The sequence below is a fragment of the Lygodium microphyllum genome, chromosome 19 (assembly GCF_053477565.2).
Source record: "Lygodium microphyllum isolate KBCC chromosome 19, Lygodium_microphyllum_v1.1.10, whole genome shotgun sequence".
Classification (NCBI taxonomy): domain Eukaryota; kingdom Viridiplantae; phylum Streptophyta; class Polypodiopsida; order Schizaeales; family Lygodiaceae; genus Lygodium; species Lygodium microphyllum.
Genome location: NC_141153.1, coordinates 79128835 through 79273013, shown reverse-complemented (window position 1 = coordinate 79273013; position 144179 = coordinate 79128835). Strand labels below are relative to the sequence as shown.

General features: G+C 41.9%; 1 protein-coding gene across 3 annotated transcripts; it reads left to right on the top strand.

Annotated features, from left to right (window-relative positions):
• The first annotated feature begins 36311 nt into the window (after positions 1-36311).
• Positions 36312-115125, top strand: LOC148020073 (V-type proton ATPase subunit e2-like). 3 transcript variants are annotated; one of them, XR_015694987.1, is made up of 5 exons: positions 36312-36587; positions 82897-82944; positions 113220-113389; positions 113524-113857; positions 114112-114248. XR_015694987.1 is itself a non-coding variant. In XM_087700894.1 (3 exons), exons 1-3 carry the CDS (start codon positions 36478-36480, stop codon positions 115010-115012), a joined length of 222 nt encoding a protein of 73 aa, XP_087557020.1. In that variant the 5' UTR covers positions 36336-36477; the 3' UTR covers positions 115013-115125. The 3 variants fall into 3 exon arrangements, 1 of the variants encoding a protein (XP_087557020.1); XR_015694986.1 differs by having other exon boundaries at positions 113479-113857; XM_087700894.1 differs by lacking the exons at positions 113220-113389; positions 113524-113857; positions 114112-114248 and adding an exon at positions 114949-115125 and having other exon boundaries at positions 36336-36587.
• Positions 115126-144179: the final 29054 nt, after the last annotated feature.

Sequence of the window (144179 nt, the reverse complement as noted above, 5' to 3'; positions counted from 1 at the left end):
GTTAGGACGAGGACAGGGTAGAGGCCTAGGAGGGTAGCCACAGGATCCGGTCACTTGTTGGACTTGCGGACATCCCAGTCATGTCTCATCGCGCTGCCCTGAAAGAGAGCAGCAAAACAGGGACAAAGCTGACCAAAGGTGCACAGAATGCGGAATCACCCATCTTTTCATAGACTGCCCAAAGCGAAAGTCGTCCTCCGGTTCAGCTAATTTGCCATCCGTCCCATTGGGGTTGTTTGGTGTTGAAAACCCCGATGGGGAGGCCACACCTATTCCCTTGCGAGTTATGACCCGAGCCCAAACGAAGCAGACCGGCATCTCTTTGCCCGGACCTAGCAATCTTGACGCAACCTCAGCAGGAAAGAAAAGCCGTAGGCGGAGAAAGAAGAGATCGGAAGCTAAGGTCGTCGACAGTATTATGACCTTATCTAATGGGAAGAAAGTCTCAGACGCAGAGGCAGAGACTTCAGCCCCTAAAACAGCCCAAAAGGGAAGCGCTAAGATAGGGGAATACCCACACCCCAAGCGGCAATTAGAGGCCATAGAAAAGGTGAAGGAATGGGTGAGGGAGGCTCAGCAGCATCTCAAGGATGTTGAATCCATCATGGAGGATGAGATCGATGATCTCTCCAGCATGAGCACGCCAATGTCGCCACCTCGGCCAAAGCCACTGCGCCACCAGCAGTGCCGCTGAGACCATGTCTAGACACAACAGAATCGCAGAACAGCCGCAGCCAGTGGCCAGGACAGTCTAGGCTAAGAGAAGGACGAGTGTCTGACAACCTCTTGACCACGTTGGTGACCACGCCTGCAACACTTAACCTGGGGACTTGCTTAAGCAGCACCCTACCCTACGGCAAGACCTCAAGCAATGGGTCGAGGGATCGCAAGAGCAGGCCATGGCAGATCCTCAAGACCAGGATGTGGAAACACAATTGCCAAGTCTGACGCTACACTCCGTGCCTAAATCCTTGCACGTTAACGCCTTTTGGGAGGGCTCTGAGATGCACGCAGTCCTGCCGGTCCTAGCCCTGGGTGACACAACAAGGAAGGGAATTGTAGACACGGGAGCCAGGGTTAGTGTGCTTAGCCACGCAGTGCTACAGACTTGGGGAAACCCGCCTGTCGAAGCTGCTCGGTTTAATGTCACGCTAGCAAACGGTATGAGAGTGAAGCCATTCGGGGTCTTGAAGAATTGGCCAGTAAAGATTGCAGGAGTTGAGTTCTCTGTCGACTTTATAGTCATGAAGGGAGTGGACTATGATATTCTATTAGGCCGACCCTGGATGCGCAATGCTAGAGTCATCGAAGATTGGGGTAACAGCCTGATCTTCCTTGGCAATCGAACTGATGCCGTAAGAATAGAGATGGACACTTGGAAGACCTCACCAGTCGACCTAGACGCCATCTCTGCTATGCTCAAAGGAAACACTCAGGTCAAAGAACCCTATGGGTCCTTAACTAAGTATATCCCATGCCTAGAGGACGAGCGGGATTGGATGCACGTCCTCGCTACACTTGACCTGCCATTCTCAGACCATGAGGCATATGAGCAAGCCATCAAAACAATTGGCAAGACAAACGAAGCACTCTCTACATCCGTCTACATGATGGCAGCAAGCCTCCATGGAAAGCCTAAGCCTGTTACCTTCCAGGTACCATCCAACAAAAGGGAACTCTAGGGGGTACTGGAATACCTAGCAGACCAACTAACGGGTAACCCGGCTGCCAACTTCAAACTGCTCCAGGATCTCTTAGAGGATCCTAGGTGGCAATGGACCAGAGTGCACGAGCTGAACCTCATGTATAACTGGGCCCTGATTCCAAACCAACAAGACGGGGCATTCCAAACCCTAGGAGACGATGGGCAGTTGAACGACAAAGATTCCTGCGATGAATACGAAGACTGCCAATCTTTCAGTGGTGAGAGCGAGGGTGAAGTGGATACCATAGAGTACGACACAGATGGACACGAAATTGAGCAGATACGAGCAGACGCCAAGCCACAAAAAAGGCAGGCCCTTAGACTGGAGCAAGGAGTCATGCGCATGGAATGTGATCGTGCGTGGTTGGAATGTATGGGGGCCATAGACCTGGAGCAAGCAGGCCTAGCCCAAGCAGGAACGACATCAATACTTAGAACCGAACCGCCATCCGAATTGCTTCCACCAGGGGACACCGCCTCTTCCAGCGAAGATGGAGGGTTTGACTCCGAATCGGAAGTTACTTCGGATAGCGACCCAGAGATCCCTAGGCCACCCATGACCAAACACACCAATGGGGACTTACCCGTCCACCTGAGACGCAGACGGTCACACCAGGATAGGTCAAAGCACCCCAAAGATACACGATCAGAAGAGCAGCGGAAGCCGCAGGACCTCCCTAAGCGATTCACTAAATTCAAAAAAGGGGATAGGGTAGTGGTTCTGCTAGGTACCAAGCGTCAAGGGCAGACAAGCGAACCGATCGAAGGACCAGCCAAGGTCAAGGAGGTTAACCTAGCCCTGGAAGGGGAGACACCCCGACCAGTGTTCATTGCCGATGACTTAACCGGTAAGGAAGAGTTGAGTCTTGTCGCTCTCTTGCGGGAGTACATGGACGTATTTGCCTAGTCCTTAGAAGAGCTAAGGGGGTAGATCCGAGTGTTGTGACTCACAACATACCCATGACATCGGACACAACGCCAGTCAAGCAGCGACCGTACCCCATGAATCCAAAGCACGCCCATGCTGTCAAGGAGGAGGTCAGCCCATGTTCCCCGACGCCTCAAGACCATGGGCCGCAGTGCTCTCCAGAACCCCAGTCATCCGACCCCTCTACGCGTCAACCCAAGAGAGTCGCACATGCCTATCGGCCCAAACAACGGCCACCACCACAAGTGGCATCATCCGACCAAGTCAACCCACCGCTCCGCAGCCTAGCTGACTGCAGCAGCCTAGCTATTGTGATCAAACCCGACCCATTCATCTTGCCAACAGCCAGGTTGCTGACTCAAACGGACTCCCAGTCACAACTCTGTACAGTTAGAACCTCCAGTTCCAGTAGACCTCAACCACCCATCGGCCTTAAGCCCTCCTATGAACGAAAGTCATTTCTAACGTTGGCCGCTGATCTTGCAGAGGACACTGGAGATGATGTGGTGGACTGCATCAAACAGCTCGATGCCACCTTTGTTGCACTGGCCCTCAGCTATGACCACCTGGACTTGGGTCTATTAGTAGAACCCTTTGCAACAGACGTGCGCAATATGCCTTGCTCTTGGGAGACGTTTGAATTTGCATTTGCACAGGCTTCTCGCTCTGCCGCTGAGTTGCTCGCTAGCGAGGTCTCCAAAGAGCAAGCCATTAAGCAAAGCCTCATCACATCATTTGACCCACGGACAATGTCTGCCATCACCAACCAAGAGATTGCAAGGTTATCCCACCTGGCTGATACGGGATCACCCTTCTTGAGGTAGTGGTACGCTCTTAGGTTGCAATGGGAAGTCGACGAATGTCGCATAATGACCAACGCCGAGCCATCAAAACGGCCGAGTATGATCCCACCTACGTCACGCCTACCTCGTATAGACTGTTAACCACTCTTCGGGGTGAACATATCACAAGGAACCCCTATCTAGACCGCCTCTTAACAGAGGAAGAGCTCCACATCTCAAGTCGGGTCGACTCTGGTGATTTCCTCACAGATGTCCTCACGTACATCACACATGTAGGAATTCGACCCTTTGATCTGGACTGCGCTGCACAACTGGAATATAACCCCAACTTCTACGCTTGGCTCCTACACAAATAAAGATAAACGCCTTGGCCCCACAACCTCCAATCCTGGGACGGATTCTTCTTTTCCAAAGGGGGGAAGGGGTAGTAAGGGAATAAACGAAATAAAATCTAAAAAGTAAATCAAGTGTAAAACGCTTAAAATTGAGATGCAAATATAAAAGGTGGTGATAGAAGTCTGAAAGGCAAAGTTAAGGCTATGGTCAATAAAATCTGCTATGCTTTTGTTTTTCCAGCAAATTAGTTGCCAAAAAATACTAAAAATGGAAATGGCTAAATGTGTAGGTGGCGACCATGGCAAGTCAGGACAAAGCAGGCAAGCTTTCCTTCTCGGAGGAGGAACAAGTAAAGTATGGCCTCACGGTGGAAACAAGAGCTTTCAACCAGTTAAAGTTCCGCCACGTCTTCAACCTGGAAGACGTAGTCATCGAAGAATCGGCGGTACGTCAAATCATAGAGCAGTGCCACATACAGAAGTACCTGGACGCAATGGGCTGGAGGATAGACTACACCCTGTGCGCTGATTTCTTGCGTACCTTCAACAGAAACAGGGGCACCGTCACGGTGCGTGACAAGGAAGCTACCAGACAGGTGCAGATCAAGCTAACCCCCGAGTTGGTGGAAAGGGCACTAGGGCTGCCAAATAAGGTGAAAAGGAAGCCAAAAAGAGACATCTATGCTATGTTGGGGATGGATAAAGTGAAGGTTCACACCAATGACGGAATTAGCCTGGCGGACATCCCCAACTAAGAAATTCAACTGGAGGCAAAGATGGTGCACGCCCTGTTCTCAAGCCAGAGGTGAACCTCTGCTCGACAGCATTGCGGCGCAATCACTGGATGAGGTGAACCTTAATGGGTTCGTAAGAAAGACAATTGAGGCTTCGGCAAAGGCCCTGGCGACAGGAGGAAGAGCTGTGGCAAGAGAGTCCCCGTCATCCCGATCGACCCGCAAGGCATCATCCTCCAAGGCCTCCACCATAGGGTTTGGAGGTGTCCTTACGGCAATCATCCAAGAAGCGATAGGGCAGGGACAAGCAGGAGAAGACAAAGAGGGAGGTGACGAGGAAAGTGGCGAATCACCGTCACAGTCCCCGCCTCACACGGAAGAGCAGCAGAGGTCGTCTGATGAGACAGAAACGGACGCCGATGAGGAGGGAGAATCCCAGGCTACACCACAAAGGCATGCGGAACAACGAACTAAGGCCCTACATGGAAAAAGAGAGGAGGATCGAAAGAAGAAAGAGAAGGAAGATCTAGAAAGGGCCCGAAGGGACTCGGTAAGGGATGAGGAGGAAAGAAAAAAGAAGGCCGAGGAGGAGCTGAGAAGGAAGGAAGAGGAAGAATTGGAGCTGGCAACCCGTCGCTCCATCAAGGAACAGCACAGAAGAGATGAGGAAGGAGCACAGGGTCCGCACCAACCTGAGGCACCCGATCCCAGTACTGGTGTGCCAGAAATCGCGCCCTTGCCTCCTACAGAAGGAAAAGAAAAGGACCTGATCAGGCCAGCTTCCCCCCTCCTCATACCGTCCATGCAAGCCACTCCTATCATGATGACACCCCTTGCCACCGCCACCCAAGGGCCCACCCCAAAAGTTGACGAGAGCAATGTGGTCATCTGGCTACAGTTTTTGGTGGAAAGGGAGCTGGCAAGGGAAGCGGCCGTGGCCACCCCAGCTTCAGGAGCCAAAAGGACAGCCACGGGGCTGAACTGGAGCCAAGGCCGAAACTGAAAAGGCAAAAAATAGAAGATGTCGCTACCACTATGACCATGCCCCACCCCCCACCTCTAGCAGGCCAATACGACGAGTATGTGAAGGAACTGCTCTCGCAATTGCAAAGGGCCAGGGAAGAAAGGAGCATAGCCGTGGAGGAGCTGGCAGCGGAACGAGAATCACAAGCCGCCCTCCAGCTGGAAAGAACAAAGCAGATAACAGAATATCAAAGGGAAATCGCTATGCTCAGGAAGGAAGCCAGCACTAAGGAGGCGGAAGAATTAAAAGCCCTGAAGGAATGTGACGCTGCCTGGGAGGGAAGAAGAAAAATCTTGATGGAGTGTCTCAACGGGGAGAGAGAAATGAATGCCCACCTTCGGCGCAAAAATGATCAGTTATCTGCAGTCAACCTGGAAGCGCAAAGCTAGCTTGACAAAATCAGAAAGAAAGCTGTAGAGCTGGACCAATCAAGGGCAGAACAGGTGCGAAGGATGCAGGTGAAGCTGGACCAGCTCAATGCGCAGATCGCAGATGAACGCCGGGAGTAGTCCCGCCTGTACCGAGAGCTCGAGGCCCAGCAGCAAACAGCTCATGGAAATGACCCTCCATCAGGGGGAGAGCCTGGAAGATATGGAAAGAAGAGCAAAAGAATGGTCCGATCACAATGAGCAGAGAGTACGGGACTTAGCATGCCGGCTAGCCAAGGCCGAAGGAGACAGGGTGCTGGCTGAGAATCAGGCAGAGGTAGCCCAACTCTCCATGATAGCCCAGCAGCACACCTTTCTTAATACGCTGCTCCATGCCACCAGACCAGAAGGAGATGAAGCCAATGATCAGCTGCTGCAAAGGAAACTAACCATTGCGTGCAGAGCTCTCACAGCAGGCTTGCACGTGCCGCTGCAGCTAGGAGGCCCACCGCAGAGCCTAGAGGAGTAGAGGAGATATCTTGCACAGGTAGGCCTGACGGCACAGGAGATAGATGACCTCGGTTTCACAGAGGCAAAAACACAAGAAGACGAGCAAGCAGAAGGGGGTGAACCGGAGCTCGATCTAGGACCTCAAGAGGAGGAATACGTCCCACCACCCCCTCAGCCACAACAAGCCGAAGTGCAGCCCCCTAATACATCTGTCGAGAGAAGAGTGGCCCAAACCAACCGCAGGAAAGAGATGGTGGAGAAGGCAAGAAGAAAGCTGAACGCCAGACCCGTTCCAAGATAGCCTACCCCTCTCCTACTGTGCACCCAAGATTCCCCTGCTGAATTCCGTGCCGAATTGATCATCTGGGAACAGCATGAGTATAACCGCGACCCCTTCGACTTGCGCTTTGAGTTTCCCACTGCCTTGAATAGGGTACTGCCCATTCAACTGGTGGAGGATGTCATTGCCATGGGGGCAAGGCTCAAAGCCAAGTGGTTAGTGGAGTGTGAGGCTCACCCAACTGCTTGGGGAGCCGAGGACCGCAAGTTTTGGCAAGATAAAGTACTCCAGGTGCCTAGATCAGTGGAAGGCTATAATGGCCAACCCACCTGGAGGAGATGCATTTTTTACGTCAACCTAGAAGCGTGGATGGCATTTTGCAACACCCTCCCTTCAGAGAGAAACGACCCCACTTTTATGCCGTATCCTCGAAGGGTAGGGGTAGACTTCAATCCGTCCATCCACGGCAGGTTCGATTTCCCCATCATCTATAATAGCAATAGCTCCTCCCATAGGGACGCCCTTCTCTTCACCCTCCCCGACTTGTATAGCTCTATAGATAAATTCCTTAGTGAGTTCACCTCTTGTCCCGACCCCGCATTCGTCACCACTTGTAATTATCTTAGGTTAATTAGGATCCTAGTTCACCAAGAGCCTGCACCCCAAGAACGCCACCTCCCACCCCTCTATTTTGATCCCAACGCCATAGACAGCAACACCATGACTCGCCTCATGATGCGTGCTTCTCTTTTGCCATCTTCCTGTGGTGCACTACTCAAAGACATGAACGACAATAAATTCACCCAGTGCAACCACCCCTTCCTTTCTACCACCACCCTCAAAACCCGCCTCCACATCAAAGGCTACTTGTTGAGTCGAAAATTCCTTAACAAGGCCCCCCGCCCTCCGCCAACCCCTACCCACCATTCAGATGACGAGGAGTAAACTCCTGTCATGCCCTTATACCGCTTACCTCCATGTATACGCTTCCTCATGCTATTATTTATTATTATTATTATTTTAAAGGAGAGAGAAGACAAAAAGACGCACCACAATCACCGCACCTAGGATCCTCCCTAGCCCCCCCCCACTTCACACTTAGGGCACATCAAGGGCAGGACGTTCAGACCTGTCACCCTAAGACTTGCACTACATCGCCAACAAAGCACGACGAACTGGGTCCTCAAGTGTGGGACATTACCAAGGGCTTACCCAAGGTCTGACCCATCTCCCGGTTCCACTACCACATGCACCACGCACTACACAGCAAGACAGACACACCCCTTAGGGAGTGCACAACTTTTCTTGCAGGTTATGTTCGCACTTCAAGACAGGGCTACCTGCGGAGGAGGATCGCCCACGACTTCCCTTAATGATCAACACTTCTTTTCCTGTACCGGCATCTGGCCACCTGCCTATTGATGGCTACCCTGAGTGAATCACGTCAAGGCAGAGCTGCCATTGGCATAGATCTTGGAACCGCCTCGTCCAATGATCCATACCCAACGCCTCAAGTTCCATGAATTGCTTATTGATTCCAAAAGCCTGAAGACCTTCAACTCAAAACTGAAGACCTTCACCTCAAAGACAAGAATCTTCAATCGAAGCCACGGGTTTGCAAGCCAAACCACATGTGAGGGGTTTCTTCAAAATAAATCCCTTCAATACCATCATCCTAAGGGATTGCTTATTGCTTCAAGCGTTTCTCATACTCAACAAACGACCGGCTACGTAACCAGCGCCACAACCATGTGACACATGCCGAGTATCTTCATGGAGCCTAAAGCATGCCGGAATCTCTCCTGGTCATCATCCCCAACCTCCACCACCTCTCAATCCTCCCAACCCGGCCTACATGTTCCGCCTAAAGGCCGACGTAACTAGCCATTACGGCCCACCGCAGTGCCATGGGACTGGCACTCGTCTAGGAGGGGGGTAATGTTAACCCCAACACAAAGAAAGCAAAAGAAAGTGGGAAAGACGCAGGGCAAAGGCGGAAAAAAGGTAACCCGACTAAAGAAAGAAGAGGAAAGAAGACCAAAAGCGCAAGGGCAACCTTAAAAGTCCAAGGCAAATGCAAAAGGGGAAAAAGGCGCATTTTAAAATAAAAAGGCGCACCCTGAAATCTTGTAAAAGAGCGCCGAGCTCTCACCCCGTGTAATTTGTAAATGTAGATAGGCGGCGGAAAGGAAGCTAGGAAGATAGAAGGACAAGGAGAAAAGGGGCCTAGGCTAATGGCCGGCCATGTAAAAAAGGGGGATGACCACCCGTGGAAATTAGGGCATGTATATAAAGTTGAAAAATGAATGAGAAGTTTATTCTTTGGTGTGTGGCAAAAAGAGTCTTCTTCTTCCTCTCTTCTTCTCTCCTCCTTGCTTGTGTGTGCTCTTGAGAGATGGAGTGTGAGAGTGTGAGGGAGTGAGCATGTGTGAGAGTGAGGGATCAAGAGAGTGAAGCTCTTCACCATCTCCTCTCCTCTTCTTCTCTTCTCTTCTCTCTTTTTCTCTTGTGCACGCGGCTATGGAGGATGGAGCTTGGAGATGGAGGAGGCTTGAGGTGCTTTAGCTAGCATCAAGAGTCGTGGAGCTACCGGAGTGCAAGAGAGAGGAGGGTACTCGATCGGGCATCAAGGTAAACTCATAACACTTGTAGGATCGACGGTGCATCGGCTAGGTGAGAGATAGCCATTAGAGCTCGCTTGGAACGCTTGAAACAATAGGCAGTCCATGGGTCTCGGCGGTTGAGTGAAAGCTCCCACACTTGAGCACTTGCGCACTTCAAATCGAGCCATCAAACTCGAACCTGTGCTCTTTGTAGGTAGGAGATTTGGCAGTTTAATCTTTGAAGCAAGTAAGTATTTTGTGTTTTAAATGATTTGGGAAGTAGGAGGAATCATTTCAATACGTTGCTTGTGATTTTTGTTGCATTTAGAGTAGCCTAGAATTTGGAAATCAAGGCATACCATTGTAGGGTTGTTGATGTAAACAAGCCCAAAATAGGGGCAAAAAGTGGGCAAAAAAGGGGCAAAAATCTACCAGAATAGCAAGAGCAAGCACGGGGCAACCCTCAGGTGTTGGCATAAGGGTATAAGACCCAAGGAGGGGGCAAGGAAGGCTCATTTTTAGTACAACAGTGTGAGAATGAGAGAGAGAGAGTCAGGTTTTGTGATAGGGCACTGCGGGATTCAACTCTTTGACCCTCACATACATGCATTTTCATCATTCCAGATGAGCTAGACTTGATGAGTGGATGTTGTTTAACGTTCATGTGAAGTTTGACAGCAGGTGCTTGCTGCCTTGGATCGAATCAAGCAAATTTATGCCTTGTCTGTGAGCTCATCACATGGAATTTGCCCATCCAATTCCCAGAATCGGACAATCGGCATGGCCAATTGTCTTGGGGACAAATCGGCCCATCCGATTCAAATGATTGAAAATCGGACCGTCCAATTGGCGAAATTGGCGTACCAAAAATTGGCTATTAGCCCAAGAGAATTGGCCCGCCATCCAATTTGACCGGTCCGATTTTGAGGATCGGATGAAGCAAAATTTGATGAAGCCTAGAATCAGCCAAAGCTGATAATCGACCATCCGATATTCTGAGAATCGAACGACTCAAAATTGACCGAGGCTTATTTAAAAAAAACACACAATTGACTGATCCTGCTAATCAACGCATACCAACCGAGTAGGACGACGTAGTAGAAATCCTAGCAGACCCAAGAGTGACCAGTAATTGCACTTAGAGCCAAACTAGGTCGAAGAGAGTGGAATGAACATGATAATTGTTTCTTTGCATTCACACACCACTCTGATATGAACACTTGAAGCGCACTAAAGAAAGCTGAAAGCCTAATTTTGCACTGTGCACAGAAAAGACACCACATACGCAGTGAGTGCATAAGTTGAGGATTGGTTGCAATAAAAGGGAACGCACTTAGAGATAATAACAGAACGAACCCACCAATAGGAGACAACCCCAAAGATAGAATGGAACCTCGAACCATGAGACCACCAAGAAGGGCAAGAAGTGAGCACCATTGGAACCGCAACTGTCCCCGACTTACTCAACCTCATAGGCAGCCTAACGGACCAATAAACTATTAGCATGGCAGGAACATGCATGAACTTTGAAAACAATGAGCTAGACATGAGGGACTTCCTGATTAAGATCCAACAAACGATAGGGCAATATGACCTGCAAGCGAAGGTAGACCACAAGGTAAGCCAACCCAAGAGATCATAGTTGACCTTGAGGAGGAGAGAAAGCTTGCATGACAAGTGTTGCAACTCATGGCAGCATACAATCAAGAGCAACGAGTTAGTAGGAACTTGCAGTGAGACATGGAGATGCGAGAGGGCCATCGAGTACTAGCTCTAGCCAATAGGAACCGAACAGGACCAAATGTAGAGAGTGAGAGAGCGCTAGAAGAAGATCTTATGTTGAGCAAGCTTCTCATGAAGCGACTCCTAGACAACATCGCTACAGAGTAGAGTGGAGCAGCTTTGGCAACTGCATTGCTAGCAGGATTAGGAATCAACCAAGGCTCTAGGAGCTAGTCGAAAATCCCCACAACCACAAAGTAGCTAGATAAGTATTAGTCTCGTATAGCTTTATAGAACAGTTTGAGCAAGTCTGCAAGAAAAATGCCCTCACTGACCTCTCTCAATGCACACAAGCTTTTGGCTTATGCCTAGGCGATAAGGGCAGAATGTGGTACACTAGCTTAGACGCTGTAGATAGGACCAACTTCAACGACCTCAAGAGTCTCTTCATCAAGAGATTCTCGGAGGCAAGATATTCCAACAACCTCATAGTCAAATTGATGAACGTCAAGTAGAGGGACAAGGAGGACATTAGGGACTACGTTACTCATATGTGGAGTCTCTTTAAGAGGATCACGACCAATAAATGACCAATGGAGAGAGATGTATCCATGGTGTTTATCAATGGAATCCACTGTGAAGAGCTTTCTAAGGCCTTAGTAGGCAACTCAAGTTTGCAAAGAGATGCTTTGGCCAGAGTCTTTGAAGAAGCTATACGAGTGGACGATCAATTAAAGGAGAGAAGCTCGAGGAGTATGAATCAAGATGAGGATAGGTCTAGAACTTTAGAGAGATCCACTACATCTAGCGAATGACCAAGCCAGACCATGCAAGACAAGGGAAAGGCCATTGACCAGAGCCAACAGAGCTGGCTGAGACGAAAATGGAGCTAGCTAGATTGCAGAAATTAGTGAGGAGACCTACACAGCCTCATGTCGAGTGTGTGTGTGTATTGTGGTGGAAACCACCTTCCAGCTGAGTGTCAAGACCCTAGGTCTCGACCTTGTGCTAATTGTGGTAGGTTTGTCGGCCGCCACAATGCCATGCATTGCAGGCTACCAAGGAGAATCCTATACCCACAAGCCTACAACCAACCATACTTAGGGAACCGACCTCCAAACTTCTTTAAGAGGGGAGCCCCATTGGCTCTTCCGATGCCTAATGATTCTAAATTAGCCATTCCTAGGATCGAGATCAATCCCATAGGTATACTTGGGCTACCAGGACCCTTTGTAACCCATCCAATGAGCAACACTCTAGTCCACTACATCAAGGAGCCAAGTGAAGAGGAAGCCTACATGAATCCTTACATCTCATACGATGAAGAGGGCAACCCAATCCTTATGGATTGTAGATTAGTGACGGTGATGGCGTTAGGAAAAGGGTAGGGGTAGAGGCTTGGGTCAGCAATCCCAAGACTCCATTACCTATTGGACATGTGGACACCGAGGCCACATCTCTTTGCGCTGCCCCAAGAGGGATCCAACTAACCAAGAGAAGGCAGACCTTAGGTGTGCAGAGTGTGGAATCACTCACTTCTTCATAGATTTCCCTAAGCAAAAACCAACCACTAGGTCAACAATCATACCATCAATACCATTGGGGTTGTTTGGAGTCGAAACATTCGATGGGGAGGCTACGCCCATCCCATTGCATGTTGATGACCTAAGCACAAACAAAACATAACGGCATATCACTGCTAGGACCAGTAACTTAGACACCACCTCAATAGGGAAAAAGAGCCGCAGGTGAAGAAGGAAGAAGATTGAAGCAAAAGTCACACACAAGACTGAGAGTGCTACAATGTTGCCTAAGGGCAAGAAAGTTACGGATGTAGAAGCAGAGATATCCGCTCCAAAGACGGCACATAAGGGAAGTGCACGAGTCGGCAAATATCCTAACCCAAGGTGCCAACTTGAGGCAATAGACAAAGTCAAGGAGTGGATAGTAAGAGAAGCCCAACATAAGCTAAAAGATATTGAGCCTATATTGGACGACAATCTAGATTACCTCTCTAGTGCAAGCACACTAGTTTCACCAATGCACTCGCGAACAAGGGATGATACTACACCTCAAGCAGCTTCTCTTAGGCAAAGCACGAGAACAACAAAGCAACAAACTAGTCAAGGCCATTGGCTAGGGAATGCAGAGTTAGGAGAGAGGTAAGCAGTTAGCAACCTTCTTACGACACTAGTCAACACCCCTATAACTCACAGCTTAGGAAGCTTGCTTCAACAAAATCTGGCACTATGGCAAGAGCTAAAGTAGTGGGTAGAAGGACCTATAGAGTCAAGAGCAGTCGACTTGCATGACAATGACGCAGTTAGGCAGATACCTAGTTTAACGCTACACTCGGTGCCCAACTCCTTACACATTAATGCTTTTTGGGAAGGCACAAAGATGCATGTTGTGTTACCAATCTTGGCACTGGGAGATGCCACGAGAAAGGGGATTGTAGACACGGGGGCCGACATAAGTGTGCTTAGCATGCAATGCTCCAAGCTTGGGGTAACCAGCCTGTGCAGAATGCTAGGCTCAATGTTACATTGGCCAACAAAATGAAGGTGAAATAATTTAGAGTGTTGAAGAATTGGCCATTGAAGATTGTAGGAGTGCAATTCCAAGTAGACTTCATTGTCATGAAAGGTGTGGACTACGATATCTTGCTAGGCTAGATGAGGAATGCACAAGTCATAAAAGACTTGGGTAACTGTCTAATCTTCTTAGGCAATCAAACGGAAGCCGCGAGGGTGGAGATGAACAGTTGGAAAACTACATCAATTGACTTATAGGCCAGTCTACTCTATTGAAAGGCAATACTCCATTTAGGGAACCGTAGGGGCCACTCACAAAGTACATCCCATGTCCGGAGTATGAGCGAGATTGGATGCACATGCTTGCCACTATCGATCTGCCATTCTCAGATGATGAGGAATACAAGCACGCTGCCAAGACGAGAATTATGCCCAAGAATGAGTCATTAGTACCCTTATGCACGATGTCTAGAGATCCTAATGGATGACCAACCCCTATCATGTTCCACATCCCAAACAACAAACGAGAACTCCATGAGATCGTTGAATATTTCATAGGCAAGCTAGATGGCAACCCAACTGCTAATTTGAAGCCTCTTAGGGATATCTTGGACAAACCAGAGTGGAAGTGAACCAAAGTGCACAACCTAAACTTAATGTACAATTAGGCTTGACCAATGGAAATGAGGATTTAGATCTAGGAGGCAATGAGCAATTGGACCAGGGAGGTATAGCTTCTACAAGAAAATAGGAGTCCCATAAAAAATAGGTTCTTTCCCAATTTGGTCTATTGATGGAAAAGTGCCCGAGGAGATCAAGCTCCTGATATATATGATGTATACCTATGTCGGCCAAAAAATGGTGGAAAAACCACAGACAAACATGATTGACATCCTTAATGCCATGACTCATGGCTTTGTAGGTGGTTTGAAACAATGGTGGGTTTCAATACACCCACAAGTCAAAATGGCCATAGCCCAACATGTGGATCCCATACAAAAATTCTTTGAGCTACTACTAGGTGAATTAGTAGTAATAAGCTAGATGACGTGCTAGAAGCACGTGAAGCCTTCTTTAAAGCCAAATTGTGTGATCCGAGAATGTACAAAGAATATTTAATCTATATGAGAGATTTGCTATATGAAGGATTTGAAGCACATGACAATTCTATGAAAGAACACTTAATCTGTTCCTTCCCACAACCAATCCCATTTTATTGTAAGCAAATAATGAAAAATGAAAACAAAGATTTCACAAATAGCATTGGTCAAATCATCCAGACCATCGAGCAAACAATCAAAGAAGTGTGTCACCATCAAAAGATGGCACAGTTGAACCAAAAGTTCCTAGAATCTATCTGTAAGCATGCCTCAAAGTTTGATGCAGATTTCGGATGTGAGAAATGCAGTTGGGAACCTTCTTACTACAAAAGAAGTCATCATAACTATCGACATCGACATCCCTCAAATCAAAGGTCCTACTTCAACACAGAAAATCATGGACATAGATTTTCCCGACACTCAAACTCACACAGAAACAGAAAAGGAAAATCTCATTATAGATTTGACAAAAATAGAGAATATGACAAAACCTTTATAAAAAAGGACTTGAAATGTTTCATGTGTGGAAGTCCCTCACACTTGGCCAACAAATGTCCAAAAAAAGGAAAAGATCAAGCTAACTCTGCAAAAGTGAATATGCATCACTATGACTATGACATGCTATTCATACGATAGTTATTCAGATGACTGTTACTCCTTTGATAGTGATTATGATACAGATGATGCAGAAGGATATATAGAAAATGAAGAAGAATATACATAATCGTCTGAAAGCATGACTTCATGGTATACTGAAGAATCAACTCCTAGTGAATCTGCCAATGATGAAAATACACCATCAAACATCATTAAAGAATCGGATGATGACACCATCCATCCCACCAGGTTTCAGCCAGTTAATCCTCATGAAATACATATTCTAGGCAAAAAAGATAAGTTTATGAATTTTGCTTCAACTTCTTTCTTCAATTCTAGAGATGATTTTTCAAGAAAATTAAAAGGTAAACATGTCAAAGAAAGCTCATCAGAATCTTATGATTCTGATTCATCATCAACCTCTTCATCAAAACACAAAAACCAAAAGAACAAAGTCTGACATGCATTCTTCTCCAATCCCCATGACTTGCCAAAACTAGAAACACTTGCCCCACAGACAAAAGGACAAGCTAATATGTTTGTGCCTCACAAACTGGAGAATCTTCATCAGCCAAAGACAGCATCCTAGCTACTGCCATCATTTTCTACTATTACTACAAGAACTCAACAAGCTGGAAATGACATGATAAATGCCTTCCTACTAATGCAACAAGAACTTCACTGTCTATGTAAAGTGCATAGAAGGATATTGATAAGTCAGAAAGAGCTATCCCAAGGTACAACGGCTATTCTTCAAGAAATCAAAGCCTCCTCTAAAACGCTCCAATTATACATGTCAACCAAGTAAGATTTGCACAAACAAGAGTCCACAGGGTCAATGCACTTGACACCGGTGGCCCAATCCCAATGGTTTGTGTGCAACTAAAAAATATGCCTCAATTCTCACTTTTTGTTAATGCTTTGCTAGATACAGGATCTAGTCTAACGATAGCTCCATACAAGCTCTTCCCCAAGGGCTGTATCAAAGCTACAACTTCAATCATAGTGGAGTTGTCTAATAACAAAAAGATCACACTTATCCATGTGACCCAAGTATACCTCCAATTAGGAACAGTCAAGGTGCCTATAGAAGTTCTATTGATGAAATAGATGAGGTATGATCTTCTCATTGGTACAGATATCCTCCAACATTTGGTAGCTTATACATTTTGGTCCGATCGCTTTTCTATTTCCTACAAAGGCAAAAAGGTGGACCTTTCCCTCCTTCCTAAGATTGGTCGAACCATCTATTCAATCAACAAAGTAGTCACTTCATCAAAAGTTACTACTAGAGCCCATTGGCTAAAACAAGAAATACACAACAATGATAAAGAGATCTAGAAGCTCCAACAACATCTCTAGACATTCATGCTTGAAGATCCCCGAATCTACAAGGAGAAAGGAGAAAAATATGCGATCCCTCTTCCAATCAAAGACAATGCTACTCCAACAAAATTAATCCACTCAAATATGAAAGATGAAGACCCGATTCTATGCAGAGAAGAGATCCAGACTCTTCTAGAGAAAGGCTTGATAGAATTGACAAATTTGCCATGGGCATGCGAGCCTTTTTATGCCAACAAGCACTCTGAGCAGAAATGGGGAAGAGAGAGGTTGGTCATCAACTATAAACCATTAAACAAATTTTTAATTGGGCATGGTCACCCAATTCCTCTTGAGGATTTTCTTCTAAAGAGATGAAAGAAAGCAAACATCTTCAGTAAATTTGATTTGAAATCTGGATTTTGACGATTGCCCATCAAAGCTGAAGACAGCGACTTTTTGTGTGCCTCAAGGACACTACCAATGGACAGTCTTGTCCTTTAGAATCAAAATTGCTCCAACTAAGTTTCAAGATAGACTCAGTTTTTGGCAAACTTCCCTTCTATCTAACCTACATTGATGATGTATTGGTGTGTTCTCTGAAACTATCCAAGAACACTTGGAACATCTCTCCCAGTTTGCAAAAGCCGTTGAAGATGGAGGAATGGTTTCATCACCGACAAAATCCATAATGTTACAAACAACAATAAAATTTTTGGGAATAGAGATTAATGAAGGACAAATGAAGCTACAAGACCATGTACTAACAAAAATCCTTGATACGCCAGACATCTTGACCAATGTTAAGCAGCTCTAACAGTTCTTAGGATGCTTAAATTGGATTAATTCTTCAACCCCTAATCTTGCTTATTATTATAAGGATCTATATTCCCTTCTCCAAAAAGATAATTTTCATTGGCAACCCATCCATACTCTGGCACTTCAAAATATTAAAAATATTATCAAGCATCTTCCTCCTTTATGCCTGCCAACTGGCCTTCCACTCATCTTGTACACAAATGCCTCCAAATCTGGGTGGGGAGCATGCTTATGTGAAGAAGAATCTTGGACAGAAATGCAATCAATGGAACTATCCCTCCTATCAATGGGAGATCTTGGCAATGATAAAAGCAATCAAAGCTTTTAGATTCTTTATCGAATTTATTCTTTTCACAAAGAAAGCCCCCAATGAGATTGGGAATAAAAGACTTTTAAGATGGTCACTTTTCTTTGATGCCTTAGATGTCACTTTTGAACATGTGCCCGGCATCCAGAACAATGTAGCAGCAGATCTTCTATCCCGCCAACCACCTTGACACCACAAAAGATAAAGTGATGTACAATATTCATTCAAATTCTATAAAATCTTTTGGCCATCTCAAAAGAGCATCAATGCTCTACCCAGCCCGCACTCATGAGATTCCTTCTTATCTCTTTACACGGAGATTCTTGTAACTCAACTCTAAGCCTATAAATACTCCCCATATTGTATCATTCAAAGAACAACAAAGAGCAAACATTACTACAACTCGCTCCAGAGAGAGTTTCATTTCCATCACTTTTCTTCATTGAAGCTTCCTACTTGTTCTCACTCAACACTCTATATCCACACAATTTCGTTCAGCACCTTCACTCTGTTCGATTGTATCTAAGTGCATCTGCCATCTGTTTTTCTTCTTCCATTGCGTTTACCCTGTGTCTGGTATCAAAGCCAATACACTTACCAACTTGAGAGAAGCAAGGTAGTCAGTGATGCTCAAAGGTTTCAGCTCGTGTTAGGCAGTGAGGCTTGTGTGTGCCATGTTTGCCGTGTTTGAGTATTTCAATCCTCTTCAGTCCAGTAATCCCTATGGCTTCCTCAAAGCAAGGTGGAAATGTGTTTTCCTCTGCACTCAAGACTTTATCTGAACGCTACAAATCACATGGGATTTTGACAATCATCGTGGATGATGATCAACCCAATTCAAAATGGATACTACCTGACATTGGTGCATCCTACATCTATGTTGAGAACCAGATCTTCAAGTTCAAAGCTTGAACTATTTACATTGAAGACCAAGGTATATTGACTATAGGAGACTCACTCTCTGAAGATCAACATGTTAATTTACTTTCACTTTGTACCCAAAAATACAAAAACATAAAAGTAAAAAGGATTACCCCTACATCCATCTAGGCTACATAGCTATAGGTATCATTCCTCTCTTTCGCAAAGGTTTGAACGCATCCTGTATGGCTGTTGTCTTAGACACATGCCACCTTAATCTACATGACATGATATTAGGTGTTGCTATATCACCCTTGTCAAATGGTCCAATATTCTTCAAACTATGCCCAAATTATGTAATAGCAATAGATGATCCCTATTTGCATGAATTACTTATGCTCCATATTAGGACAATGGGTTTGCAAATGAAGGCGTCCTCTGCCCATCTAGCGATACAATATAGAATGGTATTCTGATGCATGTCATTAGCCGTCCCTAGAGTAATAGAAGGTGTGAATTCGTCACAAGACAAGGGACAAACCATCATAATGAAATCTAATGAGATTACTCAAAGGTTTCTACCTAATTGTGTAAATTGGTCGAAAATCGATCTGCCTCATGAATGGCAGTTAGATATATCTTCCATAAAGAAAAAAGAACTCCTACCCCCTAACTCATAAAAGTCCAAAGTATCAAAGGAAAAGCTTTGTTTCTTCCCCAAAATTAGCTAAAAGATACTCCTAAACCAGAACAAGCAATACAGAAACTTCCAGAACAGCCGAAACTAAGGATTTCTCCTTCACAAAAGGCTAAAGAGCTAAAGTTTCATACACAGCCTTGTTCACATCAACAAGTTGTGCATGGAGTGTGCCGGCACTGTTAAAAGCTTATTGAAAATACTTCACTAGTGCCTACAACAAGTATTATCACAGATTGGTCTACTTTCTCAAATAAAAGGCTTCAAAAGGGTTGGAATTCACATTTCACTTCACCTTCTTTAAGTACATTAAATGTATACCATATGTTTTCTCCTAAGGGTAAAGGCAGGGAAATCATACCCACTGGTGAAGGATGTTCAAGTTTTGCAACTACACCACTTCCCGAAAAATATCTTTAACTGCTACGAGGATCTTACAAATGAAGAAGATGTAGAAGACCTACTTCAACAAATGCACTATATTTATTCTGCCATGCTAGCAGATATTAACAAACAAACAACTCCCAATCCTTTCCAGAAACCTCCTCAACCACGTCACACAGCTAGCTGAGTATTTAGAACTCATGTTTCCTGACTCGTCAGAGAAGGACTATCAGACCGCCTTTGATCAAATTGATGATAGAGATCTTGTCCACATTCAGAGACAAAGAGAAAAAAATGAAGTGCTAGATCAAATGCCCCTCAGGATTGACCCAGAAGAAAAAGATAATGACGAACTAACTAGACATGTCTACAAGATACTGGATTCCAAAATCATGGGTGAGAGGATTGAACAAAATCCACCTCATCATCCTCCCATGGAACTACTTGCATGGTATTGCCATGACCAGGCTTACTTTGAGTAAAATCGAGCCTATGCTATTACTTCATCAAATGAGGATGGAGCAAGCGTGATTGAGGAAGAATTTGTTCCCATCAATCCTCATAGATCCTGCAGATCACTGACTACTGTACTACGAGCGCATATGAATGCCCATCATCAGCATCGTCATCATTCAAGTAAGAAGTCGTCTCCAAAATCTTTTGAAATATCTCCTGTTAATATGGCCAGTAAATGCTACATCCAGTGCTAAACCCTCCTTCAATAGCTTGTACAAGAAAATAGGAGCCCCAGAAAAAGTAGGTTCTTTCCTAGTTTGGTCTATTGATGGAAAAGCGCATGAGGAGATCAAGCTCCAAATATATATGATGTATGCCTATAACGGCCAAAAAATGGTGAAAAAACCATTGATGAACAGGATCGACATCCTTAATGCCATGACTCATGGCTTTGTAGGTAAAGATAGTAGTATATGTCAATGCAATTGTGGGAAAATAACTAAGAAAAATGCATCAAGAACTTCACTCCCTATGTAAAGTGCATAGAAGGATATTGATAAGTCAGAAAGAGCTAGCCCAAGGTGCAATGGTTATTCTTCAAGAACTCAATGCCTCCTCTACAAACGCTCCAATTACACATGTCCACCAGGTAAGGCTTGCACAATCAAGAGTCCACAGAGTCAATGCACTTGACATCGGTGGCCCAATCCCAATGGGTTGTGTGCAACTAAAAAATATGCCTCAATTCTCACTTTTTGTTGATGCTTTGCTAGATACAGGATCTAGTCTAACGATAGCTCCATACAAGCTCTTCCCCAAGGGCCGTATCAAATCTACAACTCTAATCAAAGTGGAGTTTTCTAATAACAAAAAGATCACACTTATCCATGTGATCCAAGCATACCTCCAATTAGGAACAATCGAGGTGCCTATAGAAGGTCAGTTGATGAAATAGATGAGGTATGATCTTCTCATCGGTACAGATATCCTCCAACATCTAGTACCCTATACATTTTAGTTTGATCGCTTTTCTATTTCCTACAAAGGCAAAAAGGCGGACCTTTCCCTCCTTCCTAAGATTGGTCGAATTCCCAAGTGATTTTTAGCGTTCAGATAAAGTCTTGACTGTAGAGGAAAATACATTTCAACCTTGCTTTGAGGAAGCCATAGGGATTATTGGACTGAAGAGGATTGAAATGCTCAAACATGATAAACATGGCACACACAAGCCTCACTACGTAACACGAGCTGAACCTTTGAGCGTCACTGACTAGCTTACTTCTCTCAAGTTGGTAAGTGTATTGGCTCTCATACCACACACAGGGTAAATACAGCGGAAGAAGGAAAAGAGACGACAAATGCACGTAGATACGATCAAACAAAGTGAAGTTGCTGAATGAAATGGTGTGGATACAGAGTGCTAAGTGAGAACAGGTAGGAAGCTTCAATGAAGACAAGTGATGGAGATGAAACACTCTCTGAAGCGAGTTGTATTAATGTTTGCTCTTTGTTGTTCTCTGAATGATACAATATAGGGAGTATTTATAGGCTTGAAGTTGAGTTATAAGAGGACTCTCCGCATAAAGAGATAAGAAGGAATCTCATGAGTGCGGGTTGGGTGGAGCATTGATGCTCTTTTGAGATGGCCAAAAGATTTTACACAATTTGAAAGAATATTGTACATCACTTTATCTTTTCTAGTGTCAAGGTGGTTGGTGGGATAAAAGATCCGCTACAGTGTTCTGGATGCCAGTTCGAAAGCGACATCTAAGGCATCAAAGAAAAGTGACCATCTTAAAAGTCTTTTATTCCCAATCTCATTGGGGGATTTCTTTGTGAATTATCTCAGTACATGCTTTAGATCGGTGCGGATTGTGAAGGGAACAAATTCGATGAAGAATCTAAAAGCTTTGATTGCTTTTATCATTGCCAAGATCTCTTGCTGATAGGAGGGATAGTTACGCTAAGTGCCAGAGAATATGCCTAAAGCATATCTGCACGGATGCAATTTTGAAGATTCTTCTTCACATAAGCATGATCCTCACTCGGAGTCAAAGGTATCTGTGTACATCTGTGTACAAGATGAGTGGAAGCCCAGTTGGCAGGCCTAAAGGAGGAAGATGCTTGATAATATTTTTAATATTTTGAAGTGCCAGAGTATGGATGGGTGTCCAATGAAAATTATCAACAAGATTAGAGGTTGAAGAGTTAATCCAATTTAAGTATCCTAAGAACTATTGGAGTTGCTTAACATTGGTCAAGATGTCTGGTGTATCAAGAATTTTTGTTAGTACATGGTCTTGTAGCTTGATTTGTCCTTGATTAATCTCTATTTCCAAAAATTCTATTGTTTTTTGGAACATTATGGATTTTGTCGGTGATATAACCATTCCTACATCTTGAACGACTTTTGCAAACTCGGAGAGATGTTCCAAGTGTTCTTGGATAGTTTCAGAGAACACCAATATGTCATCAATGTAGGTTAGACAGAAGGGAAATTTGCAAAAAACTGAGTTTGTCCATTCCTGAAACTTAGTTGGAGCAATTTTGATTCCAAAGGACAAGACTGTCCACTACTAGTGTCCTTGAGGCACACAAAAAGCTATTTTATAGTGGTCTTTAGCTTTGATGGGCAATTGCCAAAATCCAGATTTCAAATCAAATTTATTGAAGATGTTTGCTTTATTTAATCTCTTTAGAAGTAAATCCTTAAGAGGAACTAGGTGACCATGCCCAATTAAAAATTTGTTTAATGGTTTATAGTTGATGACCAACCTCTTTTTTCCCCTTTTCTACTTAGAGTGCTTGTTGACATAAAAACCCTGGCATGCCCATGGCGAATTTGTCAATTCTATCAAGCCTTTCTCTAAAAGAGTTTAGATCTCTTCTTTGCATAGAATCAGGTCTTCATCTTTCATACCTGAGTGGATTGCTTTTGTTGGAGTAGCACTGTCTTTGATTAGAAGAGAGATGGCGTATTTTTCTCTTTTCTCCTTGTAGATCAAGGGATCTTCATGCATGAATGTCTGGAGATGTTGTCGTAGCTTCTAAATCTCTTTATCATGTTTGTGCAATTCTTGTTTTAGCCAATGGGCTCTAGCAATAACTTTTGATGAAGTGGTTACTTCGCTGATTGAATAGATTGTTCGACCAATCTTAGGAAGGAGGGAAAGGTCCGCCTTTTTGCCTTTGTAGGAAATAGAAAAGTGATTGGACCAAAATGTAAAGGGTACCAAATGTTGGAGGATATCTATACCGATGAGAAGATCATACCTCATTTGTTTCATCAATCGAACTTCTATAGGCACCTTGACTGCTCCCAATTGGAGGCATGCTTGGGTCACATGGATAAGTGTGATCTTTTTGTTATGATTGGAGTTGTAGCATTGATATAGCCCTTGGGGAAGAGCTTGTACGGAGCTATCCTTAGGCTAGATGCTGTATCTAGCAAAGCATCAACAAAAAGTGAAAATTGAGGCATATTTTTTAATTGCACACAAACTGTTGGGATTGGGCCACCGATGTCAAGTGCATTGACTCTATGGACTCTTGATTGTGCAAGCCTTACTTGGTTGATAGGTGTAATTGGAGTGTTTATAGAGAAGGCATTGAGTTCTTGAAGAATAGCCATTGTACCTTGGGCTAGCTCAAAGTAAGCATGGTCATGGTAATACCATGTAGGTAATAGAAGGATATTGATAAGTGAGAAAGAGCTAGCCCAAGGTACAATGGCTATTCTTCAAGAACTCAATGCCTTCTCTACAAACGCTCCAATTACACATGTCCACCAAGTAAGGATTGCACAATCAAGAGTCCACTGAGTCAATGCACTTGACACCTATGCCCCAATCCCAATGGTTTGTGTGCAACTAAAAAACATGCCTCAATTCTCACTTTTTGTTGATGCTTTGCTAGATACAGGATCTAGTCTAACGATAGCTCCATACGAGCTCTTTCCCAAGGGTTGTATCAAAGCTACAACTCCAATCATAGTGGAGTTCTCTAATAACAAAAAGATCACACTTATCCATGTGACTCAAGCATACCTCCAATCAGGTGCAGTCAAGGTGCCTATAGAAGTTCAATTTATGAAACAGATGAGGTATGACCTTCTCATCGGTATAGATATCCTCCAACATCTGGTACCCTATACATTTAGGTCTGATTGCTTTTATATTTCCTACAAAGGCAAAAAGGCGAACCTTTCCCTCCTTACTAAGATTGGTCGAACAATCTATTCAATCAGCGAGAAGCAGCAACTTCATCAAAAGTTACTACTAGAGCCCATTGGCTAAAACAAGAAATGCACAAATATGATAAAGAGATCCAAAAGCTCCAACAACATTTCCATATATTCATGCATGAAGATCCCCTGAGCTACAAGGAGAAAAGAGAAAAATATACCATCTCTCTTCCAATAAAAAACAATGCTACTCCAACAAAAGCAGTCCACTCAAGTATGAAAGATGAAGACCTGATTCTATGCAGAGAAGAGATCTAGACTCTTCTAGAGAAAGGCTTCATAGAATTGAGAAATTTGCCATGGGCATGCCAAGATTTTTATGTGAACAAGCACTCTGAGTAGAAAAGGGGAAAAAAGAGGTTGGTCATCAGCTATAACCATAAAATAGCTTTTTGTGTGCCTTAAGGACACCACCAATGGACAGTCTTGTCCTTTGGAATCCAAATTGCTCCAACTAAGTTTCAGGAATGGACTGACTCAATTTTTGGCAAATTTCCCTTCTGTCTAACCTACATTGATGACATATTGGTATTCTTCAAAACTATCCAAGGACACTTGGGACATCTCTCCCAGTTTGCAAAAGTTGTGGAAGATACTGGAATGGTTTTGTCATCGACAAATCCATAATGTTCCAAACAACAATAGAATTTTTGGGAATAGAGATTAATCAAGGACAAATCAAGCTACAAGACCATGTACTGACAAAAATCCTTAATACACCAGACATCTTGACCAATGTTAAGAAGCTCCAACAGTTCTTAGGATGCTTAAATTGGATTAATTCTTCAACCCCTAATCTTGCTTATTATTCTAAGGATCTATATTCCCTTCTCCAAAAAGATAATTTTCATTGGCAACCCATCCATACTTTGGCACTTCAAAATATTAAGAATATTATCAAGCATATTTCTCCTTTATGCCTACCAACTTGCCTTCCACTCATCTTGTACACAGATGCCTCCGACTCCAGGTGGGGAGTATGCTTAGGTGAAGCAGAATCTTTAGAATTACATCCGTGCAGATATGCTTCAAGCATATTCTCCAGCACTCAGTGGAACTATCCCTCCTATTAGCGGGAGATCTTGGCAATGATAAAAGCAATCAAAGCTTTTAGATTCTTCATCGAATTTGTTCCTTTCACAATCAGCACCGATGTAAAGCATGTACTCAGATACTTGACAAAGAAAGCCCCCAATGAGATTGGGAATAAAAAGACTTTTAAGATGGTCACTTTTCTTTCATGCCTTAGATGTCGCTTTCGAACTTGTTTCTTGACTGGTGAGAGAAGGACTATCATACAGCCTTTGATCAAATTAATGATAGAGATCTTGCCCACATTCAAAGACAAAGGGAAGAAAACAAAGTGCTAGATCAAATGCCCCTCAGGATTGACCTAGAAGAAAAAGATAATGATGAACTAACTAGACATGTCCACAAGAGATTGGATTCCAGAATCATGGGTGAGAGGATTGAACAAAATCCACCTCATCATCCTCCCATGGAACTACTTGCATGGTATTGCCATGACCAGGCTTACTTTGATCAAAATCGAGCCTATGCTATTACTTCATCCAATGAGGATGGAGCAAGAATGATTGAGGAAGAATTCGTTCCCATTAATCCTCATAGAACCCGCCGATCACTGACTTCTGTACTACAAGCGCAGATGAATGCCCATCATCAGCAGTGTCATCATTCAAGTAAGAAGTCATCTCCAAAATCTTTTGAAATATCTCCTGTTGCCATCACACATGGCTTTGCAGGTGGTTTGAAACACTAGTGGGTTTCAATACTCCCACAAGTCAAAATGGCCATAGCCCAACACGCAAATCCCAAACAAATATTCTTTGAGCTACTACTAGGTGAATTAGTAGATAATAAGCTAGATGACATGCTAGCAGCACGCGAAGCCTTCTTCAAAGCCAAATTGTGTGATCTGAGAATGTACAAAGAATATTTAATCTATATGAGAGATTTGTTGTATGAAGGATTAGGAGCACATGACAATTCTATGAAAGAACTCTTAGTCTATTCCTTCCCAAAACTAATCCCATTTTAATGTAAGCAAAGAATGAAAAATGAAAATAGAGATTTCACATATATCGGTCGTCAAATCATCCAGACCATCAAGCAAACAATCAAGGAAGTGTCTCACAATGAAAATATGACACAGCTGAACCAAAAGTTCCTAGAATCTATCTGTAAGCATGCCTCAAAGTTTGACGCATATTTCAGATGTGAGAAATGCAGTTGTGAACCTTCTTACTACAAAAGAAGTCATAATAACTATCGACATCGATATACCTCAAATCAAAGGTCCTACTTCAACACACAAAATCATGGACATAGATTTTCCCGACACTCAAATTCACACAGAAACAGAAAAGGAAAATCTCATTATAGATTTGACAAAAATAGAGAATATGACAAAACCTCAAAAAAGACCGGACTTGAAATGTTTCATATGTGGAAGTCCCTTACACTTGGCCAACAAATGTTCAAAAAAAGGAAAAGATCAAGTTAACTCTGCAAAAGTGAATATGCATCACTATGACTATGACAGTTGCTATTCTTATGACAGTTATTCAGATGACTTTTACTCCTATGATAGTGACTATGATACAGATGATGTAGAAGGATATACAGAAAATGAAGAAGAATATACAGAATTGTCTGAAAGCAGAACTTCATGGTATATTGAAGAATCAACTCCTTGTGAATCCGCCAATGATGAAAATACACCATCAGATATCATTGAAGAATCGGATGATGACACCATCCATCCCACTAGGTTTCAGCCAATTAATGCTCATGAAATACATATTCTAGGCAAAAAAGATAAGTTTATGAATTATGCTTCAATTTCTTTCTTCAATTCTAGAAATGATTTTTCAAGAAAATCAAAAGGTAAACACGTCAAAGAAAGCTCATCAGACTCTTCTGATTCTTATTCATCATCAATCTCTTCATCAAAACACAAAAAACAAAAGAACAAAGTCCGACAGGCATTCTTCTCCAATCCCCATGACTTGCCAAAACCAGGAACACTTGCCCCGCAGACAAAAGGACAAGCTAATATGTTTGTGCCTCACAAACTGGAGAATCTTCACCAGCCAAGGACAGCATCCCAACTACTGCAATCATTTTCTACTATTACTACAGGAACTCAACAAGCTGGAAATGACATGATAAATGCCTTCCTACTAATGCAAGAAGAACTTCACTCCCTATGTAAAGTGCATAGAAGGATATTGATAAGTCAGAAAGAGCTATCCCAAGGTACAATAGCTATTCTTCAAGAACACAATGCCTCCTCTAGAAACGCTCCAATTACACATGTCCATGAAGTAAGGCTTGCACAATCAAGAGTCCACAGAGTCAATGCACTTGACACCATACGAGCTTTTGTTGATGCTAGATATAGGATCTAGTCTAACGATAGCTTCGTAAGAGCTCTTTCCCAAGGGTTGTATCAAAGCTACAACTTCAATCATAGTGGAGTTTTCTAATAACAAAAAGATCACACTTATCCATGTGACCCAAGGATACCTCCAATGAGGTGCAGTTAAGGTGCCTGGAGAAGTTCGATTGATGAAACAAATGAGGTATGATCTTCTCAGAGGTACAAATATCCTCCAACGTCTGGTATCCTATACATTTTGGTCCAATTGCTTTTCTATTTCCTACAAAGGCAAAAAGGCGGACCTTTCCCTCCTTCCTAAGATTGCTCGAACAATCTATTCAATCAGGGAAGTAGTCACTTCATCAAAAGTTACTACTAGAGCCCATTGGCTAAAAGAAGAAATTCACAAACATGATAAAGAGATCTAGAAGCTCCAACAACATCTCCAAATATACATGCATGAAGATCCCTTGATCTACAAGGAGAAATAGAAAAATACGCCATCTCTCTTCCAATCAAAGACAATGCTACTCCAACAAAAGCAGTCCACTTAGGTATGAAAGATGAAGACCTTATTCTATGTAGAGAAGAGATCCAAACTCTTCTAGATAAAGGCTTGATAGAATTGAAAAATTCATCATGGGCACGCCAAGCTTTTTATGTCAACAAGTACTCTGAGTAGAAAAGGTGAAAAAAGAGGTTGGTCATCAACTATAAACCATTAAACAAATTTTAATTGGGCATGGTCACCCAATTTCTCTTAAGGATTTGCTTCTAAAGAGATTAAAGAAAGCTAACGTCTTCAATAAATTTGATTTGAAATCTGGATTTTGGCGATTGCCCATCAAAGCTAAAGACCGCTTTAAAACAGCTTTTTGTGTGCCTCAAGGACACTACCAATGGACAGTCTTGTCCTTTGGAATCCAAATTGCTCCAACTGAGTTTCAGGAATGAATAGACTTAGTTTTTGGCAAATTTCCCTTCTGTCTAACCTACATTGATGACATATTGGTGTTCTCCAAAACTATCTCCGAACACTTGGAACATCTCTCCCAGTTTGCAAAAGCCATTGAAGATGCAGGAATGGTTTTGTCATCGACAAAATCCATAATGTTCCAAACAACAATAGAATTTTTGGGAATAGAGATTGATCAAGGACAAATGAAGCTACAAGACCATGTACTAACAAAAATCCTTGATACACCAGACATCTTGACCAATACCATATCAACTCATAGCTGGTCAACTCTATAGGCTAGGATAAGACGGCTTGTTGCATAGATGCATGTGTGAGCATGAGATGCACTCTGTGCTCACAAAGGCGCACAATGGAATTGCGGGAGGACATTTCAACGGAGACATGACAACCCATAAGGTGCTGCAGTCTCAACTATGGTTGCCCACCCTTTTTCATGATGTAATAAGATTCGTGAAGCATTGTGATGAGTGCCAAGGGACCAAGGTACCTATTCGGAAGGACCAAATGGAGCTTACCCCTATTATTGCAAGACAACCATTCGAAAAATGGGGAATAGACTTCATTGGGCCCATTACTCCAGCAACACAATACTCACAAGTCAGATATATCATAGATGCCACGGATTACCTTACGAAGTAGACTGAAGCTCGAGCTATCTCTGCCTCGCGCAGCAACTGGGACAACAAATTGATGGCAATGCTATGGGCCTATCGTACAGCCTATAAAACGGTTGAAAGACAAACTCCTTTTTGACTGACCTACGATACAGAAGCTATTCTACCAATAGAATTCTTTGTTCCTAGTCTAAGGGTAGCCATCCAGGAGAGATGGGAAGGAAAAGAAGCATGAACGGATCATCTAGTTGAGTTGGAGCGCTTATCCGAGATTCGACTTCTAACAACACATGCATTGATTTGTGAGAAGGCACGAAGGAAAAGTTGGTTTGATAAGTATGTCAAACAGCAGGACTTTGACCAAGGCGACCTTGTACTATTGTATTCAGTAAAGGGGCATAAGCAAAAGACAAATTTCAGAGGCTTACGACCTTTTAGAGTCCATGGCATCAATCGAACAGATAATGTGAAACTAGAAACCCTAGACGGAGAGGTCATAGGTTTTTTCAACGGTAGTCGCATCAAGAGGTACTATCCTCCAACTCATCCACCCCACAAACCCTCGATACTGGACAGATTGTTGTTGCTGTGGTACAATCACATGCTATTGAAGACTTGACAGTGACTATTATTGAAGGGCTATTTGATGCTAAAGCAGTGATGGAGTCTGCTGTTGCAAAGAAAGTTGATGTTGTTGCAAAGAGAGTTGCTGCTGATGCAATTTCTATTTGAACATAGCCAAATGCTGCAACATAGTGTTGCATTAGAGTTGTTTGTTGGAGAGCTGCAAGGGCTAATGTTGAAGTTGATGTGACTAAAATTGTGTCTGCAGACAGCTGTTGTTGAAGTTGTCACGCCTGTGGTTGTGGCCACTCTGCTAATGTGTTCAAGGTATTGCTAGGGTGTATATATTAGAAGACACGGAGATTTTAGCACATGCCTGTTAGGGATTGGAAGAAGGTTCGATGTGGAATTACTGAATTTGAAGTGCTCAACTCTTGTCAGGGGTTGGAAGAAGGTTCGATGTGGAATTACTGAATTTGCATTGCACTTGCGGGAAAACATACTTTGCTTAAAAGCTCTTTCATGTTAGAAGACATGTTCTAACAACACCTTGCTATGAATTCAACTTTTCCTTTTGTTGCTACTTAGCAGCCATATGGCATGACACTTCCCAATTCCAATATCATCTCCTGGACAAGTTCTGGTTTACAGCATTGGTAATGTAGAGGGAGGGAGAGAGACACACAGTACTTCTTGTTTAATTCATTCTCGTCTATCCCTTCTCCCTTTGATAGGGCAGTACATGGTCCTAGGAAGCAACAATAACAGTAGTCATTGTCAATGTTGATATAACTTGACTGAGAGAACACCATTAAATCCCCTGCTGTGTGATAACACTAGTATGTTGTGGTTGTTGTTGTATATCATCCGTTGTTAGTTGTATGTACATTTTGTGAAGGAGATTGCCCACTGCTGATGGTAGTCAAAGAACTACCAACAAGAGCTGGTGGATTAGTAGATGACTGTCTTGAACTCAGAGTTGGAGCTTGTTGGGCCAAACCATGTACAATGCTTGCACTAGAGAGGCTTGAAGGCACTACAACAGAAGTCTGCATGGCCCCTATAGTCGACATGCCACTTTGAGCAGATTGAGAAACTTGCTAACATGCTTGAGGCTGAGCAAGGCTTGCATTTATAGGTTGTCCTTGAGTTCGTGGAGGTTGCTGCACTGGAAGGCCTGATAATAGTAGATTAGGCCTTTCCACTTGCACTGCAGATGCTACAAAAGTTTACTCACCGTTGTCTTCATCGTCAATCTCCTCTGTAGAGTCAGAATCACCAAAGATTGTTCTCACATTTACATTCTCCCTCTCCCGAAACATGGCTCGAGCAATGTTGTCTCTTCGAGATGTCCCCCCCAATATGGCTTGCCTCCTGTGTTGGCTCCACTGCTTGAGCTCTTTGTATTGCTTGTGTGGTACTTGTGTTAGTTAGCGTAGCAAGCTCTGCTAATCCATTCCTCAAACTATTTTGCTAGTCCATGTCTTGGCGAGGCGCATTACTTACTCTCTCAAGTTTTGTTGTCGCTTCATGTATCCATGCATCATCAAAACTATCTCCATGCACAATGCATTATTATGTAGAACAATGTTTGCTACCACCATCTTCGGGACAGTTTGTAAAAGCATGTCACGTCTCTTCAACAATATACGAAATCACGCTTTAAGGATGCCAAATGCCCTTTCAATTGGCATACGAGTACTTGATTGTATGTAATTCCAATAATAATATTCTGGAGATAGCCCATCCTTACTACCCTTAAAAGGACAAAGCATCCAAAAGCGTGCAGGATAAGCACAATCGCCTAGTAGACAATATTGTCCCAGAGCTTTGTTTGTGCATCATTTTCCTAGGTCTGAACATTGAAAAACATTCCAATTGTGCATAGAACCTGCCTAGCCAACGTCATAGTCCCAAATAACACAATTGGCTATCATGCATATCTGCAGAATTATAGAGTGGAAGCCCTTCCTATTAAAATAATATTTGTGGTTCTCTCTTGAGGCACTGATGGGTATATTACTGCCATCTATACTGCACCAACAACATACGGTATGCCTCAAAGGGCCTGAAATGCATCTGCATATTTTTGCATTTGCTGTGGTGTTGGCCACTTTATGTACATACCATGCAATCCAGATGCAGTTAATGCATCGCAAAAGTCCTGAACATCCAATTGTGTAAACGAAATTGAGACTCCGTACAAATCAGCTATTAGTCCCAAATTTGAGTTGCTCACCAAGTGATGCAAAGCCGTGCATACTCACTTCTCCATAGGTATTGCCCTTCTATAGTTCGTGTTCTTGCATCACATTTGTGGTGCTAACTTCGCGACAAGATATTCAAATGTACTCCTACTAACTCGTAGCCTGCTTTTAAACATTTGGTTTGAATAACTCCCCAAAAGCCCCTGCTCCATAAAAGTTTGTGGTCTTGGATAGGCCCAGCATGACCGTCGATCGTGCCTTCGTTTACCTATCCTAGCTCAACGTGCAACGTAACATCGAGTCATGCATTCCATCAAAGTATGCAATTGCATATTGTCATCGTCCCCATCATCCAAATCACTTAACAATAGCTGAAACATTGCAATGACAGCAACTACAACATCTATGACACGCATTATCAAAAGACTTTCGTCGTCCATTCACCTGTCAAAAGATTTGACAAAACTTTATGAGATAATTGAAGAGAGATGTATAGGTAGAATTAAAAACTTTCTTTTTAAGTTCCAAATTCATATGTAGTTGGAACCATCATTCCTTTTTAAGACCTTTGATTACATCTAACATACTAGATACCGAGGAGGCAAGTGTATCCATGATAATGAGCTTGCGCTCTTCAAATGCTTTTTTTTTCCTCTAGGTTTGATTTTTGGTGCTAACATTGATCGGGCGGTGCTAGCCATGTCACTGAGAGACTCCTCTATCTTTCTACCCTTCTTATTGCATGCTCCTTGGCCGGTCATTTGATCATGCACGATCTTCGAAGGCTCATTGGAGCCAATGTCTTCCTAGGTGTGGTCACCTGGATCATTGGAGACTGATGTAGTGTTGTCTTTTGATGAAGACAACCCACCAACAGGCAAGGCATGTGCATTGCTGACAACATTGGCATGATTCCACATATATTTATCCACAAGATCATACCACTGACAAATGATCTCGTGATCATTGCCTGATATGGCATTGTGGGCCTTATCCTTTCTATATGACTCATAAACGCGTCCCTAGTGTTTTCTACATGCCTCACCATCTTTGTCGAACTTTGAAAATAGTGATGCTAGCTGGATGGCTACCTGGGACTATATATCCACTCCTTACTTCGGTGGCTTTGAGAACTGTCCATGCATCCTTCCACTGTGCAAAATGGTTTTTTTGTGGCTATTGAATGATCTTATGTCTCAAGTTCATCATCCTGATTCTTTCCTTTCCGTGCCTTCTTTGGTTTAGGAGGTTTAGGAGCATCAGACTTCGATGATGTTCGTTGTGGACGTTGCTTGTAGGCATTCTCGGAAGATGGCACCATTGGTTCTTGAGTCACAAGAACTTATTGCTTGTGGTTCTTGTTGTGGTGGTGTCGAGGGACCATGTTGAGGACTATGTGCAATTGGACGAAGAATTACATTATTGTGTATTGTTATGGGTCTCTCTATACCTAATTGTTTTGGTCGTTGGAACGATATGAATTGAGGAGGATGAGGATTGAAGGGCGGTTTGGAAACACATGTACAGGGATATTGCCAACGGCACTATGGCTTGGAATGTTGCTCGGAACACCCACACTCTGGCTTGAAAAGTACATGAAGTCATTATTGCATATTGCATCTTGATGAAATTCCTCCATGGGAGTGCTCTCTTGAGAATCCATAGAGCTCCACCTTACGCATGAAATTTGATCCATCATTTACAATACATGAATGGACAAACAAGTTTATTGTTCTTTACATAATTGATCCATTATTATTATTTATGTAACAACAATTATGACAGCTCAAACAGATAAGTCCCTACAAATAGGCACCACAATGGATACTATTTTCAGCATATGCCTGCCATGATTTATAGCAACATTTGATGCTACATTCGCATTGGTATTAGGCTAATCAAGAGCGCTCAAACATGCTAAAATTTGAAGCCATGCACAAACCATATGTGAATGTCATGATGAGAAATTTTGCCTACAAATAGACAGCACTATGGACAAAGGACAGCTCCATTTTATGGACAATCTACAGTTTTAGAAAGTTTCAAACAATGTACAATGGATAGTTTCGAAAAGATAGGTAGCACTATGGACAGTCTTTTCCAACAGTTTCAACATAACAAAATTGATATTATGTGAAATATTGTTCTCAATCAACATAGTGTACACAAATGTAGTAATATAGAAACATGTACGCATACTTCAAGTGTGCATAACGAAATCGATATTATGTGAAATTTTGTTCTCAATCAACATAGTGTACACAAATGTAGTAATATAGAAACATGTACACATACTTCAAGTGTGCATAGCGAAATCGATATTATGTGAAATTTTGTTCTCAATCAACATAGTGTACACAAATGTGTATAGATACTTCAAGACTACTTAACAAAATAGGTACTATGTGAAATTTTGTTCTCAATCAACCCAAGGTTGGCATAGACAAAAAAAATATGCAAATGAAGAAACTAAGTATATACAAACTCAAAGTTTGCTTCATCATTCTTTACAAAACCCATGATGTATAGATCTTGCTTGGTTTGCAAAAACCATTATGCTTGGTCTCCAAATGGCAACTATATTTGCAAATATAATACCTTTTTAAGATTAAAAGATGGCGATGCACACAAATGAAACATGTGTACACACAACATTCAAAACGTATAGTACACTACAACATAAGATAAAAACACAACTAATCTAATCACGTTCAACATATTGTGATCAAAACACCCTTCAACAAATCAAATATTCAATTTGCAAATGCACGCACGCATGCATGCTTACAAACCAAACATGTATGCACACAACTTTCAACTTCTTCATAAACACAAAGCAGACATTCAACATGCTGCTGCAACAAAAGCAGCCCCCTCCTGTGCGGATACACTTGAAGCTGATGAAGAACCTGATTTCACCTTTGGTTGCGCCCCATCAACAATACGCCCATGGCTACCAAAGATAGCTCACAAAGTGTGCAGACAAAAGACGTGCATGATGGCGATTTCAGCCACCTAAAGCAAGATACAACCTTGCTTGTTGCCTCTAATGTACTTACCAATCATGATAATCTATTACAGAAAGCAGCCTCTGACCCTCCAAAATCAAGGCAGTTGCATTACCTATGGGTTCCAACATAATTAAGCCAATTAAGCCCTTTGGCTTCTCCCTAATGACCTCGTCCATTTCAATCACCTGCTCACCCTTCTTTATCACATTTCCTCCCCTCTAGTGATTCGAGACATTTCTGTCCTATGTGTGGACAATTTTAATTCCAAAGCTCACCACAGAAAGAGCCTTTATCAATAGAATGAATGGAGCAATTTTTAATAACAGCAATGCATTTCTGTTGTGTATATTCTCTTATTCTATTTCCTACACGAGAGAGAGAGAGAGAGAGAGAGAGAGAGAGAGAGAGAGAGAGAGAGAGAGAGAGAGAGAGAGAGAGAGAGAGAGAGAGAGAGAGAGAGAGAGAGAGAGAGAGAGAGAGAGAGAGAGAGAGAGAGAGAGAGAGAGAGAGAGAGAGAGAGAGAGAGCATACATGTGATAAGACCACTTGCGAAACCTGCGAACCACTTGTGATAAGACCACCGTTGAAGCCTGTGAATCACCTGTGATAAGACCACCTGTGAAGCCTGCGAATCACCTGCAACCAATTGGCCATGCATTAACATACAACTGGTTTCTCAGAAACATGGATGGAAGCATAATCATCAAAGATGGCTTCCCACCTTCAGGCTGTGTATAGATCCGTGTGAAGAGAGGGATGAATCCATACGAACACAGAGAGACGAACACACAAGCATGGCGACCCCTGGCATGACGTTTATAGCTATGGAGAACCTGCTTCTTCACAACGGCTCCCTGGAAATAGGCAACATAGGGATGCTTGCGGATGAAACCTGGCAACGGGCAACAGAAAGATGCATGGAGCCCCACTCAAACAGCCTGCGGACGAAACCAGACGGGGGAGCTCCCTCACCCTGCGGAATGCCGAAAGAGGGCGGGGGAAGCATCGAAGACCCCCCTTTTGATGGAGATGCCGGGCACCCCTTGTGTGTAAGAGGGGGGTGCCCGTTTTCAGATTTCGAGCCTTCCTATTGGCCGGTGGACGTGCACTTAGGGGGCCGCGTGTTGGTGTGTAACTGGCCTTAAAGCCCCTAAGCTCATGGTGTTGTCGAAATTCATAGTGGGAATTCGTCTCATAAAACTTCTCCAGTCAGAGACAGAGGTTTGATAATTAATTCGATTCATGCAGACCCTTTGAAACTTTTATTTCCAGAGACGGGCCTGATCACGTCTGCTTTGTATCCCACTATTTCGAGGAAGAGGAAGGAGGGAAGGAGTAGGAGAAGGAGGAAGAGTAGGTGAGAGCCATGGGGGGTGCTCTGGTCTTTCTCATCGCCTCTGTGGCCTTCGCAGCCATCGGATTCCTGGGATCTCTCGGCGTCAAGGTCACCCACCACAAAGCCCCGCACGTCAGCCGGTCAGTCCCCTCATCACGATCTACCACAAATCTGCACTGTCGATTTGCATATCATCAAAAGTTCCATTGCAGTTGTGTTTCTAAACCTGCATAAGCTCGATTTCTGAATGCCGGGCAACGGAAGAACAAAAATCAAACGCACCTTTGATTTCGCAAAATCAGATCTCGTTTCTGACCTGAAAACGAGGGAATTCGTGGCAATCAGCTTGAAATTCACAGGCCCAATGTCGACACGTAGAGATCAATTCCACGAGATTGGTTGTGTTCACACAACCATTGTATGTGTGATGTACTTGGATACTCTTCACAGAGTTCCTTGTGCTTTGTATTTAACCTGGGGGGATTCTCTCGAGTTGTATTAATAGAGTCTTCTCTTCTTCAGGAAAAAGAGAAGAAGTAGTGATCGATTTATCTTTGCTTTGCCCAAGAATGCAATTTTAACAGACCTTTTTCAGATCAAACCTTTGGCTGACTTTGGTCCGTCAATGTAAACAAAAGTCTTAACTCAGTACAACCTTTACTAGCCAGACCCTTTCTTGTTAAAACACAGATGGACAAACCTTCGAATTTGCTTGGATTCATGTTTTAGATAGGAAAACAATAGACAAGTGCAGGTTTCTAGCGATTGATGTTTTAGATAGGAAAACAATAGACAAATGGAGGTTTCTAACAATAAATGTTCTACATTCGAGGTTAATCTTTGATTATTACCCACATGGAACACACTGTTGTAACTTGGAACTATATTACCTTATCTTTAATATGCTTTCATAGCTCTATGATGGTGCCACCCTGGCTGCTTGTGACATTGTTCTTCAATCTCCCATTGCTTGCCATGTCTACCCCTGTGGAAAAGTTAAGGGAAGGAAAACAGGGCCCATTGACCCATGTTTGGGTGGGTATGGCTGATGATTATAGAGTGCAAAACTAAGTCTAGAACATGCATTTCTTTACAAATAGGCAAATTCCTCTCTACAAAATAGCAGACTTCCAAAGGTGCTCCAAGAACAAAGTTTAGTATAACCCCAATGACAATGCATATGATCTGTGTCTGGATTCTGCGATGAAAGGAAGCAGCACACAGGCTGGGATGAAAGATGGATTGGTTGACACAGGCTGATGATGGGCAAGATTGTAGTTTTAGTAAGTGGCTTGCAAGTGGCTGGAAAAGCTGGTGTGCCCTGCCACTTGGCAACTGGTAGGGCCAGGTCAGCTGCAGCACATCCATGGCCCATCAATAGGTTATGTCCTGCTCCAGCTGGAACTCTGTCATATCCAGCTGTCCTGCACCATCTGGCTTGTTATGGCTCTGTCATGTATTTTACACGCATCTGTGTTTCATCCCACTCATGGTGTAAGGGATGCTTATCTAGGATGAAAGATCGATTGGATGACACAGGCTGATGATGGGCAAGATTGTAGTTTTAGGGGGTCCCAAAGCTTTGGATGATCCCTGTTTAAATTGGGCTTTCAGGTAGCCGGAAAAGCTGGTGTGCCTTGCCAGATGGCAAGTGGTAGGGCCCGGCTAGCTGCATCACATACATGGCCCATCAAATGGTTATGTCCTGTTCCATTTGGATCTCTGTTATATCCAGTTGTCCGCTCTGTCTGGCTTGTTATGGCACTGTCATGCATTTGATAGGCATCTGTGCTTCATTCCACTTGTGCTGTAAGAGATGCTTGATGCTTTCGTTCTGAGACTGAGTTGTTTTTTGCATTACCCTCTTTGTCATGCTTGTGTTTCAAGGCTGATCATCATGGCTTTAAATGTGTTGGCCTCAGTTGGATGGGGATAGTCATTTGTGCTAGGAACATGTTTCATTGGAGGACATCTTTAACTCTTGGCTTTGTCATGCTTTAAGAGTTCTCTTTTTGATTTTTGAGGACCTGGGTACTGCATGATATTACCTTTGATATCACAGCCATTTTGAATGCAAGTTTGCATGCTCTCATGGGCATATTATGTGGTCAAGAGTTCTCTTTTTGATTTTTGAGGACTTGGGTACTGCATGATGTTACCTCTGATATCACGGCCATTTTGAATGCAAGTCAGCATGTCCTCATGGGCATATTATGTGGTTAGTAAATAGACATAGGTTTGCATGAGATTCCATAGACTAGAACTTAGAAAATTATCATCATGCATGCATGCCTATGTGTCGGGTGTAAAGTCCCTTCAAGTGTAAAGTTGCATTAATCTCCGTGTGTATAAACTTACGGGTGTGAACGCACTCTTATTTGTACCCTAACATATAAATACATTTTTATTCTTTGTTACCGTAACACTTATTGGTACACTCATCTTGGGATTCCCTCACTCTCACTCTTAGTTCTGCTCTTGCTCCAAGTCCCTTTGGGTCTAAAGTCCCATCAATCTTTGTGTGTATAAACTTATGGATGTGAACACATCCTTATTTGTACCCTAACATATTAATACATTTTTATTCTTTGTGTCCGTAACACTTACTGGTACACTCATCTTGGGATTCCCTCACTCTCACTCTCACTCTCGGTTCTACTCTTGCTCCATTCTTGTCTCACACTCCATTGCACTATGTCACAACATTATGGAACCTCCATGCTTGCACATTGTAGCAGCTTAGGATTATCTGATTTATCAACCATTATGCATGTTCTTGTGATGCTGCAACTCTCTCTCTCTCTCTCTCTCTCTCTCTCTCTCTCTCTCTCATGCTCACCCGTATGTGCACACTCGTTCACTAGAGACTTCTTTAAAGTATGTTTTCTTTCAAGCCTACCACCCTTCCGACATATATTTGAGTTGGTAGTTTGAATATATCTATAGTTGTGAATGATAGTGACAAACCTAATATTTTATGATTATACAGGGAACATCGACATTTGAAGTGCACCACGAATATTTTGGTAGGGGATGTGTGTGGGAAAGGTGACAGGTCAGCCAAGGTCAGCCAAATTCCCTCTTCTTAGAGAGAATTTTGTGAAGTCTTCCACTAGTTTTTGAGTTTGGTACTTGAAACTGGCCCTTAGATGCAGAAAAGGGTCATAGTAACATCAACTAGTTGTAAATCGGCAAGTAAACACTCCACAAACAGTGGAGCTAGGATGCTTCCATATTGAAAAGGCAGCACACATTGCCCCCAAACCCATACCTCACAAATAGTGGAGCTAGAATGCTCCCATATTGAAACACGACACCTGGTAGCCCCAACCTTGGTGCCCCTTGTGGTTTTCTTTTACTTATTGAAAAGCTTATGACAGTGCACAACGGAGAGGAACAATTAACATGGAGTGAAAGAGAAGAAGGAGATAGGAGGAGCATAGTGAATTGAAGGAACAAAACTAACATAAATCTCAATGATACAAGTGTTGGGGGTAAAGGCACTTGTGCCTATGCTGCTGTGCATTTACTTTACACACTGTGACCATACACTTGTATACTGCAAGTGGTGGGGGCCCATCACTGTGACACTATTATTTATTATTTTAGTGACGATTGAATAAGCGAAGGCTGGTTACACGTTGTGATTGTTGGAGTTTCCACATACGGTGTCTCTCTCTCTTGCTCTTTTGCTCCATTCACCATAGGTCTTGCTTTTGCTTGTATAGATCCACCTGGGCTCTATCTTTCAATTGGTATAAGAGCCAACCATTCAAGGAGCTTCTTCATTCTTTGCTTTAACTCGGATTCAAAGTTTTAGCTCAAGGTGTCATGCCAACCATTGTTTCTTTCTCTTGAGCTATGCATTGAGTCTTCCCTTTTCCTAGCTTGTTTTAGCTTGCTCCCAGCTTATCGAGGAGCTTCCTAGGGCTTAGCTAAGCCTTGCTGAGTACTTATTGAGTTGAGGAGCAGTCATTCTATCCATTTTGAGTCAAAGCATATTGGAGATTTGCTTCCAGTGGGAGACTCTTGTACTTGGTAGAGCTTGGTTGTTTAAGATAGTGGAACTCTTCGTTATGTGTATACTCTCTTGTATGCTGTTTGACACAGTTACCTCTGCTTGTGGGCTGATTTGATTCCATATGTTTTGGACATCGACACTTACCTCTGTGAACCTTTTATCAGTGATATATATACTTATGGGATATATGGCTTACTAACAATTTGAGTTCATGACAGTCTTTGATACCTGTGGTCTATGCTTAGTCATTTCTAGTTACATTCTTTGTATCTCGGTTGCTACTCGGATATCCTTGGCAGTGGTAGCTTACTTGGCTATTTACCCATAGTTGAATTGACATATACTGCTGTCTTTATTTAAGCATTGCTGTGATTACAATTTTCAACATTCTTTTGGAGAGCAGACATTGTACTTTGGTAGTCTATTGCTTACAGTTGGTGGATAACTCTATACTTTGGTATTCCCTCCTATTTTGCCCTTGTTTTGGCTAAGTTTTGTGGGCTGTTTTGCAGTCATTTATAGCAGCCCATTCTCTTAGATTTTACATTGGTATATGCCATTATGGCTGGTTTTTTGAATGATAGTACTATTTTTAATATTGAAAAGCTTAATGGCACAAATTTCACCTATTGGAAGATGCAAATATAGCAGGCACTGGTTCAAAAGAAGTTGGTTAGGTTTTTGAAAACCGAGAGTGTAAAGAGTGAAGACATGCATATTTGGGATGAGTTGGATGAGCTATGTAAATCCACTCTTATATTGTTATTGCCAAAATATGTTTATTTCAATGTTGTGGCACCTAAGGATAATGCTTGGTAGTTATGAGAAAAGATGTGCAATCTTAATGACAAGGAGAGTACTACTTCATAGATGTATTGGATGAAACAACTCATGGACCTTTGCATAAAAGGAAGGGACTAGTGTGTCTAGCATTTGAATGAATTTCATTTTGTTTTTTGCTAGTTGACTTCGCAGGGCATTGAGTCCAATGATAATTTGCCTTCCTTGTTTTTGCTTATGACTCTTTTTGAGTTAGGGACATTTTCTGTACTGTCATGTGTGCTAATATGCCTAAGGATGGTTTGAAACTCTAGGATGTTGAAGGTGCCTTGCTCACAGAGGAAATAAATAGAAAGAATGTGGATGCAACCTATACTTTTCATGCATTGACAGTTAGGGGCAAACATGATGGTAAGAGCGGTAATGACCATTGTGGTAGAGACGCATTGAGGTCTCAGTTTCACGGGAAGTCTTGTACTAAGTCCCATGGTTGTAAGGTCTCTCTTACATGTCATTATTATGGGAAGCAAGGTTATATTTAGCTGCAATGCCATAAGATGCGTTATGATAATCACAAAGAGAAAGGCAAGGGCAAAGTGTAGGAAAAATGTGATGATTGTAGCATGGTTCTTAGTAAGTCCAATGTGGAAATTGAGGAGATAAATGCCTTGGAGTGTGGATTGATGATAATTACATCTCGGTAGCTTCTTCTCTTTATGCTATTTAGTTAGCTAATGCATCGTCCACTTTTTCTCAATGTTGGTTGCTTGATTCAGGGGCTTCTGAAATGAATGCTGAATACAATGATGGACCGCACTGCATGCAACCCAAAGCATCAGTGAGGGCATCAGATTAGTGATTGCAGGTTTGGAGACGGAGACAAAGATGAATGTCGGAGTGTGCAGCCTGCAAAAGAAAGACAAGATAATTTGTCCATCAAGTGGACTAGCTAGCTATATATATATATATGGCAGCAAAAATAGTAGTTGGCTTGCCAAAAATGGCCGACCAGCCAAAGTGGTTGATGAAAATGCTGATGTGGCATAAACTATGATTGACCTAATTGGCATCGTGATGGAGAGGCTGTGCAGCACCTAGCAAAGCTTTATAAATGGCTGTGAACATAGTGTAAACACACCTGACACTACTAAAGAAGAAATGTACACAAATTGAATGAACAGAAACAATCAAAGCTCCAATGTCTCCATCAGACTCTGATAGAGCTTGCAACCAAGAGATGACCAATTGACAAAATGGTTGGTTAACAACCCCCTTGGATCCTAGGAGTGTCTAAAGACCCAAGGACCTCATGAATCCATGATTTGCTCCTATACAAACCTCTATGTGCTTCATGTGAGTATGAAACACAAGGTTATTCACGAGAGCTAAGGCACTTCGGTTATCCACGTGTAGCTATGTGGGTCCTGTCTGTGGAAAGCCAATCTCTACCAACAAGTGATGGAGCTGCCTCCTGAGCTGTAGAACAAAGTGCTCGGTAGCTAGCCTCCATAGAAGATAAGGTCACGATAGGTTGCTTCTTACTGCTCCTTGAGATAGCTTCGGATCCAAGGGAGAGTAAAACCTGTAGTGGTGTACCTAGACTCCACATCACCTATCCAATTTGAGTTACTCCATTGAGCAAGAGTAGCTCCCTCTCCATACATGATCTCGTAGGATCGAGTCCCCTGTAAATATTGCAATATATGCAAAGCACCTCATGCATCACCAGACCAATGATCCAACAAGACATTTGTATTGAGTAGTAGATGGAAAGGGATCTCTAATAGTAACCATCTTGGACTTAGGGTCCATGGGAAATGAAATGGGCTTGCAATCAGCCATATCCAACTTTGAAAGAAGTTCAGTACTACCTGTGCTAGGAAATAAAAAAAGCCACGTGTCAGTTGATGCCACTTTGGATTCGTAGCCAAAGACCCTTAAGTGGTCATATGAAGCAGGTTTGCTAGATTAAACCTCTCCAAGGATGCCACTTTCAAGTGTACGATGTGGAGATCGGTTGCAAATATGCACCACGGTTTTAAGTTTCTCCCCAAAATGATTGCGGGAGATTAGCTATGGACAGCATGCATCGAATCTTCTCACATAATGTGTGATTCATTCACTCAGCCACACCATTAGATGATGGACTATAAGGAGTTGCAAGCTCCCGTTTAGTCCCATTGACATCACAAAACTCACTGAATTCTTTAGATACATGCTCTTCCCCATTGTCCGTTCTTCTATATTTTAATATTAAATCCTTTTGAGTACTCACACATGCATAAAACCTTTTAAAAGCATCCAATGCCTCACTTTTTTGCTTAAGCAAGTAAACCCATAGCTTTCTAGAATGGTCATCAATAAAAGACACAAAATAATGAAAACCACTATGAGGTTTTATTTGGCAGCCAAATCTGGCCAGGTCGGCCAGTTTGGCTGGTCGGCCAGTTTGCTGGCCTGGGGGCTATTTATATCAGCCCCCCCAGTCAGTCCAGCAGTATGCTCTGCAGGTACAGCACTGTTCTCGTCGTCTCCGTCTCCGGCATTGGTGCTGCCACTGCTTCCAGTCTGTCCTGGTTCCCTCACTGACGCTCCGGGCTGCGTGCAGGGACTGTTCTGTCCATTCCAGTGTATTCAGCATTCATCTCAGTCAGTGCAGACTTTCTTCCTTCATTCTCTGCTTTCTCTCTCCTCTCCTTTGTGTTCGTGTTCTTCTTCCGTTGCGCACTCTCACATGGTATCATCGCCTGATTGAGAGCACGGAGGACATACCCTCAGGAGTGAGATACCCTGCTGCTGCTGCCAACAGATCAACCACAGCCAGGCGACTGCTACAGGAGGCTGTTCAGCCTGCGTTTGCTGCCCACGCTGACTGCAAAGGCTGCCATGTCATCCAGCGACGCAGCAACCCTGCGTTTTCCACCAGGCTGCCTTTCCTGCTGCTGGGCGACCTCCCTACAGGCTGCGTTTTGCTGTTCTGCAGGTCGCTTCCACCTCAGGCGGCCCTTTTCCTGTTGGAGACCTCTGTCCGGGCTGTTTCCTGGTGCTGGTGGTCTCTTCTCTGGTGTTCGACATCAGTTCTCTTTGCGTTTTGCAGATCCAGGTGTTTGTAGGCACTCTCTGCGTGCGTCTTGGTGGTTGGTGACCACATTGCTGGTCCTATTTCGACAGTGGCACAACCTTCTTTGGTATTTTGCAGATTGGAAGATGTCTTACCAGTTTTCAGGCTTTGAAGACTCAGAGGATGAGCTTCTCTCTCATCATTCCTCTGAGCAAAGGCGGGATTATCGTGAAGTTCGACATCGGGAAGAACCTCCTCGCACTCGTCCTTCTTCAGTCCATGCATCTCAGAGGGTTCCATCTACTGCGAAGGTTTCTTCAGTGAAGACTGCTTCAGATGTGCGGATGCCTTCCTTGATTCCCTCTATTCAGGTGCCGATTCTCCCTTTCTTTCCGAAGGAAGATAAGTTGGATGGTTCCAACTACTCCCTATGGTCATGCAAGGTGGCTTGCATCCTTGATACCTTTGACCTTTGGGAGCTTGTTTCTTCGCCCATCGACCGATCCCCCGTGGATTCGTCCAATGGCACCTCTATGGACCATGCAGCCTTATGGGATAGGCTCAACTCTCGAGCCCGTTCCTTTCTTTTTATGAGTCTACATGATTCTGTTCTTGTACATGTTCACAGGTTAAAGACCGCGGCGGAAGTATGGACAAAGCTTGCGTCTTTGTATCAGCACAAGACATTTGCCCACAAGATTTCCCTGGAGAAGAAGTTGCGGATGCTCAGTCTTGATGGTTCTTCTTCCACGAAGGAGCACATCACGAAGATGGAGGATATGCGAGGCGAGCTAGCCTCTCTTGGTCGTCTGATATCGTCTGAGGATATGGCGATGATTCTGTTGACTCAGCTGCCATCACCCCGCTATGATGTCTTCTACACCAGCCTCATCACTTCGAGGACCCGTGAGACACTCCTATGGGAGGAGCTTTCCCCGCTTGTCTTAGAGCATGACGAGCGACTCAAAGAGGTGGGAGCCAGTGGCTCCACCAAGGCATTTACGGCCGGCACAGGTGGCGGCAAGAAGAAGAAACAAAAGAAGGAGAAGGCTAAGGACAAGAAGGAGGAGGACAAGAAGGATGCGAAGGAGAAGAAGCCCAAGTGTCCCCATTGTGGGAAGGGCACTCATCTCGAGGAGAAGTGTTGGCAGAAGTATCCCCATTTGAAGCCCAAGGAGAAGGACTCGAAGGCGGCCCCAGCCACAACAGAATCTGCGTTTGTGCATCTCTTTGTTGAGGAAGACACTGCCCTAGCTTCTACCACACAGGAGAAGCCTTGGCTCATCGACAGTGGAGCATCTTCACATATGACCTTCCGTCAGGATTGGCTTCAGGATCTTCGTTCCAGAGGGGGTACAGTCACCATTGGTGACAATTCTACAGTTCCTGTTCGAGGAGTGGGGACTTTACTTATGTTTTCTGACAGGCGGTCTTCCTCCGCCAAAGTTCTCTATGTCCCTGATTTGGGTTTTAACCTATTATCTGTGCATGGTCTTACTCAGTTAGGTACCCGAGTCATTTTTACTCAGGATGCAGTCACAGTGGAGGATGCTTCTACAGGTGATGCTCTTTGGACAGGTACACAAGAGGGTGGGCTTTATACGCTCACAGCCTTGGCTGCGCGGACTTCCCATGAGCTTGGGCTGCTTTGGCATGCTCGGTATGGTCATTTGAACCTCGCCAGCCTCACCCGCAGGTTGCTTCTAGGCGGGCTACTTCTCCGCTTGAGTTGGTTCATACCGACCTTTGCGGACCTATGGGCACGGCCTCCCTTGGGAAGGCCAAGTATTTGATGCTGATTGTGGACGACTTTAGTCGTTATGTGTGGCCTTATTTCTTGGAGTACAAGAGCGAGGCGTACTCCCGTTTCTGTGAGTGGCAGGTGTTTGTGGAGACCCAAACCACTTCCAAGGTTCGTGGTGTTCGAGCTGATCACGGTGGAGAGTTCACTTCTCACCTTTTCTCTCAGTTTTGCAGGGATCATGGTATTCGGTTGGAGTATTCCCATCCGAACACACCATCAGAGAATGGTGTGGTGGAGCGTGCGAATCGGACCATGATTGAGATGGCCCGATCTATGCTGGAGCATAGGAGTCTTCCTCATTTCCTTTGGGGTGAGGCGGTGGCTACTGCGGTGCATATTCGCAACCGCTCTCCGACTTCGGCATTACAGGACATGACTCCGTATGAGGCTTTCTTTGGCAAGAAGCCTTCCGTGTCCCATTTTCGCATCTTTGGGTGCGATGCTTTTGTCCACATGGACAAGAAGAAGAGGAAGACGAAGTTCGACTCTAAGTCGCGAAAGCTTATCTTCGTTGGTTATAGTACGACCACGAAGGGATATCGGCTCTATGACTCGACGACGCGGACGGTTGAGGTGAGCAGGGATGTGATCTTTGATGAGGCTTCGGCCTCTGAGGATCCGATTGATGGCTCTATTACAGATGTTTCATCATCATCGACGGACCCTCCCCCCCCCCCCACCTTCTCTCCCTTCACTTCCTTCTAGGATGCCCCTTAGCACCCCCCCTATTCCTCCTCCTTCGGCTTCCCTTTCCCCTTTGGTGGATGTGCCTTCGTCTACTACGAGCTCTTCTACCGCCACTTCGGGATCTTCACGGGATATACAGCCTTCTTCAGATGCAGAGGATCTACCTTCACTCGGTGAGGGGGAGTCCCTCTCCGATTTGGGTGCTTTACAGGTTCCGGAGACCCCCCGGTCTCCCTCACAGCCACAGGAGTCTCTCAGGATTCCTTTATGGTATCGCCGGCTCATGCAGGATTCAGGTGTTACTCACTTTTCTGCTTCTTCTTCAGGTCCACGTCGATCAGCACGTTTACAGGCCCAGCGGGACAGTTCACTATGTGTGAACTATGCTCTTATGTCACAGATTCTTCAGGATTCCGAGCCTTCCACTGTGGAGGAGGCTCTTGCACAGGATATTTGGAGACAGGCTATGCAGGCCGAGCTCGATTCCATCGAGCGAAACCATACGTGGGAGCTTGTTCCGCGTCCCGCGAAACGGAAGGTGATTGGTGTGAAATGGGTCTTTAAGACCAAATATCTTGCAGATGGCTCCTTGGACAAGCATAAAGCTAGGCTTGTTGCCAAGGGTTTTGCACAGCGTGCAGGGTTGGACTACTTTGAGACTTTTGCTCCTACAGCTAGGATGTCCACCATCCGAGTTCTTTTGGCTCTTGCTGCTCACCACCGTTGGCCTGTCTATCAGATGGACGTCAAGTCTGCTTTTCTGAATGGCGTTCTTGAGGAGGAGATTTATGTTTCACAGCCTCCTGGTTTTCTTGTGCAGGGGAAGGAGGATCATGTCTACAGGCTGCGGAAGGCTCTTCATGGCCTCAAGCAGGCTCCTCGTGCTTGGTACCAGCGGATTGACCGCTTCTTTCTACAGAGTGGCTTTGCGCGCTCCGCGTATGATCCCAACCTCTACTTACGGGTTGTGGATTCTCTTTCGGTGTTCCTCATCTTGTATGTGGATGATCTTATCATTACAGGGAGCGACACTCAGCAGGTGGAGCATACACGGTCCATTCTTCAGCAGGAGTTTGACATGACGGATCTAGGGATCCTTCACTTCTTTCTAGGTCTGGAGATCTATCAGATGGCACAGGGCATTTTTATCTCGCAGCACAGGTACATCTCCGAGCTTCTTTCGGAGTTTGATATGGCTGAGTGTCGGCCTATCTCATGCCCCATGGACCCTGAGTCCAAGCTTTTGACAGCTGGAGTTCCTCTTACCGATCCCACCCGTTACAGGTGCCTTGTCGGCTCTCTTATCTGGCTGCTTCACACTCGGCCGGATATCTCTTTTGTGGTGGCTTTATTGTCTTCTTTTATGCAGACTCCTACCCAGGATCACTGGCAGGCGGCCTTGCGGGTTTTTCGCTATTTACAGGGGACTCGATCCTTCGGGATCATGTATGGAGATGGGATTACCCTTTCTGGATGGAGTGATTCTGATTGGGCAGGTGATGTGGATTCGAGACGATCCACTACAGGTTATGCTTTCACCCTTGGATCTGGTGCTGTCTCTTGGAGCAGCAAGAAGCAGCCTACTGTGGCACTTTCTTCTACAGAGGCTGAGTATCGGGCCCTATGTTCGACCGCTATGGAGGCAGTTTGGCTCCGTCGCTTACTCGCGGAGATTGGCTTTTCCCAGACCGGACCTACGGAGCTGCGCGTGGATAACCAGAGTGCTCTTGCTCTGGCAAAGAACCCGGTGTTTCATGCTCGCACGAAGCACATTGAGGTTCAGTATCACTATGTTCGAGAGCGGATCGTGGATTCGGAGCTGGTGGTGGTCTATTGTCCTACGGCGGCCAATGCAGCTGATCTCTTTACGAAGCCGTTGCCTCAGGCTTCTTTGCTTCATCACATGCGGTTCTTGGGTCTTCAGACACTCCCAGGAGTTGAGAGGGGGTGTTAGCCTGCTCTTCTTCAGTCTCAGTCTGTCATCTCCTGGTTGTGAGCTCCTGTCAGAGTCTGACAGGAGACAGAGGAGCTCTGTCAGTGCATTTTTGTGGCTGCCCTAGTCAGCATGCAGCCCTGGGTGTTTTACAGCCCAAACTACTGTTTCACTGCATAATGAGTATTCATCAAAACATATACCAAGAGATGCTGCCCTTTTACAACATTTGAAACATCCCAAGTTCAAATTTCTCCCACTCAGCAGTAAATCTGCTGCAATTTAATTGTCAAAGCTCAAATCGGCTCAAGATGCAATATAGATGCGAAAAGCCCCAAAATTTTTGCAGTGAATTTCCCCCAATTGCATTACATCCTCGTGAGCATCAAATACGGCCAAATGTTGTAGAGATTTCACCAATTCTGCAAAACCCCCAAATTTCGGGGTCCACTTGTGTATAAATTTCAATGAAATTGGCTCGACTAAGCAAATTTTCACTTATACATGAAAAGCCCCAAATTTTTCGAGGCATATGTCTGCAATTTCTGGGTCAACAGTCATTGTTATGCGTGTCCAGCACCAAATCCGGGAAAAGCCCAAAATTTCAAGTGTAAATTTGCACAGATTTGAACTCTGCATGCGTCGATTGTTGGGCCTGCCCATCAGTTTTGCGAGTTGCTGCTGCCTATCATGCCTATGCCTATTGCCTGCTGGAATCGTCGCCAGTCCTATGCACGATTGTTGCAGACGCTGTCTGAGCTAGTCACATGCTAAACTAGCTATTAAATGCGCCATCAGCTGCAGTTCGTGCCCTGCGAGCTACTCATGATAGCTGTCGCCTACAGAGATTGTGCCACCAGCTTGTCATGAGTGCCTGACTGCTGGTCACGACTACGTGATTGCTGGTCACGATTGCCTGCACTGATTCTCGTGCCCTGATACCAGTTTGAAGAGTGCGAGAGGAAGCAATCAGAATATGCACATCGATCGAGGTGTAGCAGCAATTCAGTGAATAGTGAATGAGAATGTGAGTTGATGGCTAAGTGTGTACTAGTGTGGTACACACAAAGAATAAAAGAATGTATTTATACTTAGGATATGGTACACTTAACCCGCGAGGGTATGTTCACATGTGTAAAGTAATATACACATGGAAGTAGCGTAAAGGCCTTTACACCCAACAATCTCAGCATCTAGGAAGAATTGCAGGATCCCAAGGTTTGTCATGTCAAACTCTTATTGCAAAATCTCTCACCAATCCACCATGTGAGAATCACTCCGTATAATAATCAAGTCATCCACATGTAAAATGACCAAAGTACACTTGTCACTCTATAAAGGTTGAGGTCATGATTTGAACAATGGAAGCCATTATGTAGAAAGAATCAATCAATTCGGTGGTACCAAGTCCTAGGAGCTTGCTTTAGGCCATAGAGGGCCTTCTGCAACCTATAGACATGATTCTCCTTTCTTTGTACACGATAACCAGGAGACTGAACAAGATAAATCTTCTCCTAATGGATGCTGTTTAAGGAGGCAGACTTTACGTTCATCTAATAAACCAGCCACACCAATGAAAGTAGACATACGGCCTATAGGTTGAAATGTCTCAAAATAGTCCAAACTTGCTCTTTGTGCAAATCCCTTGGCAACAAGCCTAGCTTTGTGCTTGTCCAAGGTGCCATTGGCTAGATATTTGGTTGTAAAGACTCACTTCACACCTATCAATTTCTGCTTCTATGGACACTAAACCAACTCGCAAGTTTGATTATGCTTGACTCTTGTTGTATAGCATGGCGGCATACATCTTGTGCAAGAGCCTCATTGATAACAATAGGCTTACGATCTTGTAAAATATGAGACATAAGGGCACAATTGACACAAAGTGAACCATCCTATCAGGGCTTGTATCCTAGTTGATCTACGTGGGCATGTTGGTGTAGCGGGAAAATGAGAAACATTTGTATCCTACATAAGCTACATGTATTGGAGACTGAGAAGCCTCTGATACATATAGTGTACTTATTTGGGATAGGGGCTTCCTCTCACCAAGTAAAGGTACATCCTCTCATGAGAAGAAGAGATTGATGGTGTTTTTTTTAATTTTTTGGGATCGATGACAAAGAACCACATTGCACAAACTCAGAAGTAAAGAGATACTCGGGAAATGGAATCCATATATCAAGATATGAGACAGTATAGAACCAATGCAAGTCACTGGTTGTGAAGGCATTGACACCTCCTTCTCTCTCTCCACTAAAACGTGCTAGATGATGAATGATGATTGTGGAGGAGTACCTAATAAATAGGCTGAGATATTGCCATAAATGATGTCAGGTTGGTTAGAATTCAATACCGGTTAGCTAGCAATAAATGCCCAAAATAGACATCATAAAATGCTAGATAAAATGCCTAAATAATCTAGGAAATATCATGGTGTCCTAGCCCATTGGATCACATGCAGAGACTCAACTATGAATTGATATATCTACTAACATCCTCTCTAAGATCATGGGTAATCTGCTGCAATAGAATATACAATGATAATGGCCCATTATAGTACATACAACAAGAACCACCAGAGTAGAACCATGGATACCAAGATAGTGGGTGCACAAGCCACCACTAAGGTGCCTCGGAGAGAAGCTGATGTTAATGTCGACTGTATAAGCTTCTAAAAATAGATAAGAATCATAGTAGCTCTCAATATTTATGAGCAATGTCTCGCAATAGCATACAGGACCGGCATGTCAAAAATGCCTCTGTGAACATATGTGACAATGGATTTCCCCGAATTGCCAAAGTGCCCTCCCATGTTAGCTAGACTAGGAGCCAAACCCGCTCTCTGTAAAAGAACCAGCTCATTATGAACTTGAATGTCAATCCGAGCTCCAAGGTTTGAACCTGCCAGACTTTGGTCAATGCGTCATGAAAACCTCTCTCGGGAACTTGCATACCTGTATACGTGTATAGATGAGGCTCTTTGATTCCATCTCACTACACTCTCACACTCCCTTTGTGAGGAATGATCGTATCATTTGTACTAGCAACCTGGAAGGGAGGTCCGTACAACCATTGTCGGGGCCACAGAATTGGGTCATAAACTTGGACTTATCACTTATGTTGGGTAAGTTAATCCCCAAATGGGAAATTTAGTCTTGCTTAACTGTAATGAAAGCAACCAACCATGGAATGAAATCTAACTGAAATTGAAAATTAACTAAGCTACAACAAAGAATTAACAAATCTATTGCACCAAGACATCCTCATCATGTATTAATGGTTGGGGATTCAAGAATACATGACGGCCATGGCTGAGTGCTTCATAGGCTAGAAAGAAGCTAACTCCAAGAAAATGGTAAAGCCAAGATTATTGAATGATCAAAAGATGTCTTGCCTTTGGCCTCTAGTCCCTTTTATTCTAACCCTCTTCCAAACTTAAGGGCTGTTCACACATGTACATATAGGCTAAAGCTAAATTTACAAAGGCTGGAATTAATCCAAGGTGCAAATATTAATGTTGTATTTTTCCTTCATGACAAACCATCCCTTCCTGAAGATGGTTTTGTCCTCAAAACCAAGAAGTAAGGGCCTATATCCAAGTCAAGAATAATAGTAATCATGCCCATTCATCTTCCAAATGATAAGAAAGCACTGTCCATGAAAAGAAGACCTTTTGCATACCAAACTGTGAGAAAACTGGCTGCTGTCCAAACAGGGCTGATTCACTAAAACTGCCATAACTTTTGATATATTGGTCCAAATATGGCGTACGAGGTGTGGAAACGAAGTATACACTCCCAAGCATCACCCCATAACATCAGAATCAAATTTTGATGAAGTCAGGACAGTTTTATTGTCTGCAGAAATTTCATACAGCAAGCTGTCTCTGCACAGTCACTGCATACTGCATCATATATCATCCTGTAATAGCCAAGGAAAGTTACTGACATAAGTGGATGGTTGCCAAGAAGACTCTTCAATGGGCAAATTCTTCCACTTAATAAGATACTCAATGAGAGTACGATTTCTGAGAACTTTCTCTCTCTTTCCAATAATGCTTTCAGGTTCATATATGATCAGTCCTGCCTCATCCAATGGTGGTAACTCTTCCAATACTTGTACATCGGGCCCAACATACTTCTTCAGCTGTGAAATATGGAATACATCATGTATTCTAGTGGAGGATGGTAGCTGAAGTTTATAAGCAAGCTCTCCAATTTTGTCTAGAATCAAATATGGTCCATAAAACCTATGAGCAAGCTTGTTATTCCCACCCTTTAGTGAAGCATAATGCGTCTTGGGCACTTTGAGAAATACCCAATCTCCAACCTTGAAGTCTAAATGTCTTCTTTTCTCATCAGCATAGACCTTCATTACGTCTTGTGCTTTCCTTATGCTGTCCTTGCATTGCCTCATGAGCAACTCCATTCTTTCCAACTCTTCCTTTGCTTGTGGGTTGATGTCTTCATGAAATAAAACTGATGGAAGTTGAACTTTATACCCATAAAGAGCTTCAAACGGAGACATCCCAATGCTCATGTGATGCGTGTTATTATAGCAAAATTCAGCAAGGTGGATCCAACGATCCCATGAAGCTTGTGTGTCATGACAATAATGCCTAAGGTACACTTCCACCCAATGATTGACTCTCTCCGTTTGCCCATCAGTCTGAGGGTGATAGGCCGTGCTAGGAGTGAGGAAAGTACCCATAGAAGAGAATAGACTTTTCCAAAAGTTGCCCATAAACTTCGAATCACGGTCTGATACTATTCTCATAGGCATACCATGTAGTTTGAACACACCTTCCATAAATTGCTCGGCGACTTGTCTTGCTGAATATTGGACTTTAGTTGGAATAAAGTGGGCTGATTTGGTCAATCTATCAACTACCACATAGATACTATTCCATCCATGACTGGTAGTAGGCAATCCCGTTATGAAGTCCATGGAAATATCTGTCCATTTGCCCGTAGGTATAGGTAAAGGCTGAAGTAAGCCAGCTGGTAATAGAGTGGAATCCTTATTTTGCTGATACTCCAAGCATTGAGATACATACTCTTTAACATCTTTCCATAAACCTTTCCAATAAAAACTTTGATGAACTCTATCAAACGTCTTGAAAAGGCCCAAGTGACCAGCCATTGGCGATGAATGCATCTCTTGAAGCACCTTCAACTTGAATTTACTGCTGGGAATCAAGTACACTTTACCTTTAAACCATAAGAGGCCATTATGCACTTTAAAATTTGGAAATTCAGCATCACACCCTTGCTGTAATTTCTGTAAAATATGGGCAGCATGCTCATCAAGCACATATTCTTCTTGAATGTCTTCAATCCACTCCTTATAGATGGTAGACACAGTAGATAGACTGCATGCCCACATTCTTGATAACGCATCAGCCACCACATTATCCTTGCCAGCCATGTATGATATTTCAAAATCATATGATTGCAAAGTAGCCAACCATCTCTTTTGCTTGGGAGAAAGATTGGGCTGCGAGAGAAAATATCTCAAGACCCTATGATCGCTTTTGACTTTGAAGTGTGTCCCATAGAGGTAGTGGTGCCATTTCTTGATTGCATGTAAAATAGCAAGCATCTCCTGCTCATAAACATGCATTTCTCTCTCTTTGTCATCAAATTTTCTGCTCTCAAATGCAATGACACCATGCTCCTGTACCAAAACTGCTCCCAAACCTCTACCACTGGCATCTGCATAAATGGTAAAAGTCTTGGAGAAATCAGGGCAAACTAGTATGGGTGCTGAAACAAGCAATTCTTTCAGCTCATTAAAGCTCTTGTCCGCGATCTCATCCCAAAAGAAGGCCTCCTTTTTCAGCCGATCGGTAAGAGGAGCTGCAATATGAGCATAGTTTTTCATAAACCGTCGGTAAAAGGATGACAAACCAAGGAACCCTCTTAATGAAGTGGCATTGGTTGGTGTAGGCCATTCTTTGACGCACTGAACCTTCTTAGGATCCACTTTGATTCCATCTTCTCCCACTATATGACCCAAGTACTCCACTTCCTTTGTCATAAAAGAGCATTTAGTGGCCTTGGCAAACAGTTTGTGTATCCTCAATATGTCAAAGACCTCTTTTACATGCTGCAAATGGTCTTCTTTATTCTTGCTATAGATCAAAATGTCATCAAAGAATACCAAAACTGTTTTAAAGAGCAATGGCTGAAGTATCTTATTCATGAGAGACTGGAATGTGGCTGGAGCATTTGACAACCCAAAAGGCATAACCATAAACTGATAAAGACCCCTCTCCGTCCTGAAGGCTGTTTTGAATTCATCCCCTTCCTTCATGCGTATTTGATGATATCCCGATCTCAAGTCAATTTTTGAAAACACCTTGGCATCCTTCAATTCATCTAAGAGATCATCTATTCTAGGTATGGGATACCTATTCTTGATAGTGACCTTGTTGAGATCGCGGTAATCAATGCACATTCGAAAGGAGCCATCTTTCTTCTTCACAAGAAGGACTGGAGAAGCAAAAGGTGATTGGCTTGCCTTAATGAGACCCATTTCCAAAAGCTCTTTGACTTGGCGTTCTACCTCTTCTCTTTCCACTTTGGAGAGGCGATATGGTGGTTTGTTGATGGGCTTTGTATTGGGCAGCAAGTCAATGGGATGATCCACTTCTCTTTTGGGAGGAAGAGAGATAGGTGGCTGGAAAATATCATCATATTCTTTCAGCAAATTACAAAGACATGGGTCCATATTGTTGGTAGGAGAAGAGGGCTGATCCTCTTCAATCTTGGAAAGAAGAATGGTGAACATACATGCCTTTGCATTTATCTCTTTCTTAACCTTCTTGGGACTGATCATCTCCATTCTTTTCTTTTCAGCTCCATGTAGTGTTACTTGTTGTCCACACCATTTAAACTCCATTTCCATGTTGTTGAGATCCATGGTAAATCTGCCCAAAGATTTCAGCCAGTTGCAGCCAAGTATTATATCAATGGGACCCATTTCTAATGCAATTAGACTCACTGATGTAGTGCACAATGGAGAAAAGGTGATAGGTACATTTGGACAGCATTGATTGCTCATCTCAAAATTTCCATTTGCCACTTGGATTTTGAGTGATGTAGGCATTTCATGCGTATTCAATTTCAGCCCATTGAGTGACTTAGCATTAATGAAGCTATGTGTACTTCCCGTATCTATGAGTATATGAGCGGTCCTTCCCTTGATTTGACCTTTAAGGCGTAGGGTATTATCCCCTCTTGAACCACTCCATGCATCACTTGATATGGCACATAGCGATGGATGTAAATCAGTCCATGAATCATCCAAATAATGACCACCCGGGTCGAAAGGAAACCCATCCATCGGATCATAGAACTCTTCATGGACATTCTCTTCATTTCCATGCGCCTCTTCTTGAGTTGTTGTGACATCAAGCTGAGCCAAGATTCCTTCAATAGATTCACCATCGGAATCATCCTCGATGATCATGCTAATCTTCATATTTTTGGCCTTGCATTTGGACTTATGATCGGGTGACCATTTCTCTCCACATTTGTAGCATAGACCTTTAGCATACATATCTTTGAGCTTATCATTCGATACATGTTTGCCTTGAGTAGGGACTGAAGTTTTGGCATTTATATCAGTCCTCTTTCCATCAAATCTATTTTCAGCATTAGGTCTGAAATTACTGCTTTGTTTTGACCCAAACACAGTAGGAAAAGTGGGTATCTTGCTGTAGGTATTGCTGTAAGTATTTGATGGCTTCCCAATATGTTGAAAATCAGTTTTAGCATGCCCATAATGGCCTGATGTCCTTGAGAACTGCGTAGGCTGAAAAGAATGCCCTGTTTTTGGCTGAAAACCCTTGTATTTCTGCCCATAACGTTCAGCCAATTGAATGGCAGCTTGTAGGGATGTAGGATTCATGGCTCCAACTTCAGAAGAAAGAATAGGTTCCAAACCAAATATGTATTTATTCAACTTGGCACTATCGGAGACCCCATGAACATACATCGAGAGGTTCAAAAACTGATTTGAGTACTCTCTAACCGAGAGACCACGTTGCTCAAGAGCATACCACTTTTTCTCTAACCTCTCTTTTTCAATAGGGGAAACAAAGACTTCAATCATAGCATTTTTCAATGCATCCCAAGACAAGAAGTCATGTCCCACCCTCGCCATATATCTCCACCAAGTGTGAGCATAGCCTTCTAGATGAAGGGCTGCGAATTTTACTTTGGCATTCTCGGGCCTTGGGTAAAGAGAAAAATACATCTCTAACTTGTCAAACCACTCCTCCAACTCCGTGGGTGAAGGATTCTCTCCCTTGAAGTTTGAGATAATTATTTTCTCCTTGTACTCTCTCTCGTATTGAGGAGGTTGTCCATTAGGGTGCTGCTGCCCACTATGGTTTTGTGGCCCAAAAGAATTGCCAAAAGGTCCTTGCCTAGGATATTCATTATTTCCATGCCCTTGTGCATAAGGAGTTTGCTGTCCATAATGCATACCATGACTTTGTGGCTGGAAACCATGTCCTTGAGGATGAAAGTATGTATTGCTCACATTGGGGGGTTGTCCATGCATTGGTGAATTGAAAGGTGGTTGCTGCCCATTATTTTGCTGATTCCAACCATGATTTGACATGGGACTTGGCCTATTGGCCTGCACTTGAGGAGAGAAATTTTGTTGTGGCTGTCCAAAAGCATTTGGGGCTGAATTCACATGTCCATGTGGCTGCCCATAAGAGTTTGGGGTTGAATTAATATGGACTTGCTCATAACCACCAACATTTGCTTGAGGGTAAAATTGCTTGTAGAAAGAGTTGCATCCATGGAAGTCTTCATCATGCTTTGAATTTGTTTGCACTCTTTCTTGAAAATCCTGCCCATGTGGCTGAAAGTGACCCTTTTGTTGATGGAATTGTGGCTGAAGTGAAGTGGGATGAACAAAATCCTTAGCTTTAGATGATTCTCCAACTTCAAATTGACCTACCACCTTAGGATTAAGTGGTTTAGGTGGTTCTTCAGCCCTATGCGGGTGTGGGATATTAAGACCAGCTGTAGGCAACATTTTCTCACCAAGAAGTGCTACAAGCTTGTCAATACCCAACCTCATACCCTCAAAACCTGATTTCATATCCTTTATGTCATTTGACAATTGCTGAAAACTGTTTGAATTCATTGAGATATGAGACGTCTCTAAGGGTTGATTGGTAGGGGAGTGAGTGGAGCTTGCATCGACCTCATCGTTCTCATAATGCATTCGATAAATGGCATCTTGAGAAGTGTCATGATGTTCACCCCTTTCCTGTTGATGTTCATCCCTATCCTGCTGATATTCCCTCAATTCTTCATTGATAGTATCCAAAACAGGGTCTCTCTTCTTATTTCTAGCCATGGGTTGATTTCTGTCCTGAATTTCTGTAGTAGAAAAACTTGATTATCTTTACTTCTAGAGCTCCAAATTACGAGGTCTCTGGCTCTGTTCAAAGCTTGAAGAGCCCTCTATCCAATGATCTATCAAATGCAGAAAATGGATGAGTACAGAAATTTCTGTAAGGGATTTTCTGTTGCTGTCTGAAAATTCCTGCAGGCAGTGAATACCCTGTTCTAGTCAATTAATGGCTTGTACCATCAATACCCAGCATGTACCATTCTTCATAACCTTGTTGGAGAGTCTCATACGTCTGCCCATACTGAAAATGACCTCAGTAACCAGTAAAATGGCTGTCTGACTCAAAGTAAACTGCAATCTTTAATGAGGGTATGTATACATACTCTGTTCCAATCTTCCAAACTGAACCATAGTGTCTTTACCATAGGATGTATACATTTTACTGTAGCCATATGTCTTCATACATTTGCCATACCATACATTTGCCAATATCATAAGAACTCACTGTCCATACTCATGCTGTAGGCTGATTTCAAATGCCTTTGAGATTTGTACCTGCACCTAAACTTGAAAATACGTGGGATCCGAGACCCGAGGGGTTTGCAAAGTTCCCTCTCGGGCCGGGTTGCGCTCCCCTTCAGGGTCCTCGTCGGTAGGGGAGGGTCACCTCACTATTGTCCTACCGACTCGCCCGGCATCCACTTTTTCCTCGTGGGAAGTACATGGCAAGTGAATTCTAGCTCTAAAAATCAGTATGATATGCATGGAATAGGAAGGAAATACAATTGCCTTTCATTTGCCCTTTTTCATGATATGCAAGATTGAAATTGAAAAGGCTGAAATGTAAATGAGAAGTGGAGAGGTATTTACCTCAGCAGTGACTCACTGCTTACAAAGTTTTTCTCACTTACCAATTGGGTAATGATTTTCTTATGATCAAGAGGCAAAATAGGCAATCAATTTCATGTCAGGGTTAGGCAATGAAAGATTGAGTAATGAAGCTCAAGAAATTACTGATTTCAGTGAATGGAAATAGATGGGTAATGCTCATTCATTATGGAAAAGTTTGAGACATTTAGAGATGGCCATTTCAGTAAAATTGAAGAGGTTTAGTAAAGACAATGACTGAGATAACCTATAGGCTTCATGTAATGCATTAGGCTATGAATGAAAGCTTCATTTAATCCTCTTATTTCTCTTCAGCAATTGGAAATGAGATCAGCAACAATTGGATGTAAAGAGAAATTAAGAGTGATTAGAGTACCTCATTTGATTGATTGGAGAAGAGCATTGTTGATGGAATGACCTTCAATCCATAATGCTTGACATAGGCGGGCTGAGCTTGATAATCCAACTAAAATCAGTCCAAGTGATCTTCAATATTCAAGGATAATCCCTTCCTTGATAAGCTTCAGCTCCATTGATCCCATGAAAGCTCCATGACTCCATGAATGATCCAAATGAGGGTTGATGAAGACCAATTACCTTCTCTACTTGAAGTAGGTTGCAATAGGTAATAGAGAGGGCTTCAATGTGTCCAAGAGATCCCGAATTTTGAGAGGGAATGCCAAAATTTAATGGCATAAAAGCTTTAGGCTGTCCATTGAACACCTAGACCTCCATTGGCTTCAATCCCTTCAATGTCGGTCCAATGTTGATGGATTCTTAGGGGGAATGGTTAAGGAAGCTTCAGAGATGCTTTGCCCACAAAAGCCCCTTGAATTGCTTTAAAAATTTCAGGAATCTTTAATGCTGTCCCCAAACTGTTACACATAGAGTTTGCAATCTCCATATCCAAGCTCCAACAAAGCTTCAAGCTTCAAGATCAGTCAATGTTGGTACTAAGATGTATGCAGAGGCTTCAGGGAGTATAATAGAACAAAAACCCTTTGATCTTGATGAAGAAATCTGAGAAATTTGAGTGCTGTCCAGAACTGTCATAAAACTCCATAACCAGGGTTTTGAAGAAGAGGGAAAAAACTCCACTAATAAGGATCTTGAAGAAATTGGTGAAAGATCATTTGCCAAAGGTTTGAAGATCAATAGCAAAGCTCAAGGGCATCATTACTCCAAATTTGATCACGCAGTATATGAGTATGTGCAGGCGGCGCAGACAGCGTGAGTACATACTCACGTCCTGGAAATCAGCAAAGACACTAAGTAGCTACATAAGCTACTCTTCTTGTAGCTCTTGAGGCAGGGAAAGAGGTTATGCAACCCATTCTCATGATAGAAGTGAGAAGAAGAAGATCTGATGTGGTCTTGGCCATGGATTCTTGTGGAAAGCTTGAGGAAATGAGGAAAGGGAAGAAGAAACCCTTTCTTCTCAAAAGTAACCACGGTTAAAATGTCCTGCAACCATTTGTTTGTACACTTACCCCAAATTTTGGCTCAATCTTGATCACGTCCTGCTATTTTGGCTGGAGCCTTCCATTTCTTCCCTTGGTAATGCCAAGAATCACCATCTTCATCCTTGTTTGTAGCAGACCTTCACATATAACTCCGGTTTGAAATCTTCATGTCCTGTCAAGTCCTGTCACTCAAATTCCTAACTATGGTTTGCTCTCTCTAGCCTAGGAAACTGAATCTAGTACTTGAAAATGACTTTTGCAAGGATCTAAGCTACTGCTCTGATACCAATGTAATGAAAGCAACCAACCATGGAATGAAATCTAACTGAAATTGAAAATTAACTAAGCTACAACAAAGAATTAACAAATCTATTGCACCAAGACATCCTCATCATGTATTAATGGTTGGGGATTCAAGAATACATGACGGCCATGGCTGAGTGCTTCATAGGCTAGAAAGAAGCTAACTCCAAGAAAATGGTAAAGCCAAGATTATTGAATGATCAAAAGATGTCTTGCCTTTGGCCTCTAGTCCCTTTTATTCTAACCCTCTTCCAAACTTAAGGGCTGTTCACACATGTACATATAGGCTAAAGCTAAATTTACAAAGGCTGGAATTAATCCAAGGTGCAAATATTAATGTTGTATTTTTCCTTCATGACATTAACAAAGTTGAAAGATATGTACTCTAACACTTCTCTAAGGGGAGGAGGACTCATTAGATTGTAAGGTTACCTTAGGTTAAGGTCTACCTTGGCTATGTGAAGCTGTGAGCTGCACGATGGTGTGATTGCCATTGCATCATTATATGTTTGAAATGATTGTTTGTGTTTACTAGAACCTAGGTCTCTGATTAAAATCATTGACAAACAAGATAAAAGGAAAGATCGCACTAAGCTATCCCCAAGCTACCATTTATTTATGAAGAATATGTGATATCCTTCTATTTCAATTTTTGAGAGTTTGTAGGTAATGTGATAGTCTGGGAGGCTCCTGTCGTTAAGCTGCTATTGTCCTATAATCCTTCTGGAGGTGTTTCTTCTTGCCACAATAATAGTAGTGATACTTCTTCTTCTTTTGCCATATGACACTTCTCTTTGAAAGTGGAACATCTGAAGCACCAAGAGAGAGAATTTTCACAGAAACCTGAGGTTGATTGTCACGGGAATGTGAAATTTTAAGATACTCTAATCTTGTCGATAACATTTGATTAAGATATTCATCAAATGCGCAAGGTTGTTCAGCATATGCGATGCACATGGTAGTTTTTTCATGGTAACAAACCAAGGACCTTGAGGATGCAATGGGTGTCAAAGGCAAAAGTTATTGTCACGGGGACGTGAAATTTTGAGATGCTTTAATCTTGCTAGTAACATTTGATTAAGTTATTAATCAAATGTGCAGGTTGTTTAGTACATGTGATGCACATGGCAGTTATTTCATGGGAACGGGCCAAGGACCCCGAGGATGCAATGGGTGTTAAAGGCAAAAGTTGTGTTAAGTTATGCCAACTGGGTTTTGGTGGCCAGTTGGTGCTAGGTTGGACCCTAGGACAATTGTTTGGCCATTAAGTGTCAGTGGTGATACTAGGGACTAGCATTAATTTATTAATTAATACTAGTCTAAGGGTCAACAGAGGTTGGGAACCACTCCAAGTTGCAAATGGCCTAGCCAATTTCATTATAGATGGGCATGTTTAATTTTGAGCAGGGTCAAAAGGCTGAAATTAATTTTTAGAATTAATTAATTCTGAAAAATTAATTTAATGGTTGAAAATGCCTTAGGAAGGCTGCTACTTGGCAAAACTTTCCCATGCAACTAGGGAGAAGGCTGTTGGAGGGTGGTGGAAGTTGAATGGCAGCCATTCTGAGCTTGGTGGAGGGAGAGGAGGTGATCGGATTTGGCTTTGAGAGGTGACAACGACTGATCGCGCGCCGTGACAAGACAGGGGGTAGCAGGTTTTCTCTTCCGCCTCAAGAGAGGCGGTGGTAGAAGAGAAGGGCGCGTGAGCTGAGTTGTTGTTTTACCCCCCTTTTGAAGTTGTTGGTGCCATCAGATTTGTCATCAGAGCTATGAATCAAAAAATACATTTCAGCTGATTTTCTCTCTCTCTACAACATTCTCTCATCTCCTCCAGTCTATGCTCAAGCATTCTCAGTAATTCTCAGCCATTGGTATAGTAGAGTACAGCCAAATTTGCTGGACAACAGAGAGTTTACTGCTGTAAACCCTAAATTATAGCAGTAATTAGGGTTTAGTAGCCACCTTGGGACCTGTGCCATCAAAGGCATTGTACACTGAAATCAGCACCGGAAATTCGTGGAATTGTGAGGATTTTAGATGCCAGCCCATCTATTGTGAATTTGGGGCAGCATTTGACTAGTTGGGGTTCCATTAGAGCCAATTCTTGGTGAAAATCAAGGGGCAATTTGCCCCAATGCTTTGCTGATTATTGGAACAGCAAGGGGCTTTTGAATCAGCCAAGGAGATCATGAAATCTCGGCTTGTAATTTATCCATTAGCAATTAAAATTAAAGAAATACTGAAAGGGGCGCCAGTTTTGGGGCCAACAGGGTGTCCACTGTCCAAGTTTATGAAGTTAAAGTGAGCATTTCAGTTAATGTTCATTTGCTGATTGCTGTAATTAAGTGCTTAATCAGGTTAAACCACCCTCTATCCAAGAAGATAGGCTGGTTTCAGTTATAATATTATAAGTTATGCTTGACAGGTCTTAGGCGGTACCCGATGTCAGATTTTGCTCTAGACCAATTTATTGGCCACTAATGTTATTGGTGACATTAGAGATTAGGCATTAATTAATTAATCAATACTAGTCTAAGAGTCAATAACTGCTTAGGGTTTCTTGGAAGACAAATTAGTCTAGCCAATTTAATTATTGGTCGGTGAAATTGTTTTTTTGATCACTAGGATAATTATTAAATTAATTTTCAGAATTGATATTCTGAAAATTAATTTAATAAGTTGAATAATGCTGAAAAATGGGATTAGAAGACTGCTACTTGGCAAAACTTGCCCATTGCAAGTGGGAAAAACGTTTTTAGGGGCTGGTAGAAACCTACTCTGGCCATTGTGAGAGAGGAGGAGGCTATTAGAGAGCAAGGAGATACTGTTGATATGATTTGCAGTCACTAAGAATCAGTCCTGCAGTATATGATAGTAGGTTGGAGCCCTCTAGAAGCAGGTGATAGTAGCTGAAGGTCCTTCTTTCTGGTGTGCAGATGATAGCATATAGGATAGGGCATCAGTCTTTCTGGTGGTCCCAAGCTTTAGGTAATAGCTTCCATGGTTGTTTGAGCAAGGCAACATCAATATTCCAGTGTTTTTGGCAATGAAACTCTAAAATTTCTCTCTCTATAGTATTCTTTCTCATCCCGCGACCATCTCTCAAGTTATCTCAACATTTTTTAGTAGTTTGAGCTATTAGAGAGAGAGATTTCAATTAATCTTTACTGTTAACCCTAATTTACAACAGAAATTAGGATTTTAATAGTTGTCTCAGGATGTGTACTCAAAATTGAGGGCCTAGGACTTGAATTCTAGTAGCTGAAATTGAGGAACTTTAGGGACATTTAAGAGGCCAGCCAGCTAATATCAGATTTGGTGTCGAATTTGTCTTCCAAGGAGTAGAGTGAAGGCCAATTCCTAAGCAAACCAATGGGCAAATTAGTTTGGACGCTTGTTGGTTGGTCTTGGCAGCAATCGACAATTAGAGGATCTCAATTATACTCCTTCCATTTGCAATGTAAGATAAAGAAATAGTGCAAGGGGTGCCAATTTTGGGGTCAATAGGGTGTTCTCTAAGATCTATGTACTAAAGTGTGCATTTTTAGTTTATGTGAATTTAATGTATGCTGTAATCAGTGCTTAATCAGACTATTTACCACCCTATTCGAGGAGGAAAGTTGGTTTCAAGGTTCCATTGTTGAGATACCATCAACTTTCTCAAATTGATGGGCTTGAGGTACTTGATTGAAGATTAGACGCTTTGCTCTATTGTTGAAATTGTATTTAGTTGAGCACTATAGCAAGAATGTCTTTAGATAGTGAGATGGGATCAAGCAGGGATGATGTTTCTCAATCTGAAAATCCACAAAGTGTTGGGAAAAATGCAATGCCTGATTTCGAACAAGGTGCACAGCATGGACATTGATGGAGCTTGACGGAGCTGAGAGTGAACGCGACGGATAGCACACACAGAGAGTAGAGAGCTATAGAAAGGAGAGTGAGCACGACATCTCTGATGTTCCGTACAAAGACTAGTGTACCTCTTTAGGTTTTAGATAGATATATATGAAAGTACAAATGTGCTAAGGGTGTGTTCACACCCATGCATATATAAAAGGCACGATTGCCCTTTATTCCCAACAACCTCCCACCTAAAGGCAATGTGCCTTAATAGGAGAAAAGAATTAGCTAAGTCTAGGTATGTACAAAGTTGAAATACATATACCTTTCCAACTCCCATCATCTGTCGGCAATGAGCAAACCGCTCTGTTGGAAGACCCTTTGTGAGAAGATCTGCATGATTATCATATGTATGCACTTTGACAAGCTCAATGCTCTTGCTGTCAAGTACATCTCTAATGAAGTGATACTTCACTTGTATGTGCTTCGTCTTTGCATGAAAGACGGGATTCCGTGCTAGCATGATAGCACTCTGACTATCACAATGGAGAACAGATAACTGTGTAATTCCAAGCTCTCCCACGAGACGTGAAAGCCATAAAGCCTCCTTGCATGCCTCAGTGGCAGTCACATACTCTGCCTCTGTAGTAGACAATGCAACACACTTTTGTAGCCTGGAGATCCAAGAGACTGCTCCTCCTGTGAAGGTAAACACATAACCATAAGTGGACTTTCTGCAGTCCGCATGACAAGCATAGTCTGCATCCGTAAAGCCAATGACAGATACCTCCTACTTTCCAAAGCAAATGCACAAATCCTTTGTGCCTTTGAGGTATCTCATAATACCTTTCACTGCATCCCAATGCTTTTTACCAGGGTTTGCTATATATTTGCTAACCACTCCCATTGCAAAAGCAATGTCAGGATGTGTAGCAACCATAGCATATATCAAATTGCCGACAACTGAAGCATATGGTGTTTTGGCCATTTCAGCCTTCTCATCAGTAGATGTAGGGCTGTTCTTTGCACTTAGTTTCACATATGGAGGCAATGGAACCCCAATTGTTTTTCCCCCCTCCATATTGGAACGTTGCAAAACCTTGGAGATACTCTCCTACTGAGATAGATAGAGTAATCCTTTTGACCTATCTCTGAGTATTTGCATGCCAAGAATGTGATTCGCATCACCAAGATCCTTCATGTCAAAGCTGCCATGAAGACTTTGCTTCAGTGAGTCCAAGGCATGAGTATTCCTGCCAGCAGTCAGCATGTCATCTACATACAGAACCAAGATAATGAGGCTGCCATCTACTGCCTTCTTGGTGTACAAGCGGTGATCCACTTGATTTCTATGAAAACCTTGAGATTGCATAAATGTATCAAGCTTATGATACCATTCTCTTGGTGCTTGTTTCAGCCCATACAAACTCCTTTTGAGTTCACATACCATCTTCTCTTTCCCTTTTGCCACAAACCCTTCAGGCTGCTGCATATATATGTCTTCATGTAGATCACCATGTAAGAATGCAGTCTTTACATCTATCTGTATGAGCTTCATATCTTCAGCTGCATCCAAGCCCAAAATGGTTCTCAATGTAGTCATCTTGACTATAGGAGAGAATATCTCATCAAAGTCAACTCCATGTTCTTGCTTGTACCCCTTCGCAACCAATCTTGCTTTGTACTTTGGCGAGGAACCAGAAGTGACCATCATCTTGTAAACCCATTTGCATGGAAGGGTTTTCTACCCTTTAGGCAACTGCACCAAGTCCCAAGTGCCATTTTTCTCAAGAGATTCCATCTCTGACAACATGGCTTTATACAATTTCTTGCTGTTCTGTCTATCCATTGCTTCCTTGAAGCAAGACGGTTCACCATAGTTTGTCAACATGACATAATCAGCCACATTGTTTGCAACAGAAACGAATCTATCAGGTTATCTAGTAGCCCTAGACGATCTCCTAACCCAATGATAATTGTTTGCTGGCTGTTGAGCCTGCAAATTTCCATTTTCAGCTTGCTGTCCTGGCATTTCAGCCTGCAAATCAGCATTAACAGCTTGCTGTCCTGGCTGTTCATGCACATCCAGTGGCTCATCATTATGGGCAATATCTGGCTGATCATTTCCAGCATTATTTTCTGCATTTGCAGGTTCATTTATAGCAAGTATTTGCTGCTGTACAGCAGGCACATTTTGCTGTCCAAAAGGTATTTCTTCCCGGAATACAACCCTATGGACCTCCTCAATCTTTTCGGACTGTTTATGCATGCGATCTTCCTGAAAGATAACATCATTGCTGCGTACTATTTTCCTTTTCTTGGGATCCCATAATCTATACCCCATTTCACCCCTGTCACCATATCCTAGGAAAATGATTTACAGGACTTTGGCTCAAGTTTGTTGCGTTCTTCTTTACGAATGTGCACAAAAGCCTCGAAGCCAAACACTTTCAAGTGAGCATATGAAGGTGGCTTGCCTGAGCACGCTTCTTGAGGGATCCCCTCCCCCCCCCTCCCACTTCCAAAAGACCTGTTCGGTAACCAATTAATCAAGTGAACAGTTGTCATAACAGCCTCTGTCCAAAAGCCATGGGGTAATGCAGCATGAGACAGCATCGTACGGACCTTATCTTGTATGGTCCGATTCATACGCTCTACAACTCCATTTTGGGGTGGATTATGAGGGACAGTGAACTCCCTCTTTATCTCTTTGTTGTCACAAAATGCCTGAAAGGCCTTGGACACATATTTCCCACCATTGTTAGAGCGAAGACACTTAAGTATCTTATCAATCAGATTCTCAACCAATGCCAAGAATTTTTGAAACTTGTCAAGCACTTCGTCCTTGCTACGAATAGGGTAAACCCATACCTTTTGTGTAGCATCATCGACAAAGGTGACAAAGTATTTCTTTCCTCCTAAAGATAACCTTGGCATTTGACATACATCGGAATGTACTAACTCTAGAGAAGAAGATTTCAGTGAAAGAGACTTCTTATGAGACATCTGTGCATGTTTACCATAAACACAATGATCACAATGCTCAAAATCAGCATAACGAAGACAAGGCAAGTAACCCAAACGAGAAAGCACTTTCATTTCAGTTTGACTCATGTGTCCCAACCGGCCATGCCACAAAGAAACACTTGACTGTTCGGTCACGGCGACAACATGGTCATGCACACTAGATACATGGAGAGGATACATGGTATCACTTTTACAACCTCTGGCAATCACTCTAGATCCCTTATAGATCTTCCATTTCCCATCGCCAAAGGTGGTATGAAATCCATCGTCATCTAGCTGCCCTATGCTAATCAAGCTCTTCTTGAGCTGAGGTACATGCCGTACATGCTGAAGTGTGAAGACAAAACCATGCTGAAACTGCAACTGCACATTGCCAATACCTGCAATGTCATATGCATAGTTGTCCCCAAGATGGACAACACCATATTGACCCCCTGTATAGTCGGAAAACCACTCACGATAAGGGGTGACATGAAAGGAAGCACATGAATCTAGAATCCAAATATGCATGTCATCATCCATATCTGTAAGTAAAGCATGTGTACTAAAGTGTGAAGAGACAAAGAGTACGTCATTCCCATTGTCACTGTCATGAGTGACTACATTCACCTCTTCAATTTTGACAGTGCTCTTCTTAGACTGACTCTCTTTCTTCTCTTCCTTGCTATCATCTGTCTTCTTGCCCTTTCCTTTCTCTTTCTTTCATTTGTAGCAGTCATGTTTAAAGTGACCCTTCTTGCCACAATGATGGCATTCAACATCCTTACCACGTGATTTACTACGTCCCTTGCTATCAGATTTGCCTTTCTGCTGTGATTTGTCCCTAGTATGCAAAGCACTAGAAGACTTACTAGATGCATTGTTCTGTTGATTTATTTCTTCCATGAGGAGAGCATTCTCTACATCAGCATACAAAAGCATCGCATTAGAATTGCTCATAGCAGTCTTGAATGTATCCGAACTCTCTGGTAGAGTGCAAAGCAAGAACGTAGCCTTAAATTGTTCATAAATCTTGAACTCCAAGGCAACCAGCTGGCTGAAAATGGAGTTAAACTCACTCAAGTGAGTATACATTGATGTACCCTCTTTCTTACGCAAATCCATAAGCTTTTTCAGCCAGTAAACTTTGCTTGGGGCACTCTTCTGGGCATATAATTTTTCCAGTCAAGTCCAAATAGCATAGGCAGAATCCAAACCTTCAATGCTAAACAGCAAGGCATCAGAAATCGATAGCTCGATGGTTGAACGTGCAAGCTCATTTAACTCATCCCAATCTTCCTGTTCCATATCTGCAGGCTTTGCCCCTTTGGTCTTAATCAGCCTTGCCTGCTTCTTCTGCAACAGGATATTATAGCACTGTTTTTGCCAGACTAAAAGTTATATGCTCCTTCAAGCTTCTTAATGTGCATGAGATGACTGCTGTCATTACTGCCAGCTATGATTTTCAGTCCAAATGTGACCAACAAATTCAGCAAATGCAGGCCCAAACTGTCACACAAGTGACCAAGGTACAAACAAGTACCAACCAACAATAAATAACCACGTAAAAAAGCAGAAATTTCAGATGTGTAAATAAATTTTCAGAAGCACTAAACCTTGTGTTATAGCAGTCCACAACTGATTACAACTGTTCCAAGGACAAATACATCACATTACATGAGAAGTACCAAATTTTAGCTACAATTTCTGTTGTACATGTATCCACGGGCACAAGATTTGACACGCACGGTCAAAAGCCCCAAAATTTTTGTGCTCAAAGCATCAACCATACATCTGCACTATCTCTGACATGCATAGAATAGGCCAATTTTGCCAAAATAGAGCAATTTCAGCAAAACCACCAAAATTTTCCAAGTGCTAGATGTCCAAATTGCATGGAATTAAACTCGCATGTACATAAAATGACCAAGTGTCGCACAAATTTCGCCCGAACAGCAAAAGCCCTAAATTGCACGGGGTTCAATGTGCATCAATGTCGAGAAATTGGGTAAATTTCAGCCCAATTCTTGCATGTACATGAAAAGCCCCAAATGTCAGAGGCAAAATGTCACAAATTCCTGCAATTTCTGAGACAAATATCAATGTTGTGTCTTGCTCGCATCAAATTTGGACAAATCCTCAAATTTTTGGTACAAATCTGCCAAAAATTTTGAACTGTGCTTACATGCACAAACGCCCGTCAGGCCAAGGGAAAATTCAAGGAGAATTTTGAAGAGAGAGAAAAAAAAAAACGAATTTGTGGTCCTTTGAAAAAATGACGTGACAAGGTCCGTTGACTTGTCGTCACGACCTGTTGCATGCTCGTTCATTGACCCGTCACACAGGTTGCCATACGCCCGTCCACTAGCCTGTCACGCAGTTGACACTGCCGCGTGTCGACTGTCTACGAATCCATCGCCCGTTACCCACGTTGGTCACGTGTTGCCTGTTGTCATCTAGTCGCTTGTCCACTGTCGCCTCGCTTACAGCTTGGTCGCCTACGACTGTTTCTTGCAGCCCACAATCTGCCTACTAGCCTGTGACTATTTCTTGCGGCGTGTGGCTTGAGCCTGTTGCTCGCCTCAAACACGTCTCCTGTAGCTTGCGACTTGTTTCGTCTGCCTATTACCTTAGGTGTGTCACCTCACGCCATTTATCTCATGCCCGTTATCCGCTCTGATATCAGTTTGATGGAGTCTGACGGAGCTGAGAGTGAACGCAACGGATAACACACACAGAGAGTAGAGAGCAATAGAAAGGAGAGTGAGCACGACACCTTTGATTTTCGGTACAAAGACTAGTGTATCTCTTTAGGTTTTAGATAGATATATATGAAAGTACAAATGCTAAGGGTGAGTTCACACCCGTGCACATATAAAAGGCACGATGGCCCTTTATTCGCCATAGACATCAATCTGATAATGTTGGTTTAGACCAAAATGTGGGTCTTTCTAGGCCTTTAAAAGGTGATGACTAGCAAGAGGAAGAGAAATTTGATGACTAGTATAAAGTTCAGTTGAGGACAATAGCTGAAATGTTTGTGCAATTGGTAAATGATTCTCAATTGATACGCTTTTTGAATCCCTTAAAGGAGGGTAGCAAAGGCAAGAAGAGAAAATCGTCTTAAAGAGCTTCAGGACGGCAAGATGCACCAAAGGAAGAGCCAATATAGCAGCATGATGTTCTAAATGTGGGTAGTGAGCATAAGCAAATGATGCCAGTGGGGCAATTGATGCATATGCAAGGCCAACTTAAAAGTGCCAATCCAATGCTTTTTGGACATCAGGGCATGCATGCAATGATGGGGTAGCCAAGGTACTTTGGTGGTGGCAGTAGTTTCCTTGCTATGGTGGGTTAGGGACCATATACGGGGATGTATGGCACTACTCTTTATGGTATGTAGCAACCAATGTGTGGTGTGCAAGGCCCAATGTATCCGGGTATGACTGGTAATATGCATAACCCCATATATAACAATGTTAGCACGATGCTAGGGGGCACAAAGTGGCAAGTCTGGCAATGCATATATGCATCTCATTGTGTTTGGGACTCATGGTATTAATGTTGGTTATGCAAATGCTCCGTATATTATTGGTCATGAGGAAAAATGCTGCTAGTAATGTATGCAATGTATGGAAAAATGTATCTTGGTATGGCTGGTAGTATGCAAATTCCCATGCACAGTCATGTTGCAATGCTCCAAAGTATGCAAGCACAAATGTTTCCTTATGCATCTGGTGCTTCTCGCATGTCAGGTACACGAGGAGCTAGTCAACTGGATGCAATGTTGCATATTAGTTAAGTTGGAATTGCAGCAATATGAAAGTATAAAGCATCACAATGCTTAAGGGGAAGAAAGGCCTACAATCTAGTGGAGGTTTGAGGCAAGTAAAGTTAGAGGTAAAGTCTCTATATGCTTCTTGGTTAAGCTTTAGCATTGTTTTACTAATAGATGTAAAATGGATGGAAGAGGATGACTTGATAGAGCATCCTCAGTTGTTGCAACTTTACCTAGATGCCTTTGAGTTACAATAGACTTCAATTCGAGCTCAGTAAGGTTCAGCAGAACGGGGGTCCAGAGCATTGCTTGATGCTCAAGGTGAAGGTAACACTTTCACTTTGCCAGTTGTGGATATCTCTCGTATGTAGCGGATCTTGAATGTATTTAGCATGCATCCAAGATATTGTGCTGACAATACGTCTACCATGGGGTTACTACTTAGTGTACTAGTCACTGTGAGATATGTGCAGACGAGTATGGTTGTTACCGCGGCTCTGAGACTTATACTTTTGCATCGGTTTAGGATCAGTTGATGATCAGTTGGGCATGAGTGTTTGCCTCAGTTTTGAGATCAAAATTTGATAAGTTTCAGCTCAGTTTTTAATCAGTTTGAGAACCGTTTATGGTCATTTTTGGGATAATTTTGCATTGATTGTTGGTCAATTTTTGCGCTCAGGTTGAGGTCACATTTATAGCAATTTGCGATTAGTTCCTTAATGAACAAGTGATTAGCTTATGATCAAGTTATGCTTAGTTTTCAATGGTTTACAGCTGGCTCTATGGATAGTAGCATGTGAGTAAATGCCATTGAGAGTTTCAGCCATGGTTTATGTTGAAAATATGCTTTACTGTGGTTTTGAGGTCAGAATAGTGGAGAAACATGAGTTATATATGTATCCAATGGGTTTCTAGCAACAGTTCTAGATTGTTTTTCAGATTTATGTCGTGCTTATGTTGGTTGGAAATTTTCAGCAAGGTTTGGGGCATGTGGTATGCTGAAACAACAGTGGCGAATGTTGTGACTGTGATGCCTTACAAGGGGGGGGGTTTGTCACGGGACATGAAATTTTGAGATACTTTGATCTTGTCGATAACATTTGATTAAGTTATTAATCAAATGTGCAAGGTGGTTTAGCGCATGTGATACACATGGCAATTATGTCATGGTAACATGCTAAGGACCCTTAGGATGCAGTGGTGGGTGCTGAAGGCAAAAGTTATAATAAGCTATGTCTGACAGGTACTAGCTGGTACTTGGTGTTAGATTTGGGCCTAGACCAATTTATTGGTCACTAATGTCAATGGTGACATTAGATAATAGAGATTAATTAATTATTTAATGCTAGTCTAAGAGTCAATATAAAGAAATACCGCAGGGGGCTTCAATTTTGGGGCCAATAGGATGTTCTCCAAGAGTAAAGTGGTAAAGTGTGCATTTTCAGTTTACATGAATTTTATGCTTGCTGTAATTAGTGCTTAATCAAGTTATTTACCACCCTATCCGAGAAGGAAGGATGGTTTCATTGAACACAATAAGTCTCCAACATAACACTTGAAGATGAGAAAATAATGTCGGCATGCTGACCATCAGTAGGAAATGTTGGAGGAGCCATGAGGAGAGGGATACAGAGAAGATGAAGAAAGACAAGGGATCTTTAGGGAGAAAAGTATGCCAAAAATAGAGACTCACAAGGATTGCATGAGTTCAAAGGAGTAAAGAAAGTACCTAGAGAAAAGATCAATAGTAACCAGAGTGTAGTGATGAGAACACAACCATTGGTTGCACATGAACCCTCTCTAAAGCTGAGTAGTGTAGCACAAAAGGAAAATACGGATCAAACATAGCTACGAAATAGCTTGAAACTTGTCACCCAACCTTGCATAGAAGCAAAAAGGCAAAACACAAATAATGCTGATCAGGAAAATGCAAACAATAGCTGCATTACATGCAATCACCTTGTAGAAAAACAGGTTGCCTCAGCCAGCAGATACCAATACGTTGATGGAGAAGGGTCAAAAACAAGTCCCCAACCTTGAAACAGCCCGAGAAAATAATAAATGCAAATGGCAGTTTGCAAAATGCTAATGAAAGAGACTGAAAAATGATCAAAAGATGGTCACCAAGGCTGGAAATCAGTCGCAGCTGTCAAAGCAGGTCTAAACAGCAGACGAAAAGTCAAAACTCAGACTTGAAACAATGTAAAACAGCAGTAGGAACAATGATCTTGCAATTTGATACCATGTCAGAAGTGGATGCAGTGATGGAAGTGTTGAAAACTGGTGTAATAGGCTGTTGAACACAAGAGACAAAGGAAAACGAAAGAGAAACATTGTAAAATAAAAGAACATTGCACAAAGAACTCAGAAGCAAAGAGATACTCGGGAAATGGAATCCATATACTAAGATATGAGATGGTATAGAATTAATGTGAGTCAGTGGCTGTGAAGGCACTGACACTTGCTCCTCTCCCTCCACTAGAACATGCTAGATGATGAATGACAGATGATGCGTGATGATTGTGGAGGAGGGATACCTAATAAATAGGCTGAAATAATGCCATAAATGTTGTCAGGTTGGCCAACAATAAGTGCTCAAAATAGACATCATAAAATGCTAGATAAAATGCCTAAATAATCTAGGAAATGTCTTGGTGCCCTAGTCCATTGGATCACATGCAGAGACTCAACCATGAACTGACATATCTGCTAACACGTTCTAGCAATTGCCTCACACCAAAGGGAATGAGGAAGACCTTGATACTCCCACATTGAATGGCTATCTTAAGCATGGTCGTGCTGGTACATTCCACCACACCATTCTCAGATGGTGTGTTTGGATGAAAATGCTCCATTTGAATCTCATGTTCTCAACAAAACTTGCCAAAAACTCTGGAGCAAAACTCTCTTCCACGATTTGCTCTTATACTATAAACTTTGAAAGAAGTTTATGTTTCAACAAATACCTTTCAATCACAAAAGTTGAGTATGCCTTACTCTTGTACTCTAGAAAATAAGGCCACACTTACCTACTAAAGTTTTCAACAATAAGCATCAAATATTTGGCTTCCCAATGGAGATTGTGCCCATAGGTCTGCACAAGTTAGTCTACACCAACTCAAGTAGAGTAGTAGCCTTGCGAGAAGCAACAAGTGGATGAGGTTGCCTACGTTGCTTGCACCATAAGAAGAGACAACACAAGCCATATCTACAAATATGAGGGATTGGACATTAGACTCACCTCCCAATCATAGAGCCAAACGAGTTCACCCTTGAGCCTGGGAGCTAGCAACCTTCGGGTCATGACTATGGTGATGACACATGATATGGACAATAGGGCCTTGAGTTCTATTAATAGGACTTGGCTGCCCTAACCCGTACTAAGCCACTTTATGACCACTATGACCAATACTACTTGCGTCCATTCCAATGTCCAAGCATGTATTTATACACTAGGATGATGTGGGTTAGCAGTATAGGATACCAACCTTGGGATGTGGTTGCCACCTAGAATGCTGCTAGCTCCTAGGTTTGGGGAACGAGCTCATTTGGCTCTATGATTGGGAGTTGAGTTTGATGTCCAGTCCCTTATATTTGTGGATATGGCTTGTATCATGTCTCGTGTATAGGTTGGATTCTAGGAGGACGTTTCACCTCGGATACTTATAGTGCACATATTTGGGATAGGGACTCCCTCTCATTGGGTAAAGGTACATCTGCTTATGAGAAGAAGAGGGCTTCCCTTCAGACGGTTCAACATCCCTAGAAGAACTTGAGGGGATGGGAAAGGAGTAGGAATACTTGATGAAGAAGGAATAGAAGGAGCTATCAAGGATGGAAGGGGAGTTGAAGGTTGGAAAGGAGGGGATGGAGAGGGAGGAGTCTAAGATGAAGGAGGGGTGCCATCTGAGGCTGTAGCCTTATCAAATATCACATCCCTACTCATCTCAATCTTTTGTTTCGTCTCGTCAAAGAGCGTATACCCTTCCGTAATTGTGCTATAACCAATGAAGATAAACTTCTTTGACTTGAACTTGCCTCATTTCTTCTTGTCCACATGGACATAGACATCTCACCCAACGGCGAAAAATGAGACATAGAAGGATTTTTGTCAAAGGAAGCCTCATATGGAGTCATGTCTTGTAAAGCAAAGTTGGAGACCTATTGCAGATATATACTGCTATAGCAATCGCATCACCTTGGACTTTGACTTCTTCTCATCTTATTTCTTGTTGTTTGCCTTCTTGTTTCCCTCTCTTGCACTTGCAGTAAAAGCCTTAGTAAAGCTAGATACACTGGCATCCTTTCTCTTTGAGATGCTCATCATACTCCAAGACAAGTGGGGCTAGCTCCTCCCAAAGAAAAGTCTCTTGTATTGCGGAGGTAAAAAGACTAGTGTAGAAAATATCATACTTAGGAGATGGTAGTTGGATAAGGAGAATCCTTACCATGTCCTTCAAAGATATCGTCCATTCAAGGGATGCAAGCTCATCCTTCATGTCCTTAATTTTGTTGATGTGATCCTTCGTGAAAGGAGAGTCATCAACCGAGAGCATTTGAAGCTTCTTCTCCAAGGTAAAATGGTGGGCAAATTCTTTCGATGATAGAGAGAAGAAAGCTTTGTCCATAGTTCCGGTGTTGTCCTTAACCTACACACATGAAAAAGGACAGAATCCTATGGGCTTATAAAGAGAGAGGACTAGGCTTGAGAGTTGAGCCTATCCCAAAGGATTGCACTATCCATAGTTGAACCAACTGTGGGATCCTCCATGGGACGAGGAATAGGGGTAGTCACAAGAGTCCAAAGATCAAATGTGTCGAGGATACACTCCACTTTGCAGGACCAAAGGGAGTAATTAGATCCATCCAACAGATCTTTGGATAGAGAAGGGAGAATGGGCACCTAAACAAAAGGTACTATTATAGGCATCCTAAGGTTGGATGGAGGGGCCCCATGGGAGACTTTGAGAGAAGGGGGGAGGGGAAGGCTGGGGAAGGGGAAGGCTGCTCTGATCTTCGAGACCTTTCTTGTTAAGAATGGGGTTTTGGCCTCTAATCTTTGCGATGTTTATGACACCTGTTAGAGGGAGTATGAATAGTCTCCTCATTTGAGTCATCAAAACCATTGAACTTGTGATATTCCATGACTTGCAAACACACTAAATCTGCTGCATTTTGTTGTAGAAGAGTCCACCTGCAAAAGAAAAATTGTAGGTGTCCTGCTTTTGTCAAAAGCACCTGAGTAATGCTGCATGTAGGAAAATCTGCATTTTTTGTAGCAAATAGCAGGCTGGAAATTTGTGTTTTCAGCAACAGGGTAGTCTTCGTTGTTTGGAACTTCTGTGTCCTCGCTTAGGTGATGATACCATGTGAGAATGTGCAATGGGAGAGAAACATGAACATGGAGAGAAAGGAGAAGAGAGAGACAATAGGAAGGGAAGAGAAATCTGCACTGAATCTGAAATGAATGTTGAATACAGTTATGGACTGATTTATTGGTACTTGCAAGCAGCCCAAAGCGATAGTGAGGGCAGTAGATCAGGTTGAAGATGATGGCAGTACTAGAGATAGAGGCGGAGATGAATGTTAGAGTGTGCAACTTGCAAAAGAAAGACGAGGTAATCTGCCCATCAAGTGGGCTGGCTATATATAGCCATGATTCACCAAACCTGGCTGATTGCCAAATATGGCAGTGAAAATAGCAGTCAGCCTGCAAGAATGGCTAACCAGCCAAATTGGCCAATGAAAATGTTGACATGGCATAAACTATGGCTGACTTGATCAGCCTCATGATGCATAGGCTGTGCAACCCTTGGCAAAGCTAGAGAAATGGCTGCAAACAGTGTGAACACACCCCATAGTAACTAAAGAAGGAATGCACATAAACTGAATAAAGAGAAACAGTCCAAGGTTCAACTTCTTCGTTAGACTCTGATGAAGCTCACAACTAGGTGATGACTATCTGAGAAAATGGTAGACTAACAGAGAACCAGAGTATCGAGTCTGACAAGGCCATCAATAGAAAGGAGATGGAAGCTGAAGTTTGGAACATGGAGAGTTTCTGATACAGAGCTCTGAGATGGATGATTAGAAAACAAAGGCAAGGTGCCAATACCACAAATAGGTATTGATGAGATGTCACCAATCGTGACTATACCCTCCCATGTATGGATGCAAGGTCTTTGCTTAGTGTGGATACTTGGGATGTTCTTTGTGCTTCTGCTCTAAATTTGTACAGAGTCGAAAAATGACTCTGATTTCTTTTACTTTTTCTTCCCTTTCTTTTGTTTGGACTATCCTTTACCCAATGATGAGGTCCCAAAAGCTCGATTTTATGCACTAGGTATGTGAGAACTAGTCTCCTTGTGATGGGTATCTTGCTCTAGCACCATAAGGACTAGCTCCTCCCAAGTGATAGTATCTCGAGTATGAGAGGTGAGAAGACTCGTATAGAAATCATTATCCTTTAGTGATGGAAGATTTGACAAAAGCGTCATAGCAAGGTCTTGCGAAGTCAAAATCTTCCCAAGGATGCAAGCTCATCTCGAATCTCCTCTATCTAGTTGATGCGATCTTTTATCGTAGGGGAATCTGTGACAAAGAGGTATTGTAACTCAATTTGAGGGTCATCCAATGCCCAAATGTTTGAACCTGATAAGGATGCCAATTGGGTCTAGACCTCTACGGTGTTTTGAATAGGTCTTTACATGCATGGGAATATAGTTTGCACAGCTCAGAAAGAGAAATGAGTGGGCTTTACTTGGCTTTTACCTAACCACATAAAGTCACAGAGTCCATGGTAGATCCAACTTGGGAAGCCAAGATAGGTTGATGTTGACAACTTTGCAAAAGCAGGGAGAGAGGGTAGGATGGGCATGATGCAAGGATTTCGGAGCTGAGAGTGAATGTGCAGAAGGTTGAGAGCAGTAGAGTGAGAGAGTGAGCACGACACTTGATGTTTGGTACAAAAGACTAGCGTACCACTTTTAGGTTTTGAATATATATAAAGTACAACAAGTGAAGGGTGTGTTCACACCCGAACACGGTAAAAGGCATGTCGAGCCTTTATTCCCAACAATCTCCCACCTAAAGGCAACGTGCTTGAAGGTAGAGGAAAGAATCAACTAAGTTTATGTATATACAAAGCTGAAAGACACACATACTATCCAACCCCCATCATCTGGTGGCAATGAGCAAACCGCTTGGTTAGAAGACCCTTCATGAGGTCTGCAGGGTTATCATCTATATGTACCTTGACAAGCTCAATACCCTTGCTGTCAAGTACATCCGTGATAAAGTGATACTTCACCTTATGTGCTTTGTCTTTGCATGAAAGACAGGATTCCATGCTAGCATGATAGCACTCTGACTGTCATAGTGGAGGATAAGAACCTGTGTACTCTTAAGCTCTCTCACCAGACGTGAAAGCCATAAAGCCTCTTTGCATGTCTTTGTGGAAGCCATATATTCTGCCTCTATAGTAGACAATGCAACACGCTTTTGCAGCCTAGATATCCAAGAGATTGCTCCTCCTGTGAACATGAACACATATCCTGAAGTAGACTTCCTGCAGTCAGGATGGCCAGCATAGTTTGCATCCGTGAAACCGATAACGGATGACTTCTGCTTACCAAAGCAAATACACAAATCCTTTGTGCCCTTAAGGTATCTCATGATACCCTTCACTACTTTTCAATGGTTTTTGCTAGGATATGCCATGAATCTGCTAACCACTCCCACCACAAATGCAATGTGAGGACATGTAGCAACCATATCATACATCAAGCTACCAATAGCTGAAGTATAGGGTATCTTGGCCATTTCAGCTGTTCCATCATCTGATGTAGGGCTGTCATCTGCACTAAGTTTCACATATGGAGGCAATGGTACACTAATAGCTTCCCCCTCTCCATATTGAAAAGCTGCAGAACTTTTGTAATATTCAATTGTTCAAGGCATGAACATCCTTGCCTGCAATTAGCATGTCATCCATATACAGAACCAAGAGAATAAGACTGCCATCTGCTGCCTTCTTGGTGTATAAGCAGTGATAAACTTGAGAACGATGAAATCCCTGAGATTGCATGAATGTATCAAATTTGTGATATCATTCTCGTGGTGCCTGCTTTAGTCCATACAGAGTCTTGTTGAGTTTACATACCATGTGCTCTTTTCCCTTTGCAATAAAACCGTTAGGCTACTGCATATAGATTTCCTCATGCAGATCACCATGTAAGCAGGCAGTTTTTACATCCATTTGTATGAGTTTCATGTCCTTAGATCCAACCAAGCCCAAGATGGTTCGCAAAGTAGTCATTTTGACTACAGGAGAAAAGATTTCATAAAAATCAATTCCATGTTTTTACTTGTATCCTTTAGCAACTAAGCGTGCCTTGTACTTGGGCAAAGAACCAGAAGTGACTTTTGTTTTGTAAACCCATTTGCAGGGTAGCACTTTTTGTCCTTCTGGCAAAAGTACCAAATCACAAGTGCCATTCTTCATGAGAGATTCCATCTCTGATAGCATTGCTTTTTGCCATTTCTTACTATCCTGTCTGTCCATTGCTTCCTGGAAGCATGACGGTTCACCATAATCTGTTAACATGACATAATCAACCACATAGTTTACTCCAGGAACAAATCTATTTGGCTGTTTTTGCTCTCTGGTCGACCTACGGACCTAGTGGTCAAAATTTGCTAGCTGTTTAGCCTGCAAATCTGCATTAACAGCTTGCTGTTCTGCAGGTTCAACATGCTGTATAGTTGGTTCAGGTTGTTCTAGATACACATGTTCTTACTGAATTTGTGGGATATCATGGGCAAGATCCTGTTGATCATTTTCAGCATCATTGCTTGCATTTTCAGGGACATTTACAGCAGGTATTTGCTGCTGTTTAAGGGGCATTCTTTGTTGTCCTATTGGTACATCCTCTCGGAATACAACCCTTTTGACCTCCTGTGTTCTCTCGGGTTGTTTGTGCATGCGATCTTCCCGGAAGATGACATCATTGTTGCGTACTACTTTTCTCTTCTCGGGATCCCATAATCTATACTCCATCTCACATTCATCACCATATCCTAGGAAAATACATTTACAGGACTTTGGCTCAAGTTTACTGCGTTCTTCCTTGCGGATATGCACAAATGCCTCGCAGCCAAACACTTTCAAGTGTGTATACGAAGGTGGCTTGCTTGACCACGCTTCTTGAGGGACTCTTTCCCCAAAGACCTCTTTGGTGACTGATTAATCAAGTGTATGGCTGTCATAACAACCTCTGCCCAAAAACCATGGGGTAAAGCAGCATGCGACATCATTGTACGAACCTTGTCTTGAATGGTCCTATTCATACGCTCTGCAACACCATTTTTGGGCGGATTATGAGGAGCAGTAAGCTCCCTTTTAATCCCTTTGCTGTCACAAAAGTCTTGAAAGGATTTGGACACATATTCTCCACCATTGTCAGAGCGAAGACATTTTAACATCTTGCTGGTTTGATTTTCAGTAAGTGTCGGGAAATTTTTAAATTTATCCAAGGCCTTGTCTTTGCAACGGATTGGATAAGTCCATACTTTGGGGATAATCCGTTCAGATTGTATCAGCACACGTACCCAAGTGCATATACTTGGCAAATGCACAAATTGATGAAATTTTGCAAAAGCCCCAAATTTCTTGGGTCCATTGTGCACAAATTTCAATGAAATGGAAGAAATTTCACTAAAATGTGAAAAGCCCCAAAATTTCACGGGCAAATGTGCACCAATTTTGCAAATTTTGAGTCAGATTGTCCAAGTCTGCATTAAAGTTCCCAAAATTGGGAAAAGCCCCAATTTTTCAGGTCAGGCTTGCTCATTCTGCATGTGCGCGCGAACATCTAGTTGTTGGAGGGGAACAAATTTGAAATAATAAAATAATATGACATAAATTTGATTGCCATTTTGTGATTTGTGGCCCGTCTGGTCATGGGTGACTTGCGAACATGTCCGTCCTGTTTGGTCGCAGCCCGTCCCGTCCACCACTTGGTTCTTGTCACGTGTAGGTCCCGTGTGACCCGTCGTCGACCCATCGCCTGTCGCCTACTCTCCAACAGTTCGCTCGAACCGTCGTGTAGTCTTCGCCTAGCCCCCCCCCCTCGACCGCCAGTCTTTATGCTTGCAATAGGTGTTAACAAAGCTGCCACCTGTTGGTCCCAATGAAGACAACTGCATTGTCAGCAGTGACTGCTGGTCACGACTGCTTGCTTGTGTGAATCATTGGCTCTGATACTAGTTTGATGCAAGGATTTCGGAGTTGAGAGTGAATGTGTAGAGGGTTGAGAGCAGTAGAGAGATAGAGTGAGCACGACACTTGATGTTCGGTACAAAAGACTAGTGTACCACTTTTAGGTTTTGAATAAATAAATAAATAAATAAATAAATATGCGTGGACTTGAGGCCATGGAAGGGGAATAGGGAGAGAATGATAAGGTGGTTGGGAGGGAAACCGGTCATGGTCTGCTTCTCAATCTGCATCATGATTGTTGTCTTGATCTTGGGGTTTTTGTGATGATTCTCATAGTCAAAGTGGTTGGAATACCAGTCTTTGACTTGGTCATCACTTCAGCAGTCCTTGTGGACCTGATTCACATGATCCTGCCAGTCCGACTGGCCTGTCGTCTATGTCCTTCAAGAAAACCTGGAAAACACAAAGAAAAGGACTGCTGCTGGTGTAGACAACCTTGAAAAGGATGATGTCAGCCTGTGTGGGGTCCACTTAGTTGTGTATGGCAAATTTCCACTGTCATCAGCAGGTAGACTAGGGAGTATCTGGTGCTGATCAGTCAAAACCTTGCTGTTTAGTGTGCTCCAGGCTTGGATTTTCCGTGCCTATGTGCTTAAAGACCATTTTTGGCAATCACAATTACTGCATCTTACAAATCACCTTGTAAACCCTAATACTCAATTGTAAATCAGTCCCTCATTTGTTCCTGAATCCTCAATGCGTGCAATTCCAACTTCGAAATTGAACCTGCTCCCCTTGATCTTGCCGACTATTCCTCTCACAAAAATGGCCAGCCCAAACATAAAATTTCAATTGGGCTGCCCAAACTTTGAAGTGTAATGTCCTACACAAACTCTTGGCTAAGCTGTTAGATTTAATATTCTAACCACCCTTTTAGCCATTAGATTGAAAGCTTCACTTATGACCTTTGGCAATTTAATAATTCAAAGAGTGTGCCCATGTCCTACATTGCAAATCCAATGTCCAAGATGCCTAGATCTAGGAGTAAATTCAGATGCTTGTAACACTACCATTGTGAGTCCATTGTGGTTTTCACTCATGTCTTTCATTGAAGGGGTGTTGTAACTTGTACCTCTCCAATTGCTTTAGAACACTATGGATTTTTTTGCACTTAAATTTATATCTAATAGGAGTTACGTCTATGAACTTTAAAACATAAGATGTTATTGCTTAGCAAGCCTTTTTCAACAAGATAATTCGTATACTTTTTTGTTAACAGGCTACATTTGTTGTTGGTGATTACGACGATTATCTGCTGTTGGATGATGTAAGTTTATTTGCATTTATTTGTAGATGTTGACTTTTTTCAACTTGTGTCTATATTCCAAGTTAGCGTAAAAGTTTTTAATAAAAAGTGTTCAAGGGGTTTTTCAAGAGTAGAATGAAAATAATGGAATATGAGAGAGAGAGAGAGAGAGAGAGAGAGAGAGAGAGAGAGAGAGAGAGAGAGAGAGAGAGAGAGAGAGAGACACACACACACACACACACACAAAAAAAAAAATCTGCAGTGAAGAATACTGTATGAGGATGCAAAATTATATACGGGTGTGGAGAGAATATCTGCGTATGTCTCCACCTCGAAGATCTCGGTCTCTATCAGCCTTGAGGGCAGTCTCCACGGTCTGCAGCCTGAAATCTGTGAGACACAACTGATAGCGGCTGCTGGAAATAAAGCCTATAAATAGGCCGAAAATAATTCCCCAAATAATGCAGGTAATTGCAGCCGACTGGACAGCAGTTGTCCGACTCCTACGCCCAACTGCCACGTGGCACACATCTTGCCCCTATTGCCTGTTGCACAAGTTGCTCATGCTCCCCTTGCCAGTCCAAGGAATGTCCAGCTCTAACATGGTGGCCCTTACCAAGTCCCTTTCTCTGTTGCTTTCTAGTCTAAGTGATGCGGTCATCCCTCATGACTGCGTAGTGCTAGAGAGGGAGTGTGAGAGGGTTGTTAGATGGGGCCACTAAGCCTTATCTGTACAAGTATATAGGTACACAAGTTCCAGATAGGGAAGTCCCATGATGCATCAATTGAAGTTTGGTAGTTCAAATCGTGGAGTTGGGATTGACATCTAGGTTCATGATGGGTTGGTATTTGACAATGAACAGCTTTGCTCCTAGTCTTATGCTCACATGAGGGAACACTTTGGCAGTCTGCAGGAAATCCATGGTCACATATGTTTAGAGGCATTTTTGGCAGCATAGTCTTGTATGCTATTGCGAGATGTTGATAATGGACACAGAGACATGCTATAGTACTTCTCTATTTTTAGGAGCTGGTATGATCGACATTAATATCAGGTTCTCTTCGAGGTACCTTGGTAGTGGCTTGATTACCCACTACTTGGGTATCCATGGTTCTGCTCTAGTGGTTCTATGTTGTATGGATTGTTATGAGTCATTATCATTGTATCATTGTGTTGTATTAGATCACTCATGATCTAAGAGAGGGTGGTAGCAGGATTGTCACTTCATGTATGAGTCTGTGCATGCCTGATGGGTTGGGCACTTTTGTATGGATTTTAGGCATTTTTATTGTGGTCATTTCATGTAGTTTTTGGCATTTTATGCAAGTCCACTAGCATTTAATGCTGGCTGACCGATTGCTGATTATGGCTTATTTTGAGGCTATTTATCGTTGGGCTCCTCTTCCTCCTTATATACAGTCATCATCATTCTTCTAGTGGACTTCTTGTTGGAGAGAGGTGTCAGTGCTAGTGCCCACGCAGCCAGTGACTCATTGTTGTACGTGACTGTGTTGTGTCTAGTATATGGATTCCATTTCTTGAGGACATCTCTGAGTTCTCTTCCTTTGCAGTGGTCTTCTATTTCTTTCTCTTTTGTCTTGTATTTGACAGTTTATTTCAGCACTTGTTTATGCTTCCATCGGTGCACCACTTCTGATATGAAAAAGGGCCCATCATCATGGGGGGTGTAGGGAACTCGGCTCTAATAATCTCATGTGGTATGGATGGGTTGTTGTGGATCATATCTGAGAGCATAATGATCTATGGTCTCTCGATCTATATCCATAAGTATGTAGCGAGGCCAGGGGTCCAAATAGGTGCACCATACATCATGGCTAGTGTGACTAATGTGTCAAATAGCCATCTTTGTCTGTAAAAGGGGATTCTCGTCCTCCATCCTTTTCTCCCCCCGTTGTTGGGGCTCCCCAGTGGCATATCTCAATCCTTGTGGGGAAAAGTAGCAGAGGGCAATATACAACATTCAACTGTGGGAGATCTCTACCTTGATCCACATGTATTGTGTGTTTGGCTCTTGTGCCATGATTTGGACTCTATCTTGTAGATCTTGCTTGATTAATATCGCCACTTCTCCTGATCCTCGAGCGGTGCCTTGATGTCTCGTGCAGCTCTTGTATGTGGACTCCCGTACATATTCCTGTACTTTGGGCAATCCCCTCTCAGGACTCTGGTGTGTCGCTGTGACAAAATTCAGCTCATGGTCCTCCATCACCTTCTCCATCCTCCCTGGGTGTGTCCATAATGAGCCATTACAATTCCATATTGTCATTTGTATTTCAAAAATGTGTATCTCATAGGTCATGTATCCTTACCATCCGTTGAACATGGACAACTGTGACCTGATCAGACCGCTCTGCATGAGCGCTTCCTCTTTCAGCTATCACCTTATTGTTTTAGCCTCCAATGATTAACAACCAGTACATTTGAAAGGCACATTGTTGCATTTTGCCATATTCAACCTTTAGTGTTATGGAGATGTGAAATTTTGAGATGCTTTAATCTTGCTGATAACTTTTGATTAAGTTATTAATCAAGTGTGCAAGGTTGTTTAGCACATGTGATACACATGGCAGTTATTTCACGGTAATAGGCCAAGGACTTGAGGAGCTAGTGGGTGCCAAAGGCAAAAGTTGTAATAAATTATATTTGACAAGTACTAGGTGTGGTGCCTGGTGTCAGATGTGGGCTTAGACCAATTTATTGGCTACTAATGTCAGTGATAACATTAGAGACTTGACATTAATATAATTAAATAATGCTAGTCTAAGGGTCAATAACTGTGCAAGGATACTTCAAGACAAATTGGCCTAGCCCATTTAATTATTGATTGGTAGAATGATTTTTTTTGAACTCTAGAATAATTATTAAATTAAATTTCAAAATTAATATTCTGAAAATTAATTTAATAAGTTGGATAATGCTGAAAAATGGGATTAGAAGGCTGCCACTTGGCAAAACTTGCCCATGCAAGTGGAAAAAACGTTTTTAGGGGATGGTGGAAGTCTATTCTAGCCATTGTGAGAGAGAAAGAGGTTGTGAAAGAGCAAGAAGAGGCTGCTGATGTAATTTGCAACCACCATGGACCATTCCTACAGTAAGTGACAACAATTTGGAGCCCTCTGCAGCCCAAGGTCCTTCTGGTATAGGTGATAGCATATAGGAGGGGGCAACAATCTTTTCGGTGGTCCTAGACAAGTGATAGCTTCCATGACTGTTTGAGCAGGGCAACGATAATTTTCAGCATTTCTCATGATGGAACTCTAAAATTTCTCTCTCTACAATATTCTCTCTCATTCCCTAGCCATCTCTCAAGTTATCTCAGCATTTTCCACTAGTAGTTTGAGCCATCAGAGGAAGAGATTTCAGTCAATCTTTGTTGTAAACCGTAATTTACAGCAAAAATCAGGGTTTTGACAGTCGCCTCGAGATGTGCACTCAGAATCGAGAGCCTAGGACTTAAATTCCAGTAGGCTGAAATTGAGGAATTTCAAGGAGATTCAAAAGACTAGCCAACCAATATCAGATTTGGGACTGAATTTGTATTTCAAGGAGTAGGGTGAAGGCCAATCCCCAAGAAAACCAAGGGCAAATTGGTTTGGAGGCTTGTTGGTCAATTTTGACGGCAAGAGGCACTTGGAATAGCAAAGGAGATTAGAGGATCTCAGTTGTATTCCTTACATTTGCAATATAAGATAAGAAATATTGCAAGGGTCGCCAACTTCCAATGTCCAACATTAAAGTGGTAAAGTGTGCATTTTCGGTGTACAAGAAATTTATGCTTGCTGTAATTAGTGCTTAATCAGGTTATTTACCACCATATCTGAGAAGGAAGGTTGGGGTCATGGCTCCATTGCCAGGATACTATCAATTCCCTCAAATTGGTGGGTCTAAGGCACGTGATTAAAGGTTAGAAGCTTTGCTTTAGTGCTGAAATTGTATTCAGCTAAGCATTATAGCAAGAAAATCTTTAGATACTGAGATGGGACTATGTGGGGATGATACCTCTCAATCTGAAAATTCACAAAGTGTTGGGGAAAATGCAATGTTTGATCTCGGACAAAGGCACACAATACGGACAACAAGCTGATAATGTTGGTTTAGACCAAAATGTGGGTCCTTGTAGGCCTTCAAAAGCTGATAACTAGCAAGAGCAAGAGGAGTTTGATGACTATTTTAAAGATCAGCTGATGAGGTCAACTAAAATATTTGTGTAATTGGCAAATTATCCTCTGTTCTTGTACTTTTTGAATCCTTTAAAGGAGGGTAGTAAAGGCAAGAAGAGAAAATTGTCTTCAAGAGGTTCAGGAGAGCAAGATGCATTGAAGGAAGAGCCAATAGAACAACATGATGTTCTAAATGTGGGTAGTGAGCATAAACAAATGATGACAGTGGGGCAATTGATGCATAGCAAGTTGAACTTGGAGATGCCAATCCAATGCTTTTTGGAGAGCAGTGCATACATGCAATCATGGGGCAACCATGGTACTTTGGTGGTGGTAGTAGTTTCCATGCTACGGTGAGTCAAGGTCTCCACATATGGAGATGTATGACACTACTCCTTATGGTACGTAGCAACCAATGTGTGATATGCAAGGCTCAATGTATCCAGGTATGATTGGTAATATGCGTAACCCCATGTATAACAATGTTGGCATGATGTTGGGGCACAAAGTGGCAAGTTTGGCAATGCATTTATGTTGCCCATTGTGTTTGGGACTCATGGTATTAATGTTGGTCATGCAAATGCTTTGTACATTATTGGTCACGAGGAAAAATGTTGCTAGTAATGCATGCAATGTATGGGAAAATGTATCTTGGTATGGTTGGTAGTATGCAAATTCCCATGCACAGTCATGTTGCAATGCTCCAAAGTATGCAAGCACAAATGTTTTCTTATGCATCTGGTGCTTCTCGCATGTCAGGTACACGAGAAGCTAGTCAACTGGATGCAATGTTGCATATTAGTTAAGTTGGAATTGCAACAATATGAAAGTATAAAGCATCACAATGCTTAAAGGGGAAGAATGTCTGCCATGGGGTCATTACTTAGTGTACTAGTCACTATGAGATGTATGCAGATGAGTATGGTTGTTACCGTAGCTTGAGACTATACTTTTGCATTGGTTTGGGATCAATTCATGATTAGTTGGGCATGAGTGTTTGATAGTATGTCTGCCATGGGGTCACTACTTAGTGTAATAGTCACTATGAGATGTATGCAGATGAGTATGGTTGTTACCGTGGCTCTGAGACTATACTTTTGCATCGGTTTGGGATTAGTTCATAATCAGTTGGGCATGAGTGTTTGTCTCAGTTTTGAGATCAAAATTTGATAAGTTTCAGCTCAATTTTTGATCAGTTTGAGAACTGTTTATGGTCACTTTTGGGATCAGTTTTGCATCGATTGGTGATCAAATTTTGCGATCAGTTTGTGATCAGTTTGAGGTCACATTTGCAGCAGTTTGAGATCAGTTCTCAAATCAGAAAGCGTTTAGTTGATGATCAGATTATACTCAATTTTCAATGGTTTACAATTGGCTCCATAGGTAGCAACATGTGAATAAATGCCATTGAGAGTTTCAGCCATAGTTTATGCTGAAAATATGCTTTAATGTGGTTTGAAGCTAGAGTAGTTGAGAAACATGAGTTATGTTTTTATCCATTGGGTTTCTAGCAACACTTCTGGATTGTTTTTCAGATTTACATCATGTTTATGTTGGCAAGAAATTTTCAGCAAGGTTTGGGGCATGTGGCATGGTTAGACAACTGTGGTGAATATTGTGACTGTGATGCCTTATGGAAATTCTAGTACAGTGTGCTTTTCTTTTGGCACAACGTGGTGCAATCGAGGATGATTATAGAGTTTTCAAGGGGGAGGTTTGTCATGGGGATGTGAAATTTTAAGATGCTTAAATCTTGTCGATAACATTTAATGAAGTTATTACTCAAATGTGCAAGGTTGTTGAGTACGTGTGAGGCACATGGCGGTTATGTCATGATAATAGGCCAAGGATCCTGAGGATGTAGTGGTTGCCAAAGGCAAAAGTTGTAATAAGTTATGTCTTACAGGTAACAGGTGGTACTCGGTGTTAGATTTGGGCCTAAATCAATTTATTGGCCCTAATGTCAATGGTGACATTGGAGACTAGGCATTAATTAATTAATTAATGCAAGTTTAAGGGTCAATAATTGCTCAAGGATACTTGGAGGACAAATTAGCCTAGCCAATTTTATTATTGGCTGATGTAATTAATTTTTTTAAAGCACTAGAATAATTATTAACTTAAATTTTAAAATTAATATTTTGAAAATTAATTTAATAGCTAGATAATGTTGAAAAATGGGATTAGAAGGCTTCCACTTGGCAAAACTACTGCATGCAAATGGGAAAAACGTTTTTAATGTTTTTAGGGTTAGTGGAAGTCTAGTCTAGCCATTGTAAGAGAGGAGGTTGTGAGAGAGCAAGGATTTGTTGCTGATGTGATTTATAGCCACCATGGACAAGTTCTATAGCAAGTGAGATAGCAATTTGGAGCCTTCCAAGAGGAGGTGAGAACAACTCAAGGTTCTTTTGGTGTAGATGACAGCATACAGGAGGGGGTAACAGTCGTTCTGGTGGTCCTAAGTCGTAGGTGACAACTTCCATGGCTGTTTCAGCAGGACAGTAGCAGTTTTTTAGCATTTCTCGCAATGAAACTCTGAAATTTCTCTCTCTACGGCATTCTCTCTCATTCCCTAGCCATCTCTTAGGTTATCTTAGCATTTTCCAGCTGTTTGAGCCATCAAAGGGAGAGATTTTTGTCAATCTCTGTTGTGAAGCCAAATCAAAAGCATGCCCCCTAAGGTGGCATGTTCTTTGATGATTGCATATTTAGTGAAGATAGCGCGGTTACCAAGTTGAGTAAGGACATGAATTGGAAGGAGATGGAAACCCAGATTTAGAACATGGACTTCCTATATGGAGCTCTAATAAGGATGATTGAGAAGTAATGACATGGTGCCCACACCACAATTAGTACCACAAATAGACATTGATGAGATACCACCTACAATGATAGAGCCCTCCTAATGATAGATATCTTGGAGCCAATTATACTTGAATGTCATATGATTGGATGCAGTGCTATTGCCAACCAAGGCTTTTTTCAGGATGAGAGAGCTAAAGGAGAGTTCTTCACTCGATCAATGTGAAGGTGGATAGACTTTGTTGTAATTGTAGGGATAAACATAGATCTAGATGCAGACTCCTTTTCTCCATTCTTTGCACCTGGAGGAAGGTGACAATAATCCTTCTAGCATTTTTCCTTGAGATGTTAAGTCCTCACATCGTGAGGATACTTTGGATAGAACCGTTGTTACTCAATCTTAAGTGGGGCTCATTTTCTAGTTATCTTTTCAAATGCTATGAATTGGGATGTTTGAGTGCCATGCTATATCTCAACGGTTTTAGGACAATCTTTAGTTGGTGGAAAGATCATATCTTAATGATATGCTCGGTCCTTGGTCCATTTGTTGCACGACACAAGTGGTTGACACAAGCTTTCTGTTGATAAGAAAGCCAAGTTGATGGAGCTACAGGCACATTGTGACAAATTGAATGAGCTCATCGATTCTTTCCTCTTTCTCTTTTACTTTAAGCCGTCATTGCTCACATCGAGCAATTAACTGTGGCTTGGGAGATATGATTGGGGTTAGATCAAATATACAATCAGATGACTGTTATGAAGCGAGTATCTCTAGGGGTTTAAATGCGGACCTTGAGTCTCAACAAGTCTTCTTCTATGTGGGAGCATGTCAATAAGCTTCGACAATTGTAGATGTAGGTCCAAAACGTAGGGAAGGTGATTACCTTGGAGGACATGGCAATAGCTCTTCTTTTCCAGTTACTGCTCCGATTCAGTGCATTCTATTTTGTCTTGATTGCTTTAGGGTGGACCGAGACCCTTAAGTGGGAGGAGTTGATTTTGATGGTCTTGGACCAAGAGGAACAACTCAAAGGTCAGAAGACTCCTAGGTCAGAGGATTTGACCAGTGGGTCTTTCGAGCAAAGAGGCAAGAACAATAGCAAGACGAAGAAGGATGAGAAGTCAAAGCAAGATAAAGGCAAGGAGTCTACTTGTCACATATGTGGCAAAACAGGTCATTGGAAGAAGGATTTCCCTAACAAGGACAGGAAGGACACCAAGAAAGTGAAGACTACAAAGGACTTAGGAGTGGTGGTTGCTTCTTCATTGGCCGCCTTTCTCCATTTGGGGATGCTTGAGAATGTTCCTTCGATAACCACTAATGTAGCAATGTTGACCCCATAGTCTTGTGAGGGGATTATGAATAGTGGCGCTTTCCGCCACGACTTCTTAGATGGTATTGCTTGTACGTGTTCGATGCATAGGCAAATACTCATAGGTGACAGCTTTCTGGACCTGATTAAAGGCAAAGGTGATGAGCAAGATTGGTGCTCTTGGATTGACATTCGAGTTTGATAAGGACTCACGAGTTCTTGATGGGGTATCTTGACAGGTTCTTTGTGTAGGTCATGAGGAGAATGGAGTCTACAAGATGTGGTCTTCATCCTTTTTTTTTTTTTCACGAACTTAGAGCTTTGGCATGCTCTACCACGAGTACCTTTGAAAGGCATCTTGTGGTCAGCTTGTGTATGGATTGCCAAAGATTGGGGTGAGCCACCCGGCATGTGTATCTTTTGTTCATAGCAAACAACATAAAGATACTATTCCTAGCAAGGTTATACGAAGGGCTAAGGAGCCCTTGGAGCTTGTTTCGACATACTTGTGTGGACGGATGTAGATGGATTTCGTTAAGGGAAGTTTGTATTTTATACTAACAGTTGATGATTTTAACAAGATGACATGGGCGTACTTCTTGGAGTTTAAGTTTGAAGCGTTCTCACACTTGAAGGATTGGTTGATCTTTGAGGAGAACATGTTTGGCAAGAAACTCAAGACTTTGTGTTTTGACCATGGAGGGGGAGTTTGCCTCCCATGAGCTAATTTGTTTTTGTGTAGATCATGGCATTAACCAGGAGTTTGCTAGTACGAATACACCTTAGGAGAATGGCATATTGGAGCAGAAGAATTGCATTGTGCTCGAAATGGCGCAAACTATGATGGAGTATCAACACCTCAATGTTCATGGGCCACTACTATTCACATCCTTAATTGATCCCCTATATCGGTTGTGATTGGTATGAAACCTTTTGAGGCTTACTTTGGCAGATGTCTCTTATTTCAGGGTATTTGGGTGTGATGTTTATGTTCACATCCCAAAGAAAAAGAGGGACAAATTTGAGCTAGCTTCCAAAAGAGCGGTGTTCATGGGATATAGCTTGTGAAGAAAACTGCTAGGGTTTGCACCGAGGAAACACAGAGTGTACGACCAGACAGAAACACAAAGAGACAAACATAGACACAAAAAGCAAAACTCAAACCCCAAACGCAAAACTCAAAACTCAAACCCTAAGCGCAAAACTCAAAACTCAAACACAAACAGAAAAAGGGAGAGAAGAAGACAACTTTGAAGTAAATGAATAATGCAAATGAATGTAAGAGTGTACAGATACTTAAGGGCAGAGTAGTGTGTCGGAGAGTGGCATCCACCCTGGAGATGGATCCCAAGTCTGTGACCACCAGTCAAACCGTGAAGAGAGAGGAAGAACACCAAACACTGATCACCAAAGTGTAGGCGACTGTAGAGGATGATGCCGGATGATGAAAACGCCAGTAGAAGGCTGTAAACACAAATGCTAGGTGGAGGAATGCTGTCCACCAAATCTAGCAAGTCTTAAAATTGATTTGCCCCTTAATTTGCTCGAGCAATTGGCCTTCACTGACTCCTTGGGAAATGAAATTTGCCCCAAATTCAAATGTTGGCCGGTCCCTCACTTGAATCTTGCTAAGAACTAATTCTCAGCCCTAAAAATTCAAGTCTTGAGGCTTCAATCTTCTAGCATGCTTTCTAAGGTTGCTGTCAAACCCTAGTCTACAGCAACAAATAAAAATAAAAATTTTCAGCCTCCATGGACTAGAATGCTAAGATCTTCGAAGTAAGGCTGGGAAATGGCTGGAGAATGAGAGAGAAAATCTAGACTTTCATCGTGAGAAAATCGAAGAAATCAGCTACTGCCCTGTCTAGACAGCCATGGAACTTGTCTCCATTGATGGAACACTGGATACGATGTTTCTTTAGGTGAAACAGTCCTTAAATTGCTGTCACCTACTACTATAGTCTCTTCACGACATGTCACCTGCTCCCTGAGGGTCTCTTGCTGGCTAGAAATGGCAGGTCAATTGTTGTAGCAACTATGGCAACCTTCTCTTTGTCTCTCTCAACTTGCACAAAGCTGAAATGACCCTCTCTCTCTCTCTCCCCCAAGCCACAATCACATCTTTCCCACTTACATGGGCAAGTTTTGCCAAGTGGCAGCCTTCTAATCCCATTTTCCAGCATTATTGCATTATTAAATTAATTTTCAGCTTTAAAATTCCAAAAACAATTTAATGATTATTTAAGTGTCCAAAACTTTAGTCTAGCAACCCAACAATTAAATTGGCTAGGCCAATTCATCTCCCAAGTGTTTCTAAGTCTTCTTTAGCCCTTGGATTGGTATTAAGTACCACTAAATGCCAAATCCCTAGTGTCATCAACTGACACTTATGGCTAATAAAATGTCTTAGGCCAATTTCTGGCACCAAATACCACCTAGTATCTGTGCAACATTACTTTAGACAACTTTTGTCTTTAACATCCGCTAATTTCCTCAGGTCATTGACTCATAAAAGTGAAATAATCTCAGTTGCACTTAACATGCACAACACATACTTAAAACATTAAGTAAAGCAAGTAAAATTTCACATCCTCATGACATCGCATGTTGGCCTATTTCTTGCCCCATGGACTGCGAGTCCAAGCTACCCGCTAGAGAGCTGCTTTCCGCGTTCTACACTATCCATAGGGGACTCAATCCTACAGGATCATGTATGGAGAGAGATGTTAGAATATAGGCATGGGAATCCACCCTAAGCAAGGGACTATAAGGCTAGATGTATGTGAATGGCCTTAAGGGGCAGGGGAAGCCCTAACCTTAGCTTGGCAGAGGCTATATAAACAGCCTATGGGTCACTATCAGTTGTGAGAGAGTGTACCCAAGTTGTACTTTAAGCAACTTAGTAAGCAAGATTTTGTTCTTATACTTTGGGCTCTCATCTCCCTTGTGCACATTCTTTATGTTGCAAACTGTGATTTTTCACATGGTATCAGAGCCTCCTCCGATCCTTTCAACTTCCTCTATCCTCAACTTCACTAAGTGCACATGATTTTCATCATCTTCATCTTCTCCCTCTTATCTCCATAGCCAAACCTTGACCCCCTGACCTTGGAGGACCTAGAGAAGCCAAAGGAGAGCATTTCAGCTCCTGACTTGTACTAAAGACTTCTTCCCCAACACAAGGCGAATTGGCGTGGCACATCAGAGGGCAAAATAAAGCATCGTGGAGGGCAGCATTGAAGAAATCACAAATCAGGCGCAGAATTCGCAGCCTCATGTTCATCTCCTTGGCGCGGCCTGTAGAAGACGCAATAATGGCAGGCGTCTTGGGGCAATGATAGCCCCCCAAGTGGGCTTTCAACCCTAAAAGGGTTTGGCAAAATTCTATCTCTGCTTGCCACACAGAGGCAAACCCTAACCGCCTGTCTCCTGGCAGCCATAGCCAAACCTCAAGCTTTCTTTACATTTCAAATTTTTCCACTACTGCTATCAGTAACAGTGATTCTAATCAATAATTGATCTTCTTCAAAGTTAGTTGAAGATTTGAAAGTTCTATTTCAAAGCCTCTTACCCTCGGTGGACCTCCTTAGTTCATAAAACAATCCACATCTCACACCTCAAGTGGCATAAACTTTGAGATGAGTGCTTATAAGCACTAATATTGCATTTTACAATCATATTGCTAGCTGGATATTGACTCAATCTGGTTTTTTATAAGAAAATCAAATCCATCAAGTGCTTTATGTCATTTACCTCTTCTTGCTTGGTTGTAAGGCTATGTGTACAACTATAAACACATAGACCATATCCCAATATTAGTCTGCTACTGGTACATCAAAGATATGAGTGTTATTGTACTTTCCTGTGATTCATCCAAGAGCATAGAGTTGATCAATAAGCCGTGCTCCACCAAGAACTCCTCTAATAGGCCACATTATCGGGAAGAGCGTGAAGTCCAATCAAAGCTCACCTCGTTGAAACCCAGGAAAACAGTAAAACTTAAATCAAGAGTTGTTCGAAGAACAAGACCTCCTAAATCCTATCTTGAGATATTGCATATGTATGATTTTCAACCGTTTTCAACTCTACAACTTTAAAAGTTGGCTATGAGTTCTGCTATTTGGTTGTACTTGGCCACCTGTAAAGGACTAGACACTGCCATTGCTTAAAGAAATAGGTAAGACCTTTCAAAATGGCCATGGCCTATGCAGATGTAAGGCCTCAAATTCGCAAGCTCAATGGAAAAGATTTCCATCCTTGGCAAATCTTGAAAAAATACAAAATGATGAAAAGAGACTATTGGCCCTTTATCAAAGGGACCGAAGTTATTGACCTATCCAATCCCCTTGATGTAGAAGATGATGAAAGAGCTCAGGCCATCGTCATGCTTCTTTTAGATGAATCTTTAATTCATCATATTGACCAACTCTCCACTGCCAAGGAGAAGTGGGATGAACTTGAAAGGCTCTACTGTGCTATAGGAAAGAACTCCAAGATCTTTCTAAAGATTGAGTTTTTCAGCTTGGAATACAAACAGGGAGAATATCTAAGCAAGTTTATTTCACATATGAAGGGGCTTATGGCATAGCTTGCCTCCGTTCAAGCACCCATTCATTATGAAGATGCCATTGCCATCCTTCTAAAGTCTGTAAAGAAGGTTTTTCCAACTCTTGTGACTACCCTAACTAATATTTCAAACCCACCTTGGCAAGTACCATCCAGTCTTGTTTGGATGAAGAGAAAAGAAACCATACTGAAGGAACTTCAGCATTCACTTCCCGTGAGCAAGTGTTAGTCCATACCGCTTCTACTAAGTGCTCCTTTTGTCACAAAAAAGGGCATATTGTAAGCAATTGCTGAAAGAAATATCCTGACAAAATGAAGTGCAATAAATGCAAAAAGATCGGGTATATCACCAGTAATTGTCCCAGTGTTCCTGAAGTACCTAAGGAATTGGAGGCCAACTTTGCCTCTCAATCCACAGATGACCGACTCTTTTGAGTCTTGTAACATTCTCTACCTATGAATATCCTTGTAGCTTGATTTATAAAGGCATCCCATTTGATTGAGGGGGGAAACTTTAACATGTCTTATGATGCAATGCCACCCTGGCATTGAGGGGGAGTGTTAGAATATAGGCATGGGAATCCACCCTAAGCAAGGGTCTATAAGGGTAGATGTATGTGAATGGCCTTAAGGGGTAGGGGACACCCTAACCCTAGCTTGGCAGAGGCTATATAAACAGCCTATGGGTCACTATCAGTTGTGAGAGAGTGTACCCAAGTTGTATTCTAAGCAACTTAGTAAGCAAGATTTTGTTCTTGTACTTTGAGCTCTCATCTCCCTTGTGCACATTCTTCTTGTTGCAAACTCTGATTTTTCACAAGAGAGACATGCTTAGTAGATGAAGTGACTCCAATTAGCCAAATGATGTGGATTTGAGACAGTTCACTACAAGTTATACCTTCTCCCTTGAATCAAGAGCTATCTCTTGGAGCAGTAAGAAGTAGCCTATTGTGGCCCTTTCTTCTACAGAGGTTGAGTATCATGCCCTTTGTTCTATAACTATGGAGGCAATTTGGCTCCGTCATTTGTTGGCGAAGATTGGCTTTCCATAGATAGGACCTATAAAGCTACACGTGGACAACTAGAGAACCCTCACTCTGGCGAAGAACCCCATGTTTCATGCTCACATAAAGCACATTGAGGTTCAACACCACTATGTTCCACAGCAAATCATGGATTTCGAGTTGGTGGTGGCCTACTATCTCACAACCGACAATGCAGCAGATCTCTTCACGAAGCCTTTATCCAAGGCTTCGATCTATTAGCAGTCATGTTTGTCATGCCGTGCCATCTCTTGCCTGTGAGCCTCAATCCGAGTCAGATGAGGACTTTAGGAGCTTGTCTATCACTTGTTTTGACATAGAAGGTAGATCATTATAGAGGACTCAGATTATCGCCTTTCAGTGCATTTTCTACTTCAGTCAGAATTTTGTGAACATTTCTTGCGCATATAGTGCTTTCCACGGTCTACCTATACCTACCGAACATTGTCATTGTCATCTACAATTCTTTCGAGGTTCACCTCTATTTTTTTGGCATTTTATTTGTCATTGATCAGCATTCATTGTTGGTCAACCAATATTTATGGCCTCCCTTGATGCAAGTCGGCCATTTTTGGGCATTTTTTGCTATATATAGCCTATCCCTCCCATCATTCATTCATCTTCCTCCTTTCTTGACAGGTGACTCAGACTCTATCATCTTGCTACGTCTTTAGTGCTACAATCATCATCGGCCTAATCTGGTGCCCTCACTGACACTGTGGGCTACGTGCAAGGATTGGTCAGTCTCCTTCCGCTTTCCTATTTGTATAAGCATTCTTTCTTATTCAGTGCAGATTTCATTCTTCTTTTCTTGCACTCTCTCTCTCCCCCTTTGTTTCTATGTTTTCGTTCCTTTCCATTGCGCACTCTCACATGGTATCATTGTCTGAGAGACACAGAGTGTCTGATTCTTACAGAGAAGGCTATCCACATCTGCATTATGCTGAAAACACAACTTTCCTTTTGAAAGAGACAACTTTGTGCAAGCGACAATATTTCTCCCCCAAGTGGACCTTCTACATCGACTTCCTTGTGATCTTGTAGCCTTTTCCTCCTATTTTCGAGCTGTCTACCACCAAAACACAAATGTCTTACCACCAGCTTCACGGCTTGATGATAGAGATGAGGAGCTTTCTCACGTAGATCATGAAGAACAAAAGTCACCTAGCCCATTTGTTTAGGAACCCTCTCCTCCCCGTTCTCTCCATGTCTCACAGAAGGCCCGTTCTGTTGGTCTCCATATGCCATCCATGGCACCCTTTATACAGGTGCCCATACTCCCTTCTTTACCCAAAGAGGACTAGCTTGATGGTTCAAACTACTCGCTTGGTCGTGTAAGGCGGAGTGTATACTTGATACCTTCGATCTTTGGGAGTTTTTCACCCACCCTATTCCCCGTCCTATGGAGAATCCCACCCTTTGATCATCGATGGATCATGCAACCTTATGGGATTGGCTCAACTCTAGAACCTGATCTTTCCTCTTTATGAGCTTACACAATTTAGTCCTAGTGCATGTGCGCAGGTTGCGAAAAGCAGCGAAAGTGTAGACAAAGCTTGCTTCTTTGTACCATCAGAAGACATTTGCGCACCGGATTACTCTCATGAAGAAATTATGGATGATCGTTTTTAATGATTCTCCTTCCATGAAGGATCATATTAACAAGTTGGAGGATGAGTAATGAGCTTGTGTCCCTTGGCAAGATGATCTCTTCAGAAGATATGGCTGTGATTCTTTTGACTCAACTACCATCGCCCCGGTTTGATGTTTTCTACACCGGCCTTCTTACATCAAGGACTTGTGAGAAGCTTCTATGAGAGGAGCTTGCCTTCTTGTTTTGGAGCATGATGAGCATGCCAAAGACGTTGCCAATGAATCCACCTCCACTAAAGCTTTTGTTGCAAGTTCAGGAAGGGGGAAGAAGAAGAAAGAAAAGTCAACGACTAAAAGACAAGAGAGTTCTTTAGGCTCTTACTCCGACTCGGAGAAGCCTAAATGCCAATATTGTGAGAAGGGGACACATCCATGGGAGAAATTTTAAAAGAAGTACCCTCACCTTCATCCAAAGGCAAAGGATGGAGCTAAAACATCCAAGCCTTCTACCTCTACTCTAACAGTTACCCATGAGTCAGTGCTCCTTCATATTGTTCAGTTGGAGGAGCCTTCTTCAATGGTTGTCTTGTCTTCTGAGAGGCCTTGGTTGGTTGATAGTCGAGCTTCTAGTCATATGACTCCACAAAGTGATTTGTTGCAGGATCTACACCCTTCTAAGGGTTTCGTCACTATTGATGACATTGCATCAGTGTCTTTGTGGTATTGGCACTTTGTCTTTGTTTCCTAACCGCGCTTCATGCCCCTTCCATAGGCCCTTTGTGTTTCAAACTTGAACTTTTCACTCCTCCCAATTTATGGCCTTATTAGGCTTGGTACTACCCAAGTTATCTTCACCGAGCAAGCCGTTTGTATTGAGGATTCTTCTACAGGAGCTGTTATCATGACAATTTGGCAGGAGAGTTGGCTTTACAAGCTCCATTCTCCTTCTCTTATGCAGGGTCCTCTGAGATAGTTGTCTATTGCTACACTCCTTCCCACTTCTGCACCACCTATCTCATAGGTTCCTTCCCATTCCCCACCCCCTCCTCCAATGGTTCCCTCATTCCCCCCATGTCTTTTAGAAGGGGATGATCTTGATGATGCAGCTATGGATTCCCTAGCTCCTAGTAATTTAGAGGGGGCTTCCCAAGATCGCCAGGAGTTTCCTCATCGGTAGTCTACATCGACAGACTTCATCGACATTGGCATTCTTCTTGCTATCCCAAGATCCATTTCATCCTTGGCCTTCCGCCAAATCTAGGATCTAAGAGGGGTTAGTAGTCATGTTTGTCATGCCTTGTCACATCCTACCTATGAACCTCAGTCTAAGTTAGATGAGGACTTTAGGAGCTCTGACGTGTCTATCACTTGTTTTGACAGAGGAGGCAACTCATTCTATAGCACTCAAATTATTGCCTTTCACTGCATTTTCTCCTCCAGTCGAAATTCTATATGCATTTCCCGGGCAATTACTGCTTCCCATAGTCAGCTTACACCTGTCGGACACATTGTCATTGTCATTTGGGATTTTTTCAAGGGTCATTCCTATTTTTCTAGCATTTTATTCGTCATTGACCAGCATTTAATTTTGGTTAGCAAATATTTATGGCTTCCCTTGATGCAGGTCAGCCATATTTGGGCATTTTTGGCTATATATAGCCTACCCCTTCCATCATTCATTCATCTTCCTGCTTCCTTGGCAAGTGCACACTCCAATTGTGTCATCTTCCTCCATCTCTATTGCTGCCGTTACCATCAGCCTAATCTAGTGCCCTCAGTGATGTTGTGGGAAGCGTGCAAGGACTCATCAGCCTCCTTCCACTTTCCCATTTGTATCAGCATTCTTTCTTGTTCAATGCAGATTTATTCTTCTTTTCTTGCAGTCTCTCTATGTTCCTTTGTCTCTATATACGGCATTCGGAACATCTGGCGATCCACCTTCATCATCTCAGCCAACAGGTCCCATGTCAGGTTTGTACAATCTTTTTGAGTTGTATGAATCAAAACCCTTGCATGTTTCTTCTTTTGAGGTGCAAGATCTGGATGGCTTTGTGTATGTGAACTTTAATAGAGGGGGCTCTCGAAACAGACGGAATTCAAGTACATCTACAACTTCTGTTCCATCTGAGTATGTAACACACACTTCTCAATTCCCTTCCATTCCACCCTCTTCTATATCACACCTCGATCACCTCTCATCATCTTTCCAAAATCTTGAATTACACTCCACATCCGCTTCACACACACTAGGGATTGGATCTTCCATCTCCGCTCCTAGCACCTTCTCCTTCTCTACCCCATTCTCTACCTCTTTGCACCATGGTACTTCGTTAGGGGGAATGCCACCGTTTAACATAGTGCCTCTCACCTTTCCGCAAATAAGTTCACCCACAGCACCTGGGGTGGCTGTGATGGGCATCCCCCTCACTATCCCCAACTTCACATCTCACATGACCACTCGGACATAGGGATTTCCATCCTCAGCTTATGGTGCGTCTTCACACTCTCCTTGGGTTACACCTCTGCAAGGATTCGCATCTTCTGCTCCACATATTCCCATCCCACCTCCTTGGGTTACTCATGTGGCTACCATGTCCATGTCTAGTCAGCACATCCCTACCTATGAATCCACCTTGCACACTATCTGCATGCTTGGTGGGCACTCTGGGGCCCGTTCCCAAGTGCACTTCACTCCCTCATCTTACCCGCATTACACTTTTTCACACTACCCATCTCCGAGCACTCCCACTCATGTTGCAACGGCCAAGAATGCCTTCACGGATAAGACACGTTTTAACGGGTCGAATTTCACCACTTGGTCGAATTTTATGCAACAAGTGCTTGAGTCTCAAGGCCTGGGACCTTGTCATTGGTCTAGAGCCTATGCTGGTAGCTAACCCTGACTACGTCCGTCAATGGAGGGCTCGCAATGCCACAGCCAATGTTGAGCTGATGCAAGGATTGTTTCTTGAGTTTCACTCTCAATTACAGCACTTCCCGCTCGCGTCAAAGCGTTGGAGTTACCTTCTTGACCATTATGCAGCCCGAAATCGTACTTAGTGCATTGATCTCAACTTTGAGCTTCAAGAATTCTCTATTAAGGAAGGGGATGATTTGAAAGTCGAGCTAGGTGAATATAGGCGGTTACTCGTTGAGTTCGCCACTACTGGCTCTCCAAAGTCAGACGACGATCAGGTTACATTCTTCTTCAATAAGTTGCCTGAAAAATACTTCAATTTCATTCAGCACATCATCTCACAGCCTTAATTGCCAACCTTCCACGAGTTTGAGTGCCAGTTCTTGCGCAACACGAGGCTGGATGATCAAGTCCACAAGAAATCCTCATCACATCCTTATTCAGACAAAGGGGGTTGGTTGCCTCTTCTTTGGGTAGGAAACCAACAGTGGCAAGAACTCGCACAATGTGAAGGCAAGCCAATCAAAGGGCGACTTCTCTTCCTTAGATGTAGAACCAAAGAATCTAGACCTATCTGGCAACAACACCCTATGAAAAACCGGTTTTGCACATACTACCAGAGAGCAGGTCATGTGGTCGAGGACTGTCACTTCAAGGCTCAAGAGGTCTTCCACCTAACAAGCCTCACCAAACCATTGCGATTGCACAATCCAGTGGGACTTCACCTTCCGCTCTTGTCTCATCTGCTCCTTCAGCACCCACTGTTGCTGGGCGGCCCAGCCCTTCAACTACTGCCTCTCTCTCTCTCCATCAATCCTCACAGTGCCCTAGCGCCTTCCTCCAAGCTGTTGCCCACTGTTTGGCGCCCTTCTACCTGCTATGTTTAACCTTGATCCTCATTGCCAAGACCTCCACCTTCATCTGCACCCTACATTTGCAGCTTCTAGCTATAGGTGACAGTTGGCAGCCCTCCTTCTCCATCAGGCGACCTTCTGTTGTTGTGTTTGGAGCTCTCCATCACCTAGCGGCAGCTAGCAACCTTAAATTTTTGCAGAAATTAGGGTTTAATAGTAACCTCAAGACTTGTGCCATCAGTCAAGGGCATCGTACATTGACATTAGCACTTGAAATTCAAGGAATTGTGAAGGATTTCAAATGCCAGCTCATCCATTGTGAACTTGGAGCATTATTTGGCTAGTTGGGGTTCCATTAGAGCAAGTCTTTGGTGAGAGGCAATTGGTCCAAATCATTTGTTGTTTGTTGGTACAACAAGGGGCTTTTAGATCAGCCAAGGAGATTATGGAATCTTGGCTTGTGCCCAATCCATTAGCCAAAAAAGTTAAAGAAATATCAAAAGGGGTGACACTTTTGGAGCCAACAAGGTGTCTACTATGCAAGATTATTAAGGTAAAGTGTGTATTTCAGTTTATGCTCATTTATTGATTGTTGTAATTGAGTGCTTAATCAGGTATTACCACCTTGTTCGAGTAGGAAGGCTCGTTTTATGGTTCCATCGCTGGGATACTATCAATTCCTTTGAATTGGTGGGCTTGAGGCACATGATTGCAAGTCAGCAGCTTTGCATTAGTGCTGAAATTGTGCTTTGCGAGCATGTCTTCACACGGTGATATGGGATCAAGTGTCGATGATGCATCTCAATTTGGTCATTCACATGGTGAATGGGGAAATGAAATGCATAATTATGGACAAGGTTCTTAGCATGAACAGCAAGCTGAAAATGTGGGAAATGACCCAAATGCAAGGACTTCCATGCCTCAAGATGTTGATGGCAAGAGGGTGAAGAATTTGATGATAGGTTTAAAGATCGAATGAGGACAACATCAAATTTATTTGCTAAGTTGGCAAAGGATCCTCAGTTTACTTGATTCTTGAATGCCTCAAAGAAGAACAACAAAGGCAAAGAGAAGAAGACACCTTCTAGAGCTTCGGGACTGCCAAAAAGAACAAAAGGAAAAACCTGAGCCTCCATTAGGAGAGCCCAAAGTTGCTAATGAGCACAAACAATTGGTACCTGTGGAAGAGCAAGTTCAAATGCATGGCCAGCATGGTAGTGCCAATCCATGGGAAGATGGACAGCATGATGTTCATGCAAATGCAACATGGGACAACAAGGATACTTTGGTGGTGGCACCATTTTCCATGCAACGGTTGGTCAAGGACTGCATACAGGAATGTATGGCATGAATCCCTATGGTATGTGGCAGCCAATGCATGGTTCTCAATACCCAATGTATTTGGGTATGTCAGGTGGAATGCACAATCCCATGTATGGCAGCATAGGCATGATGGTTGGGGTAGAAAGTGGGCCATATGGACATATATTTGCATCCCTTAGGGCTGTTGGAGCACAAGGATTTAGTGTTGGTCGTGTAAATGTATCTGATAGCGCTGATTATCATGGAAATGCAGCAAGGGCACCCTTTTTGTAGCAGTCTATTTATGACAATTTGACTCCCATAGGTCTGGCAAAGGACTATGATGAAGGTGGCAAAAGTATGAAGTCTGAACCTTTCAGTGGTGCACAAGACAGGCTGAAATTGCCTCCACATTGATGGATACACAATGTCTTTCATTTGAGCTTACTGATGCCTTTTCATGGTGATGTGCTAGAGGATGTATTTGTTAAAATTTTACTCGAAGTTGAAGAGCTGGATGAGATATTGGTACTTGAGTAGATGTTTGCAGATAAAGAGTAAAAGATCAGGGGTAAGGTTTCTAGATTGTATTTGGTGAAGTTTTAGAAGTATTCACCAATGGATGCTAAATGGATGGAGAAGAATGACTTTGCAGACCATCCTCAGTTGTTGCAGCTTTACCTTGATGCTTTCAAGTTAGAGCCGGGCTTAGTTAGGTTCTGTAAAGCAAGGGTCTAGAGTATTACTTGGTGCTCGTGAGGGAGCTAGCACCTTGACTCCTTATTGATGGACAACTCTAGATGTAATGGAATGTATTCAACATACATTCAGGGTGTTGTAGCTGATAGTATGTTTGTTAGGGAATCACAATTCAGTGTACTAGTCACTATGTTTGGTGTGCATATGGTATGATTTATTATTTGCAGCTTTGGAACTATACATTTGCATCATTTTATGCTTGGTGTAGTATCAGTTATGATCAACATCAGATCATTGGTTTTTGATAATTAGACTAATCTTATATTGATTTGTGGCAAATGGTCATTAGTTTTTAGTGGTGTTCAATTGATTGTATGGACATCAGCATGTGTTATGATGCCATTGATGTTTCAGCCATGGTTTATGCTATACTATGTTTTGGTTTTGCGAGATAAGTTTAGGTCATGAGTAATGGATGCATCCCATGATATTCTAGCAACGCTTTTGAGATTCTTGGTGAGTCTTATGCTATGTATACTTGCTGGTAATTTTCAGCATGTGTTTGGCAATAGCATGGTTTGGCAGTAGTGGCTAATGTTGACTTTACTACGATGCCTTATAGAAATTTTGGTGCAGTACTCTTCTTTTGATGCATCCGACAGTGCAATTGGGGAGGATTGCAAGGATTTCAAAGGGGAGTGCTATCACGAGGACGTGAAATTTTACTTGCTTTACTTAACATTTGGATTAATTTTTAATCAAATGTTTTAAGTATGTGTTGCACATGTGAAGTGCAATTGAGATTATTTCATTTTTATGAGCCAAGGACTTGAGGAAATTAGTGGATGTCAAAGGCAAAAGTTGTCTAAAGTAATATCGCATTGATGCTAGGTGGTATTTGGTGATAGAAACTGACCTAAGACATTTTATTAGCATTAAGTGTTAGTTGTTGACACTAGGAATTTGGTATTTAATGGTATCTATTGCCAATTCGGGGGAATAAAGAAAAAGACTCAGAAACACTTGGGAGATGAATTGGCCTAGCCAATTTAATTGTTGGTTGGTCAAACTAGTTTTTTGGGCACCAAAATAATTATTAATTTTTTTTTCAAAATTTTAAAGGTGAAATTAATTTCATAATACAAATAAAACTGAAACATAGGATTAGAAGGCTGCTACTTGGCAAAACTTGCCCATGCAAGTGGGAAAGACGTTTTTGAGGCTGGGGGAGAGAGAGAGGGGGTCATTCTAGCTTTGTACAAGCTGAGAGAGATCGAGAGAAGGCTGCAATAGCTGCTACAACAATCCACAAATAATTTCCAGCCAGTAAGAGACCCTCTGGGAGCTGGTGACATGACTTGAAGAGACCACAGTAGTAGCTGACAGCAGTTTGAGGGTTGTTTCAGTCAAATATACATCATATTCATTAAATTTTCAGCTTGGGAGAGAGGGGGGAGGTGTCGCTGGTCTATTTTTTGAGCAGAGAACAGCAAATTGCTGCAGGCAATAGCCACCTGGGGCTGGTGACAGCAAGTGCAAGCTGGCAACAGCGTTTATGAGCCTTCTGGTAGCAAGCAACTCAATTTCAGCCATTTTCCCGTGCGGAAAATCAGAAATCTCTCTCTCTCTCTCTCTCTCTCTCAGGCATTCTCTCACATTCTTCAGCCCATTCTCAAGTTATCTTAGCAAATCTCAACCATTTGGAGCAGATCTCAGCCAGATTTGGTGGACAACATGGGGAATTTTGCTGTAAACCCTAAATTTCTGTGGAAATCAGGGTTTAGCAACCACCTTGGGACCCTTGCCATTAGTCAAGGGCATTGTACATTGAAATCAACACCTAAAATTCAAGGAATTGTCGGAGATTTCAGATGCCAACTCATCCATTCTAAATTTGGGGTAGCATTTGGCCAGTTGGGGTTTCATTAGAGCAAGTCATGGGTGAAAATTTAAGGTGCAATTGGCCTGAATCATTTGCTGTTTGTTGGTATAGCAAGGGGCTTTTGGATGCCAAGAAGATTGTGGAATCTCAGCTTTTACTAAGTCCATTAGCCAATAAAGTTAAAGAAATACTGAAAGGGGTGCCAGTTTTGGGGGCAATAGGGTGTCTATTTTCCAATATTATTAAGGTAAAATGTGTATTTCAATTTATGCTCATTTATTGATTGTTGTAAGTGCTTATTCAGGTATTACCACTCTTGGAGAAGGAAGACTAGGTTCACGGAGCCATCCTAAACTCCGAAAGAAGCTCGGAGGTGTTTATGCATTGGAAAATAAAAATTCCCTGTGCCATCTGATAGATCTCCAATCCAAGGAAGAGATATATGATTCCAAGATCCGTCATGTCGAACTCTCAGCCTAGTATTGTCCATGTTCGATCAACCTCTTGTGTGTCGCTCCTTGTGATAATGTGGTCATTAGCATATAAGATGACCAAGATGCACCTGTCCTTCACAATCTTGTAATAAAGATTGGGGTCATAATTTGATTGATGGAAGCCACTGTTCAAGAAGCATCAATCAATCCACTAATACCAAGTCCTAGGAGCTTGCTTCAAGCTATAGAGAGCCTTTCACAACGTGTAAACAGAGTCCTCCTTCCCCTGTACAAGAAAACCAGGAGGCAGGGAGACATAAATCTCCTCCTCCAAGATGCTATTTAGAAAGGCTGACTTCACCTCCATTTGATAAATCGGCCAATGGTGATAGGTGGCTAAAGCCAAGATAGCTTGAATAGTGGACAATTGAGTTGTCAATGAGAAAGTCTCAAATTAATCCAAACTTGTCCACTGAGAGAATCCCTTGGCAACAAGCCATGCATTACGCTTGTCTAAGGTCCCATTTGCAAGATACTTGGTGTTATAGGCCCACTTCACACCAGTCACCTTCCGTTTCTTTGGAAGAGGAATCAACTTCCAAGTATGGTTCTACTTGATAGAATCAAGCTCGGCATGCATACCACTGCACCAAACATCCTATGCAAGAGCCTCAGTAATTGTAGTAGACTCATTTGTAACATAATGGTATAGTTCACGCAGAGTGAACTATCCCATTAGGCCTGAAGCCGAGCCAACCTATGTGGGCCAAGAGGTGTCTTAGGGAACATAGTAATTCTTGAATCGTGCATGAGTCTCTCATACCATGGAGGAATGGTGATAGGCTTATCCTGTTGCGAAGGAGACCGAGAGGTCTCTGGTACTTGGAAAGCACTTGTTTGTGGAAGGGACTCCCTCCCACTAAGGGAAGGTAGATCCAATGAATATGACTCCCCCTTTGGTGGCTCCTCATCCGATGAATATGACTCCCCCTTTGGTGGCTCAATCTCCCGAGAGGAAACCTAAGGAGATGGGAAAGGGGTAGAAATACTCAATGATGAAGTAGTAGATGAAGGAACGATCAAGGGTGGAAGAGGAGAATGTGAGTGAGAAGTAAAAGGGGGGGGGGGGGGGGTTTTGCAAATGAAGCAGGGGTGCCAAGGGGTAGCTTGGAAGGAAGGAGAGGGGTTGATGGTGGTGGTTGGGAGGTAGGGGTGGGGATTAGTCGAAGACGAAGAACCACTTGTAATAGAAGAATCATCAATTGGATCTTTAGAGATTGCAGGCTCATCGAAGATCACATCCTTACTCACCTTGATCTTTGAAGTCTTCAGTTCGTAGAGCCGATAGCCCTTAGTGGGATGTGTCGTAGTAGTCGCTACCTCACCCCATAAGGAATGGGAAAGACTCATGTGCACCAACATTGAGGCCATTTGAAGCATGGTTTGATTGGCACGTTCCACCACACATTTTTGGATGGTGTGTTTGGATGGGAATACTCCACCTGAATATTGTGGTCTCTGCAAAACTTAGAAAATAGGTTAGAACAACATTGCCACTGTGGTTTGCTCAAACATTGCGAACTTTTAAAGAGGTTTTCTTCTTTGTAAGCACCTTCCACTTGGAGAAGTGGTAGTATTCCTCTCTCTTGTACTTCAAGAAATAGGACCACACATAATGACTAAAGTTGTTAATAATCAGCATAAGATACTTGGCCTTTTCAAGAGAGGCCGTGCCCATAGGTCCGCAAAGATCGGTATGCACCAACTCAAGTGGTGTAGAAGCCCTTCGAGTAGCAACTTGAGGATGAGGTTGCCTATGTTGTTTGCCCCTCAAATAGCTAGGGCCTAGAGTGTGTGCAGGAGGAAAATTTGGAAGTCCCTCCACCTCCCTCTTGGAAGCTGGTTGAATAGCATCAAGATTCAAATGCCTATAACAAGCATACCAAAGCAGTCCAAGCTTGTGAGAAGACTGCGCAACAAGGGTTGTAAGGGTGTAGAGTCGACTCTCCTGTGTATCTATCCAAAGAGTAGCCCCTGAAGATTCATCCTCCATTGTGGCTGCATCTTGCGTAAAGATGACTTGAGAGTAGCTAGCTGTGTAAGACCGTAAATAGAAAAAATGTTAAAACCCAAATCTTGTACCTAGAGGCTTTGGTTGAAGAAGAATGCTAATTGGAAATAAAGGAATGGTCCCCACCCCATGCATGGGGACTGAAGAGTTGTCACTAGTGGTGACAGATTCCCCTCTAGATCTCATGTCTTGAAGTCAAAGTCATGTGGGAAAAGGCCTTACTATCCATGAGCCAAGGCTTCTCCTCAGAAAAAGTAAGTGCCATATCCTCCACCTCAAACAAGTGTACGAAGGTAGACTTAGTGGTAGCGGGTGTAGTCTTCAAATCCTTGGGTCCATCCTTGGGCTTCAAATAGGGGTACTTCTGCTAGCGCTTGTTCTCAGGATGAGTGCCCTTCCCACAATGTGGGCACTTGGGCTTCTTCTACTTCTCATCCTTGGAATCATCCTTCTTGTCCTCTTGTTTTTTAGCTAGGGGCTTTCCCTTCTTCTTTTCTCCTCGTGAACTTGCAGTAAAAGCCTTCATGGAGCCGGATCTACCAGTCCCCACCTCTTTGAGATGTGCATCGTGCTCCAAGACAAGTGGTGAAAGCTCCTACCAAAGAAGCTTATCTCGGGTTCTCGTTTTAGAAAGCTAGTGTAGAAAACATCGTACCTAGGAGATGGCAGTTGAGCCAGTAGAATCATGGCCATATCTTTCGAAGATATCCTCCTCTCGAGGAACGCAAGCTCGTCCTACATATCCTTTAGTTTATTGATGTGACCCTTCATAGAAGGAGAGTCATCAACACTGAGCATTTGAAGCTTCTTCTACAAGGAGATCTTATGGGAAAACGTCTTTCGATGGTAAGGAGATGCAAGCTTCTTCCTCATCTTTGCTACTGTCTTCAATCTGTGAACATGAATCAAGACATAATGTTGTAAACTCATAATTGGATTCAAGAGTTGAGCAAATCCTAAAGGGCTGCAACATCCATTGATGTCCCATGTGCGGGATCTTCCACGGGTCAGAGAATAGGGAGAGAGGTAAACTCCTATAGGTCGAAGGTGTCAAGAATGCACTCCACTTTAGACGACCATAGAGAATAGTTGGAACTATCCAATTTGTCCTCTTTGGGCAAAGAAGGAAGTAGGGGCACTTGGATAGCGGGTGCCATGTAAGGCATCTTTGGGCTAGTTGTCACGAGGACGTGAAATTTTGATGCTTTGCTTATGTTTAATTGACATTTGATTAAAAGATTAATCAAATGTGCAATTAAAGGATGCATGTGTGTTGCACATGTGAGATGCAAGTTACTTTTTTTTACAGCTGAAGGCCCAAGGACCTTGTGAAAAAGATGGGTGTCAAAGGCAAACGTTGTAACAAGTTACACTTGTTAGTTTCTAGGTGAATTTTGGTGTCAGTTTGCCCCTAGGACCATTAATTGGCCATTAAGTGTCAGTGGTGACACTAGGGACTAGGCATTAATTAATGGATTAATGCTTGTCCAAGGGTCAATTAATGCATGGGACCACTTTGGGTTGCAAATGGCCTAGCTAATTAAATTTTGGATGGGCAAGGTCAATTTTCTAGGCATGGATGAAGGGTTGAAAATGGATTAAGAAAGCTACCACTTGGCAAAACTTTCCCATGCAAGTGGAGGAAAGGCTAAATAGGGTTGAAGGGAGAGGGAAATCTCGTTTTTTCATTTTGGAGCTGTTGGGAAGAAGTGTTGGACTGTTGCTATCTTTCACAAGGAGGTGAAAATTTGATGCTTTGCACATGTGTTGCACATGTGAGGTGCAAGCTACTTTTTTTACAGTTGAAGGCCCAAGGACCTTGTGAAAAAGATGGGTGTCAAAAGCAAAAGTTGTAACAAGTTACACTTGTTAGATTCTAGGTGAATTTTGGTGTCAGTTTGCCCTTAGGACCATTAATTGGCCATTAAGTGTCAGTGGTGACACTAGGGACTAGGCATTAATTAATGGATTAATGCTTGTCCAAGGGTCAATTAATGCATGGGACCACTTTGGGTTGCAAATGGCCTAGCCAATTAATTTTTGTATGGGCAAGGTCAATTTTTTGGGCATGGATTAAGGGTTGAATTAATTTTCAGAATTAATTAATTCTGAAAATTAATTAAATGACTGGAAATTACTGAAAATGGATTAAGAAAGCTGCCACTTGGCAAGACTTTCCCATGCAAGTGGGGGAAAGGCTAAATAGGGCTGAAGGGAGAGGGAAATCTTGTTTTTTTCATTTTGGAGCTGTTGGGAAGAGGTGTTGGACTGTTGCTGCCAGCTTTTGGGGCCATTTCCCAGCCATTGGAGACCATTTTGGTGATGGAGATTGCATATTCTTGATCTTGGGAAGCTGGCAATTGCTGCTGATGCACTTTCTCTTGAAGATCACAGTCTCTGATGCTCCTATTGTTGTTGGTGCATCTGTTTGGGGCTGGTACAACAGGGCAGCAACTGATTTTGACCAGTTCTTCACGACAAATCTCAGAATTTTCTCTCTCTACAGCACTCTCTCATCTCCTTCAGCCTATGCTCAGTCATTCTCAACAATTCTCAGCCATTTGGAGGAGATTTCAGCCATTTTTTGGTGGGCTAATCTGTAATTTCTGTAGTAAGCCCTAATTTACAGCAAAAATTAGGGTTTAGCAGCCACCTTGGGATCCGTGCCAGAGATTGAAGGCTCAAGGGACTGAAATCAGCAGCTGATAATTGAGGATTATCAAGGGATTTCAGGAGCCAGCCCACCCCGAATTGATTTGGGGCAGCATTTGGCCAGCCAAGGGTCAAATTGGAGAAGAAGTCCTAGGTGAATCAAGGGGCAAATGACCCAAAAGGTTTGCTGGTCATTTATGACAACAAGAGCAATTGGTTAGCAGGAGATTGAAGAATCTCAAGTTGTACTTCTTCCAATTGAATGAAGCTAAAGAAATACCGCAAGGGGCACCAGTTTTGGGGCCAACGGGGTGTCTACTGTCCAAGAATGTTATGATAAAGTGTGTATTTCATTTTATGTGCATTTATTTATTGCTGTAATTAACTCTTAAATCAGGTTATCACCACCCATTCCAAGAAGGAAGGCTGGTTTCACTAGTTGACCGAGCCTTATGGGAAACATTAAGGGAGGGAGGAGGAGAGGGTTGCTTTGAACGAGGAGTTTGGATGGGGGACTCAGATCTTTGATAATTGCGCGGTCTCTCAGATGAATGATGAGAAACCTCATCCTTTGAGTCATCAACGTTGAGAAACTGGTGTCAAGACATCTTCGAAAACCTGCAATTACCCAAGAAAATCTACATTTGGTTGGCAATAGCATGGAGAAAGGAGGAAATAGCTACAAAAGTTAGTGTAGATGTGCCGCTTGAGGGAAATATGCTGTTGTTGCTGCAAAGTTGTCACCGGTTGGAGAGGACTGTCACCAACCTGCATTTGCAGCCAAAAAGCTGTCGCCAGCCGCCGCCAAGTAGGATTATGATGTCGCTTCAGTCCAGTTGTGTCACCTCATGCAGCAATAAATGCGTTTGCAGCAAATGCAAGGGCTGATGCTTGCATTTTGGGGCTGAGTGGTCTCCTTGTCAGATAGACTGCACTGTGTTGTCTCTTAGGTAATGATACCATGTGAGAGTATGCAACGAAAGAAGGAACATGAACACAGTGAGAAGGGAAGAGAGGCAGCAAGAAGAAGGAATAAAATTTGCATTGACTGAGAATGAATGCTGAATACAAAGGGAGGATTGATTAGTCTTTGCACGTAGCTTGAGGCATTAGTGAGGGCCCTAGATCAGGTTGGAAATGATGATGGCAACAACCGTAGTACGAGAGAGGGAAGAGAATGTAAAAGTGAGAGGAGCAACCTGCAAAAGATGATGGCCAAAGTGAAGAGTGACTAGCTATAGCCTATACATAGCTAAAGACAACCGAATCTAGCTGATTTGCAAAAAAGGGTCCTAATTTGACCGATTTGCTGCAAGTAAACGGAGGGCTGTAATAAATGCAGTCCGCGGACTGCATAGCAAAATTGGACAAATAATGAGGTGGCATCGTGGATAGTTTGGAAGTAGATAGGCACTGAGAGGAGGTGTAGATCGACTAACAAACATAGGAAAAGGGCCTAAAATAGGAGAAATGCATTCTAAAATGCCAGAGCTCCCTTGTCTCTATCAAACTTTGACAGGAGCTCATAACCGGGAGATGACAGATTGACATGACTAAAATAGGCATGCTAATGAAGTTTGCCTTCCTTAACGGTGATTTGAAGGAGGAGATTTATGTTGAGCAGCCTTGTGGTTTTTCGTCATCCAATGGCCAGGTGTACGGGTTAAAGGTCCTTTACGGCCTCAAATAGGCATGCTTGGAACAGGAAAATAGACTTGTTCCTCCAAGGGAAGTTAGGGTAGCGGCGCTTGTCTTCCAATCCCCAGCTGTATATCCACACCTCATCTGGCAGGCATCCTTCTTCATTTCAGCATTCATTGGCTGCAGATTTCTGGGTTCGTCTGTCTCTTTTCTCTCCCTCTTCTCTTGTGTTCATTATTGTTTAGTATTGTCCATATGCTTCTACATTCGCTGCACTTTGACAGAGGAGCATGTGTCCATTCTCCAGCCATTTGGGGACATCTCTAAACTGTTGTTTTGTTGCAGATTCTGCTTTTACAGACTTCTTGTGCAGGGAGGCCTGAATTATTCCCCTACAAGCTATGTTTGGTGCTAGACATACCCATCTTAGTCTGGGTTTTCTGTTGGAGCCCGTTCCTAGAGCTGTGTTTTGCAGCATGTGGCTGTTTTCTCAGTTTGGGTGGCTTCATTGACAGGTAGGCAACCATTTTCTGTCGCATTTCTGGGCTGGGGACTTGTGTGACAGCTAGATGCCATCTCAGACCTGCTGGGTGGCTGGTCACAGGTGCTTGCATCATCACTGCAGACCCTGATCTCTGCTTTACTTCAGGCTCATACTTTCCCAGGCTCTTCTGGCTGTTTACAGCCCTTTACAGCTGGGTTTCAGCCTGCACACCCTGGAGAGCGTGTTTTCAAATCAGCTACTCTGCTTGGCACTATGGCACCCTTCTTGCCTCAGATAATCCTTGTCTACACTGTGGCACATCATCTTTTGCTGACCAGCAGATTGATGGGCCCCGAACAGGCAGAGAACAGCGAGAGAATCATTATTTTCTTTCTTTCTTTCTTTCTTTCTTTCTTTTTTTGCAGGTTTTCCTGGAGGACTTCTTTGGCTGCGGGGTATGACCGGGGGGCATAGGTGTCAGGGGTTTTAGAAATGGGAGGTATGAAATGGGTTTCCCAAGTTCCATATGAGGATCCTAAAACATAAGAAATGTGTTTCTTTCAATATGAAAATTAATGAAATTTTATACATATAAGTATACTTGGAAGTCCCATGGTCCACAACAAAACATATATTGAACATGATTCAACATTGTATACAAAATCTAAGTGAACAATCAACAAACCAACAGTTTTCATAACACATACACAATATACCATATTCCACTGTTCATTATTACAAGCCTTGAATTAGGTGTCATTGGCAATTACGAATCTCAAGCTGAAAGAGTTTGACCCAATCAACAAATAGGAGTCTGGACTGAAAATAAATGCAACTGCATGTTCTTGCACCAATTGTGGATGTCATGACCAAAAAGCGTAAAAAAGCACCAATCATGGATCCTTCAAAGGGTAAGGAGGCTACTTATAATAGGCCATAATGAATGATTAGATCTGACTCAGAAAATGGATCAATTGATCCAACTAAAAATGGGTGGACTGAAAATATGTGATCGTAAAAATTAATTTGGACGTTTCCTATGTTTCTGAAATGCTTGCCCGTTTCCTACATTTCCCAACATAGGAAACACGTTTCTTGGTTAACTAGTTTAGCTAGGTTTAGAGCTAGAACCTTAGCTTTTTCGACAATATGTTATGTAGTTTAGTTTTCAGTCAGGAAGTCCAGGCCAGTTCCAGTCTTGTTGGGGTGACTATACTGTTTTTTGACCCCTTGAAGAGTTAGTGTATGGACAGATAGATGTACATGTACATATTGTTTGCACACTGATTGGAACTTTAACTGTTGCGATCATATTGGGTTGCTTTTGGTACAAAGTCTGTGAATTGCTGCAGGCTTATAACTGAGTATGCTAGTAGAATATGCTTATAGTTTGCACTCCAGGGTAGTGTGCAATATTTCTATTCATTGATTTGCTGGGGAATGAGTGACATTATTCATGGACCATCCTCAGGTTTCATAATACTGATTTGTTTTGGATTGTTTTTATTTAGTGTTCCATGATACTATCTTTTTTTGGTGGTTTTAAGTTTTGTTTCATAATATTGATGGTTTTTTTGGTTGTTTTTTTAGGTGGGCTATTGTGTATTTGGCACAGTGGAATCCCTTGGTGAATCCAATTTTGAGTGAAAGCTAGGAGGAATATGGTTGTTGGCATTTTGATGACTTCAAATTTTTTGGCAAGCTTTGTTTCATGCAAAATAATATTGGCATTTCATATTTAATTCAGCATATTCCAATTGGATAGTATGGTAGGGGATTGTTTTGTATATGTGGTTGTATATATTTTAAAAGTATTCCCAGTCAATTGTGTAGATCAAGTTAATGCTCTAAACAAGATGAACAAAAGCACAGGTCAGAGCGCTGCAATAAGGTAGGCTTATGGATTTGATTGCTTGATCTGTCTATTTGTACTCGTATTCACAAAAGTAATAAGGGACAATAGAAGTTCAGAGTATCAAAGTAGCTCAATAGAGGTTTCAACTTTGAGGTTGATTACATGTACACTCTCTGGACATTATTATAAGAGGAGACTTTCTTTTAGTTTCTGCATCAAGCTCAATAATAGAGTGCCAAGACACTTTCAAGGCCATGAGAGAAGACAAGGTGGATATGGAAATCTTTTCACAAAGCCCCTTTTTCATTCTCATCTTAACTCTTCGCATTCACTTTTTTCGATGAGAATGTTGAAGTGGTTACATGCTTGCCTTAGATATCATAATTCAATCTTCTGTCGATACCTCTATTTCGAGTTGAGGTCTAATTTTTTTGTGCCACAGGTGTTGTGTATTTTTATTTGTAGTGATATTTGAAAAACACATGTTCTCATTTGCATGAGCAATGTAGGACCATTGGGTTGCATCAACTCCTTGTTTAACATACACTTGTTTAATATCTACACAACTCTCTCACTTCAATCTTTTGGTATCAGCATAAATGTACATTGTGAGAATTTTTTGTTGGACCATGGGTGTTTAGTAGATATGTACACTTTGGCGGGGACCTTGTGAGAGTGAACACTATGTTGGATGGATCAAATTGATGCTTTGATTATTTTGGAATTGGTTGCTTCCCAATTGTTAATTGATGAGTTGCAAGGATAAGTAGGCTTCATTTTTGAACAGTGAATATGTTATGTTAGACTACAATGCAAATCTATCTAATGTCATGTTGTATTGCCACGATACTAGGCTAGATCATGTAGATTGTATTTGTTGAATGTAGCTGATTTACTTGCAACATATGGTTCAAGTGAGCTCTCTTGTATTTTGATCATGCATCTCTCTACTTTGAGATACAAATACGTGGAGATTCCCTACTATTTACAATAAAGTTTATTTATATTGACCATATTTTAAACATCTTGATGAAAAATGCTACAACAAATGCTACATGGGGTCTTTTTAGTGGGTTGTAAAATATCTATGAGATCAATGAGCATCAAGATGTAGTCGACACACGAAGCGCATGCTGTGTTGCCAAGCTTACAATATACTTTACTGGTGTAACAAACGTGCAAGGCTAAAGCTCTTAAAAGATAAAGGTTACTAATCTAAAATGGTTATTTAAGGACTTTTATCACAATTGTAGGATTGTTTGTACAAGAACTCAGTAATGGAACTTGTATGAAAGATATTTGAACTTTGGTTTGCTAGCGCCTTGGTAAGCACTTTGGGCTCTAACTATTGTAACTATTCTCGATACTCCGTTCATTATCAAGGCAAATGGTAAGCTCAGGAGGATTGGGTGGCTTGACAATCAAAGTTCTTCTTGTGATGGTACTAGTTGAACTTAGGATCAATAGGCTAGAATGAAATGATATACTTTCTTTAGCGCCTGAGCAATTTGAAAGATTGCATGCCTTTTAATGTTTGTTCCACCATCCCATTTACACTATTGAAGATTGAGACCTTAAATTTTCCCCTTGTTTGGCACATGGATCACCCTTTAAAATGGTAGATTGCCACACTTTGGGTTGCCCTAAAAAAAGGAAGTTACTTGGTGTTGCCTTGTGGGAGTCTATAGCATAGCACTTGCATAACATGAAATTCACAAAAAATTGGTCAAGTTGAGAGTATAGTTGACATATGCATTCATGCATCATTTACAAACATCTTAATGTTGGCTTGTGCTTTCCATAGTTTACATGTCTTTATGGTTGGAATTTGAATTCTCTATGAAGGTTTTTTTGGGCCACTAGAATTTCCATAGCTTGAGTGACTCCATGATACATTAACATTAAAAGATGGTTGTTCTAGCTTCACTTTTTCTTTGTTCATAATATGTAAGGTGAGTAAAATTTCAAATGGTGGCAATACCAAGTGTATCTCTTTCTAACCTTGGATTTGCAAGAGATCCAATAGTAAAGGAGCCTCTTGTTCTCCTCAGAGTATGGTGTTTAGTACATGTGCTAAATTGCTAATTTCCATCCTCAAGCAATGAACAAACATATATTTTCTTTCCTTATTTCACACAAAATAACAACATACCATGCACATCAAAAGCTTTTAACTATGACAAAATTGGTCTCTTGTTAATAAAATTTCCTCTTGGTATCATACCATGAATGTAATGTGGATTTGATTTGTAATTTAAATAGTAGTATGTAGAGCTTCAAATAGATAGCGGTTGGTTTATAATTTAAATAATAGTATATAAAACTTCAATTGAATAGTGGTTGCACACATTTTTCTCACTTAACACAGATATTAGACTTCTAGAATGTGCCTATTGTTCCTCTTAAAACATCGGTTTATCTTGGCATGTAAATTGTTTATTTTGTTCAATGATCTTTTAGATATTTGCATTTAGTTGAGGAAAATCATCTCCTATTCACTTTGCTACAAAGTTGAATTCTTGGGTGGTGTTTTTATTATTTATCGGGTTTTGTTCCTCGGGCTCTTTATTTGAAACCTTGATTGCTTTGTTGTTTTTGTTTCTTCAAGAGTAACTTCTAGTGAAATTGCACTTAGCAATATGGCGATTAGCATTACTCAAAGTGTTGCAGCTAGGAATTACTTTCTGTCTTTTCACTTTGGTAGTTTAGTCTTTAGAGCAGGCGGTGTTAGTGATATTTGAGCTTTAGGAGGTAGTTTACTAGGAGTGCGCATTGTTGAGGGTGCTGATGAGAGAGTTGGGACTCGGGAGAAGTATTAAGGGAGAGAATCGAGATCCCACCGCGTCTTAAAGTTCCTTTAAGGCATGTTTGGGCGTTGGGGGGCGGCTGACACGTGGTCCCCTCTCCTCTTCTGCATGCCACCTGCCAAGAGGAAGGGGCATGACGATCGGGACCTAAGCTCTGGGAAGAGGACGATGACAGAGGATGGATGTGCCATGGATATCGACTGTGTTTCGGTGGCCAAGAGCGCCTGGAAAGACCAATCTGTGGCTAAGAAGGAGGTGCGCAAGCAACAACTGGCTTACAATGAGGGACGACGAGCTGAGGCAGCAGTGGCGGGCAAGAGATTCTTTCAACAAAGATCGCGCTCTCCTTGGATCGAATCAAGCAACGTTACTCGAGCCTATCTACTGCTGGTCTGTTTTTCTATTTTCTTGGTAAGGCTCCTAGTGAGTTGGAATTTGACCGCTGGTTCTCAAGCACCTTCCAAGCTAGAGCAGGGTTCCTTCAGTTTCGCTTTGTGGGGAAGGGATTCTTCATGGCCTTGGGGTCTCAGTCTGAACAAGACTGGACCCTGGATGTGCTGTGGGGTACCGTAGGAATCTGGTCTTCATGCTCTCACAGAGCCGAGGCTTCTTTTTGGAGAAGGTGCTTCTCACGAATGCTCGGTATGGGTCACGTTTCAGGAGCTTCCATTGTGGCTCAATGATGAAGTGCCAGCATTGGCCTCAGTGCTGGGAAAGGTGCTCCACGTGCCAAGCACTGCTATGATTGGTGGAGTGCTCCAGCAGGAGCGCAGGGCCTATATCCTATCGATTGAAGATAGGACCCACCTGAGTTTATGGAACTCAGAGACGCTAATGGCTTCGACATCATTCTTCAAGGCAGGTTTGGTACCTTCCTCGATGCCTGTTACTTGTGCAAACAAAGCGATCACTTTGCAAAAGATTGTCCTAGTAAGAATGAGGGAACACATAAGCCTGATGACACCCAGAATGAGAACCAAGCTCAAGGATGGAGGAAGGATAACGATCTCATGGCAACACATGAGAAAGGAGGCCTAGCCTCAGACTCTCAAGGCAAGAAGAAGCCTGAAGAAGGTAAGCAGGGCAGGCTCAAGAAAAAGCAAACCAAAGAATGCCCAAAGTGCTGGAGCAGTGAGTAAGCCCAGAATTAACATGGATAAGGAGAACATTGCCCTGGGCTCAAAAGGGCCAGGTAAGGCCAGCTAAAAGAACAAGCTGTCAATTAAACAGCTTGCCTGCATTCCACTTGTGGATAGAAATTACTATGCTGCTATTGAGGGGAACAAGGATACGGTGGACGATATCTGCTTCTGAAATGGATTGAGCCTCAAAAAATCTGACCAAATGGATTGAGCCTTAAAGAAACTGACCGGCCTATCTTGGAACATCAGGGGATTGTGTTCCACTAAAAGGATGGAGGTCCTCTATGGGGTTCTCAGCAAAAGAAAGCCAGATATTCTGGCTCTACAGGAGATCAAAGTAGATGCAGGAGATGCTGTCCAAATAGCACCACCTGGTTATGTTGCAGTGGTCTCTGGGTGTCAGAGAGGAGATGGAGGGCCAATGCTGCTTATCAAGGATCTATTACAACCCACACTCAGGTGGTTTGTTGAAGATGGTGCAGTGGTAGCTATCAAAATTGGAGGGGAGATTGTGTTTGTGGTTTCAACCTATGCATCTAATGTACCCGGGAGAAGGGCAGCACAATGGGATTTCATGCAAAGAATAGAGGATTACCCCGCCCTGCTCCTGGGGGATTGGAATATGACGGAAAACAAGAGTGACTGCTCGTATGAAGCCTCATGCGTGAGCAAGGAGGAGGTTGAAAAGTGGCAGGGTCTAGTGAGCTCTCACCAACCAAAGGATGTGATTGCCTTAACTAGGTCTCCACATGTCTTTACTTGGCATAATTGGCAGGGGGGCTTGAACTGGAAAGCATCCAGGCTAGAAAGAGCCTACGCTTATCATGATGGATGGTGGCTCTCTGCGGATTGTCAAATCGAGGTCCTCAGCAGCTATGTGTCTTCAAATTATCCTCCGTTAAAAGTAACTTTTAGAGTGTTACTCCCTAGGGCCTCAAATAGTGGCCCTCCCTCTTGGAGACTCTTAACACTTCCCAAGTGATCAGGGGTTTCTTGCTAGAGCAAGAAGAGTGTGGTGTGAGACCCGGCAGACGCATACAGATGGCCTGGTAATGTGGGAGGCCGGTAATGGAGCCTTAGTTTTTTCTCGCCAAGAGCCATAAGCCGACAACTGGCCAGGACCAGAAGGGAAGCTCAAGAGCGAGGGACAATTGTTAGTGGCTCTTTCTCTGTATCCTAATGAATCTATCCTAGTTTGCTCACTGTGGGAATGTGAAGACTTTCTGCAACAGCAGGAGAAGTACAAAGTATGTGTGGTGCAAATCCAACTCAAGACCCAACGGGACCTGGAAGGTGACACACCAACTTCCTTCTAATATAAAGCTCTCAAGCAGAAGGTGCAAAGAGAGACAATAATCTGCATTGAGGATGATTGGGGAGGAGGGTAACACAAAGCGAGGAGATCATGGAGGTATTCCACAAACATCTGTCTTCCATTGTCGGTGTTGACTTACAGCTGTCGGATTACAATGAGAGATTAGCTGAATTATTCAAGGGCTACCCAGGTTTCATCCTGATTGAGGTGGTGACTCAACTTAGCAGACTGTTCTCTATGGATGAGGTCGCCTTTGCAGTGCATGCCATGAAAGAGGGGAAGTCTTGTGGTATAGATGGGATTCCAGTGGAAGCATACAAGCCAATATGGGATGTTGGCAAGAGGGACATGACTGAATTTGTGAATAGGTACTTTAGGATGCATGAGGTGCTTGCAGCTATCAATCAAGGCATGATAAAGTTCATCCCAAGTCTGAAGCCAGACTCTGGGTAGGCCAATAGAGGCTGCTTACAATGCTCACTGTTGCATACAAGGTTCTTGCAAAGCTTCTGGCCTTGCGTATCAAAATGATCCTCTCTAGGGCAATACAATCCAGACAATATGGATTCATCTTTGGCTGGAAAATTCAGAATGCTATTCTTAATCTTACCTGTGCTATAGATTGGGCACTAAGCAGTGGACAGAAGTGTCTTTGGGTCGATATGAACCTTGGTAAGGCCTATGACCGAGTCAGCTGGAGAGTTCATCTTAGCAGTTTTACAGGTAATGGGGTTTGGAGACAGGTTTGTAAATATAGTCGTTACACTATTCATAAATGCTTCAGCTTGCATCTGCATTAATGGGGAGGTGTCACCTGCTTTCCCCCTCAAGAGGTTAGTTCAAGAGGGGTGCCCCTTTGCCCCTTTGCTGTTGGCTTTGGTTTCTGATCTAGTACTCAGAAGGATTGACTGGTTAATCCAGCAAGGAACATCACTGTCTTTAGTTCTTCCTGATGGTAAACAATTCGGCTCCCAGTCTTTTATGGATGATAATGAACTTGCTGATTGCTGAACAAGAAAATTTGGATGTCCTGTTGGGAGTTTTTCAGACCTTTGCAATCTCCTGTTCTCAAGTACGTCTCACTAAAACTGAACTCCTCTACATTGGGTTTGAGGACCCACCTCAGTGGGTGGGGTCCTATGGCTTCAAGGTAATTGCCAAAGAGCAGGTATTTAGATACCTCGGCTGCCCACTAGGATTGGGGGTGATAGGATGCCAAAGGTTTGACTGGTTCATGACCAAAGTCAAAGGGAAGGTGAGGAAATGGGAGCTACAAGCAGCCTCCTTGCTAGGCAAGATAAACATTTTGGATTCTATGCTGGTCTCCTCAGTTGTCTTTATCGCAGGGGTCCTGACATTCAGTGTTGGTGCATGGAAAGAAGTAGAAAAGATCTTCCGGTCCTTTCTCTGGCAATCTGGTGATTGACATGCATGGCATGGCATACCATGGGACGTGATAACAACAAATAAGTTGGAAAGGGGCCTAGGGGCCTAGGGGCCTGGGAATCCCTACCCTCAAAGAGAAGGCCCGAAGATTCCTATTGAATACAGGCAAGAGACTACAGGAAGATCAGCCATGGATGCTGATTATTAAGCAGTGGATGGAATAGTGCAGATTACCTGGGGGCCTATGGGAAATTTGTTGGCAGGATGTGCTTATGGCACAACAGGTCATGATCAGAATACCGCAGTCAGACAGCTGGGTGTCTAGTTGGACCTTGGAGATCCTCCCTAATGGAGACAGCTGGGTGTCTTGTTGGACCTTGGAGATCCTGCCTAATGGACACGAATTGAGCTGGCAACAAAGAGGAAAAGGGAGATGACTCTCTGGAGATGGTCGTTTCTCTGATAGTGAAGCTGAGTGGATGAAGGAAGTGCTTGAAAGGAAAAGGCATGACTGGCCCAGAGCCCCCTTCCTGAAAAATTGTCTTCCATTCATGTCAATGGCCATGGAGAAAGGGAAGTGCCTGTGGGATGCAGCCATAAGGAAGGACTTTGAGTGCCAAGAAAGGCACACGCTCAAGTTTGCTGAGTACTGGAAGAAGCATTACCCACAGGTCAAGCCCAAAACATGGAAGAAAAGGGTGAGGAGGGTCTGGAGACAGACCTCCTCCAGGAGGTTGAATTTTTACCTCTGGAGGACCGTAATGAACAAATTTTCAACTAGGGAAAGCTTAGCAAAAGCTAGGGACATTTCCCCAATGTGCCCCTTGTGCAATAGGGAGGAAGAGACACTGCTGCACCTGCTGTTTATCTCTCCATTTAATTGTGGGGCCTAGGGCGAGCTGAATGAGGCATTGTTGGCTATGTGGGATGCGACCCATGCAGTTATATGGAAATTCAGAAATAATAGGGTCTTTCAGGGGCTTAAAAGGTTTTATGGGCTTGAGGTGGCCAAGCGTAAGCAAGAAAATTTCGAAGTCTTTACGGGCTTTGTTAAAAAGGATAGGATGTTCAAAGCCTTAGATAAGGCGATGAAGGCCAATGGCTGGTCTATGACTTGTCTCCACCATTAGGTGGATTGCTGTAAATATATTTTATTTTTAAAGCAAATGCTTGCATTATTAACAAGAGTACTTATTGTCATATCTAGAAAATAATTTAACACTAGTTGGGAGCAAATGATCAGCATTGGAATGAGATCCAGGTTTGAGATTGGGCAACATCAATCTTTTAATACAACTTGTATTTTTCATGTTTACCATCTCTTATTGGTTGCAAAAGTAACGCTCTAGCTTGTTTAGAGAACCTAATCTTAACTCTAAATTATAACATTATGCAATTGTATACGTACTTTTTTGGAAGTTATATTAGAAAAAAGTATATTTAAATCTTAGTTATGCTAGAAATTAATTGACGTACAAACAATAACCATGGCTTCAGTTATATAGGGATCATGATGACATGATTACATTTTTGTGATCTTGTAACAATAACACATTTAACTTTGAGATTTTAAGTTAATAAGATTAAAAATAATGTTAATTGGGTGAAACTTGCTGTGTTAGTCAATCTCTAGGGATTTTTATGTATCTCAACGGGCCCACGAGCATAATGGTGAAACTTGGTGGGTTATCTAACCATGGAAAAATCACTATATATAGAGGAACTTGGTTGCATTTCACTTTTCTAGCTTCCAGGGGAGTCTCTTATAGAGTGTATCCTTCTCAGGTGAAAACTCTCGTATGGGACAAAACCTGGAGTGTATCTCGTACATTGACTAGATGGTTTTGAGAATCTTTTGATGAGTGTTGAGCAAGGTTTCATTCTTTGCAAAAGAATACTTAAAACAAGAAACCAAATTATGGGCAAGCAAGATCATGTTACTTATTTCAATGAGCAAGAGGTAATTTTTGATTGTATGCTAGTCTTGGTTCTTGTTTTTCAGTAAATATTGGAGCAATCACAAAGTGCTTTATATCTTGGGTATTTAGTCCTCTCATGGGTTATAGGCATCCTAGATATCAAGCATTATTAAACATGTGTGAAACTTTTTTAAATGAGTTAATGTCCTAACTTGAGCAATGTTTTGTTCATGGTTCGGTTGTTTGCCTATGTTGTCATTGACTAGGCAAAATTAGTTCATTAGCATTTGTTTGTCATTGGTTTAAAGATGTGCTTTAATGTTATGCTTATTCTTATAGGTTGTATACATAGATTACTTATTAATTACTTATATGAATTACAATATAAGTATGTGTACAAAATATATATGGATGCATTTATGCATGTTTGTGTGGTATAAAAGCTATGAACGTTCAAGGTATTATTGCATGTTTACTTGTGTCTATGCATATTCTTAAGGTATAAAGGCTCTCAATTTCATATAATTATTTCATATTTACTTATCTTTTTCATAATTCTTTTATGTCACATTTGTTATGTGTTCATTAAAAGAAAAAACAATACTCATGATATATTTTTATTTTATCTAAAAAATGAGTAGTGTGTGTATATAGTTGTTGAAACAATACAGTAATAGCATTTACGTGCAAGTATGATTTTTATTTTTAATTGTACTTAATTTGTATGTTTACAATTAAGGGTTTAAACCATTAATTGTTCCATGGATTGTTTTATCATTCATTTATCTATTTACTTATTTATTTCATGGATTGTTTCATGTATTACTTGTTTGTTTGTTTTGTTTTATTGCAAGCATTTGTTGTAACTTGTAAATAGTAACATTATAGTAGATAAGTGATCATTGATCACTTATTTGCTACCTCCATGTGCATTGTAGTATTTGAGAACTTAAGAAATTACCTAGATGTAAGATCACAAATAAAGTCTTACAGGTCTCCTCTTAAACCACACTTTTATAGATTTTGAGGCTTGTCGAGCTTTTGATCGGGCATGGCAAGCTTGTTGGGCTTTGCAAGTACCTTGACAGGTTTGATGGAAAAATGAAAAACTTTAGTGGTGGGTTTTTGGTCGATTAATAGGTTACCCTTTACCTACTTAAGAGCAATTAATTAGAAGTGTTAACATGTTAATAGAGTGATCCCTATTTACATAAAATTTTAAGTGATTATATAGCAATTGAGGTTAGTTGTCCAAAGAAGGATGGAATGTTACAAATACTATACACATTTTATAAATATAATCTATGAAAAAATGGTAATGCTACAAATAATGTGTTTAGTACAAAATATAATCTATGCAAAAAAGTAAATTATTTATGTGGTGAGTTTAATCTTGTTTAGCATACATTTATCGATTAGATTTGTTGATCTTTAAATGTTTTGATTAATATAATTAGATCTTCAATTTAAATGATATTAGAGTAATCAATATAAACTTTTCATTGAATCAAAATAGTAAATTTGACGACCCCTAGGTGTGGTGCTGTGTTTGTGCATGCACATATTTTTATTTTCTTTCTTTTGAAATACAATGTAGCATAAGACGATTTTCTAGCCTCTATGAGGGGGATATGATGGTAAGATCAAGAGACTGAAGAAGGCTCTTTAGAAGGGATAACAAGGTCAATGTCAAAGAAGTAATGATAGAGTGGTTTATGGGTTTTGAGGCAAGGTATCTTGGAGATTGAGACTTGGTCGACGAATGAACTTTCAGAAACTTGTCTCTATATTGGTATTGGTCTTGTTTGTGGGGGAAGAGAGTAGTCGATAGATATATACCTATGGAAGTACGCTTGCATGTGGAGTATGATCTTTGCAAATGTGGTCTTTTAAGTCTTGTTTGGTGACGTGTTCCATGTAGGCCTTCATTGCTTGGTATTGCTTTTGGTAATTATTCAAGGAAAATGGTAGTACTCGGTGGCTTTGAGTGTTTGATCCATTAGCTTAATAATCTATGTTGTTGTGCATTCATTTGATACAAATATGAGAGCACATGCAGTTGACTTGCTTCAAACGCCATTAACAAAGCTACTAGAAGAAGTACCACTTACCAGTTCATTTGAATCCTGGTTATGTCTATTTGATAGCCATTGCTTGTAGGCTATGTGAGGTTTTTTATTGCTTAGTTTGATATGTACACAATTATTGAAAGCACATTTTATTTATGTACACATTTATAGGCTCTGGTTCCATATCATGCTAAGACAATAATATCTAATTTTAGAACTCAAGATTATATTGTACCATAGCACATGCATCGAGGAGCCATGGAAAATTTACTCATAAGGATAAATATTGTGCGATGTTGACAATTACTATTTCTTATCCTAGCCTGCTACCCAATGACATGTAGCTCCTCTTCATTGGAATTTTTTCAAGTAGGGGATAGTCTAGGATGGATCTTGCTAAATCTATACCTTGAATAGTAGCAAGTATGCGAAAGGAGGTAGGGTCTACATACATCGAGACTCTTTGGGGCCTCCATATGACTTCTTGCTACTTTGAGAAAGTCATTAGCTGGGTTCTAAGTTTAGCAATAAAAGCTCAATCATAATTAAATCAACATTTCTTAGATTGGCTTTATCCTCATCTTGTTGTTTCAACTCCTTTATTTTGGATAGATCGTATTGATAAAGCACTTCAGAGAAGGTAGAAGTTAAATGACATTTATTGGCTTCTTTAGTGCAAGATGAGCAAGATTGGACAAGTGTAAGATTGCTTGTACTTTTGAGATTCTTATGTTTATCCTATGGCTCCATGGTTATCATGTCTTGTTCCTTGTCAGATGTAATAAGTGTAGTCACAACTAATGGGTTGTGGCTGTTTTTTTCTAGGCATCACACGATTTGTTATTGGTGGACCGAGTTTTGTTTGCAATAGTTGGACATATTTGTTGCTTGGAATCCTTAGAACTTTTGGAAGCATCCATAGGATTAGTACTTTAAGAGAAGCATGCGTGGAAATATCTATGGATTGATGGTGTGAAAGGCTACTAGCTTCTTGCTTTTCTCCTTAGGCTCCATTTATATTGCTTTTGCACATTAATTGTTTGCTATGGTGTTGTTGTTTCCTTTGCTTCCGTTCATTTCTTTTGGACAATGAACTTGTGGACTTAGGAGATTCTGGGCCCTCAATTGATTTGACAATTGTGTCATTGGGCCACTTGTTAGTGATCTCTACTTTTTTTGTCTCCTTGTGGGGCTTCCATAATTCATGTTGAGCAACATTGTTAGGGTACGATAATTTAGTTTAATCTTATTTTGGAGAGTTTCGTTTCAACATTTTCTCCTTCATTAGATGCATTAACTATGGATGTTGGTGATTGATCTTGCTTAGTTGCCAACCTTGGGACTCTATCTTAGTTGATTATGGATGGCTTGTACTTGGGAATTTTGGTCAGCATTGCCTTCCCCAATTGTTCTTTTTCAAGTTTCATTTTGTGTTTCAATTTGTTTTTCTCTATTGAGGAGAAATTTTTGTGTTGTGCAATGGAGGCAGTCTTGCAGGTGGTTTGGGTAGCCACAACCAATCATTCCCTAAATAGTACCCTTGAGCAAGCAAGAGGGATCATGGAACCCATTGCTACATACTAGCTCTTTGTCGATGATTTTTCCTATGAAATTTAGGCCTTTTTCATGCTTTTTTAGGAGTTTTATAAGTCCAACCCATATACTTGGCACTGCTCCCCCTAGATTTTGCTAGAAGATTGGTCATGCTAATAGGTTCTCTTCCTTCACTCTGTGCTTGCAACAGAGGTGCTTAAGCAATTCCTTGCTTCCCTCATTGGGTTTTTCTTTCTTGTCAAGAATTTGTTTCTTAAATTTTGCTTGAGGACTAGCTTGATCCCCTTTGCTGAATGTTCTGATTATCTACATAATTGAGAGGGTTAAGTTTATTCTTTATGCTACATAGTTGAGCTCGCATTTTGTTGCCTTTTTGAAGGTTCTTTTGAGAAGGATTTATTTTCCAATGTCCTCATTATTGGGAAGGATGTGAAATAGGATGGGCAAGCTTTCCATCTCAATGGTTGTGAGAATTATACACTCTCTTAGGAGAGGATATAACATTCCTCCATAAGAATTGAGGGTTGCATTGGTCAATGCAAGCCTTGGTTGACCTATTTCAATCCATGCTTTGTAAGTTAGGATATTGAAAATTTCTCCTTCATCAATGAGAGCATCAATAGTATACCTTCTTTTTTTTAGTAAGTTTAACCCTCAGATAGGCAAGAGATACTAGCTCATCATCTTTTGGGTCTAGGTCCACAAACGTGATCTTTTGAATGCAAATGTTTATTTCTAGTTGTAGTACTAGATATGGTTCATGTATTGGAATTATGTCTAATTTGTGCAATGCTAATCATAATGCCTTCAAGGTCAAGATTGTTGAGTCTATTCATCTTCATGTTTATCTTTTGAGGGTCTTGTATTCTATTTAGATTGAGTGTAGTCCAAACACATTGTGTAGGTGTTCCTATGTGACCTAGTTACGCTTTATGGCTAGCGTGGCTCTTTTAAGTTCTATGGTCTCTATTTTTAGTCATTATGTGAGGGAATCCTTTTTATTAGAATGTTCTTTATCCTCTTGCATTCTGTCAAAGATGTTAGACCTATTTCTAGGTTTGTTTGATTTTGAATCTTGTTGTTAGAAGTTCTCTCATTTGACTTGTGTTTCTTGGGTGTTCTTAGTGGCATCTTAATTTCTCTTGTACCAAATCCTTTGAGAGGGAAGCAATGGTGAGATGCGAGGTAGAAGCTATAGAGTGCAGGAGCATTGAGAAAGAGAAGAACACAATGTTAACTGTATGGTGCTAGAGGCACATGTAGCTAATCCTATAAGTAGAGAGGAAGGTGTGTATCCAAGATGAAAAGCTATAAAAGGATGTACTTCCTTAACCATCAATTAATAAAATTCTCTTCCATGATATTATGGTCTCATTCTTGTTCATCTTCTTTCCTCCTTAATTCCCTATTCTTTTTGTGCTCTACCATTTCCTGTAACATGGTATTAGAGAACTCCCTATTCTCTTTGGGTACTACTATGTCTCATAAAATGGTATCAAAGCTTCCTTCCTAGAGGTTGTGTGGTTGTGGGGGTTTCCATAGCTATGATTCAAGATTTGGGAGTCCAAGTATTGTTGGTGTTGCCATCCAAGAAGTGCTTAGAGTGGAGATTGAAGACAAGGAGCTACAAATCCCATTAAGGAAGGTCGTCATCAAGCTATAACTCCTTCTTATGCTTATTTTGGTTCACTTTGAAGTCCTTCATTACCAAGAAGAAGAGGAGTGACAACCATTACAAAGGTTGTATAAGCTCTATTTGCTAGGCTTTTCTACCGTTCGTTATCTAAAAGGGGGTTGCTTGAGCCTTGTGCTTAAGGGGAAACTTATTGAGGGCCTACTTCTTGTAGAAGCTCAAGGCATGCTTTCTACAAGAAGTTGGGGGGTTTCTTTGCATCAATGATAAAGAAAAGAATAGAGATTTGTTGAGATTTGCTAAAGAGTTGGAGCCCCAAATTGAATGATTGTTTTCTAAGAATATCCAATAGGATTCATCGCCATCAAGCTTGCATTCTCGGCTTGTGAGAAATTGAAATGGTGGCTCATGGTCATGCTACGAATTGTATTATCCTCTCTTTCCTTTCATTTAAGCGTCCATTGCAATCGTAGAATAAAAGATTTTAAAAATTCTATTTCAAAATAAGCTTTCTTATGCCATTTGTTTTTAACTAGTTCATTGATGACTGTATTGACATTCAACAAGTTGAGTTTTTTTTTTGGTAAATTTCTGTTTACACTGCACATTACTGCTCACAAAAATTGAAGGCTATTTGCATTGCATTATTAAAAGGCCTAAAGGGCTGGTTGTATGTGGATTTCCATTGCTCAAAAACCTGAATGTAATATTATTTACCTCTTTAGGGGAGTTTTGAGGTTAATTTTTGGCCTTGTAAGAAATTGAGGAGAGAGAAAGTGTTGTGCAATTTATAAAATACACAATTGGAAAAAAAAATTGTAATCCAAGGAAAAATTAACCCTTGGTGGATGAAAGCATGGTTTGGTGGCACAATAAAAGGACCAGTCTTCTCTGTGTGCTTGGTTGGTGCTTCCATTGATTCTTAATTTGGATTTTGGAGGAAAATCCCTAGATAAGAAAAGTTAAAACTATATAGAATTTTGAGCAGGTCATCGACCCAAATGATGTCAATCCATGATGTACATCTATGTTTGTCATTATGATCGCATATGGGTGGAGTTTAGTCGAGTAGACTTGAGTTTAAACTACTGAGAAACATCCTATCCTACAAATGAATCTCGTCTTCATCCAATTGATGAGGCACAAGAGATGTGCTAAGGCTTGCTGCCCTAGATGCATCACAAGCCCCCTCCAACCATTAAGCTCTCAACGTAGCCCCCAGGGCTCTTTTCTGTGCTGTTCAAACTCTCTTCTTGGTGCTTTGCACCAGTTGTCTATTGCCATGAGGACTCCATCAAGGAAGGGGGCCATTAAAACAACCCTAGTGAAGCCCTAATGACAAAGAGCAATGAGGTGAAATCCCCTCACAACATCATCACCAAGACATTGCGGTTTGTGTCGAAGGAGACACGGATCCCCACCATTGGTGCAAGCAAGGATAGTTGCTCTATGGAGCAGTCTGAGAAAATGTCAATGTAGTTTAATGAAGACAAAACCTAGATGTGCACTTCCACAGTATTAATTTGTTTGGGATTTACTTTGTTTGTTTTGCGTTTTTTCACATTTAGCTATGACTTCATGCAATCTACCATACTAGCACATATGGTCGATCTCATTGTTTCGATTCCTAAGAGTCTGTTGCTCGTTCATGACCCTTGCATGGTTTAAACCCACAATGGGTCACTAAGAAGTGAGAAAGGCCCCTCCCAAGGGCAAAGAGTACCATATTGCTTGGTGGTGACCCTTTTGTGTGGCGAACCCCATATGGGTTAGCTCCAAGTGAGAGATCCCCATCTCAATGGTGGAGCGCCCTCATATCGCATGGTCTCCAAACCATTGTATGTGGTGAGGGTGATAATTGTGTTTAGGAGGTGAGAAAAGCCTACAGGTTATTAGGGAGTCAACCAATGTTGAAAATTGCAACCCTGCCTACCCTTCCCTTGTCTACAACCCTGCATATGCATGGCAATCAAATTGCCAGGATGTTGTTGGTGGATTGATGCCAAAGAAAATGCTCAATCCTTTCCAGTCTTCGACAAAAAGCACCCACAAAGCAAATACATTTATGAGAAGCTACAAGATCTTATAGGTATCACGACAGGGTTATTCTTTGAGCTTGTGTTTGGTTTCACAAAACATATCTGAAGACATGAAGAAGGATGTGCTCTTCTGTGGGCATAATGAGAAGTTATAGACTTTTCAAAACAATTTGCAACTCTTTGGTTTGCAATTGCCTATGCCTTGATCAACACATTCGAAGGGTCAACTATAAATGTTGCTATGAATATCTAGTTTTAATAATCTAAGATTATTTGCACAATTGATTGTAGATAGAAGAAACTAGAGTTGACTAGACTAGTGGTCATCTCTACCAAATTTTGATAAAGAAAATGAGCTACATTGCCATTGCCATTAGTCCCGCTGATAAGCAATAACTAATAATAATGCCGAGGAGGTGTGTCTAACTTCATCCCAAATTTTATATACATTAAGTATTGTTTTGCTTTCAAAAGACGGCCATGGTATGTCTAACCCCGAGTATTGATTGACATCTCTTAGGGAAAAATGAAATGGAAGAGTACCCATAGCTAAGAAAATTTTGCTATATATTAGAGGAGCTGCACTAGGAGTATGGCTTGATTTTGGAAGAGGTTCTTCCAAAGGACTTAGGCGAACACACCCTTCGTGAACATTGGTGGTTGATTGTGTCTTTAAGCACAAGTACAAAAAAGGTGCTAAGATCTACTTGAGCTATGTGCACCTTCACTTGGCGGAAGATTGCAGGTTTCTTTTCCACAAGGTGTATCAAGCATCTCCATCTTGTGGTGAGATGACAACTAGGTTTGCATGGTGCTATGCATTTGAGTGATGCCATGATGGGACGGAAGACCTTGTAGGCCATAAAGTGGCATTGGCCAGGTTTGGAGAAAGTGTGATTTAGATATATAGGAGAAGTCCAGGGGGGTTGGAAAAGAAGATTGAGACATGGAGAAGGACAAATGGTGCCTCTCAATCTAGTGTACCTCTCAGAAAGAAGCCTTGCTTCACAAAGTCTATGAGTGAGATTTGTATAGAGTCGAGGCATGGTTATGCAGGGCCAGTCTATGATTACATTGCTAACTTGGAGTCATTGTTAGAGAGGATGCATGGTAAGATCAAATGTACATTGAATAGGTTGTTAGAGTTGAAGGCTTCAATACACCAAAAGAAAAAGGTGTTTCTCAAGTATGAGGGTTTGACTGTAGTGGTTGAGTGCATAAAGGACGACATTAAAGTGTATGAAATGAACCTCCAAGAGCTCTAGTAGCAAATTTTGTGCAATGATGTAGAGGTAAAGGAGGTGGAGGTTGACCGAGGAGCAAGCCAACAAATGCTGCAATGTTTTAGGTAGCAGCTAACCATTTATGTGTGTATTAATACGCTCTTTAGATGAACTTGTCAATTCGTGTAAGTGAAAAATATGGAAGCTAATATTTTTTTGTACTTAATTCTTATATGTATGATGTCCATGCAATCTAATAAGTAGATCTTGTACCATTTAATGCAAAAGCTAATATTTCATGTAAAATTTTGGTAAAAACCTTATTGTTTTATGTGGCAATATGAAAATAATAGCCTATTTTTAAAATGTGAATAACCTAGTTTGGCACGACGACATTGGGAATTTTGTCTTTGCTTGACTTGCATTCACCACACTCGATGTTCTGTTGGTAGTGGAAACTTCGACAACCTTGAGCATTCTCGTATCTTTGGCAATACTCGTTCTTTGACCGGTTGCGGTGGATTTCATGGCCTTTCTACCTCATTGTTGTAGAGCCATCATTCACAAGTGGATTCGAGAGATAAAGAAGGACGAATGAATTTGGGATGGGAGAGCGTAAGAGAAGATGGCTTAGTCAAAGACTGAGACAGGGGGGTTGAGCTAACTCTCTCCCTCAGCCTCTCAGGTTAACTCCTCTCTCTCTCTCTCTCTCTCTCTCTCTCTCTCTCTCTCTCTCTCTCTCTCTCTCTCTCTCTCTCTCTCTCTCTCTCTCTCTCTCTCTCTCTCTCTCTCTCTCTCTCTCTCTCTAGCTCAGTCTTGCAGCCTCTTGGAGGGGTATCCTTCTACCTCCCTCTCTCTATCTCCCTCTCTCGCAGCCTCTTGAGGTCTCCTTGTGCCTCTCTAAATTGCTCCCCATGCCTCTTATTTATAGCTAAATTAGAGAAGAAGGGTTGTGGCTAAGAAAAAGAGCTCTTTATGGAGGGGATCTTGGCAAAATTAGAAATTAAAAGCTTCCAAGATGCAATCTTATGCTCAAATCTCAAATTTGATGGTTTTGTTGGCTCTGAAAGGGGGGTAAAACCCTGGGACACCTACTTAGAAATCTTCCAAATCACTCCTTCTTCTCATTGTTTGAAGTGTTGTTTGTTGCCTGTAAATTGTGATCGCGACACACACGATTTCGCCAATCCTTCTTTTTGCATTAAATCTCCAAAACTAGCCGATAAAGCTACTTGCTTTTTTTACATGACACCCTATTCTAGAAGTTTCCATAGCTTTTTAGGATATTTATAATAAATAATATCCAAAATATAAAAAATGTGCTAGCTTTGTCCAAAAATCTAGTATTTTTGGACTATCCATACTATGCACACTGAAAGTAATGACTAATATGGCTCATAACTCTTGTTCACGTGGTAACTTCCATGGACGGGTAGCTACAGTCCTTGTTAATTCGAAAAAAATGTTAGGTTGCGATCCTCAAAAAAAAAAAATGCTTGAGATCTTCTCTATTTAATGATTTTAGAGTTCTTCAAGTCCATTTTGCGAGAAGTCGGCAAGATTTAAATCAAAGCCGGGATATCACATTTGTCCTGGTACTATCTCTTAATCTTGTGGGAGCACTTGGTGGTTTTGGATACATTTGGTACTCTTGAAACCCTTTCAGTACCGTCTGGTGCTCCTTGGAACTCTCTGGCTGATCTTCTTACTAAAAATCTTATTGGTACAAACTTTGGCTCTTTTGGTATACTTTGGTGTTTCTTGTACTCTTTGGTATATTTGGTCTTGTTGATACATTTGGTTCTCTTTGATGCATTATGTTTAGGGGTTGCATTTGGTACACATCAAAATGCAGGATACATTTGGTAGTTTTTGATACTCCAGGATTATTGAATCTTTGGTGGAATTAGTGCTTTATTGCTTCTTAATAATTTTGGAGCACTTGGTTGTTTTGGATACATTTGGTACTCTTGAAACCCTTTTAGTACCATTTGGTGTTTCTTGGTACTCTCTTTGGTTGTTCTCATTTAGTAACAAGCTTATTTGTATTTCTTCATGCTCTTTTTGGGATATTTTGGTAGTTCTTGCACTCTTTGGTACTTGAAGCATTTGGTAGAACTTGGTATGTAATTTTTGAACATTTGGTGCAATTGGTGCTTTCTAGTGGTTTTTGGAACCTTTGGTGGTATTTGAACTTTTGGTACAGAAGGTGTTTTTTGGTACTTTCTCTTAATATTTTTGTAGCATTTTGTATTTCTCAATACATTTTTTGCTTTTGAAACTGTGAAGCAATAATAAATGGCAAAAGCACCAGTCCTAAAAGCACTTAAAAGAGGTGATATATTTTCATCAGGGGAGAAGAAATGGTATCATTTGATTGCATTTCCCAATCGAAAATTGGGAATATGTGAGATTAATTATATCTACATGAAGAAATTGTATCTTGGGATGGTCTTTGCAACAAAGAAATTTAGGCATTATATCTTGTATGAAAATGCAATATTTTATATGAAGGCAGAGGGGTTGAGGCTATTGTTAAATAAGCTGTAGTTGCTTGACCGCCTAGCAAAGTGGCTGATCACTTTGTAGGAGTTTGACTATGAAATTACGAGTAAGCAGCTGAAGTTGCAAGGCATCATTGAATTCCTTGTGGATTTGGGGAGTCGAAGGAAGTCTTGGATGAAGATAGTGACCTCGAGGGTCTATTCAAAATCAATACGGCCTCCATTTCATCTTGATATACTACCATAACACACTGTATCCGAAGGAGAGGCTAAAGCTGTTTTGTTGAATGTTGAAAAGAGGAAAATTAGACAACAAGCCTTGAAATTTTCCTTGATTGTAGGAACACTATATTAGCAAGGAGTCAACGATGTGTATTATCGATGTGTCATGCATAATGAGGTTTTGTTCATCTTGAAAGAGTGTCATGAATCCGCTTGTGGGAGGCACTTTGCTGGATAGTTGACTGCACAGAAAGCTTTGAGAGCTAAATACATTTGTGTATGTCAAGAGATGTGATACATATAAGAGATATGGTGATATGGAGAATAGAAAGCACCCACTAACTCCTATTTATGGCTATATTACCATTTGAGAAGTGGGGCATTGATTTCATTGGACCTATACATTCTTCATCAACTACACGAAAACGATATATCATTGTGGTGATAGACTATTTCATGAAGTGGTTTGAAGCCCGTACTATGATAAAGGATAATGCCAAGGAAGCGACTAGTTTTATGTTGGAACAAATTTTTTGCTATTTTGGTCTGTCTAAGGAGCTTGTGTTTAATCATAGGATACATTTTTTAAATAAAGTGATTGAGGCTAAACATAACAAAACCATGCCTTATAACTCCCAAGGAAATGGGCAAGTAGACAATACTAATAAGCAGCTTGTGGGGATCTCATCCAAGACTATATCGGAAGGTAAATGTAATTAGGATAAGAAGTTGTATGTGATGTTTGGGCTTATAATAAAACCTTTAAAAGAGCTATAGGCCACACCCCTCTTAAATTACTATATGGAAAAGAGCATGTTCTACATTTGAAGATTGAGCTGCCTACAATGAGGTTTGCTATAAATCATTCTTTGGGTGAAGAGGAAGCATTACGAGAAAGGCTGAGTTCCCTTACACATTTGGATGAGATTCAATTGCAAGCTTTGTTACATTAGGAAGCAAGGAAGAAGTGGATGAAATTGCTTCATGATCTTTGGGCTAAGAAGTATAAGTTTGTTAAGGGTCAATTAGTATTATATTATGATGCCTGTCATGAGCTCTTCCTAGGCAAGTTGGAACCCAAATGGAATGGTCCTTATAACATTATTCGTATAGGAAAGAATAGCTCTATAGCCCTTTTAGTGAATTTGCAAGGGGTAGAGTTCAAAACTAAAGTAAACTTTAATAAACTAAAGCCGTATTATAGATAGGGGCAGACGTTGGACTTGGTACCTTTGTAGGTCCTTTAGTTCCAACTTAAAACTTGTAGGGGTACCAAGACTATTGGATGGGAAAAGTCATTCCTTATCTTGAGCATCCATATTTAGAGTATTGTTACCACCAAGGCAAAGTGATCTAGTGGAGCAAGGGTTATCACATCACTAAGTGGCAAGACGGATCTTTTATGTGAGATATTTGAGTCTCTTGCCACCATTGTCATAGAGTTATTACTAGCATTCCTATTGAGTTTGGTCAGGAAGGAGGGATTGTACATGTCTTACAACCCCTCTCTCAATTAGATTTTGATTGTCATAAGTACAAATAGGTTGATTGCCATGGCAGGTTCTATCAATGAAGCCTTGGTTTACACATTATATTTTGATGGAGCTTCTCAAGGACCTACTAAGCATGCAAGTATTGAGGTTGTCATAAAAGACCCTAGTCATCGAGTGGTTTTAGGAATGGGAGTGTATTTAGGCACTACTTTTACGAATAATATTTCAGAATACAAGGCCTTGCTTATGGGGTTAAATCTAGCGAAACATGGTGATATTTGTTGGCTATTAGTGAAAGGTGACTCATAGTTAGTGTTCAACCAATCGAATGGGACCCATAGTGCAAGGGATCCTATTCTAAGGATGTATCATTGTGCAACCTTGGATATGCTTGTGATCTTTGAGGTAGTGACTTGCTAGCTGATTCCTCGACAGTGGAATCACTTTGCATATCCCTTGGCTAATTATGCCTTTGTTGAAGATGTTTTTATTAATTGTGGTCCTAAGGGGCTTTTGTAATTGCCTCTTGATGTTAGTCCATGGCTATTATGGGGACTACTTGTTGCTGACCTATGATTAGTATGGGTTATGAGCCAGATAGCAATTGACCATCTTTCTACTCTATCATGGACACATTGGATTGTTCAATGACATATTCGTAGGACATCCCTTGCCATTTATGGAGGGGGTTAGCTAATAATTTGATGCATTTAGTGTACAGCTTGAACAACCCATCCCCTTGGTTTAGTTTTGTGCTTCAATAAGGTTTATGTGGGGACTAAGGGTTTGTTTTCATCAATAGGATGTTGAATGGTGTGCTTTATAGCTATACTTTCATTAGGCCAAGAGAGCCGTTTCTATTGGATTTAATTTTATAGTTCGTTAAGCCAAGAGGGCCATTTATTTTGTAACGAAATGGTTTGATCTCATTAGGCCAAGAGAGTCTTTTTTTTTTGTGTAGGGGTAGTTAATGGGTTTTGTTTTAGTGTTGCACTAAACAGATTCACTAGAGCACCTCCTGTAGAGAGCCGCTTGCTACACGGAAGCTTCTTGTGGCCAAGTCCAGGTGATGTCTTTCATTTACAAGTTCTTTCTCTTGATGCTATATATGTATATGTATATGGGGAATTTTTCCTTTGTTAGGGACCGTCATTCAAAGCATGAAATCCTAGGATTAGGTTAGGTGTGTTTGGGGAGATTTGAGCAGTTGTTTGCCTCCTATGAAGACATTGTTGAGCACTCAAAGAGCTGTTTTTAGGGTATCCTAGTGACCTTGTTCTGCTAGTTTGCTAGGCAATTGTTTCTAGGAATTCCCACTAGTTGTGAGATAGTTAGGGAAGCCTACCAAATAAAAGAGAAAAAATAATCAATATATCTCAAATATATAAGATAAAAAGGTGTGTAAAAAGGGGTTCTAACTCTTAAAATAAAAAAATAAAGAAAGAATATTTCCAAGAGAAAATGATTATCACCTTCTGAAGGCCTAGTAGGTTCCTGGGGATGAGACTAACTCGAGGCTAATGCGTTGTCTTCCTAGGGGTGGCATTTGGCTGAACAAATTAAATAAGGATGGTTGGAGAAAAAATAAAAGCGAGCAAAATAAGAAAATGATTTAGTGTCACCTTGCAAGAGCTTGGTAGGTTCTTGGATACCGAGATAGGACTTGATGTCGATGCCTTGTTCTCCTTGGGTCACAATACGCTTAACTTCCTCCTTTTTACATGCCTGAGTATAAAGTATTGAAGAAGAAAGAATGTGATAAAATAGGAAAATAAGTGGTTTTTTATAAACCTATAGCATCGCCTGGTAGGAGTTCCTAGTCCAGTTATCCTAGGTTAGGTAGCTAGGCAAGCTAGATCACCACTTAGGATGACTCCTTTGATAATTCTTTTTAGCCATTAGTGTGTTGGAGCAATTGGTTTTTTAGTGACTAGCTCTGGATCTTCGCTAGATTATGCTTGGCCTATCCCTAGTGGACTTCATGCCTTTCGTGGCAGTCAAAATTTTGTAAAGACCTTTGTTACCTTCACTAGTAAAAGGACCCTTGTGGGCTTCAAGAATTTCTTTCGTTGCGTGTCCGATACCCCAATTGGTTCTATACATGTGACCAGCTACCAGGAAAAGAACAGCAATGGCTAGGTGGTGATGCGCCATATCAGTCAACCATAATCCCCCCGTGACTGGATTTAATCCTCCCCGAAAAGTTAGAAAATCTGAGATCTAATCGGGGGGTAGGATGAGAGCTGTGTTTGTGCTTTATTGTGTATTTTTCTTTGTAGTAGCTTGATGATCTTTATGATTTCTGTTTATGCAAATCGGTTCATGAGTTTGGCAAGATGAGTTACCCTATCCTATGGTTACCAATGAGAGCTAATTTTAAAGCCCAATTTCAAGAGCAAAGGTGGCCCAAGAGCCATGGGAGACGTTTTTAGCGAAAAATGGAACAATTTTTTATCAAGGATTTGGAGTTCTCTTAGATGCTTTTCGACGCGAGGAATCCAACACAAGTGTCCATTCGTCAATTGGACTCTATTTGACTCCCATTAATTGGCCGTAAGGTTCGGCATTATAAAGCAACTACTACTGGATTCGGAAGCCAAAAAGAATGTGATGAAGGTGAAGATGATAAATTTTGATGCTAGAAAGTCACGTCCAGTCGGATCACGATTCCGAGGCCATTTGCTCCTCCATCTAGGCCGGAACCACTTATAAGTATGAACATGTAAATCTGAACTAGATAGTTTGGTAGTTAGTGCGCTTAATCATGGTTAAAAGAGCTCAAAGCTCTCAAAAATCATACGAGGAGGGGGCATGTTTTTTTTGCACCCCTTTCTCATTAAAAATTTCATTTTTGTGTTTGTTGCCATCTTCCCCCATCTCCGGGGCATGAGTTCTCGCATTTTTTTGCTCTTTGATGCTCCTGACTACGTGAAGAATGATGTAATAAATGAAAAGATCCAATTTGAGTGTATATATATATATATATATATATATATATATATATATATATATATATATATATATATATATATATATATATATATATATATATATATATATATATATATATATATATATATCCTATTTCTTCCTCCTCATTGTTCCTTCTTCATATGGCAGCATATGAGAGAGAGAGAGAGAGAGAGAGAGAGAGAGAGAGAGAGAGAGAGAGAGGGAGGACGGGTTGATTCAATGAATTGGGGATGTATGATGGTTTGGAAGCGTAATGACATGTATATCGAGTGATTTGGATGTGTCAACAACGGTTGGAAAATAGCATCAGCAACTCCACTTCCTCGAAATACGAGGCATACATCTATGGATTTAAGAGTAAGCAACTTTTATTTAATTTTATGATGAATCTTTCGTGTATATGATGGAAAGATGATTGGAAATGGTTGAAATATATTTATTGATGTTTGCAATTTCAAAAATTCATTAATTTTCTTTATGCATATTGAAAATAAAAAATCGCAAAACCCAAAACACGGAATTTAATGGAAAATTGTGTTGTTTTTGGGTTTTGAGGAAGAAATGATATTTGCATGGCATGAAAATGAGTATATTGATGGATCACACTCACACAAGCCATATAAATAAGAAAAAATTAGAAAAAAACAATAATTTCTATTGAAATTAATAGAAAAATTCATAAAAATTTAGTCAAAAGAAGGAAGAAAAGTAGAAAATTTGATATTGTGTGTTAAAAAGTACAAAAAATTAGGAGAATATTTTTGCTTATGTAATGAAGGTAAAATATGAGGGTTTACCTCAGTTTAAGTCTATTTTTATGTTGAAGTACATGTTTAGAGCTTGTTCTTATGGAAAATTATCATGAAATCTCTCTACATCTATGCAAGCAAGTAAAACATAAATGATAGGTTGTGTCAGCTAAAATGAAAATATATTTAATTAATTTGCTAATTTATAGGCAGTGGTTTATATAAGTTTTAATGGGTTTAATAGCATAGGTTAGCTCGGTGATGTTCCTCCTTAGCAATGCAACACGACGCTAGTAGAAAGAAATCATGAAAAGATTGTTTGTGCACTTCATGTTGACTTGTTTTTAGTTAAGTTGTTTGAGTAAAGAGTGTCATACACTTTGCATATGCAATCTAAATATGGTATTAGAATATAAATTTCTGGATGTGCTACAATCATATGTCTAGGTGATGACCAACATTGAGAATGTAAGATCCCCTTTGATGTAGGGTAATATGATATCTTGGGAAACTGATTGAGGAATAAATTTAGTCTTTTGGATCATTACATTTATATTATGAGAGGACTTTGTTACGCTTGTGTTTTATATTGGAGGTGACATATCTTGGGGCCAATCTATGGAGTGTAGGAGAGTCGTAGGAGCCACAACACTCTACTGGGGGGAGCTCTTTGTGTATGTGAATTGGGATGCTAATCACCTGTATGTTTGGATACTCCCTCTCTTGGAGTTGGGATGGGAGAAATCATTGGACTACAAATCGACACAAACACATGATTTAGCTAGATTAGTGCATAGCCTTCAAAGGCTCTTGGCCGCGAGGCCATGAGGGTAGTTTGGTGAGGATAGGAGGCGACTAGAGCCCTAGAGTTGGTGTGGGGCTCGTTTTAGGTCTCAACATGCATACACTTTTGGCTCAATTTTTGGGTAGTTTGATTGAAATTACATACTCTCTCTCTTTTTTTTTGTAGTCATTATGGCTATCATGAATTGTGTGGTGGGGAGACTTACTTGAGCTGTTGTGTTGAACAGACACCATAGACATAAGAGGAAGCTCACTCAAGAACACAAGATGAGTGTTAGCCATTGGCGTGATGCACTATGTTTGCCCTTGGCATGGTTTAGAACATTAGTCATAGTAGTTTTATATATAAATCAATCTTAAAATGCCTCGTAAAGCTGTATACCTCATGAAATGCAGTTTGTAGGAGTTGAAAAATGTGACCTAAAGAGGTATTGTGTGCCTTTCTCATGTATGTATCATTATTCTTGATCGTGACTAGTTGTATGTTGGAGTTTCATGCTTAACAATATAATATGATAGTGGGTGCTATGATTCATATCTCTATTTCTCTCTTATTTCTAGCATATATTTTGATTTCTATATTTGATTTGCCATTATGAGTATTGAGTATTGTAGAGTATAGTTCTAGTATGTCTCTATGTCATTATTTCTAAGTTTCCTACTAATTGCTTGATGACGTATTATGCATTTTATGCATTGCCTAATGCAATTTATTCCTGTATGAGGTAGTTCAATCCTATTGTGAATTTAGCATAGATTTGGGGAGTTGAAACACTTTGGCAATCTACCATGGTTTCTTGAGCCTTTGGTGTGGAGGCATAACAAAAAGATGTCTCCACCTGATGCAAAAAATTTGAATCTTTGTCAACAAGTGACTCTATTTTGGGAAAGAAAACCTAGTTTCCTGTATGCAATTTGAAAGGTTTTCTGTGTGCAAGTCGTATTATTCTTTTCCTGATCTTGCCATTGTTTTTTATATTTCTATATTAAAATATAAGAAAAAATTACAAAGGTTTGATAGGGAAAATTCAAAGTTTTTGTATGAGGCAATGATATATTTTCAAAAGCAAGCTGATATAATCCTGCCTTGGGTGTGGTGCATTTTTTGTTCTAAAGCTTGACCAAAAGCATATCTGTTTGACAACTACTCAAATCCCCCCCAGATATACCTATCTAAACCCTAGGACTTCATGCCTTGATTGCCAGTCCCCAACAAACAAAAAGAAATTTACCCCTATATACACATAAAATATTATCTGCTTAAGGGGAAAACACTCAAAAAGGAGAGGAAACCACTTGGAATGGCCACAAGAAGCTTCTACACCGAAAAGGCTCCCTCCAAGCACTTTGTCAACTTGTGTGATGCAATCACTAAAACAGAAAACCATTAAACATACCTACACCAAACAGACATATGGCCCTCTTGGCCTAAAGAAATATCCCAGTTCAGACCTAACCAAATTGGCCCTCTTGGCCAAAAGAAATAAAGTATTTAAACTTGACAGATGCAAGAGAGCCTCTCACTTATGATGAGGCTATGCACAGGGGTGATTGTCACTCTTGGGAGAGGGCTATGCAATAGGAGCTTGACTCATTGTATAAGAATCACTCTTGGGAGAGGGTTATGCAATCCGAGCTTGACTCATTGCATAAGAATCAGACTTGGGATTTGGTTTCCTTGCCTCATGGTAAGAAGGCTTTGCCACGCAAGTGGGTGTACAAGCTGAAAAGTACCCCTAGACACCCCAAGCTGGCATACAAGGCTCGATTGGTTGCTAAGGGCTTTAAGTAGGAGCATGGTGTTGACTTTTATGAATTCTTTTCTCATGTGGTCAAGATGACCACCCTACGCTTAGTCTTGGCTTTGGTTGCATAGCTTGACCTGGACTTGTACCAGATGGATGTCAAGATGGCTTTTTTACATGGGGACTTGCATGATGAGATTTACATGGAGCAACCTAAGGGATTTGTAGACACTAGCAGGGAACACCTAGTGTGCAAGCTAAAGAAGAGTCTATATGGCTTGAAGTAGGCACCTAGGGAATGGTACCATAAGTTTGATGCATTGATGTAGTCATTGGGCTACAGCCGCAGTGCTATGGATCCGTGCTTGTACACGAAGAAAGCCAGTGACGGTTCTTTATTGATTTTGGTACTCTATGTGGATGACATGCTTTTAGCAGGGACAGCTCATGAGGAGCTAGATGCTCTTAAGGCTTAGCTCAAGAAGAGCTTTGAGATGAAAGATCTAGGACATGCCTCTCATATACTTGGTATGCGCACTACGCGCAATAGATCTTAGGGACTACTCTATCTATCACAGAGAGAGTACATTCATAAAGTCCTTGAGCGCTTCCGTATGCAGGATGTTAAGCCTATTGGTTGTCCATTACCTTCTCGTGTGAAGGTTTCACAAGCTGATTGTCCACAAACAGATGAGCAAAGGGTCGAGATGGCCAAGATTCCCTATGCATCAGTCGTGGGCAATCTTATGTATACCATGATAGCCACCCATCCAGATATTGCTTTTGTAGTTGGGATTGTGATACATTATATGGCTAAACATGGCAAGAAACATTGGGATGTCGTGAAGGGTAATATGAGGTACCTGAAGGGCACAACTGATATATATATTTGCTATGGCACCCAGGATACAGGAGTCATGGGGTACACTGACTCTGATTATGCAGGACATGTAGATAGTAGGAAGTCCACTTCTGGCTATGTGTTCACTTATGTTGGAGGGGCTATCTCTTGGATGTCTAGGGCGTAGAAGTGTATGGCTCTTTCTAGTACACATGTTGAGTATATTGCAACTGCATAGGCTTTCAAGGAGGCTATCTGGTTAGGCAGTTTGATTACAGACCTTGGTATGATAAATGCTATGCCTACACTGCATTCGGATTCTATGAGTACCATTCAGTTGGCCAAGAATCCAATCTTCCATGGGAAGACAAAACATATTGAGGTGAGATATCAGTTCATTCGTGAGGTTGTTGAGGACAGGTCTGTTGACCTTGTCAAGATTCGGACTGAGCAGAATCATGCAGACTTGCTCACGAAGAGACTCACTAGAGCACTTTGCCTTCCTTAGGAGATTGATGGGTGTTAGATGAGATGATGTCTTTTCTCGG

What these genes read in the sequence shown, in the direction of transcription:
- LOC148020073 (XM_087700894.1), top strand. Translation starts at nt 36,478, where the DNA reads ATGGGGGGTGCTCTGGTCTTTCTCATCGCCTCTGTGGCCTTCGCAGCC. An exon ending in AAAGCCCCGCACGTCAGCCG is followed by an intron (nt 36,588 to 82,896) that starts GTCAGTCCCCTC and finishes TTTTGTTAACAG; the next exon opens with GCTACATTTGTTGTTGGTGA. An exon ending in ATTATCTGCTGTTGGATGAT is followed by an intron (nt 82,945 to 114,948) that starts GTAAGTTTATTT and finishes TTGTTTTTTTAG; the next exon opens with GTGGGCTATTGTGTATTTGG.